The sequence below is a fragment of the Accipiter gentilis genome, chromosome 5, assembly GCF_929443795.1.
Source record: "Accipiter gentilis chromosome 5, bAccGen1.1, whole genome shotgun sequence".
NCBI lineage: Eukaryota > Metazoa > Chordata > Aves > Accipitriformes > Accipitridae > Astur > Astur gentilis.
The window spans coordinates 3521428-3664709 of record NC_064884.1 but is presented as its reverse complement, the minus strand read 5'-3'; the positions used below and the strand labels follow the sequence as shown (position 1 = coordinate 3664709).

The 143282-nt window shown below is 49.4% G+C and overlaps 1 protein-coding gene across 3 annotated transcripts; it reads right to left on the bottom strand.

Annotated features, from left to right (window-relative positions):
- Positions 1-57853: 57853 nt before the first annotated feature.
- ETS1 (ETS proto-oncogene 1, transcription factor) lies at positions 57854-118933 on the bottom strand. 3 transcript variants are annotated; one of them, XM_049800317.1, is made up of 8 exons: positions 118862-118933; positions 82563-82682; positions 81697-81897; positions 78196-78273; positions 77047-77295; positions 73327-73587; positions 63336-63454; positions 57854-62758 (listed from the first exon to the last, which is right to left on the bottom strand). In XM_049800317.1, the coding sequence occupies exons 2-8, from the start codon at positions 82678-82680 to the stop codon at positions 62543-62545; spliced, it is 1242 nt and encodes a 413-aa protein (XP_049656274.1). In that variant the 5' UTR covers positions 82681-82682; positions 118862-118933; the 3' UTR covers positions 57854-62542. The 3 variants fall into 3 exon arrangements, with proteins under 3 accessions (XP_049656274.1, XP_049656273.1, XP_049656275.1); XM_049800316.1 differs by lacking the exon at positions 118862-118933 and adding an exon at positions 106430-106556; XM_049800318.1 differs by lacking the exon at positions 118862-118933 and adding an exon at positions 90904-90927.
- Positions 118934-143282: the final 24349 nt, after the last annotated feature.

The following is a 143282-nucleotide window of genomic DNA, read 5'->3' as shown; positions in this document are numbered from 1 at the left end:
GCTAGGAGAAGAAGTGGTGACAAGTGCGTGTGGGGGAAAGGCATTGGGGAGGGGATCAGATGAAAGGGGATTTTAGACAGGAAGCCTCAAAGGACCAACGTTGGTGTAAAGTGCTCCCTGATGCCCCACGGGAACCTCATCCTGCTGCTCACCAGGGTATGGGGCATGAAAGTGGAAGATGCTGGGAGGTGGCCAGAAGATGTTTCACTTTCCCCCCAGGGCAATCATTCCAGTGGCCAAGAAGAAGTTGACCACCTTCTACCATGTGCCATGGTCTTCCTTGTTGGGCTGCAAGCTCGTGAGCTTCCTGCAAGCCAAAATACAGTTCTCATCAAGCCAAGGCACAAGGGAGGAGGGTCATCGTGCAGCCTCCTGGCACCATTGGATGGACCATGCTCCATTTTCAGAAGGTTTTTTTACTTCCCTTTGTAATGTAAAGCTTTTCACCACTTCTTCCAGGTGATCACTCAAGGCTTCAAGCAAAACCCAAGACTGACGGCAGCGCGTGCCATCCCAGGGAAACCCAGGGCCGCCGGCTCTCGCTGGTACCCGTTTCCCTTCCCTGGCGCAGGGGCTCACCCCATCTCGGCGACCTTCGTGCTTACAAGCAGCAACAGGGAGGCTATTTGTGGCCACTTCTCCAATAATAAGCCCCTATGAAGGGCCATGGGAAGCCTTTTGCCAGGAACTGCCGGATTTCGACTAAGAGATGAGGGGATTATAGAAACGCTCGATTTTCCCGTGGCTCCTGCTTTGGTGTCTGAATGACATCATGCCCTCCCGACCGGCGATAAGACAGAGAGTCTTTGATAGCGTGGAGGGGGGACTCTGGCCCACCGCCAAAGACGATTACGAGCGGCACATACCTTCAGCACGTCACATTCGCCGAGCAATTCCTGGAGGGTGATATAACTTCCTCCAGGCAAGTGAGGCTCGTGCGGAGCTGTAAGGGAGACAAACTAGGGCTCTATCTTGGAGAACAGTGGTTGTTTGAGGGAGGAGAGGGGGGAAGACGGCAGGATGCATCCTCCCAGCTATGTGTGTGGAGCAGCTTGGACAGATCGGACATTATTGGCAATCTCCTGGGTAATGAGGAGTTTTGCTGCCTGTTTATGAACTCTCCATCCTTAACTTATTCCCCACTGCCCCTACAAATACAAAAACAAATCCCACCGTAGGTTTCCCCCAAAAGTTTTATAGAAGAGCATCCCTTTGGCCAAACTAAGTCCTTGCAGAGGTATGGTTAAATATCCTGTAATTGCACTGTTGTCCTCCAACCCCATTGCTTTCAGGTTATTTGGGAGCCTGAGCCTGGAGATTAGCAGTTCAGGCTCTCTGAACCAGCAAGACCGCTTTCAAGGAATGCAACTACAACAGAAAACTGCAGCAAACAATGCACTGCCTCAGGGACTTTCATTTCCCTGGGGTTTCTGCGTCATAGCATCAACCTCAGGACAAAACTGGTCCAGAGAGTTTGTAATATTTGACCTGATAACATTGTACTCCCTGCGCCTACCGTCCCATAATTGGTCCCTGCTCATTTGGGTTAAAGATACCACCTAAGCATCCCTGGAGCAATTTTCTCCAGTCTGCCACTAGCACAGAAATGCCCACTTCTTTGGGGTTTGCTCAGAGCCTTTAGAAATCAACACAGGAGGAAAGCAGCATGCTGGGCATGGGAGAAGTGCCTCAGTAGTTGCTTTAAGGTGAGGTTTCAAAGTTGCTCAATCCAGAAATACACTCTAGGAGACTGCCCACATCTGCAACACCTACTTTCAAGAACGGGAGGCGGTAGATTGAGTTTCCTCACTACAGGTCCTTCTCTGGTCTCTCTTTTGGAGCAGACGAGATGCCCAGGCTCAGGAGCCTGCCCTGGTCCTGTTCCCCTACCTCTTGCAGGGCAGCATCCTTCAGCCCCTGCCTGAGAGCCTGCCCTGAAGATCATAGAGCAACATCAGCCTTGCAGTCACCTGCAGCCACCCCTAATTCTGCTTCTCAGCTTTCACAGGTTAGAGCAGAGGTCCCTGACAAGGTAGAGCCTGGTACAGCTTTTTCTAAAGCAAGATCTCTCCGAAATAGCACAGCATCCTCTTTTAGCCCTTTTTGAAAACATTTTTCCTTCCAGCCTTTCCTTACAGATGGAAAAGGGGATATCTGCCTCATATAGACCCACGCCACCCATTCCCAGCACCTGCAGAGATGGTGCTCGGCATCCCTCGCATGGGTGTTATAAATACTGACAGTTACAGGGATGCTTTTATTTTATGAAACAACACAGGGAAGAGTTTCAAAACCAGAGCTGCGGTGTTTGTAAACAGTTCATTCAGCGAAGCACACCCAAATCCCAGCTTTTTTTCCCGGAGCCACGATGCCACATTGGGCAAGTGGAGGAATAGAGGGGTTCGGTCCGGTTTGAAGTGCAAATCTCAGCTCACCCTTCACTCCGGAGCCATTAGCAGTGTGTCCGTAAGACTCTAAGATCTCCAGTTGTCCCCCTAGAAATCTGAAAGCTATTAACACGCTTGAGAAAGGGAGGTAAATGAAAATGTGTTTGCCAGTTTCACCAGATGTGAGGCCAGTGTCATGGACAGATTTTATTATTCTATAAATACCAGGGGCAGAAGGTTGTTATTAGCCACTCAGTAATTAATACAATGTGCAATGGACTCAGACATGGCCCACCACTTAATGTCCAATTAATAGCGTGCTGCCCTCCTGAGCATGTGTTAAACTCCCCAGATGTTGCACAAAGTCGGAAGAAATGTAGGCATCAGGCAGAAGTATCCCCGAATGAAATCCTGAGCTCAGAAGACAAGTTGATCGGAAAACAGATGATGTTAAATATTGCAGACATCAAAGCCTGCGTGAGCACGTTTCTGCACATATTCAAGGCGCATGCAAAGAATGCCTAATGCAAACTCACAAACCAGATATCTATGTACTAAGAGGCGGCTAAGTGAACAAATCCCAGATCTGCAGTTACCCACTGCATGGTAATAAGCTGCTTTCATGCACTATTAGCATAGCAGAGAGCCCCAGAACATCTGCACATCCAAGGACATTGCCTTGCTCTGCAGAAAGCCCCTGCTCTCTGCAGCACAAGATGTGAAAATGTTCTCCTAACTCTCATTGATGCTGTTGAAAAAGCATTGAAACAATTTTATTAATGGGTGCTCTTGCTCCTTTTCCAGCAAGCCAGAAATATCTGAGGCTGGATGTTTGGAATGGTGCTCCAAAAAGTGAGGATTGATGGATTTGCAAAGCAAGCCAAGGAGTTATCTGAGATGTCAGCCTTTTGGCCGCTAGTGCAAAAGGTGGCTGGGATGGTGCTAAGGTCCTGATGAACTGGATTCATGCAAGGATGGGTCTGGGAGCTTATAAGTGGCATGTGAAGGGAAAGCTATTCCCACAGCAGCTCAAATGTGCTATCATGGAAAAATGGGTGTCTGGCCCTGATATGGGAAATCATGACCTTTAAGTACTGGCTGTATAGAAAAGACCAGCGTGGACCGCGATAAATTTATTATGTAGTGGGTTTGCCCGCAATAGCAAGGATGGAACTTGGTGCCCCAGCACATTGCCTCTTATTCTGTATGGTTGTATCCTTGAAGCTATCATGATCAAGAAGAATGATTTGAGGAAATCTAGGTGTTATTTTCTATTGCAGCCACACAACACCAGCATTTTACCTAAGCCAGGGCATCCAAGTGCCTGTCAACCCTGGCGGGTCCCAGCTGCATTGCCAGTGCCCACGAGGAATTTGCTCCTCTGCTCGTTGATTAAAGTTATTAACGACATCTCCTGAGAATAGATGTGATCTGTCACGGGTGATCAGCACAGTTTAACTCACTGAGCTGGGGTTTGTGGAGCCCGAGTCCTTCCCTGAGCAGCCTCGAGCATCACTGCTAGAATAGCTAGACAAGCTGCAAGGTGGGACCTCTCAGCCCGACAGCAGAGCAAGCAAACAGCAAAACCACTGGCGATGGTGCTTTCCAACTCGGTGCGTAATAAATATGAGCACATAGACCTATGGGATCCAAACTAACTTTGGAAAGGGACCAGCTGTGCTGGCTGGGTGCCCGTGTCCTGACCTGCCTGCATGTCCCTGGCTGGAGGGAGTACCACCTAGCACCAGGATGTCTTGGCAAACCTCCCTGCTCATCCTCATCGACATGCCCTGGCTTTTTTAATGCTGCAAAGGCTCTTGTTTGGATTCCCAATGGCAAATTTTGATCAAGTACTTTGGGACGGCTCCCCAGTTGATGCTCATTGTGGGATGGAGCAGCCAGGGCTTGGTACGTGCCTGATATTATCCTCTTTAAGCTTGGCCTGAAGCGCAAATATATCCCTAAAGCTGGTGGCTTGAAGCTTAGTCCTAACTGTGTAATCCAAGCCTCTTGCCTAAGCAGCCTCCCACTTTTTACATTAACTTGCATCTTCCACAGATCCTCTATTTGCAAAGATCAGCTCAGGATGATTTAACGTCAATTAAGGGCAAGGAAAGAGCACGGGGCAGCGGGGGGGTGTGGGGGGGTGGCGACGACGGGGGGACGGAACTTCTAATGGTTTGTAGCAAAGAAGTTATAAAATCACTAGCCTTGGAGGCACAAAAACCATGCACGGCCAATGGCTCGCAGGTTGAGCACCCCACTGCAATGACTTTTTGGCTCCAGCCTCCTGGTGCTGAGGTGGGAGAGAGAATAAGTTGCAATGCAACTAGCTCAAGTGATTTATTTTATTGCATGTGTGCAAAAGAGTCTTGGCGCTTCAAGAAGAGGTCACTGCCAACTTCAGGCTAGCCAGGCTATACCCTGGTGTAAAATGAAATGGATGAACAGGAACATTTTTCCATAATAACAGAGTGAAAGATGAAAATGATACTCCTCGAACATCCATCTCTAATTCCCTGACCTTTGAGCAGTCTGGCAGCCGGCCCCTGAGATGAGTAGAGGTGATAAAATTGCTTGCCAAGCCCTTGTTTCCCAGCTCCATCTGGACTATCCAGCAGCAAGCACTCGCATCTCTCTCAAGGCCATGCAAGGGCCATTTCCAAGCCATTTCCATGTACTGCATCAAGGACATGCTGGGTGACACCTCTTGGATAGCACCAAGGCAGGTGCCACCACCTCAACTACCCATAGCCTGGGATGGAAGGTGGTTAAAGCACCACGTGTGATCCATGTGCTGAAGTTGCCACTGAATCTTTCCTGCCTCGCTGGACACTCAGTTTTTCCAAAGAAAATTGGGGTCTTCTGAAAGCTTTAGCTCTGAACCTAAAACTCCTAAATCTCCTAAACTCATAAAGCTTCTACAATGTCTGACAGAAGAGACCATCTGTGTCATCAAGGGGTTGCAGAAGAGCAGGCGCATCCGTGCACATTAAGGTCTTCATGTGCAAGGAGGAAAATACCCATGGCAAAATATCCATGTGCAAGGAGGAAAATACCCATGGCAAAATATCCGTGTGCAAGGAGGAAAATACTCATGGGAGCTCTTTGGCACAATTATCTGAGGTGTCAACCCTGCCATACCTGTTCCCCCCATGAGGGTCCTCCAATCCCCTGTACGTTCAGCAGAGTTTGCTCTCAGCAATGCCCTGATGCTTTCCCTCCTCATGTTTGCATCCCTTAAATATTTTCAGGCTGTTATCATGTCCTAAGGTAGTCGCTATGTCACCAAACTGGAGGGATGTAAGGGCAAAAGGCTGCTAGAAATTGGGATTTATCAATCTCGGCTGGGGATCTCAAGAAAATGGAGGGGTTTTCCAAGGCTCTGGGGGAGTAGGTGTTGTTTCTTGCTCTGCTTGGATAGCATTTATGGCAAGAAGGTTTTAGTCCAGACCTGAGAGCTGTTGCTCCGGCAGATAATTAGTAATAGTCTGTTTGTTATTCAGCCTCATTGCGTTAGGCTGAGCCCATCGATAGACCATTTCCCCCATGCAAAAAGGAGACGGTGCATTGCTGTGAGCCCTTCCTTACCTCACAGCCCTTCTTCTTCCCCATATGTCATTTTCTCAAGGATACGGGTATAAAACCTGCAAATGCCATGTAAGAAGGCAGGATCCGGCCCTCGGTGCCAAGAACTAGCACACAAACAGCTACTGGATGGCATTGCCACCCCCTTAACAACCTGCTGCAGGGACACGCTTGCTGCATCCAGCCTGGAGCCCTCATGTCACCCCACTGCTCTCCCTACACAGCCGATCTCCAGCGGCTTCAAGGCTTCGACACAGTGTTAACACGGGCCAGACGCTGGCGATCACTTTCCCTTCGGGTTTTTTTGGCAAGACTTGTCCATCTCCCCGGCCACAGGTCTGAGAGCAGCGTAAAGGATCCTGCAAGGGGAGCAGACCTCAGAGGAGGATGGCGTTGGGATGTGGCGAGGTTATCTCTTTAACAGGTTTCTCCTGTCCTCTGAACATATGTGCAGTAACACATCACTGGAAAATATGTGAGTGGGTGAGTTTGGACTCGGCTCTCTCCCAGATGGGACATTACACAGCCCACATCACAAAACCATCAGCCGTGGTTTGACAGAGCTGCCAGCACCCCCATCCCTTTATCAGAGGCCCAGAAATGTCCATATGATCACTCCTTTCCCCCAAACCTCCTTTTTGCTCTCATTTGCAAGCAGGAAACATGTTGGCAAAAGGGTTTGGCCCGAGTGAAGGAAAAAAAAAAACCCAAAAGAAATGAGAGGGAAGAACAAAGCTTCAAAAGGAGAACGTGGAAGAGATGAGACTTGGGGTTGCCTCGGGAGGGTGCAATACTGCTGCATCAAAGCTGGCACCCCTAAAGGACATAGATACCTTTGCTCATGGCCCCAGGGCACCCAAACCCAGCTGGTTTTGCCCCATTTTCCAACAGCGGCTTTGCACTTCTGCTGCAGGGTTGCTGCGCGACATCCTCCCGGTCCCCTCCTGTTGCTCTTACAGCACAGGTCGATGCTTACAGAGTGCCCAGCCCCGTAAGTTATAGCAACATCTCTAAGACGGAGAGGACTTTTGGTTCCACGAAGCACCTAAGCCACACTTTTTAGGGCTGTTGCTTAATATTAAAGCGCTCTGAAGACTAAATCCATTTGCATCTGCGAAGGAGGAAGGCTTTGCTAAGACCGAAGTGACATCTGAATTCAACAGCCCACAGCTGGGATGCATTTCACCAGCTCCAGAGACTGTTCTAGTGTAAAGAGCTATTTCTCTGCACACAACCGAGTGTAATTCTTAGGAAAACCATCTGAGCCCTTGGCCTTAGCTCAAAACACATTAGAAAATCAAAAGCATTTATTTTATCCAATTTTTCTCCCGAGCTTTGTTCAATACTATCCAGAACAAGTAGGCTTAATAGACTTTGTTTTGTGACTGCAGACACCTTTCATAGCTTTGCTTTTTCATCACATGTGAACTTAGATATTCATCATCTGAAATCCGGTTAGCAATGTGTTCTCCTTCCCTAGTCCTATATTTGCATTTTGTCCACTGTTTCTTAATGAATTTAGTATGTCAGGGCTTATAAATCATTAAATTAATTAACTGTTAGCATCCCATTTGACCACCAAAAATCAAAAGTGCCACAGAGGCATTTAAAACCTAGCAGGGACAGTGCTGTAGGGTTCGCTGTGTTTGTAAGGTGTTCAAATTTTCTAAAGCATAGCAGATTTTGAGCAGGCTGGTGGGGTACAGGAAGAAAAATAGTCACCAGCTCAGACTGAACTTAGAATTTTGACAAAATCTGGCAAAAAAACCAGTCCAGACAATCCATTCTCCATTTTGCCATTTTCCTAAAGGATGTTTGGGTGTTGTTGGGTTTTTTATACTTGTCAAGGATATTTTGGTCTTAAAAATGGAGCGAGCACAGCAGGGTTTACTCCTTTACCAAAAAACTCCTCTTGAAAGGCAGAAGAACCATTTGCTAACTTCAGAAAATAAATTAATTTGGCACATAGCACTAATTCTGTTTGCTTTGACCTGACCTGAACTTTGCTTGGCTCCTTGCTGATGCTTTCATTCCTGTGGTTTGGTCCAAATTTCATGGATGGCTACAAACACCTCGGGCTCGGCAGCCTTGGGACCACATCTCTGAACATCCAGGCTCTGAAATGGGTGTCTTGAGCACCCAGATTTAAGGTGGGTGGATAAACTTGACTGATTCACACTGATCCAAAGGCACTCTTGGTCTTGAACATCCCAGAGATGCTTTTAGGAGACAAGCAGCTCCCAGGAGTAAAAGCACTGGCAGCGTTAGGTACAGCAAACCCATATTCAGGCTCCTAAAACCTGCGCTTCCCAACACTTCTCTATTCCCTAAAAAGCAGAATTGCATTGATTTCCAAGGATAAAACACTATCCCATCGCTAACTGGGACCTGCGGGTAGTACCTGCTGTTATTACTGGATTTTTCCTCCATAAACCTCAATCCCAGCAGTATCAGATGGTCAGCCGCACACGTGACCCAACCATGACGGGATTTTGTTCCATATTTTGAAGCACCGAACACCTTGTTGCTTCCTAAAGTGAGCAGGCTCCATTTCAATAGCCATAAATCAGAAAGCCCAAGCTTTGAATTAGGTTCACCCAGATCTTTGAAGCATACTTTGGTTTGGGGTGGGGTGGTGGTTTTTTTTTTTTTTCCCCACACTCTTTCTAAAAATTATTTCTTTTTAACAAACTTGCTGCCAACCAAAAGACAAATTTTCTTTGAATGTCAAAACAGGATGTTTTTGACAATTTCAGGACATTCTAAAAGTTTGGGTTTTTTTAATTTTCTTTTTGAAACAGGAAGCTCATTTGAAAGCCCTTTCCTGCAAACGGTTTCAGTTGTGACAAAACTAGCAGTTTCTGACAAAGTTTGGGGTTTGTGTTTTTTAAAAAAAAAAAGATGCCACACGCAAAAAAATTTTTAAAAACCCTCTGCCGGGTTACTCAGTACTGAAAGTGGGTGTGGATTTCTGCCCCTAAAAAAGCCCATAAATGGGTAATATGTCAAGATTAAAGTACCACGGCAGCTGGGTGGTGGGCATGGGGATGTTTGACATGGATATTTGGAGACCAAGATCATGGCAAGTCACTGAAGTGAATGTGTCCATGGCATATATTGCAATCCAGGCATCTCCACTGCATCCCTAAAACCGGGCACGCGGCACCTTTTCGGGTGCAAATGAGATGCAGGAGGGAATGGACGGTGGATGGTGGAGAAACTCTGGTGAAACACGGTGCTGCTCAAAATGCTCAATTCTCGATGAGGAACCGAAACAATATTTGCAAGTCAAATTCTTGCCCCCTCTTTGCACACAGAGGGAAATGGGGCTGAGACAGGTCAACGGGGCTAAAAGACTGATCGGGGTGGGTTCATGGTGGGCTAAAGCATAGGAGCTCTTGCGTGGGGCTGGAAGGTGGTCAAGGCTTCGTTAAATCCTGGTTGCTTTGCAATGTTTGTCGAGCCGGATTCTGCACAGACTCCATGGGACTCTAAGCCTGGGAGCAGTGTTGGCTCCTCTGCCCCTGCCCTGCTGATGTCTTTAACTTGAGCTCTGGATGGGATTGCAACAAGATGAAAATCCAAACCCCATCCCTGTCCAAAATGATGCCAAAGGGCTGACCTGGGGCTCTGGATCCCTGGATCTTAACACATTAACCTAGATGCATTAATGAAGCTGCAGATGGGAAGCCCTTCCAAAGAGCCCTCCTCCTTTCTTAGCCTGACTCCGACTCCCTTGCGATACAGGGATGGAAAAAATAACCTGCTTTACACACTGGTACAGATATTCCAAGATATTTGTCCTTTCTTTGCTTAAAGATGGGACCAGCCCATCCTGGCCTGGCTTCAAACCATCACCACCTTGCTTGGCTCTCATCTGATCCTCGAAAGGATGAGCACTCAGCTTTCCAAATGCCAAAAAAAAGCCGATGCTTGGTTGAGATGTCTCCTCCAGAGGCTGCTAAATATGGCCTGGGCTTTGCATCTGCAAAGCTATGGGAGGCCTCCAAGAGAGCCCAGCTCTGTCAAAGCTCAGTGTCACCCACTGACCACAAATGAGCCTGTATGAGGCAGCAGGACCCCAAAACAGATAAGAATGGGAAAGGTAAAATCACCATCGAGCATCAAGCCTGTTTTCTGTATTGTTGGGTGGTCTGCAAGTTATGGGATTAATATGCTACATACACAATACTTTGCATTCATCTTCTCTATTTTTGCCAGGCTTTTGTGGTGACTTGCAAAAGAAGTCAATGTCAGAAGGAATGTAATGAAATATTCATTCCTTCTGTTAAGGAAATTCAGAGAAAGGCAGGAAGAAGGCACCAAATGTGAGATCAAGACGAGAAGATGTGTCCTGTTCGTTTCATTTGCATTTCTGTAACCCAGAGCAGGGAGAGGAGATCTCTGACTCCTCACTGCCACGCTGAATACAGCAGCACAAGCAAAGAGCAAAAGCAGGACAAGGGCTCTGATGGAAGAGACAAAAAACTCCTTCTTGATCTACGAGGACGAGAAGTGCAGGTTTATTTGAATTTTACCAAAAGGAGAACATTGCAATGAGAAACATGTCTTGATTTTCGCTCGTACAGCCCAAAGTGGCAAGACTTTGGTGGTGGAAACAACGTTTACCTTCATCTGCTTGCCTGGGACAGTGCAGTTGCTGAGTGGCACTGCCTGGATGAATTAATGCTCCGGCGCTCCCCATCAAAAATGTTCTACAGGAGTGCAAAGCACTAATAAAATTGTTCCCCAGATGGGATTTTCAGACTCCTTTTTCCTTGTCTTTCATCTAATTTGATTAACTTAGCTCATTTCCTGTTCTCCCTGTGATCTCGCTTATGAGATGTGCAATCACAGGTTTTATTGCAGCCTGATTAGGATCAGTAAATGACAGGAGAGAGCTTTGCAAGCACGACCTCAGCCCGGCTCAGCTGCTTCCGTGTCCTCTGGGTCCCCCAAGCTATGTCTCCGTACCCCGCTGTCGGGACATGAGGTGGCCCAAGGTAGCAGGAGCAGACTGGGGGCTCCTGGGCCACTTTGGAAGCACGGGAACATCTCTGGGCCACGGGGCTGTAGGTCGCCCATTATGGGCCGCACCAGACCTGCTATGCTTACGCATCATGGATAATACAGCAACGTCTTGGGTAGACCCCCGAATTTTCTACTGTTGCCTTGCTTTTTTGGGGTATCAGCTTGGCGCCACGCTGTGTGGAGTATCGCCTGATGTGCGGAGGATGGGAATGGGGCACTTGTGCGCTCAGCCTTGTTATCGACTCTGACCTTTCTGTTTAAATAACATTAAGCCTTCAAAAAATAAATACACTGGAAGATTTTGGCTTTATTCAGCTCACTGCCTGGCAGCGCTCCTAAAACATCCAGAAGTTCTCGCAGAGCTATTTAGCATAATATTTGACACTTCTATCACTCCTTTCATCCTGAAGTGCTTCTCAAACCCAAGACCACCGCTGGAGTCAAACTTCTCATTGGACAGTGGGGTTTTTCCCTAAGGATCAAAACCCACATCATCCTGGGACCCCCATGCATCCTCCATCCCCCTAAAATCAGTGAAAGCTTAGTACATTGCACATCCATGAGGATGTGACCAGGGTGATGCTACTGCAAAGAGGTTGGGGAACACAGGAAAGTGGTCCTGCTTTTGGAAAAAATGGTGCCTTTATAAAAAATATGTCCAAAAAATGCATGAACAAACCCCAGGACATTTAATTTGGCTCTTGGAGCATGGGCTGGGAGGGCATTGCTGTTAATAATACCCAAAGCAGGACAACCACCATGCTAGAGATGATTCCTACACACCTTTACCTTCGGAGCCGCTTTGGATCCAGATAGAGCGATGCTTTCCAGGCTTCAGAAGCAGTTTTAGTGGTGAAAGAGCTCCCAAGCCATCAATCTGCCACAGGATAGGGATGCAGGGACAGGGCAAAGGCAGCACAGCTTCTCGCATTGCACATCCCAAGGACAAATAAACCTTGAGGTTGTTTGGGTTTTACCATCTGTGTGCCCTTGGCCAGACCCCAAGCGGTTAAACTCCTCTTTCTAACCCAGTGTAAGTGAAAAGGAGAAGCTCATCCCATTCCTGCAGAACTTAGATCTCCCTGTAATGCTCTTTATCGAGAAGCAGATAACGCTTTGGATAAAAAACACCCCTGTCCCCATAATTAAACCCTACACTCAACAAACACCAGTATGAAAAACCTCCAGCATGCGATGGGTCACAACAGCCACACAAAGAGGGTTCAGTGCAAAAGGCTCCATTCAGATGTTGCACTTGGACATGATCCTTCCAGCTCAGTGAGATTTTAATCTGCTGTTTTCCTTAAAATCACCACAAAGAGGCAATTGGCCCCCAAATCCTCATTCGTCTTGGTGCAGGGAGGTATTTGTCAAGGGGGTGGAGAGGTGGGAGAAGATGCTTTTGGGTCCATCAAGAGCCGTGAGTTTGTGCTGATGAAGGAGGATGTTCTGGAGCATCATGTTTCCAGGCAGGCTCCAGAGAAGCATCCTTACAATTTGAGGCAGGATTGCCAGGAAAAATTAAGCAAATTTGGAAAAAAAAAAATGAGCCCGGAGCTCTCCCTCCCTCCTCTGGACACCCAGGTATTGCCCAGCCCTGGAAGCTGTCAGGCGTGTGGAAATGGGGTCTGGCTGACATTAAGCAGGACGGGGACCGGCAGGTTTTATTAGCAAAACGCAAACAGGATTGCAACCAAGACTTAAGCAAGCGTGTGTGGCAGGAAGGGGGGAGCAGGACACTCTTGCTTTGGGGAGATGTCCTTGGGAGAAAGAAAGTGGGTGCATTAACCCCTCCATTGCTGAGCCGCTGCAACCCAAAATCTGCCTCGTCTGGGCTTTGCTAGTTGGGTGCTGGATGAGGGAGCAGGGTCCAGGCAGGGTGGCCAGAGCTGGAAACTTCGTTAGAGAAGGATAGCATCTCCCTGCTAATGAGGCTGGCAATGGGGAATGTGCAGTGCACCAGGGAGCTGCCTGCACAGCCTGGGCTGAAGGTAAAGGGAAGGCAATTATATGATTACCGCCTAATGAAGGACAATTGAAATATATAAGCTGTGCTTGGAAAAAACAAATGAGGCTGACCATGGAGTTTCTAGGGAAACCAAATTGTCATCGTCTCAGCTAAAGGAGGAGAAAGGGAGGATGCAGACCCTGCCGAGGTCTTTTCTGACTCAGGATCCCTAACTTTGAACCAGCTCAGAGCCATCACACACATGCTCATGTACCCCAAACTCAGTTAAAGCAAGGCGACAACTTCTTACAGCCTGCTCAAAAAAAGGTGAAGACTGCATTTGCTGCCCACATACCCCACCAGTGATTCCTTCTGTCCCACGGCACGGTGCATTTTCCAGCCGCTGCAACTTAAGTCACGTCTCCTAGTCCCTGGGCAGAGCTACAAAATGATGTTTAATGTGTCTGACTGGGAAGGAGGTTATTAATTCGTCTGGGGGCACAGGGGGACTGGTTGTGTCTCAAGCGATGGTGCTGCTTTCGTCCAGGGCTATGGAAGCGAATCAGAAGACGAGGCATCTATTTATTTGTTTTATTTAATAAATATATTTAATCCTTGGCTGGCCGCACAGCCTAAGTTGACCTCCTGCACGAATAGGTGCTCTGTTGGGGAAAAGCTAGAGAGCCGGCTGAGCTGTGCATCCTACACAAACCACGGCAGCGCCCGCTTGCCTGCATCCCTCGGCGCGGGTGAGGATGCTGCGCGTGGCCAAGGTGAAAGGGCAGGGTACCATATTCTTGGCATAGCAAGAAATACCGGGATGGCCGAAGGCCTGAGCAGATTCTCCATCTCCAGCACACAGCTGCGTTATTTCTGCCACCGGCAGATAAAAGTTGTAAAGGTGTCTGAGCTAGGTGCACCAGAGATATATTTCCTGAAGACAGGTGAAACGCTCACCGGTGGGGATTGAACCGAAAAGCGACAGTGTTTGGAGGTATCCCGTAGGCTTGAGGTGCTCCTCGGGGATATCCCATCCCCATTCCCAAGCGAGGAAAGAGCTGGTGCTGCCGAGACGCTACGGTTACCCACCTCGGCACAGCGAGCGGGTCCGCAGACGGGAGGGGGTCACGCCGGACTGATAACAGCCCCGGAAACCCATCAGAGACACCCAGCCCCAGCCCTCTGCCTCTCGTCAAAATTACCTGCCAAAGGAGGCTCCGCTCCAGCCCTGCACCTTGTCAGCTTTTATGGTAATAGGAAACAGCTGCTTGTGGGGGATGGCGAAGCAGAAGTGAAAGGGGCTGGCGGAGGGAGAGAAGGAACCATTCATAATTTTTGCTCCTTGCCCAAGGCTCTGGCGTGAGGCAGGGATGGGGAGGAGGCACCCAAAAAGCCTGGCAGTGGGGATGCTGAGGATGCTCAGACCCCTCGGAGCCGGCTCTTGGGATCTGCTTACCTGTGGATGCAGCTGACACGTGCGCTGGGGTCCGTTTTTGCAGCTCGATGGGGCTTCCCATTCCCCTGAGTAGGTCTTGGCTCTGATGCTGGTTCCTGACAGCATCCCCCTGCCCCAAATCAGAGGAAAGCTTTGTAGGGAGGAGATCCAATCTAGCACCAGAGCTGAGCTTCCCAGGCTCAAGGTCATGCCCAGGAGACAAGCTCAAATTTTTACCCAGAATAGCCCTTCCATGACCCAAACTGCCTGCAGAGCTCAAATCACTGCTCCACACAGACCACAGGTCTCCAAGGAGGACTGCTCCCATGGAGAGAGTTGTCCTCCGGATGCGACAGCATCATGCCTCCCTGCCATCCGGCACCCCAAGCCATGCAGCACCCCAAATTTTCAGCTTTCCTTTCAGGATTTCCACCCTGCTTAGCATTGGGAATAGGAGCGGGGTGAGGATTTACATACGTGCCTATGACAGGTTTCTGGGAAGAGCAGCATAGTCTAGGAACTGGCTTGTAATTGGGTTAGCTACACTAATTTTCAGGAACAGGTTGCTGCTAACGAGTTTTAATTAAAACCATCTTCACGGTGTCAGCAAGTTGAAATCAAGGGCAGCTATTAATATCGACAGTAATTCTCCCCACTGGATCAGCAGGCAGGACACGGGTAGGACCAGCCATCTGCCGGCATTTCAATTTTGGGGCAAATAAAGCAAAACTCGTGAGCCCAAATGGCTCCAGCCCCTCTCGGACCCCACACACAAAGACCACAGTCGGCTCAGCCCCTTCCAGCAATGCAGATGCTTTCTCGCTCTCCCATCTCCCAAGCTTTCTCCAGGCTAATTTTAGAAACCAGCCCCACCAGAAGGTTTCTCCAGGACTTAATCCCACTCATGGCAGGGGGAAGGAAGAGTTTTCCTGCTGTGGAGTCACTCTCTGCTTTTTATTTTGCTATGAAAATGCAAGTTTTGGGCCCTCTGAACCTCTGGAAGAGATTTTCCCCTTCTCTTTCCCAGCCCTGGCTCTGCCCTGAGATTTCACAGCTCATTGCAGCCACGCTTTTGAGTACATCTTGAGTGTTTTAAAGATGGCTCTTTTATGCTCTCTCCAGCTTTTAAGGCTCGAGGGAGATGGGGCCACGGTGGTTTTTAATGCACCAATACTGCACCGTGAAATGGGATCCCTGCCGGGAACCGCTTTCCTCGCTGGAGTAGGAGGGTGATGGGTGCTGCTGAGCATCACTGGGTGCAGGAGACGATCAAGCCGATGGGAGCATGACTCTGATACACCCACCTGCTTCTTGCAGAGCTGCGTAAATTGACTTTAACAGAGGCCGAGTGTATTCTGTGCATGGAAAAAACGGCCTCTGTCTCTATCCTTGCAGTTCTGACAGCTGGGTCAGGCTCATGGGTTGCTCAGCTAAGAGATTTAATTCACCGAGAGAAAAAAATCCACTTCAATTGATCAGTGGAAAATGAATATTGAATTCCAGGGGCTGTTGGGGTCCATACCATTTCCCTACTCAACCCCCAATACAAGAAGAGCTTAAACATTATCCTTCTCATCACAGAAATGCAACATTTTCCTTTTTTTCCCCCCACAAAACCAGGTCTCCAACCCAAATCTGTGGTTGCTCTTGGCTTTTTGTCTCCCTCTTGTGACTGGCCTGCAAAGGGTTTCCAGCTGGCTCTCTGCGAGAAGGTGGGATGCTGCATTCGGCACGTCGGGTCTCAGCTCCACACCGAGGATGGGCTGAGCACGAAGGGGCTGTCGTGACATCGGGCAAGAGTTAAAGGCAGCTCCAAGATCTGTCTTCTCAATGCGAGACCATCCCTAAGGAATTGCAAAGGCACAAATCCTGCATGGGCACATGCCTCACCCATCCGCCACAAAGCCCGAGGACCAGCACCCATGATGTGTGCTGATGCACACCTGGAGAAAAGCTGAATTTTTTAGACAATCTCAAATCTGTCTTGCTTACCTGGAATAAAAAAGACCTTGCTTTGCTATTAAAGAAGGGGAAAAAAACTGCTGGAGTTTTGTTTTTTTTAATCTGGGTGGCTCCAGAGCAGGCAAGGGGGAGTGGGTTTTGTCCACACACGGTGCTTTTAAGACCCCGAACCGCAGCAAAACCTCGGCTTTTCCCAACCCTGGTCAGATGAGGAAGCGATTGGAAGCAGATGTTGGAGGCGGCAGCTTGTTGCACGGCGGCCGACGGGGCACGACAAGGGGTGCGAGCGGCTGGGGCCAAGCCCCCACCGGCAACCCCGGGCTCCCGTCGCTCGAGGTGGGGCTGAACTCTCAGCCCCCCACCCCTTCCCCTGGCCCCGGCAATGAGCTTGGTAGACGGACTCCTAACCCAAACCAGATGGGAGGGGATGGCTTTTTTTCAAGGAGGGAATGAGGACCTGGTGAGATAAAGTGATTAAAATAGATCATCTGCAGAAAGAGTGCGGAGATGCCCCGGGGATGGGAGATAAAATTTGGGATAAAGCCTCCAGCGATGGGGTTTTTGCTGCATCTCCCTTGCAGGGATGCTGGGTGCCTAAATACATGCATGTATGTCAAGCGTCTGGAAGGCAGGGGGGTTTTCCATCCTGGGAACAAAAGTTAAACCTTTTTCCTTTCCAAGACCCAACTTATGGCAGGTTTGACAGTCCCCAGGTCTGCCTTCACATTTTCTCCCCATCCCTCACCCGGATCCTGCAGCAGGAGCGAGGCGTGAATGCTGCATCCTCCTCCTTGCCCGCTGCAGGGCTCGGATTTCACATGGGAAAAAATATAAGAGAAGTCCTGGCTCCCTCGGTCCCGGGGAAAATTTGGGGATTTTTTTTTGGCTGGGATGGGAGATGGTGCCCGTGTGAACTCGACACCTCCATTTGGACACACCGGGGAGGATTTTGGGGTTGGCAGGACTGCTATAACGCCGTGCAGGATGTTGGCTGCCTCTTACAGAAAAAGCCCCCCAAAAAACATGGCAAAATTTCCTCTTTTTACCCTTTAGTTCTGAAAAAGCAGAGGAAATAGGGTGGGTATGTCATTGCAATGGCTGATCTCCATCTACAGCACAGATTTCATGGGCATCTGTGGGAAAAGCTGCGATTTTTGCAGCACCGCGTGGTGCTGGGGGTGGCAGCACGATGTGCTGGCTCCGGCCAAAACTGAAGTGCAATGGAAATCTAGTCTTCACCCAGTGTTTTTTTGCTGACGTCCTCCCTGCAGACTATGAAAAAAAAAAAACAAACCCACGAACCAAAAAAGGTCTTTTCTTTTGCCTTCATGAGGCTGGGACTCTTCATGCACAAATTCCTCCTGCTTCCTTTCCAAACCAGCCTTGGAAAAGAATAAAATCATTGAATTAGCCAAGTTAATCAGGTGAGTTTCTGACGCACCTCATTTATCTTTCTTTCGAGCCTGAGCCCGGGAGACCCAAAAATGGGATTAAGTACAGCGATAAACAAAAGATCCCAGACGGCCAAGAGATTTGTGGATTTTCCCCTGATCTGAACTCTGGGCTGTACAGCCCAACATTTGTTTTTTATTTTTGAATAATAGGAAATGATGGAATTGGGGGTTTCTCCCACACTTTAGTGACCGATTAAAATAGCCTGGAGGAGGTGGGAAGAAGGATTGGTAAGATGATGGCCAGTGGCATCCATTGCATGACCTTATTTTGGGACATAAAAGATGCATCTTCTCCCCTCCCTAGTTAGTGCAGAGGAGTTGCAGATCCCATCTCCCCTCACCCAGATACTTCCCTGCCTGCCTCTCCCTGTCTGGAGGGGGAACGGGAGCTCATTTTTGGGTTATGTAGAGTGCAAGGATTGGGATGAAAACACTCATGAAGCTTTCACAGCCTGCCTGCAGACACCCTTGGCCACCTCCATTCATCACCCTGGATCCAGCCCCTGTAGGCGATCCATCATTTGCAGGATCCCCCTCTGCCCGCAGCATCCTCCTGATGCCTTGCAGACACACAGCTAAATCCCCCTTCCTCCCCGCCCAAGCCCCCAGCCAGTGCTGATCTCCCTCAGATTCAGCAGAAATCACATTTTCTGCTTAAAAAAACCCTCCTTCTAGCTAACATTCCCACCACCCATCTCTATTTTGTGTTCATCACGGGGGTTTGGGTGCTCCAGAGCTACTGCTTACATGGAACGTGAGCAGCAGAGCAAAGATGCTCTGTGTCTGGAGGATGTCATGGCAAATGGAAATGCATCTCCAGATCTTTTCAGCAGTGCTTCTGGTTTGGGGATGAGTGGAAGTCCTTTGCTAGGTTTATAAGGAATAGAGTCATAGAAGGTTTCAAAGCCCTTAAGTGAAAATTTTCTAGCAGCTTTCTCCTTCCATATTTGGCTTTTCTTCCCCAAATGAAATACATTCCTTCATCTGGAATTTCATGAGAAGAGTACAGAAACCCACAGTCATGGTTTGAAAAATTATAATTGATCTCTTCAGTTCTATATTTTTAAGGAAAACTTTTTTGCCGGAAGATTTTAAAGGTTTCATTAAAAAAATAATGCAACCAGCATCTTTCTACATAAACTCTTCTAAAAGCTGCAGCGTTATCCCTAAGGCTCCTAAATGATCATCATTTGCAAACATTGGATCCAAGGAATACATCTTTACAAGAAGGTGAGTGTTTTTCTTTTAATTTACTAGCAAACAACACTGGAAGGACAGAATTCAGTGTTGGATGGAGGAAATGGCTTTTTTTTTTGCAGCTTAAGATGCCCCAAAACCAGTCTGTAAGGGCTTGGATGGACTGTGTGGTCATTGAAGAGGATACACTGATCTGGACATAAAACCCCAGACACGCGTTCACAGCGAGAAAACTCAGCCACCCCACAATTTTAAGCGGTTATCCGAGTGGAAAATTTACTTCTGCAGAAATCAGTAAGAATTTGTTGATGGGCTGGTAGAGAGGGAGAACAAATGAGATGTTTCCTGAGAAATAAGTGTTTCACAGCAGATTACACGTGCATTGAAACTTAACCACTTGGATCACCAGGAAATAGCTCTCAAAGACCCTTCGAGCTGGAATTGTTGGGGTTTACCTTTTCCCTAAGCCCTTTCATCTTTTAGGGTTTGGCTTTCATGTTTCCAGCATCCCAACATTCCAAAGCATCCCAAAGGCGTCCCAAAGCATCCCAAAAGAGCAAACCCAGGCTGGAGGCAAGAGGAAGAGGAGGTGGCCTTCTCACCCCAACCCAAAAGCAGAGGAAGGCATCTCCATCCCAATAACCACTAGATGGTGCCAAGAGAAAGAGCGTGGGAGAAACAGGGTGGGAGGAAGGAGAAGGCGGGGGGATACCCAAGCCACCAAAAATCCCCTGGGCATGGGGGATGTTGAGCATCCTTGCCAAATGGAAGTCTCGAGAGAGCGCCTGCAAACTGCGGAGCCAAGCCTCGCACCTAAAAAATGGACAGTTTGTGGGCTGAAGACCTCCCAGACTGTGTCCCCAGGGAGGTGGTAGGCTTTGCCTCAGCTGTGGAGCATTTAGGACCTATCCAATGGCTGTGCTGGGTGATGCAGGTATAGTGGGAAAGCCCTTGGTTGGTTTATACTGGGTTTGCAGGCTGATTTCACTGCATGCGGTTGTGCTTTCTGCACTCCTCCTGTCTCTGTCCCCATCAGACGTTCCTGGTTTCCTCAACCAGTGAAGACATGATGCATGGAAAGAGGGAGGTATCAGGACGGAAACTTCTAACTGTGGTGAGATGGGTCCTGACTCACTTATCTATGGAGATGCCCAAGGAAATGAAGTGCTCCGTGCAATGTCAGGGCATTTTCTCCTGCTACAGAGTAACTATCCTCCCCACAGACATCTACGGGCTGCAAACTTGCCATTTCCACCGACGCGTAATTTGGAAACCTAGAAGAGTCAGGTGGATCATACAGTGTCATCAGCCGGTCTTTCGTTTGCAGATCCCTTCGCTTTTGAAACTAATCTGTTATATCATCTCCTTTATCGCTCCCTTGCAGCCAGCTCTTTGACAGCCCAACCTGTCCTTCTCCTTGCAGTTCCCACTGTTTTCCCATTTCTATTTTACCCGTGACCTACTGGGAAAAAAACCCACAGCTATTCCGAAACCAGCTCCTGGCTTTCCTCAGGTTGTTGCTCCATCACTGTCATTTCTTGATGTCTATCTTGTCCACACTCATAATCAAAGCCCAACCTCTGCAGCAACCCAATGCATCTGCAGCTCCGGCAGACATTTCAGAGAAGCCTGATAAAGTACCTACCATGTCACTCAGACTACACGTTACCTAAATTCAGCCTAACCAAGAGCCAGAGATGTGGCTGCGGGTTGGTCACGCTGGGATTGCTCATAACAGTACCCTTGTAGGCTCCTGCTGCAGGAGAAAGCATGGATGGAAATACTGTTGCGGTGGGGGAGATGTATATGTATCAGGTGGACCTGCAGATATTCCAGCCCCCTTGCAAATCTGGGGTGTGAAAGGCCTGGAAGGATTTGGGGAGCATCTCTCGGTTGCATTTCAAGATCAAAAGCAAACCTCGTTTGGCTTCATTTCAATGAAAGCTGGGAGCTTGAATGAACTTTAAAAGCTGAGTGAAGTTTCTCTGTATCTGTCAGCCTGCTGAATTTGCCCGTCCGTGCCATGTCATCCGAGTCGCTTTTGTGTCTCACACTTTTCATATTTCTCCTAAAAGCCCCAGTTCCTGGAATCCCATCATTATGGATGAACCTCAACTTTCTTTTCTTTTTAATTAAGGAGGTTTCTAGACCTGACTCCATCTCAAAAACACAACCTCGGGGCACCTCAGAGGCTCAGAAAATCCTTGCTCGTTCCCCAAGGATGTATAAAAACTGCTCATGAACTTCGAGGTCCTCTCCACACTGCAGGGAAGAGGAGAGGCCTGGCCATACCATTTGCATTCGCCCTCAGTATTGATTTACCATGAGAGGAGCTTCATCGCAGCCGGCCAGGCTGGATGAGCCAGACTTGTTGCACATGAAAGGCTTCAGTTTTAAACTGGAGTAGGAAAAGAGCCCAAAAGTGCAAAAAAAAAGCCAAAGTATTGGGTTTCCCATGGTTCAGCATCTCCCATGCAATAATGAAGATCAAAGAATAATGCCATGGTGCACACAGAGATGAAGAGAGGGGATCCACATCACCACACATGATGCTTTCCTGGGGAAACTGAGGCACGGAAGGATTTGGCCGTACTGGAAATCTGCAGCATAGCTGGTGGCTGCGTGTAAACCTGCTGAGCACCCTTTACCCACGTGTTTTCATCCTAAGAGGTGAGAAAAAATCGCCTGCAGCATGGGCATGTCTCAGGAATTGCCTGCAGTCACTAAATAGAGCTGGAAACATGGCATGGGGATGTGTCTCCAGGCCCCTTTCCATCCCTCTCCTTTCTCTTTGGCAGTCCTGGGGTTTGCTTTTCTTCACCCTGTATCATCTGGGCTGGAAAATGGACACGAAAGCAGCACTGGGCTGGATTCTCCATCCGCAGCATTCCCAGAAATTGGTAGTTTCTTCTCATTTATTTTAATCCCTTATCCTGCAATCAGTAGGGGGGAAGAGCAGCATGCTTCCAGAGACGAAACCACTTGAACTTGCTCACCAAGACAAGGCAGAACCCTCCAGGGAAGCTCTTTTTTGTTACTCATGTTCGGATATGGCTCAGCACAGAACAGCCATCTACCACGGCTCGGCTCTGCTGTGCCACCGCACTCCCATCCCCAGTGTCCAGGAGCTTCCTCTCTTTTAAAATCAAATAAAAAAAGAGCAGATCAAGCTTGGAGCCAAAACTCCAGGAGAAAACCCCCTCTGTTAATAAGCTGCTTGCCGAGCATCTCCCTCCTTGCCCCTTCGCCCGCATGGCTCCATCCCGCGGAGCCAGCTGCAGCGTGTAGGAGAAAACGACCCTGTCACGGCTGTCTGCGCTGTGTTATTGTTAGTGTTACGTTACAAATCCCCTTTCCATGTGGAGGTCCCGGGGGGGGTCATAAACGGGGGGGGGGAAGGTCAGGACCCTGCCAATAAACAGGACCCCCAGCCCCACCGTGGCCTCCCCGCAGCGGCTGGAGCAATGCAGATGGGATTTGCCCATTTTTTTTACCAAGTTTGCGGACTTGGTCCTCCAGATCCTGGCTCCGAGATGATCGACATCCATTCCCATCCAACCGGGAGACATTAATCCCCTTGGAAATATAGCACAGCAGCGGTGTGGGGTGGCTGGCGCTGCTTACAACCACTTGCAGCTCAGACTATAATTAACCACCTTGTGGAGACGAGGCTTTTAAAAATAGGTATAAGGAGGAATTGTTGGGTTTCCCCCATAATTACTTTATGTGTTTGGCTGATGTTGTTGCCTGGTGGCAGCCTTCAGCCAAGTATTGTTTTCTGGTGCATATTCCCTGCACAGCTCACCGGCTCCTGGTAGGCATGTAGTGCAAAAATATCTCAAAATAAATTCAGGTGTGGATGGAAAGTCATAGAATCATAGAATCGTTTAGGCTGGAAAAGACCTTTAAGATCATCAAGTCCAACCGTCAACCCAACACCACCATGCCCACTAAACCATGTCCTGAAGTGCCACCTCTATGCGGTTTTTTAACATCTCCAGGGATGGTGACTCCACCACTTCCCTGGGCAGCCTGTTCCAATACCTGACAACCCTTTCAGTAAAGAAATTTTTTCTAATATCCCACCTAAACCTCCCTTGGTGCAACTTGAGTGGAGGCTGATGCTCTGGGTTGGCTCTTTATGCACAGTATAGGGCGGCTTTGCAAAGGCTTTTTGACATCTCCTAATGCAAAGAGGATTTTGAGAGCATCCCGGTGGGAGCCAGGCTCCAACTCTGCCACAGCATTTGTGATCCTGAGCAGTGGCAGGGAAAGGGTTAACGTGAAGATTTCCCACAGGAGAAGATCCCAATGGATCCCATTAGGAAGGTGCAGAGTAGCCCATGAGGCAAATATCAGAAGCGGTGCCTTCAAACTCCTCTTCTCACCATCTTCCCCTGCCCTGGACCATGCTGCTGAGGATATTTTGTATTAATTGAGGCTTTTTTTCTTATTAATGTGTGGATTTGTTTTGCTGCACAGGGTAGGAAAAGGCTAGAGAAGCAAAAATCACCCAAGTGAGGACCAAAACTCAAGCTGTCCTTTTTGCACCCCCCCTCCTCTTCTTCACACTCTTCTCCAGCACCTTCTCTCCTCCCATGGTTTGGGATGAACAGCCCTGGGTAGATGTTTGCAGAACAGGGGGAGGATAAAGAAAAAAGGGACTTATCCCCCATGGGGATAGAAATAAAACCCTGCAATAAATCATAGATATTATGAAGTCTGTATAGTTCAAAGCATTGAAGTTTCTGGATGATTTAGGAGCTTGAACCTCACTCGGGGTCGAGTGAACCTGTGCTCCACAAGCAAAGAAAGTCTCCTAAAAAATCCCACCCGTGGCCACCATGGGAGTGTTGCAGGGGTGGCAGCAGTGCTTTGTTGCCCAAGTCCAAGCAACTTTTGGTGATGCCTCTTGAAAACCCCATGCCCAAAGAGCAGTTTGCTGCCCACGGACTGAAAGATGGTCCTCCCACGCCTGATTCACGCACATGGGTTCAGCCCCTCCAAAACCACTTTGCAGGTAGTTTGCTACTAGGAAAAAAAAAAAAAGAAAAGAGAGAAGAAGAGAAAAAAAGAAAGAAAAAGAAGGGCTTAGCTGGATGAAGCTGCTCAGCTCAACCTGGTGATGGAGCATCTGGGATTGCTTCTAGATCTAGCATCGGAGCAAACTTTTAATAGCCAAAATCTGGTTAAAACCAACATTTCCACTACTGCAAACTGAAACTTTTCAAAAGGGCGCAGCTCACGCTCGGCTCATAAATCTGCAGCTCGAGGAGTCAATAAGGGACCCACATTTCTTATCATATTAGGCCATATTGTCAGTGATGCTGAGCAGTGAAGTAGAGGAAGCTTTTGGGGAGGATGCTCTCTATGCAACGAGACGTGTCGGTTGTTTTAAACATCTCTTTTACGTTGCATCTCTCTGAAAAACAAATACTGTAGATGCAGCAAAGAGATTTCTACGAGTCCTCTCATGCTGAGATCCTGAGTGTTACCATGTACACCCAAAAAACCCGAGGCAAACAGTGCGGTGACTCAGAGGTATGTGTGATATCGGTTTCGGGTAGATGTGAAAAGAGCTCCCCGACTCGCTTCTGCTTGCAGGTCGGGTTGGTAACACCTCCTTTTTTAAAGGCAGGATTTTTTTGTTTTGTTTTGTTTTGCAGATGCTTTGCCCAGAAGCTGAGCGAAACGCTGGTGATCAAGATAAAGGGCTGAATAGCAACGGAGGACCCTGCGATAGGCAAAACAAAATAAATAGGTGCAGAGATGTAGGAACCGCAAGAGTCAATACTGGGTTGGTGGTTGCGTTGGTGCTTTTGCTCCGGCTCTTGAGCAGTTATATGGTGGAGAAACCTGGGGAATGATTCAGCTGGAGCAGAAAATGCCTTTATGGTCTTCGAGTCCTTCCTCTAGATTATATTTGCAAATAGAGATGGAGCATCTTCCCCATAAAAACCTGCAGATCGATGCAAATCTGTTGAAAGGAGTTGAGGTCGCAGATGAAAACACAAGAGCTGCTGGCCCAGATGCTGCAATAAGCTTTATTTTGGGATATTTTAATCCATTTGCAGATCAAAGCCTTTAAGCCCATCATTTTTCACAGGAGTTTGACGAAGCCATGGTGTGCTTTGCAAGGCTGGAAAAAAACCCCTATTTGTAGAAATAGGGAAACTGAGGCACAGCATGGGGACGTGACTTGCTTGTGTGGATGGGATAAATCATGGCCAGCTACAGTATTTCACATTTATTGGAGGATTTTGGAGCTCGTTGTTATGGTTTTGGTGGAGTAAATCATGGGCTGGTAATAAACCAGTAAGAAAATGCTCTCAAGTCCAGGGAAAGTTTGACTGACAATGAGTCAGGGGAAGAAATGCTGCTGAAATGGTCAAGTTCATCTCCAAAGAAACCATTGTCTATTTTGACAAAGTCCCCCTTTTCTGAAGGCAGCTGATATTTTCCCATGTAGAGTTGTACTTTGCCCATTAAAAAAAGAAGCTGCCTTGCCTGTTCAAGTATCCCTGTAAAGGTTGAATAAATAAATAATAAAGAATATGTTCAATAAAGAACGTATATACGTGTCCTCAGCGAGTCACTGTCTGTCCCTTGGCCAAATGAAGAGGTCTGCCCTGGAGCATCAGCAACTTCAGATGAAAATAAACTTTTCCCTTCTTCTCCATTCGCTTTTCCTCCCAGAACAGGCTTTTCTTCAGAAACCAGAAACCCCCAGGATCAGAAATATTCAAACTTTCTGGCTTCCTTTTTATGGGAAAGTCGGAAAGAAAGCATCCAACCCCAGTGACAATGTGCATTTAGTAAAATCCCAATTTTCCACGGATACATTAATTTTTTTTCGATCAGCCACGAGACCGTCTTCTCCATGAGAAAATATTTTAAAGGCCTCAGAAGAAAGGAGCAATTTGGGCTCGATTCAACCCAAATACCAATAAAAAAGCAAAGAGCTTCCACCTTTCTCAGCCTGTTTTGCCAAGCAGTAAAGGGCTGGAGCATCTTGGGGACCGAGGACTTCACGTTCATGCCCTCTTTGCCCGTCTTCACATTGAGAAGAGCTTTATTAATGAAGCCTGGTGTAATCGTATCCCCTCCTTGTGCTACTGTAACCTTCAACAGTCCCTAAATGAATGGTGTTAGTGAGTTTGATCCCCATTTTCCCTCTGGCTCCATCCCTCCAGCCCCAAATTTCCTCTTCCCTGCCTCATAAAAGGATTTTTTTCCCCAAGAAATGCAGTTACTATTTTACTGATGGGGTCAGGACCTTTCTTCTTTTTTTTTAATCCATTTTATTGCCCCCTGGGGAGTGAGGCTTTCCATCTGGGGAGACTTGTAATGCAATCCAAAAATAACAGTGTGGCCGGAGAGATGGAGAAATGGAGATCAACGGTAAAACCCTGCACCGAAACACCCATCCTGTGGTGCAGGACCTGCATTGCACACATCTGAGAGCATGATTTATATATATATATATATATATATATATATTTGTATATTTATCCCAAAGGCACTGTTCCTGAGTGTTACGTACTTAAAGAAACCCTTGGTTATTAAAAAATGAAGCGGGTGAGGATGGAAGCATCTTAAACCAGCTTTGGCCCCATAGAGATCTTGGCAACATCTGGGTCTGGGCTTTTTTCCTCCCAAAAATATCTGTGCTTCAGGGCAGATGCTGGGCCAGATGCACACCCCCATGGATTCACCCCAGTGAAAGGGAACCGGAGCTGGGCAACATTTTCCTTGTAAAAAAAAGGGGGGAAAAGCAAATGCTTTTATTTGCTTTTATTTCACCCTGTGCCCAACACCACAGAGCCCCAGCCGCGTCCAGATGTGCGGGCAGATGCTGATAATTCACGTGATAATGATGAATCCAATGAAACGCTGCTATACCCCGGCACGAGGTGGATTATATGCACTTAAAATAGCATATTTCCTATTTTTTTTTTTTTTAAGCTTTTCTTAAACCTTCTGTGCTTCTCGCTGTGTCTCAGAGCCCAGCAGGTACCCCGGGTTCCCCCCAAACTCTGCCGTGGAGGAGCTGCAGGTTACCAGGTCCACCCGCACACTCATCTCGGGAGCACTGACTCAGCCTGCGCTGCCAGCCAGTAGCGAAGAAAAAAACACTTTTCCTCCAAAAAAGAAGTGGGTGTGATGGCAAATCCACCCTCGCCCTCTAGCTCATCCTTTTCGGCATCCAGTGTCCCTTATCTTCTCTTTCCATTTTGCTCATCTATGGCGTGACACTGCCTCCCCCCCCATCCCCACCCACTTGCCTTCTCCTCCAGAAAAGAGAAATATCTATAAAAAGAAGATTCCTTCACCTCTTGCCACCTCTCCCTTACGCTGGCAATTGGGCACGATCACTGATCTGGGCTGCATGATGCTCAGCATAGTCCCCACCCGCCGCATTCATCCATAGATATCATTATTATTAGTGTTATTATCACCCATAATGTAATTAAGGAGAGGAGGGCATCCCTCCATCCTCACACGTTCAGGCCTTGCTCTGTTATTTTCAGCGCAGGCTTCTCAAAGCGGCATCCAGCACCCAAACCTTGTGAACCCCGTCAGGACGTGCCCACGAAGCCCATGGGGGCTGTCAGAGCAGTTCCGTTGAACTGGTGTGCATTTGCAAACCAGTAAAAAGGACAGACTGGCGCTCGGGGTGGGGAGCTGAAGGATGCTGGATACGGGGCCCCCTTATGCAGAGCGTTTCAGACCCCGGCACTGCTGTGCACGTGCTAAATTGCGTTGGGAAAATACATTTTGAACCCAAATCGGCCAACTCCGCAGCTTAGGTATCTCCCCAGAACAACCGTGACTTTGGAAAACTTGCCCAGCCTGGGCGTATCGCCCCGTCCCAGTCCCCTGCACCTCTGCAACCCCTTTGCAACCTGTGCACGGGGGGAAAAAGGTGGGTTTTGGCATCAAGAAACCACGCGCAGAAGTTGTCTGGCTGCTGAGGACTGAGCCGCCTCGTGTCATGCACCGCCTAACCCCTTCATATCTGAGGGAAAAGGTATGGGTCAGTCTTTTTTTAGGCTCCTAATTCAATATGGCATGGGAGATTTCTTTTGAACCTATCCTGAGATCAGGCTACGGGCCTCCATCCCCCTGGATATCCATCAAAATGGCCCCAGAATCGTCTTTTGTTTTACCTCCTGTCTGCCTGTGGAGATGCCAGAACGGTGGACAGACGTCTGGGTAGCAGACTGCAGAAATCCACCCCAAAACCTTTCACAGCCCACACTAAAAACGCTGCCTCTGCCTACACCCGCTGCAACCCCTAGAAACAGCTATTTCTGGCAAAAAAAAAAAAAAAAAAAAAAATATCACACCCCTGACTGACAAAGCTATAGCAGCATAAATATTGATGAAGGGTACTTAATGTATAGGCAGAACATAAAGCTGCGTGTTTCCTATGAAAAACTGGGATAGAATATGATGGACAGGGTGGCTGGGGGAGGGACATTCTTCTATTATCTATGGTTTATTTGATAAACAACCCCCAAATATACAAGAAGGATGCTTTTCAAGTCGCCTTTTCCCATTGTCCCCTTTGTTAAAACGGTTGCACCCTCCAGCCAGGAAATAAAATTCAAATATTTTTTCCCCTTGCAACCTAAATAAACATGTGTTTATTTTAGAAACATGGCTTGGAAAGAAACACGTAAGCTTTTCATAAATCCACGATCTCTCAAAGCTCCCAAAGACCCCATTTTCTTTTGCAATGGAAAGGGGGAAAAATAAAAGTTAGAAAAAGAGCCCGGTGCCCATATAGCCCTGTTTGTCCTTCCGCTGCATCACTCCTGTAGCTTTTCAAAAGGGTTTTTTCAGTTTTGAAATGACTGTTCGCTTACTGTTCGTTGGTTCAAAAGGTGCAGAGAGAAAGGTCTCAACCGTTTGGATGCACGGCTCTTTCCATAGGTGTGCTTTGCTTTAAGGAAAGAATCAAAAAACAGGGATTGGGGCTTTTTCTCCTCATTTAAGGAAAAATAATAGGTGAAATATTAAAATTGCTTTTTGCTGCGGGATGGTTTTTTTGGAAGCGGAGCTGACCCTCAGCACAGCCAACACCACTAGATGGCCCAAAAAGTGTTTCAAGTGATGCTGAGGCCTTCCTGTATGTGCTTTCTGCCTTAAAAGCGGCAGGGCTGCTTGTGCATCCCCCAACTCCTCCCCTAAAAAAAATTACAGTTTAAAAAAACAAAAGAGAGCTGAAATTAGAAAGGTACCAGAGATTACTTGGAAGGATTTTGCTATAAAGACTCCTCCAAGTCTCCTGCAACAGCATATCTCACGCATTTTAGACCCTTTTGCAATTGCCAGTACATTTATACCTATTTATAATCTATATTTTGGGTGTATTTGTACTTATATAAAGTTGTTTCATATCAATACAACTTGCATGGATGTAATTCCCCTTCTAGGGGGTGGAATTCAGCTCCTGGGCTGGAACAGCCCCACGTTGACCCTCCTGCCACAGCTAACGCCCGTGGGCTGCGGGACCCCACTGGCTCCAGGCAGCTGCTGCTGAAAATTGATAATTATTTCTCCTGGGGTTTTTTAAACTGCTTTTCCACATTCCTCGATGAAGTGAAAAAGGGAACAGCTTTTCCTGGCATTCTTCCGTTGCAATATTTGGTTTTCAACTTACAAAATATAGAGGTAAAGACCCCACAGGAGCGGACCTGGGGGTATTTCAGCTCCAGCCGAAAGGATGCTTCGGAGGCAGGGAAGTTGGGAGATGTTATCCCCAGCCATTGCCAAGCTGTCATCCCTAATTGATGCACCTCCAGCATCCTCTGCCCCCTCCCAAATTAACCCTGGCGTTTAGCTAATTCCCAGGGCGGGCAGAGGCATTAAGAGCAAGCGACGTCTCCTCGGGGGACACCATTAAGGAGGAGAGATGGGAAATGGAAGCTTTAATAGAGGCGGTGATAAGGGAAGAGCTGGCAGAGAGAGGGAGCCAAGAGGGATTTCTCTGTCTTGGAGAAGGCGATTTGGCCACGCTGCTCCGAGCTCAGCCCCGTAGAGATGCGTGGAATCATTTCTGGACCGTGGCAAAATGCGAGCGGGGAGGTGAAGCAGAGCCTCCAGGGAGGTGCTGTCCGTACAGAGGAGGCCACTAGAAATGGGGATTTGGCTCACAGAAACCTGCCGGCTCTCAACATGGGATGCTCTTTCGCAGGCGAGCTCAGAGCCGAGCAGCCAGGGTGCAAAGTCCAGAGACCAGAGCGATTGCGCCGGCACCAGTTTTTGACCTAAGTTAGGGGATTTCCAGGGCCAAATTCATCGAGCTCTCCGCGCTGCTAGCAGTGATGCTCAAACACTTTCACACACAGAGTTAAAAAGCCCTTTTCAGGCAAGAGTACAATTCCCAGAGGGGGTTCTGATGGTCACTGTGCCTCTCCGAAGGACCAGAATGGAAAAACACTGTATAGGAAAATATTTGAACCACGGGCTGCTGTTCCAGAGGCAGATCCCAGCGGAGAACCTTCCTGAGCATCCCTGTGCTGGGGGACCACGCCGCGTCTGGGGCGCAGGAAGGGACCGGGCTCCCCTCCAGCGCCGTCACGATGCTCTCGCCGGCGGTCACGAGCGGCCAAGATGTTTCCTGCAATTCTTGCTGGCCCTGACCTGGCTTTCGTTATCGAGCAAGGTCCTGATGCTCGGCACCCACGGCAGCCGGCTATCGCTGACCTTCGCCGCTGAAGCCGAGCTAAGCTGCGGCATCCCCCTTCATCCGGGTTTATCTGTCCGTGGCTTTCGCTTCCTTTGACGTCTTTAGATTAGCTTGGAGCAGAGGTGGCTTCGCGGGGTGGATTATACAGCTGGGGAGCGTCGCAGCCTCCTGTGTCCTCGGGAATTGCGGCAATGTGCACAGATAACCCCACGAGATGCTGGAGCAGGGTGGGAAAGCCTGCCCGCCTCCAGCCAGCTCTGGAAGAGCAACCTAAGATGCCCACGTCATTCATGAGCAGCTCCCTCCCTCCCAAACACCTCTATTTAAAATTGCCTTAGTGTAAGGTCCTGGCTAGATTTAGGGTGTCCTTGCAAAATCCTGCAAGCTTTGTTGTGGAGCAGGAGGTGTGACCCTTCCTCTCCAGGCTTTTGGGATGCTCAGGGTGAAACCATGGTGGTATCTTAAATCACTCCATCCAACATCAACCAGGCACTGTGTCCCCTGCCACCCCCACCACGGCATCCACGGATGTCCACGCACCCCTTTGGGGGAGTGGAAACCCCAGAGCCGGCAACAGGAATCTCCAATTGCCAAACCAAAACCCCTGGAATCCAGCCCACACCAAACTACCCAACCTTGCAAAGAAACCAGCACAGCTCCGCTGATGGAGCGTCACCGTGAGGCTCGGGGAACACCCACCACCCCGCAACACCCACCGCCCCACAGAGGCCGATTGCACCCCCCAAACCCTTGGGACCCAAGCTGCATCACTGCGTTACCGCCCGGCACGGCAGCCTTGGCCCTGCGGCTCGAGCGGCTCGTCTTCGCCGGCCTTTTCCATCCTCCCACTCCCTATTGTTCGCCGGAGCCTGGCCCTGACCCCGGGTATTTATAATCCCCCTTTCCGGAGCGGCATTGTGTGCCGGCAGCCCCGGCGCGCACCCTGCGTCCTGGATGAGCCGGGGCTCGACTCCTCGCTTCCTCGCTTTCCTGTTTACGGAGCTCGGGAGGAGCTGGTCCTGGTCACTCCTCAGAGACGTCCGTGAAATCCTATTTATCCTTCCAGTGAAGAGAGGGACAGTGGCTTGGGATGGGTCTGGCGAATCCATAAGGCCCCCCCCCAAAATTTGGGAAAAGATAGGTTGAGCCGGGATGTGCTGTAAGACATCCCATTGCTATTGCAATGGGCCACCAGCTTGCAAATCCTGATGGGTTTGTCCGGAGGCTGTTCACCCATTGCAGAGGAAAAATGGGCGCTGGCAGTGGGAGAGCAGTTCCCGTGTTGTTTGCCCGTCTGTCGGATCAAACCCTTTCTGTATTCATTGCTGTTACACTTCCTCCAGGACAGGCGTGCTTTGTACTAAGCAAGTAAGGTCTGGGCCTTTTACCTCCCTGAAATGCTGTGAAACCTCAAAACAACATCCAGGCTCAGAACTGGGCCCCAAATGGGCTTTTTTCTTCTCTCCTAGAGCGGTTGTAGCCCAGTGGTCCATAGCCACGGCAATGCCTCGATGCAGGCACGTCTCATACGCATGCTGTATTAGGAAAGGGGAAAAAAAAAGAAAAATCTACGCTCTGTCTTGGTATTGTGTACGAAACAGTTTATTACAGCAAAAGAGACCTTTTGCCGGAATACCTTTTATTGTTTGGGGAAGTAAATTAACAACGCCGGCAAAGGACATTTGCTGGTACGCGGGTGTTGCCAAGAGCTCGCAGGCATTTCCCCCCCTGCCAGTGACCTCTGCGACAGAGCTGGGCCAAAACAGGATGGGGTTTGGGCTTCTCTCTGCTGAAGGGATTCATTTCAGGCTGAAAAAAAAAATAAAAAAATAGCTCGATGTTTAATGAGAAAAGGTGTGTCAAGAAAACATGAACGCCTGACCCCAATTTCAGTTCTTTTTGCTCGGATGAGTGCGAGGGTTCCCCGGTCATCATCATGATGCTGTCTCGGAAAGAGGGAGAGCTGAGGCATAGGGAAAAGGCATTTTGCTCATGCCAGAAAGAGGGTGAAATTGCAAAAAGAAGGAAAACCAGCCCTTGGGTTTGTTCTGAATAAGTTGTCATCAACAGGGTGGGTAGAAGGGTGGCCCGTTCCCACTGTCGTCCTCTCTGCACTGTGCAGGGGGGTGATTTATCCCCATTTTTTCCACTTTTTTCTCCCTAAACGGAGACATTGCTAGCCCCATAGTCTGCAAAAATTACCCACAGGGCCAAACTCCATCCCCCATCCAACATCCTCGCTAACCCAGTTCCCTCCCGACGCCCGAAACTCCCCAGTGCAGGCCCAGCAGCGGGAATTAAACAAAGCCAAACAAGAACCCTCCCAGCATTAATCTAACCCTTGCAAAAGCTGGGTGGAGCGAGCGCTCCAGGAAACCCCCATTCAAAGCCATTCATTAGTCAAAACGCTGTATAAATAATTATCTTTGCTGCCGGTTCACCAGCCCTCAACCTCTGGGTCCAGGTGGGGACGTCAATCCCTGCATCTACTCATCGCTGGAGGAACACGAGTCATTTTTTCCCCCCTCCAACGTGCAAACAGCGACGTGCAAACAATAGCCTTGCGTCAGCCCCCGGTCCGATTGCCGTGGCTTATGAAGCTTCAATATTTGTGGGGGTTTTTTTCCCCAGTCCCGACCCACCGATGGAGAATTACCCCCCAAATTCCCACCTGGAGCCCCGGCTGGGCTGTCAGATGCGCAGAGCCCACGGCTGTCACTTAACGCTTAATCTTTATCTGGCTATGACAGGCGAGGCAAATATATTTCCAGATGTTTCCTACCCCGGAGCTCAGCCCAAGGTTTTTGGGTTTTTCAGCATTGGGCTGCCCGCTCGGCCAGGCTGGTGGTGAGCTCGTCTGCAAGAGGGAGCAGCTGCCTGCAAACATTGATTTTTTCACCAAAAAAAAATAGAAAAAAAAGGCAAAACAAAAAATCCATAGAGCTCCTATTAATCATGATTTAGTACCAAAATAAAATCTCATGTGCTTTCTTGTTTATTAGGTGATTGATATCAATATTTGTGAGGTTTGGGGCAGGGGAAAGGGATGGATAATGCCCAGTAAGGGAGTCAGTAGAAATGTCACCACGTCACAACAGCGTTCATCAGAGCTGGCCTTTGCAATGAAACCAAATTCCCTTTGCCGAGGATGGTAACCCAGCTGAAGGCTTGCACATGCACTCAATAGGTTTCACCGATCCCTGGTAGGGAAGGGACTGAAGCAGCTCCCAGTATGATTTTGAATGTGTTGGTTTTGGCAAAACTAGATCTCATTAAAAAAAAAAAAAAAAAATAGACATTAGTTTTCATTTTGAACTTTATTTTCATTCTAAAGCAAAACAGTGTATGCATTTTCCATGGAAAGCCCGTGTCTGGATGTCACTGTCTCCAAGGTGGAGCTGGCAAACCAGATCCAAAGCATCCCACCCACGTCCTGGCAGGAGGGGGGTCCTGCTGCCAGCGTAGGCTGAGGTTTCTCAGCGCTGTGACTATTTATTCATCTGCTAGACCTGCTTCAGTCAGTGCAAAAGGAGCTTTGCCTTAGCACCGTGCACCCATTTGCCAGCATAAACCCCATCCTGCATCTCCTTCATCCTCCTGAAACTCCGCTTGCAAACAGCAAGCTGGGGAAGGGAAGCGATTTCTTGCAAGCAGGGCGGCAATTTTTGGCGAAAGAAATTGTGCATCAGGAACATGGGGGTTGTGTGATGTGGGAGTTTACAGCAGGCAGATACGTATTTTTTTCAGGACAAAAAGAAAGGATGGTGGCGGTGACCCACCTCAAATGAGCAGGGGAATGACAGCTGAAGTAGTTGAGGTTGGAGATCCACCTTCCTTCCAGATGGTGGCCAGGATGCTTCGGAAGGAGCTGTGAGACCCTGTCACGGGTTTACACCAAGTATTTTCTCCCTGCCTTAATTCTCGCTTTGGCTTTTCCTGGTTGAGTCCCTACACAAGTCCCCAGCGGCACCGATGCTCCTGGTGCTATCGATGAGGTCTCTGGAGATGCCCCCATCGCTTTCTGCTCTTTCCCTCATCCAGAGGAAAAATATAGTTCCTACCTAGATCTGAAGCCTACGGTCAGGGGAGATAAACTCCATCTCTAATTAATAAGGACAAGGAGAGAGAGAGAGAGAGAACAAGGTCACACATTGATGGCGTAATTGAAAATACCTACCATTCCTCCATGTCTGGAGACTTCCCAAAGCCTTCGTGCACCACGGGACACCAAGCCCAGCTGGGCTCATACTGAACATCTAAAAAGACCTGAAATAATGTGACTGAACAGAAAAAACTCTTTCTTTTACAGACTGGTTAGTGTTAGTTATGGGAAGGAGAATTTCCCTTTATTTATATTCAGGTCATTTGAAAGAAACACTCAGAGTTGTGAGTTTCTTTATCTCCTGGTCGTCTAGAAGAAAGGAGGGACAAGTGCTCGGTGAGGTGCGCACTCGTGCTTGTTTGCTAACGGTGGGATCAATCTTGGTTGGTGCATGTCACCTTGCGTTGAGACATCTCTGTGGGGATGATGCCCTGGATCCCACAGGCACACGGGTACATGGCTCCAAAACCTGTCCCCTGAAATTATCGGGGCAATTTCAAATTGCTTTGCAACCACCAAGGCTGTTGGGTAAAGGTGGTCTCACATGCCACGTCCTCACCACCATGAGCCAGGTATGGGCTACCTGGGGAGAAAACTACTGGGGCATGCAGGTTCCATTTTCTCCTAGCCTTTCCTGAGATGAAAAAGAAATAAATCTCAGCTCTATGGCCATAACACCCACGGGGTTCAATTCTTCTTGGATCACCCAAAGCCCTCGGAGCTGCCGTGTCTCCCAAGTCCGTCTCGCTGCACATCCCAAGCCAGCATCTGCACAAAGCCACGTCGCAGCCTCCCACGCGCTCCCCTCGCCTTGCTGCTGTGACTCAGGAAACCAGAGCCTCCCTGTTTGTAAACTCAGCAGCTTTTATCAGAGCCCGGGCCCCAGTGTAGGGAGGGCAGGGGGGGAGGACACAGGCTGCTTTGTTGTGCAGGCAAGTTGGAAGAAAGGAAACGGCATGAGACCTAAAAAGTATCCCCAAGCCACAGCTGGATTCGTGGAGTCCACAAGATGCGACACTGCCCACGTAAACTCACCCATTTTACAGATGGGGAAACTGAGGCAAGGTGTTACAAGGGAAACAGTAAGACTCCATGGCCTGAAAATCCTGCCTAATCTTCCAAATTTATTTTAGAAAGCCACCTTAATGCTGTGTATCTGGTCCAGGCTGATGGCTCTCACCAGAGACAAGCTGGTTGGGTTTTCTTTTTTTTTTTTTTTTTTTTTTTTTTTCCAAATATAGGTAGGCTTTCAAAGCAATTTGGCTCATGTCTAACCACACTGTGCTCTCATTCACACTGCTGAAAGGTTGCTGGCTCTGTGGTCTCCACCGCGGCGTAGCAGAGAGCAAAGGCTTTGCGAGGCATGTCTACCCGTCCCCATCCTCCCCCAGGCTTGGCCCTGCAATTTCTGTTACATGAGGTCACCTATTTATATTTAATAGAACATTTCAGATGCTTAGGATAGTGCTGCAGCACTCGCTGAGGTGGCTTTTCTTCTCTGGGGAAGAGATGGCTTCAGGACGGGTATGGCAAGAAACATTGGAGGAAATCCCAGACCTGGAGAGCCCGTGGCAGATGCTTCGGGATGGCTCCGTGGAGCATTTCCAGGATCGGCTTCCCCAGGGCAATTCAAAGTTGTCTGGGGGGTGATTTATTTTACCCGTGGCTGGGGAAGAAGTATGGTTTATAGGATGGCTTTTTCTTCCTATAAACAGAGCCTGAGCACGGCTCTGCTGCCCTTCGAGCCTGGGACGAAGCTCCAGGGTAAACACGAACGTTGCAGGAATTCAGTGGGAAAAGGGATTTAGAGGAGCCAGAGAGCTCTGGACACATGGGGTGAGGACAAACAGGAGTTCTTAGCAGCAAAGATGGGAAGAAACCAATGATGGGGATTTGTGGGAACATTGGCGGATGTTTAGAAGCTGGAAATGGGGGGATACAGCAAATCAAACACCCATCCTCCTTTTTTCCCCACTCCAAAGAAGAGGTGGCTGCGGCTCCCTCTGCCAACGATGGGGGAAGAAGGGCAAGGAGGGTCGGAGGGGGGAAATGGCTGGCATGGGATGGGGAGGCTTTGCAGAGCTGTTCAGACCTGCAAGGGGGGAATCTGGGGAAGAAATTCACTTTTTGGGGCCAAAAAGCCAAAAAATTCTCTTTTTTCTTCTTAATTAACCATTATTTTTGGTGGGGAAGGAAACAAGCCCCCTGGAAATTCATGAGATTTCAATGAAAACCAGATCCCTGACCCTCCTCAGATCCACCAAACCCTCTTGCATCCATTTGCATCGCAACATCCCTCTCCCTATGCTAGGAAAATCAAAGTCACTTCCTCACCAGTCCTTCCAGAAACGTTCCCGAGCCCTGTTCCCTTCCCCCTTTATTTCCTCCGGGATTTTCCAGGCTATGAGGAACCGGGATAAACAGAAGACTGTTTGGACAGGAGGCTAAACACCGTTGCGAGGAGGAGATGTGCGTGGTACAGTGACATCTCCCCACTGTACGCACCCATAGGGACATCGGTGTGGGACCCTTGGTGGGTGGCTCTGGGCAGGTCAGCCAAAGCCCAGCGTAAGGTCATGGAAACCCAATTGCCCCTCCAAAACCTGGCTCTGAGGATGTTTAGATTAAATCCAGCTTCCTCGGGGGCACATCCAAAAATACTCATCAATGTCTCCAACGCCAGCATCACTGCAATGCCACCAGACATGGAGAAGCACCCCGCAGATAGCTTGCCCCATTCCTGCCTCAGTTTCCCCAACGATTCAGTTGGGATTCATGATCTTTTCCACCCTGGCTCAGTGAATGCCTGAGTGGCACAAGGGAAGCATATAATAAATACGCTTTTTTAATGCCATTCTGGCATTTAACATCTTCATCTTCACAATGACAGAGCCAGCAGACGGGCACCTTTGCACCGCGAGCCGGTAGAAACCTATTGTGAAGGTCTTTGGGGGGGACAGGCCAGGTTGTCTTGTTTTGTTTTCCAGTCTATTCTTTTGTTTTCCAGTGCACTTCAAAGCTTTGGTGAATATAAACAGGTCCCTAAGATTTTACCCTGGTGGTTTTATTCCTTTTCCATCCACATGCTGAGCAGAAAAGGGTGGAGAAGGTCCATGGATCTGCCAAGCCACATCTGCAGCTAGGAGATGTGACCTGGCAATATTGATACATCATTAAGAACAGCAAAAGGTGCTTTGGAAAAAAAAAGAAGAAATTCCAGAGAAATTAAGGAGTAAAGAGGATAATGCAATGCCCTGAATTGCCCCGCAGGTTGGAGAGAGCTGGGACAAAGCCTTGGTGGGTTCCCCATCCTCTGCAGCCCTTGGGGCAGGACCACGTGCCTCTCCAGGAGTTGTATATGCATAGCCCAGACATAAAGAATAGGTTAATTTGGGAACTACAGGGTAAATTTCCTACACAGGTCAGTTCAGATGGTCTCACCAGCGCATTGTATCCTGTAAAGCTTATAAATCTATTAACTCAGGACTGCTAAGCTAATTATGGCTGGTTACACTTCCAGCTAATAAAATATTTGTCATTTTTAAAGCATGTGGGAGTTTTTCTTCAGCTTAACCAAATCACCCTGACAATCCCTTGAACTAAAGAGATTCCCAACAGCCTTTTTTTGCCAAAGGTAGGAAAAATGCGATTAGGCGAGATGATAAAAAGGTATATTCCTGACCATAACACGATGGGTGGAAGCGATGCGTGGCTGCATCGCTCCAGCATCGCTCTCATCGATAATCCACCGGCGTGCAGCAGCAGGGATGGAGATGTGAGGAAATTCTGGGTTTCAGCATGCAGAGACCTGTTGGACACTTGGGTTTGAGGGGATTCAACGTTTTGGCTTCATCTTTAAGCCAAGTCTTGCTGAGCCTGGGAGGATTCAAGTTCACCTCGCTGTTTTTTTGGTATTTGTTCACCTCCCAGTACACTTGAGACGTGTTTAATTCAGCAAAGGAAAAAGAAGCCTTTTGAACGAGTTTCTGCATCTAAAGAGGGCTCTTATTTTCCCCCTTCTATCTTCCCTTATTTTTTAATGGACTTAATAAAAAAAGGAAATGTATTAGCCAAGTCCAGCCCATGTGTTTTTAATAACTCAATTTAATTAACATCTCCCAAACTGTCTTATTAAAACTAAATTAAATCCTTATTTGAGATGTTTAATAGATCACACAGACTTTGTGCAGAGACAACTGCAGCTGTGGGAGTGCCAGAAAAAGGAGCTGAGATTTTCCTTGTTCACCTTTGCAGGGGCCAGGCCTCCTCCTTCCCCCATTTCCAGGCCACAATCCGGGTCTTCTGCTGAGATAAATCAGCGCTAATTCACTGGGGCTGGAGGGAGCCAGGGGGTAGAAATGGGTAGTAGCTCCCCAACTCCGTAGTCTATTCTGGAAGGTGACAAAAACTGGCAACACAGCAGATTATGCAGAATATACAACCTTTTCCACGGTGTTTGCCATTTATTTAAATGATGTTTTTGTAAGATTACTTTTTGACTTAAAAAAACGAGGATGCTCAGGTTAAATAAGAATTATCATAAAAATTGCACTGTTTGCGATACACACTACGTGGGAAAAGGGTTTGGCTTTGGGTTTTGCTAGAAATGAGTGGGTTTCTTAAGAGAAACAGGGAAGAGCAAGAAAACACCAATTTCTTTTGCAAATGTTTGCTCTCAAGAAGTCAGCAGGAAAGTGCCGGCTCCACCGCCCTCATCTTTTGTGGAGAAGCTGGTGCCTTCCCCCGGTGCCTCGTCCCCATCATCTCGTCTTTCTGTGCCCTTTTCTCTTTACCTTCCTTCGCATCCTTTCCACTTTCTGTGGTTTTTCACCTTCCCCCCTCACCTCGCCCAGCTTTGGTGGATGCTTGCATACAACAAAACGTCCGGGCAAGTGCTTCTCATCATGTTTCTCCCACCAGGACCTCCGAAGCCAGAGAGCCAACAAAGAAGGCGTCTGCTTTCCGTCACACCAGCCAGGCACGGCTTAGATCTCCTCCAGTTTAAGACATGTTGGTGCATTAAATATTTCCAACCAGATTCAAACCGTGTTCAAACAATGCTCGCTCGTGGCTGCTGTGGCCCAGTTCAAAGGAGCTTGTTGGGGGCGACGGCCTGAGATTGCGCAGCCCAAAGCTGTTGGCAAGGATGCGTTGGACCTCTTGGACAGATAGACAGGACTGAAACTGCTCGCTGGAGTTTTTATTCAGCATCTGCTGGCTCATGTCAACCATCGAGGTGATGTCAAACACATGGCCGATCTCTTCCCCTGTGCTCTGGATGGATGGGTTTGGTAGCAGGGTTCAGCTACTGCTTTCACCACAGGAACGCAGAACTGCCCTGGCTGGACAAGGGCACCCGTAATGGTGGGAATAGTCAGCCCCAGGAGATAACGTTAGTCTGGAAAATGTCTAAACTAAATAGGGAAGACACTGTGCAAAACAGCAGATGCAAAGGCCATGGGACTTGGGGAGAGTCGTGCAAGTGGGCTCAAATCCCTTAAATCCAGTTGGCCAGAAGGTCACCTCTGAGAGAGGCTGGAAAGCCCCACTCCTCAGTGGGTATACGAAGCCTGTTTTCCCTGGGCACACAGCAGCAGTGGAAAGTCTGTGATTCATTTGTTTGTGAGACCAAAAGATGCTCCACGTCCATCAAAATCAACACTATGTGTGAGCCAAGAGCATGGGGCACACAAGGGAGGGCTGCCAAGTTGGGTCAGACACAGGACTCCAGCACTTGGGCAAAAAAGCATTTAAAAAACATATTTACAACACAGTAATCGGTTAAAAAGCCATTGTTTCATCATTTTGCTTTAAAAGAGCAACATGAAACTGGCAGCTGGTCGTTTTGCAATTCTGTTGACAATGATTTTCCAACCTCGTGTCCATTCCTGCTGACGTTGGTGGAGTTATATCACCTGGAAATTTGCTCCAAATGTGTGTCGAGCAGCATTGTTTACTGAAGATTTTTAATCCTCCATTTACAGCTTTGCTGATGCAAAGCTATGCTGAAATCAGTAAAGGCATCTGAAAAAAGAAAAAACAACCAACCCTTTGTTAGTGGAAGGGGAAGAAGATTTGAATCATCGAGTGCTGGAAAACTCTCATCTATTTGTTCCTGGGCCTGACATCTCCAAAACAAAAAAACCCAAAACCCAACAAAACCCCCAAAACCAATAACCAACCACTTTCCAAACTCAAAGAGGGGTCTGAAAAGGTTAATCCTGGCACAACTTTACCATCGGCCCTTCTGGAAGACATATCCCCATGGAAAACGGTATCTTTGGTTGGGTCCATTATCTTGGGTTGGGTTGGGGTGCCCCTGGGCTGCTCTGCTACAGGGAGGGTTGAGGATTAGCCCCTGCGCTGTGTTTGCACCTTAACTCCTTTTAATGGTGGAGGTAACGATCGTGTGATAATTGCCTCGGAGCAGGGAAAGAGAAACGCTCATGGTTTCTGTGCCATCGCTTGTACAGCCCCAGCCTTGCACCCGAAACCGCTTGGGGAAAAACTCCCTTTTCCCTAAAAAGCATTAAAAAGATTGATGGAAAACCACCGCTGGGTGTTTTTCTTGCATGACACCTTCCAGGGGCAGCCTGTGACTTCTCCCGATGTGGATTTTTGGGGTCCTTTCTTCTCATCACGGGGTTGCAGTTTTAGGGAGGTGTGTTTATTTGGGGGAGGGGGGCTTTTTTCTCTTCCCCAAGCTGCCTTCCTTCACCTCAAAAACACTTTTAATGGTGTGAGCACCACGAAGAGCCTGTGGAAGTGGGGTCCCCTCGCGTGGACCCCTGGAACTTCTCCCTCTCCCCCACAGCAATGCGGTAACCTGAACTTCCCAGGGCAAACAACAGCAAACATCAAAGCCGTGGGGAATCAGGGCTGGTGCACAGAAGCTGGGGGCTGGTTTCCAGGGTTTCAGGCGCCAAAATCCGCCCAGCAAATCTCCAGTTTGAACCGGAGAGGTTAATGTGGCCATTTATAGATGGGAGCAGAGATTAGACATGTTGAAAGAGGAGAGGAGGAGGGACCCAACTTTGCTTTTGATCCCTCTCTGCTGTTCCCCCAAAAGCCACCATGTGCCCAGCACCTGATAAACACTATTTATAAACCTGGCGGAGGAGAAGGGAGGCCATAAATCTTTTTGCTTTCCTTTTCTCTATGGATCGAGAGGAAAATTAAAACCATGTGCTTGATTTCCCAGGGGTGCCCCATCCTCCTGCCCAAGCATGGAGGTGGCCGTGGGGACCTGCCTGTCCCAACCCGGTGGTACCCCCATAAATCAGGAGGTGAAGTCCACACACCGGTGAGGGTGACATTTCACCCAGGTGAGACACTGCCCTATAAAACTAGCGAGGAAGAAATTTTTACTGACATTTTGTTGAGGTTTTGTGTAAAAAAACAAGGCTCCGGGGCCATAAACTTTGTCGCTGAACCTTCATCTCGGTGGCTCCTCTGAGGACCATATACCTTCGTGTCATTACCAAAGCCATTTTATTGGAAAGCGGAAAGCTGATCGGTTTTGGTAGGGAGCCAAACCCTTAATTTTACCAAGCAGGACCCACAGAGTTTCCAACAGGCTTATGGAAGCCGTAGTGGAGATTCTCTGATGTCTAATAAGGGGTTGAGCTTGTGCTACCGCCCTGCACCTCTACGCTCGGGATACATTTGGTTGCTGGACCCAAAATTCTGGGTAGAAAGGTGGATGCCAAGCAGGCAGCATGCTCACACAACATCAGGCTCAGCGATGCACTGCACCGTGCTGGAGCGATGATGCCCCACTGAAGCAGAGTTATCCGATGGGGAAAGCTGCTTTCTTTGGGAGCAAGGGGTCAAAGGCCAGTGCCACCAAATGTGACCCGCACAGATGACCTCGCACGGGGGCAAGGAGCACGTCCAGACGCCAAAACTCATTGCGGGGGCGTTGGAGGCAGCAACAGGGAGGGATGGGGAGAGGGAACGATGTTCCCTCTCCCCATCCCTGCCAAGCAAGTCAGGGTGAAAGGGGAGATGTGCTGGGCAGGGCCAGTGACCCAAAAGGCCACAGGAGAAGTAGGACCAGATGTTAAACAGAAGCTCACAGTGTTGCTGTGGCCAGCAGGAGCCTGCCCCGGAGGAAATGACCCCGCGTAAGATGCATTGTCACCGAAATTTCTTAACATGAGATGGCAGCTAACTGATTAGGACGAGCTGCCCAGGGGCAGCAGCTGCTAAAAATACTAGGAGGCAGAAAAACGGGCTCCTCCCATCCCCGCAAAACCCAGTGCCGTCGGTAATTTGCTGTGCTGTTTGCATGGCAATGGAAATAGGGCTTTCCCCCAGTTTGGGGTTGGTTTTTTCCCATTCCTCCCTCCTTGCCACTGGTACTGTTCAGCTCTGTGCCCTGGACCTAAAATGCAGAGCTTGGGGATCCCTTCTGCCATAAATACCACAGAGAAGTGCTTTTTGATCTAGTTTTTAAGGTGGGGAAACTGAGGCACGGAGCAGGGATGGATATTGCCCTCCCCTTCATAACCTGGGGAGGAGACAGGGCATTTCGTGCAAGCTTTCATGCAATCCTGGCCAAAATAAAAGCCGTTGCCCGGCTTCCCGGGGACACGTGCGATGCCCTTCACCTGGAGCAATGCCACCCGCCGCTGTGCTGCCCAAATCGGTTTGCATCCCCTTTCTCTCTGCTGGAGGAAAAAGAAATAAATCAAACAAACTGAGTCACCAAAATCTCTCCTAAAAGCCCATGTTCTCACGGCCAGCCCCGACCGGCCGGCAGCGAGGAGCCTCCCCGTGGTGCTTTCCTTGGAAAAACTCAGGCTGTTTTATCCGGGTAGGATAATCAGTGCAACAAAAAAGGGCTTATTTCAAAGCCACAAGTGCCACAGTGAGAGAGAGGTGCCAGAGAAACGAATTCAGCGTGGCAAGAGGGAGGTGCCGATGCCTGGCTGTACATCTGGGCATCAAGCCTGCGAGAACCGTGGGGTTTGGGATGTAGTTGGGCATAAGACTGGGAGAAGCAGCAAAAGAATAAAAGGAAAAAAGGTAAAATATCCTCGAGCACCATCCAAGTGTTTCCTAAGCCTCCTGGACCGAGCTGCGCGCGCAGGAAAACAGCAATAATTCAGTAAATAGAAGTGGGATTTGAAGCATTGGGAAAAGCAGTGTCTGAAGTTTCCAGAAACGTCCCACAGCACCTGCGTAATATTTTTTCTTGCTGCCTTCCCCCTAATTGCATCCATCTGGGACGGAGTATCTCTTTCAACGCCACAGCGCGTGGGCAGGAACCATTGGGTTTTGCCCCATTTTTTCTCACAGATCGCAGATAAACATGACCTCTTCCCTCAGAGAGGCTCTTAAATGCTACGATAATGCAAATACACAGTATTATTCTTACAGTGCTTTCAATGGAGCCTTTAAGAAAGAAGTTTTTATAAAATAGCTAATTTTCGTTCTCTTTTTGTCATATTTTTGGGAAAGGGGAGATGATGTTGAAGGTAAAAAGGAGGAGGCAAGCTCAGCTTTCCTTTTCCCCCAGGAGCATCGCTGGGAGATACAGGCACTTGCCGCCAACTCCTGTGCATGGCTGCGTGCCTCAGTTTCCCTGTTCATCTTAAGGAGATGCTTAAACTTCATGCTTAGGTAAGCTTTGCCAAAAACCCTGACGTTTAAAGCAACTTTTCCACGTGCCGTCCCCAGGCGTGAAGTTGTCTCCATCGGACGAGCGTCAAACCAGCAGGAATTTAAAGAGAAAGAGAAAACGCTCCCGCTATGCTAACCTCTGTTAGAGGGATAACTCTTACAAGGCGAGGGACCGGGGGGAGTTTCAAGATATTTGGAGTTCAGCATCCCCCCAGGGATCAGCATGAAGCTGCAGCAGGGGCTGGGATTGTCATCACATTTTTGAGCGTTTCTATAAAACATCCAAGTTTTCTTCTGGTGGGAAAAATCTGCAGCAAGGGAGGATGGTTGTTTAGGGGGTCTGGGGTAGGTTTTTCTCCTGATTACAATTTTCTTGGTATGGAGGTCATGCCCTGATGATCCAAAGCACCCCAGTGACTCCAGACACCAACTTGAAAACAATCCTTTTGCTTTTTGATACCCTCCGATAAAGTTGTGGAGAGTTTTATCTCCCCATCAGGAGCCTCTGTCAATCGCTTCCTAAATACTGGGAAGAGGAGATCATTTAGCTGCCATTTCAGTGAAACCTCATTAAGTGTTTGGAGAGTCCATCTCTCCTAAGTGCTCCTACATTCCCTGCGACTGCAATTAGTCTCGCAGCGATCTTTTGCTGAGCTCATCCCATATAACACAGCTGGAGAAGGGGGAAAGATCCAAACGTGAGATGCCCAGGGATGGAGAAGAGTCAGGAGCAAGGATTTAGACCCAATCCCCTGGGTAACATCTCTGCTTCTCATGGCAAAAGGGTTGGGATGAGATGCTTTAACGTCAAGCGGGGGTACCTGAAATCACACTGGGATTCACGGAGGTCTCGTAGGATGGTGCGGCTCCGATGCCACCTCAACACTCTCTGCTCCAGGATGCCGTGAAGCCACTCGCCAACTGGATCATAGGAGGCTTTTCTCTGCCTCAAGGGGCTACCTGCTCCCCCCCCCGCCAGCCCAGCCAAACCTTGTGTAGGGATTGGGATGGGACGATCAGGGAGGTAGAGGAGGGAGGTAGAAGAGGGAGGAAGAGGAGGGAGGTTCAAGGCCAGCAGATCGCTGAGGTTTCTGTCGCTGTTGTTTCTATTTTTACTCCCTTTATGTTTTTCCAATTTTGAAATTCCACTTGGAAAAAAAAAAAAAAAAAAAAAGCCCTGCCTGGAATTTCTTTCATGCCCTGTTCTCAGCCTGCGTGCGTATTTCCCAACGCGTTGTCAAGGGTTGCATTGACTCAGCGGGGACAAGAGCCAGCTCTGGTTTCTATTACCAGTGATTAATGCCAGGGAACATGTTTAGACTCCCAGGGCTTACATGCTGCTCAGGGACTTGGGGAATTTTTGGTACCAGCTCTGGTAGAACCCTTCATTCCTACGGGGCAGCCGGGTTCACATTACTGGCCGGCATTTTGAAGTCAGCTCCCCGGGAGGGTGGGAGCAAGGCGGCAGGGCAGGGCACCCCAAGTCCTGGCGGCTGCCGGGGTACCCCCCGCTTTCCCTGCTCTCTGCAGAGGATTTCTTCTTGCTCTGGACCTGGTTTCTTCCGTGGGAAACCCAGTGGTGCAATACGGGGAGAAACGGGGCAGAGCGGCACTCAGAGATTTGAAAAGGCAATGGCAAAATAAAGGAGATCAAAGCAGTATTCCTCCTTCCCTGCCCCACTGGCTGCCGATAAAGTCCGGGGGACATCCAGAAAGCCACCTCCAGGACCAGCATCTTCCTCACCCCCAGCAATTTTCAGCTAACTTCAATCCCTGCCCTATTAAAAGGATCACTAAATTCCATTTTACTTTATTCCTTATACTTCTATTTGCTTTACTTTGTTCAAATTGTAAAGACCAGAGCTGGCTACTCCAAAATCCTAGATGATGGGTTGATTTTAGAAGGAATTAGGAAAGCTGGGAAGATCTTCAGCGCCATGGGATGAAAGCAACCCCGTCCAGTCCATGCACACCAAGCTCGGGGGTAGTAGCGCCCATGCTCCTGCGGTTGGGCTTCAGAGGTGAAGCCACATCTCCCCTGGGAGGGTTAAACCCCACGTTCCTCTCACCCAAAGGGACCATGGCAATCCCAGGCACGCTAGTAAAGCTTTCCCCATGCCGGGTTAATTGGATTAGCCCCAGGAGGAAATGCCCAGGCTCCCCAAACTCCTTCTCCAACAGATGTTCAAATAACGCTGCATTAAAAAATAAAGTTTCCTTTTCCAGGTAGCTTTAGCTGTCAGCGATGCAGAGGTGAAGTTTATCCTTTTGCTCTTGATGGTATAAATCCTTTCCTGGGCTTCGGGCCAAGGCAGCTGCTGTTGAGGGGCCGATAGATGCTCGGAGAGTTAATTCCTGCTGCCCTCACACCAGCCAGCCTGGACCTACAGGGGGAAAAACCCCAAATGCCTTGGAACGCCATGGGGTTGCCCGGTTTCCAGCTCTTGGAAACAAGACTTCTCCCTGCCCAGAAAAACAAGGTGGCCTTGGAAGTTCATGAATTATTCGGGGTACATCGGTGGCGCTGCCATGCACCAGCAAGACCTCAGCAGGTTGGTTGGGTCAACTCTCTCCACCCAGGGAGATGGAGGTATCCATCCGTCTCGGTTGCCTCCAAAGCCTTGGACGGCCACCAAAAACTCCAGCCATCAGCGCTGACCTCCGACAGCCGTTGCTCTGGATTGCAAACCCTTTAGAAATCCCATTGACTATGATTTTTTCTGAACATTTCCCATTTTCACCTCCATCCCCTGCTCCTTCCCAAAGAATCTTCAGGGCTGGGCTGTCTTTGGAGATAGAGATCTGTGCTACCCAATATATCGGCACAGTGTTGCTTACAGACCTGGGGGCGATGCAAGCAACCGAATCATATCTGACTTACTTTCCCAGCCAACGTTTAACTGCTTTACCTGCTCGCCTCTCTGTCTAGTGGAGATGGGTAACTTCTCTCCCACCTCAATCTTACCGATGTTGCATTATCACCTTCATCGCAGAGGATGCAGCTCTTTATACCTGCCCGTGGTCAGCTATTTCTAAGCTTTTCAAGTCATCTTATTGGAGGGTTACAGTTCTCAAAGCAAGATCAGGGCTTGATTTTGCAGGCAGAAGGGCTACAAGATGTGGAAAGGATGGAAGAGCCCCTGTGCCATGCCGGGAAAGCTGCTTGGGTCACAGACTCCAGTACCTGGGAGCCTTTGGGAGAGGAAGATGCTGGGATTTTTTTTGGAGAGCTGGTCAAAACATGTTTTGATTTAAATTGGTTCCTCTCCACCCCCAGAAAATTGTTATTTTTCAGCTAAAAGTCAAACTCTCCTCAGTTTACTCCCACACAGTGAGTATTTTTGAGTAAGTCTGTGTTGATTCCTTCCCCTCTTTTGTAATGTCAATCCCAGAATTTCTATGGAAAGCAGACATTTCTTAAGAAAGCCTACCAGTTTATCAGAAATCCCATTCTTCACCTAGAAAATTGTCTTGCGGGATTATTGCCTTTTCCAGGAATGCAAATTATGCCCTTTTCAGTCTTTTCTTTCATTCAGCAATTCAAGCGACCATGAAGCTGGCAGAGCCATGGGGCTGCAGGGTAAACATGTCCTGCGCCTCCAAGCATCCAGCATGGAAGAGGAGAGCAAGCTGGGGCTGCGTTGGCCCGTTCAACTCTGCTTGAGGTCATGGTCCCTTGTGTTCATCCTCCATTCCTGGAAAGCAGATGGATATTGTCTTCTCCATCCTGACTTTCAAGCCAGGCTTCTTGCTTCCCAGCCCGCCCCACGGTCTCCTGCGTGGAGCCTGAGTAACCAATTCAACTCCAGCTTTGCTCTGCTGGTGATGGGGATGAAGAGCCAACGTTGCCTCCTCCCAACCATGCTCCTAAATAATAACACACGGACACACAACCGCGTACTTCCCGCTGACTTCGGCGAGACCTCTTGTCTGCTTCCCCCCATGTCCTTCATGGAGAGAGAGAAAGTGGTGGGAAAGTTATTTCCCAGGGCACCCAGCCGGCTGTGGCAGCGTCTTCAGGCTTGGAACAATGCTTGGAAGGGAAGATGGGGAAAAAAATAGACTGGGATGACGGTGTACAGACTTATCCAAGCAGCAGCAGTGCATAGTTTGTGGTGGAAATGTCCTAGAGTTATTTCATACAGAAATCTGGTTTAGGTTAGGCAGTCCCACTAGCAGGCTAAGATATTCACAGCTCCTAGTTCCTGTGCTGGACTTTCATTCATTTACCACCCGCTTTTCTGTTACAGGCTTTGCTTTTCTCAAAGAAGATCTATTGGCCTTCTCCCTGGCTGGTTTTTCAAGGGATCTTCCCAAAACCACATCTGCTGGTGGCTGGGATTTCATCCACAGGAGGACACCATGGGACTCCTCATCAGGACATGCAGGGCTGGAGTCCCCCAAGACTTTGCTCTTACCATCCATGACATCCCTGTGTTGGGGCTTCAGGAATGAGTCAGGGACCATGCCAGTGATTTTGGTGACTGCAGTTGGGGGACATGAAGCTCACGGAGAGGGTTCGTCCAGCAGAAATGGGGACATGCATGGCTTGGACCCCCCCATGCCACCAGAGCATGACAAGAAAAGCAACGGAGTCTGGGTATTTCTCCAATGGCTCTGTGTTCTGGGGGAAAAACAGGGAAGTCAAGAATGCAGTTCCCATTTGTCAGCACATCTAATATCTGCTAGGATGTAAACCATATCTACGAGGTGCTTTTTGAATAAATCAACCCTTGCAGTCCACCTTCATCATTCATACAAAGTGCACGTGGGAAGGCACCAGCATTTTTTCCCATTGAACCTTCATGCATGTTACTAAGCTTAGACACCCCCTCTCTCCGTAGCTCCATCAGCTCCTACTCATAACACCATGGCCTAAATTTTGGGACCGCACTTTGAATCTCTTTAAACAGCCCTGCTGTTCCCAGACGAAGTCATCAGCGCTCTCTGAAAAGCCATCCTCTTCGAAGCATCTAGAAGCTGAATGCACAGAAGTTGGTCGGTCAAAAACCACAAGGCATTTTTATCCACCACCAGAAACTTCTGTGTTTATTTCTGTTGTTACGGCAACCCAAAACTGAGATCTCTACGGCTTAAAAAGAATGTCTGAGAAAATTGTCAGCAAGTCTGAAAGACCATCCAGGTACAGGAGGGGTGTGCTCAGCAAAGAGAAAAGGATGCAGGTCTTCATGCAACGCAGGGCTGGAGGACCATCACCTGCTCTGTGCTGGTGCTCCTCCTGTGCCACCTCATTTTGGTCATGGTCAAGGCAAGATTTGGGGCTAAACTCTTCAAATCCTTCTTCTACCCGCTTTCCCGAACTAATCCAGCCCTTATCTGCGATGGGTCATCTCCACGCATGCACGCAGGGAGTGAGGACCGGCTTGCAGATTCGTGCAAACCCAGCCGGCGAGCGCATACCAGCCAACGACTGATCTGTATCAGTTTTGCTTGTGTGGTTAAGCGAGTTTGAATCATAAACCAAATTGTTTATTAAAGTAATTTAGCTGAAATGTGCAACTTCTGGAAGCAGCCTGTGCTCTATTCTCACACCGCCCCCCCCAAGCCTGATGCTCATGGTGGGGGAATCGAACGCTCCAGCTGCCGAGATTTCTAAATCCACACATAAAACTTTATTTGTTCTGTTTCTGTTTATCATTTCCATAAGCCATCCCAGTAGGAATTGCACATTCCTCGTTGCTAATTTTAAGGGAGAAGGATTGCACAGATCCCCAGGCTGCCGTCAGGAATGCTCCTATGGAAATTGCATTGTGTTTTCCTGCCAGCATGTTGCATGTGCACCGGGTGGCTCTTCCTGAGAAGACTTGCAAATGGCTTTTTGTTGAATTGTTGGGCTTGCCTTGGGGTTTTTTTTCTCTTTGCTGGTGGGTGAGCAAGCAGTTGGCACAGCCTCGCCGGTCTTGAGTTGCGGATGATTCACCGTGACCAAGCAAAGGTGGTCACATCGCTCTAGTTTTTTCCCTGCGTGTCTGGTTGCAACCACCATTTTGAGTTTGGGTTGTGAGGTTTTGGGGACGGGCACCAGCTTTGCCCTGGGTTGGTGCAGTCCTACATGGTTGGGAAGGAAAAGATGCAAAATCCCATTTTGCTACTGCTACGACATTGCGATGTTGGGATTAGTGAGGGATGGGCTTCCCATTGGCACCGGGGTATGTTTCCAGCTCAAAATAAGATTCGGTTGCAGAAACTCTCCCAAAACTCGTGTGAAAATCCCAGGCTTGTTGTCAGCACCTCTGCCTTGGCAGCCTCGTAGGATCTCCACAAGGACCTGCTGTGCCCTCTGCTACAAGGCACGAATGCATTTATTTGAGCTGGAGCAAATATTCGGGGGGGTGGAATAGCAAAACAAGAGCCCCCCCAGGCTCCATTTAAGCCACGGCAGTTGTGAGCAAGCCCTTCCAGCGGTTAACGAACCTCGCCGCTAAATACGTCTTTCTCATTTCCACTTTCAATTTGTTCCCTGCCTGGTTTTTGCCTCCGGATCCCTCAGCCCTCTGCTGCCAAATTTCTCTTCCCTGTGGAGGGAGGGAGCCTGTGAGCCGGATAAGCCCTTTCCTACCCGTAGGGAGAGAAATGAAGCTCCCGGAGCCTCATTCCAATCATTTTCCTTGCTCTGCCCTGAACTGCGGCCAATTTTGCAGCTCCCCCACTCTGGCTGTAAATATTGGTGCTGCTGGAGCCCAAAAGCTGTCGTAGCACCGGGATGTTCCTTGCTGCTCCTAGTTTATATTCCCCTGCCTATTCACCCCAAAATCAGATTCATATATTGGCAGAGCCATGAGACCAGGCACTCTTTTTTGGTTGTTATCCTATTTTTGTCCTTGGGGATAAGGGCGCACAGACATTAAAATTAAGGACAAATCTTACCAAAACCTGGCAAACCCCATGGCGGCACCAAACAAAAATCTCATACAGCGAACAAAATCTTGCAAAAAAATCATCATTTCTTTAACATCTGAGACTATCAGCCAGATCTTGCTTCCTTAGATGCTGAAACCACTTGGAATTACCCAGCCAGCACAGAGCACCCATAGATGCCCTTTGCAAAGGCACCCATGGGTGCTGGGAGCCCCAGGGGGGGTCAGGCAGGTGCTGGGCGGCTGAAATCACCGCAGGAGCTGCTGGCATCCCAAAGAAACCAGACCAGATTTGCCACCGTGGGATCTAGACCCCTTGGCACATCCCAGCCAAGAGCTTGGCATTGCCTCTAACTAGGTCAACAGTGACAGAGGTTTCCAAATTCAGCGGGGAAACGGGCTGTAGGATTTAGATTCACACTTAAGGACACCAGCAAAGGGGTTTTCGCCTGTGTCGCCCACGGATGGTGGCAAAATCACACCGCTTGAGACTTTCCCCCATATTAATACCCACGGCAGCCAGCAACGCCTTGGATCCACAAGCCTTCCTGCAGCCCAGCGAGTGCCGCTCACTTGCCTTTCATTATTTATTTTGCATTTCATCCCCTCTTTCTCCTCTTTCCCTTGCTGGCATGAAGCCCTCGGCCTATTTTTATCAGCGGGGATTGGATCTGCCATGAAAGCCACCGCGTGAGACCTCACAGGAGAAACACCACAACCCCAAAAAGGGGAAAAGGAAAAATAAATATACACATCACCCTGTGCCAGCCAGCCAGGACGGTTGCTGGTTCTCATGGGGGAGGGAAAAGTCGAACCGGGGCTGTGCCAGTTCTGTGCCGAGAGCGATATTTCCCCAGCTTGCTAATTTTTTTTTGGTGTCTTCGTGATGAAAAACGAGCCCCCAGCGATGCAGAGCCTGGTGATTTACGGGGAGCTCTGCTCCGACAAGGGCTTTCCGCTTGCCCAGACTGGGGGGCTGCGGAGGAGAAGGCGTTTTGGGAGGGTTTCTCGGGGGGGGGGAGAGGAGCACAAGCTGGTAGGCGGATTAGAAACAGATGCTGATGGTGCTCGCACCAAGGGCTGCAACAAGCCTCCAGCCTGGGCCAAAAAAAGCTACTTTCACCCAGGATTTGGGGCAGTTGCAGGGGGACACGGTGCCTCCATCTGCCTTTGCCCTCACCAAGGTGTAGCCACCGTCACTGACCCCATTTCGAGTGTCCCTCAGCCCGCCGGACCCTGAAATAGCAGGATGGGTCCAAGCTGGATGAAACGATGCTCTGCAGAGCGGGGTTTGGCTTTTGCACGTCGTTAAGGTCCAAAATCACCCACGTTAATTTTGAATCCTCTGTGTTGATGCCTGCTCTCTCAGCTGTCCCCCGTCTTCCCAGAAAAGCATTTTGGGAACCCAGGTGGGTGTATTTGAAAAACATAACCACTTGCAAAGGCTGTTCATAGGAAGCAAGCGCCCTGAGCTGCTCAGACAGCATCCCACCGACCTTCCCACGGGACCCTGATCCCTGCAGCCCGGTGCGGAGGGTCCCAGCCCTCAGGTTTTGTGCACGGTGTCCCCAGGGTAACCCCATACGACATTCCCCAGTGACCCCCATCCCACCGTCCTGGGAGATATTTGGGGTAGAGCCAGGGAAAGGCTGCCAGAGATGCAGGCATGGGTTTATTCTGCAGCACCGGGTTTATTCTGGCTGGGTATACGGGTAATTGGAAAAAGGCTTCGATGAAACAACATGGTGGTGGTGGGGCTGGCAGGAGCAGCCATTCCAACCCCCAGCATTCCTGTGGTCTTTTTAAACCAGGCAGGGAAGGCTGGGGAAACAGGTTTGCACTTGGGGAAACTGAGGCAGGGAGGGTGAAAGAAGCCAAACTTCCTAACAGCTCCGCAAGTCACAGCTTCTGCCTCCTAAACCTACACCGTGGGACACCTGCCCACCCCTCCTGCCCTTACAGACTGGCAGCAAACCCCTTTCCTGCTGCCAAAACCCCGTGCCCGAATTCTTGAGCTCATTTAGCAAAGGGTTTGCCCTCCCTCGAGCGGAGCCCCCGCCACGAGGACGGTGATGCCATCACCGGCGCAAAGCTGCGGCTGGGGTTTCTGCAGGAGCAACCGGGGTGAAGAAGGGAAGAAGCATAAAAATGCCAAAAAAAAAAACCAATGCAGGGATTTTTATTTTCAATTTTTCCTTGGAGCACCTAGTCCCTGAAAGGATGATTCCCCCCCTCTGAAAGAAACCCCTTTCTCTGCTGGGGTTTGAGCTCGGCAGCACTTTGCTCTCCCCTCCATCCCTCCCAGCCCACGCAGCCGCCCGCACCCAGCTCCCCGCGAGCCCCAGGGCTACTTGGGTTTGGGCTCGGGGCCCCGAGCTCGCCGGTGGTCTGCGGCGGGCACGCTGGTGGTCTGCACCGAGCCAACGGCTTGTATGGCTCTGGCTTTGCCTCGTCCTTTCCAGCTGGTAAATGTCATTAATTGAAGCTGAAAATACATGGCAGGGTTCCTTGCGATGCCTTTGCCACGGTGCCAGAGGTGGAGATGGAAGAGATGGGAGGGAGGGGGCCAGGGATGACCCCGGGCAGGAGGGACGGTGGGAGATGGGGGGTGTGGGATGCCAGGAGGGATGAAGGAGAAGGGGATGGGAGGGAGAGGGGGGTGTAGGAAGGCAGTTCAGAAACAGCGCAGAGCTGAGCTGGGGCACAGACGGGGACGCAAGCGGGTCTCATCAACGCTGGGGCCAAGGGCAATTCAAGCCGGGGGGGAGAGAAATTAGGACATCGCCATTTTCTCCCACGCAAAGACAGCGCTGTCTTAAGGATGAAATAAGCTCAGGTCAGCCCGGCCAGGGCTGCGAGTATCCTGCTGCCACCCCAAACCCCCAAAAGGCTGCTGCGGGCAAGAGGGGGATGCAGCAATTCAGGGAGCATCCCCTACCCCAGGAATACAGTATTTTGGAGAGCATCCCTACCGCAGGGCCGCAGCATTTTGGGGAGCATCCCTGGTCCTGGGCTCCCCACGAGGCAGCTGGGTGCTGGCAGGCACACGGCCCCCCCCCCCCCCCCCCCCCCCCCGGCAGCCGGGTTTTGGCCCCGGTCGCCGCCTCTCCTCCGGAGCAGCCTGGCACAATAGCTTATTGTGGGAATGGCTTTCAAGCGAGGCCAGGGAACGGCAGCAGCGCTAGCCGGCGTGGGGGAAAGGCCTTTGGAGGAGCCGGAAAGTTGCTGTTGGATGGCGTTCAGAGGCCTCGGCGCAGCGGGAGGGAACCGGCCGCGGAAAGCAAACAGCATGCGGAGCAGAAAGTGCTGACTCCGAAAGGCAGCCCTGGCACCCCCAGCACAACCCCGGGCACGGCGAGCCCCAGGCGGGTAAATAGGGTCCGAGTGTCTAAATCCCTTCCAGCAGCCCTAAATCTCATTATTCTGGTGTAAGGCCATGACTAGCAAGCGTGCAAGGGTGTGCACGCGTGTGCAAGGGTGTGCACGCGTATCGCGTGCAGCTGCACGCCGGTGCATGCCCCGCATGACCGAGGGAAGGAGCAAAGCTCATCGCCTCGCCGCTGCAGCACCCCAGTCCGCCTCCTCGCACCTCTCCGTCCTCCTGCTGCCTGCTCCTATATTCACATTTCTCCTCTTTCACCGCCTCCCTCCACCTCTCTTGTTCTATCTCAGAGATTTCTAGAGAGCCCTTCCCTTAGTTTAGTCTTCAGTAATTTCGGTTCCTGTTTCAATCTCTCTTTTATTTCCCTCAAGCGCCAGTTTAGATGTCTCATTTCAAGACACCAACCTGAAAAAGACCCGTTTGCTCTCCGGCCTCTATTTAGAGCAGCAGCTCTCGGCGTGTGCGGCTGCTTTCGAGCGTGCAAAACCCACGCCAGCCCCCGGCCCACCCCGGGGATACGCTGCCTCCTGCTCCGCTGTGCTGCTGGATGCATACATCCCTGGCCACGTATATGCTAGACTCTGGAAAAAAACCTGCTTGCTGTTCTGGCTTTGTTTAAATCACGCGCCTGAGCAGCCACACAACAGCACCTGGGGCCAATAAGCCGTGCAAAATCCTCCTAAAGGTGCAATTCCCCGCACAGGCGAGTTTTTCCTGCTGGGGAGCTCATCCCCCCTCTCCCCCCCCCCCCCAGCAAACCCTTTCCTCTTAAGCTACATTTTGATGCTCTTTTATTAACAGCTTGCTTGCGGGATGCGCTGCTGCAACAACGCGGGACCGCTTTTGGGGGTGCAGAGCTGCGGTGGCGATGCTTTTCCCACGGGAAGAGCTCCGGCTCCCTCCCCAAACTCCGCTTCCCCATCCCAAATCTCCTAAGCAGGTTATTGCACCCAGTGTCGGCACAGAGACCCTCAAGCCTGGGAAAAGGAGACGGGGGAACGGGGCAGGGGCATCAAGGGGGGAGCATTTGCTTCGTCTGCAGCCCCCGGTGCTTCCTTTGGGGGAGCGGGGAGGTGGGGTGCTCGACCGCGGGGGCCGTTAACTGCTGGCCATCATTTCCCCAGCGGGTACCCCAGGTGCACGGGGGCTTCCCCCGGTAGGCCACCGGGCGGTATTTTTAGCGCAAGCGTTAAAGCAATCGTCTGCAATTGCTGGGGTGGGGACAAGGTACGCTGGGTGCCTGTGGCTCAGCTTCCCCTTCGGTTTTTAATTCCTCTCTTTCCCTCTCGCTTGCAAGGACCAGCGGCATCCTCTGGTTTTGCGAAGGCTTGCAGAGCGCTGCGTGCTCCCCTGCGTGCACAGCCCTTCTGCAAGGGTGGGGGGCAAAACCCCTTCGAAGAGCTGGGGCACGGTCACCCCTTTGCTTTTTAGCTGTTCCCCCCCCCCCCCCTCACCGAAAAGCCACCGACGTGGAGCGGCTGCACGGAGACTTGAAAGCGGCGGATGGGAAAGGAGTTGCGCTCACTGTTTATTTACCCAGGGCGGCCGGGCTCAGCCGAGCACGAGGCCAAGCCGCCTGGCCCGGCGGCTCCAGCTGCGATGAAAAGAGCTACGGCAAGATCAAGGTCCCGCAGCGGCTCAGCCGGCGGCAAAGGCGGGCTTGAGCTCTGCTCCTGCTTGGAGCTCTGTGTCTCCAAGCCAAGGATGGAGAGGGCTGGATGCTCACCTGGCTGGTGTCCCTAGGGTTGTCCCCGTTTTGGGGTCTCACCCAGCCTCTCTGCCAGACCCTGGTGTTATTGAGCTCGGGGCGGGGGGGTTAGCTGAGCTTTCGAAACACACGGGTGTCCCACCGGCATCCCAGGACGGCGCTACGGCTGCAATGAGGACCATCGTGGGTCTCCACCCCTTGGCCTTCAGTTCTTGTCTGGGACATCTTGCTTCCTGCCTGGCTGCAAGCTGAGTTACTATACATGGAGTTGTTATAAATATTCCTTATCCTGGATTCATCTGTCGCATCCTCTTTACTCCGATGACTTGTCCGCCCTTCTTGTTTTCGATAAATCTGAGCGGCGCGTTTCTGAACGCTTTGTCTAATCCACTTCATGCTGACTCAAGCAAACAAGCGTCAATGATACTGTCCTCTGGGAATTTACCATCACGCAAACTCACCAGCCCTATGAATAAGCGTCAGCTCCTGGACCGTGAACCTCCCTGAGATGTTGGCTACATTAATCAGCACCTACATGCTAACGGGCTCCAATCAAACCCTCGTCCAATTAGACACAACACAGATTTCCTCCTGGCTTGATGAGGACCAGGGGATACCTGAGCCAGCATAAAACTCACCGGGAAAAACATCATGTATAAAAACACATGTATTTTTCAAAGATCTGAAGCACAATGGTCTGATTTGATCTATTAGGAGCCCAGAGGCAGCTTTCTCCTCTTGACGGAGCACAAGCCCGAGGTCTGGACTAGGAAAGCGGATGCCCAGCAGCACTTCCACACTGCAGCGAGGGCGAGCTGGTGGCCACAGGGCTTTGCGAGTTGGCTACACCTATTTCACAAGAGCCTGCTGAAGAAAATACTACCATAGAAGTCATTTGGGGTGGTAAACCACAGATATCCCAAACTTCCAGTGATGATTCAGGATGAAAGATCATTTTGAAACACTGGAATTGCCCCTGGGACAGCAAGGCGGAGTGGTGACGGTTTCCGAGGAGCCAGAGAGGACAACCCATACTCCCAAAGCGAGAGGGAGCTGGCGGGATGCAGCATCTCCCTTCTCCGGCCCCCGAGACCAGAGGCTGCGATGCCAGGCGGACCCTTATTTCCTATAACCATGCAATTTTGTTTAGTAATGAAAAAAAAAAAAAAACCCATAGAAGTTGCTGGCATTTCTATGTTTTTTGCATTGGTTTTCCACTTTGCTCCCTGATTTTAGAGAGTAAAGGCAACGAATAAGCACACCGACACTGAGGGTTATGAATTATTCTTCTTTTAATTTCACATGGTTTAAAATACGATATGAAATAAGGCTACAGTATATAAAAAACTCTCCAGCAAAATGATGTGCCAGCATCAGCAATTAAAACAAAACCAATCCCCTCCTCCTTTAAGAATTCAATGTAGGAGGGACTTTTTTTTTTGTATCCTTTAAAAACAAAACAAAACAAAACAAAACACAACACAACACACGGACACACACACACATCGCTACATCTCTAAGCTACCTCAGCTCAGTTTTTTTAAAAAGCACCTGCTTTTTCCTTTTTTTTTAATCTCGCTTTTAAAATTTTTTTCCACTTTTAAAAAATATAAATTATATGAAAATACAAGTTGGAAAATAGTCGAACAGCACAATATAACAATCTCTTTCTTTTTTTCTTCTTCTATGTTTATCAGCTTAAAAAAAAATCCCATGTGTAAAAACAAAACAGAACAAAACAAAGAACTTTTTTTTTTTTTTTTTTTTTAACTGAGGCAGTTAATTCCTGGAGATATTCCATTTTAACATATATGTATACATAGATTTATCATTTATTTAAACCTCTTTGGAATGTAGACAACAGCTCATGGATGTTATCTAGACCCTACCAGAGAGCAGAGCGCGCCAAGGCATCCCAATTTTGCGACATTAACGAGGAGCAAGCAACCGAGCCCTGAAGCCTCGCAGAAACCCCTCCAGAAGAGCAAGAGTCAGAAGATGGAGACATTTCCTGCAGCATCGGAATTTATCGGTGCCGTTTTTTGGAGGTGTTGGTTTGGAAAGATGTGAGAAGGTTAAATCTTACAATATCTTCTATTCCTTGCCCCGTTTGGCTATTTCTCCACCTCAACGACCATGTCTAGAGTGGGATGGTGGTAGTGTGGAAATAAAACGGATCTACACTTGCACACGTGAGTGTCCACGGGTTATGGTCATCCTACACACAGAGATGAAGACAGAAAGGCAGCAGAAAAAGTGCTTCCATTTTTCACCAGGTTTTGGATTTTTTTTTTTCTTTTACCGAGGTCCCAGATATCAACTGCCGAGGACCTGGAAAGCTGTTTGATAGTGCTACGCTCCCAAGGTAGGGCTCAGGCTCTGCCGGGGAGAACAAGGGGACGTGCCCCCCGTACGAAGAACAGCAGATCATGAGCAGGACACAGAAAATATCCCAAAAAAAATCACCAAAAGCACCTGAGACATTCCAAAACAAGACAAAATTACCCCATTTACAAAAGCCACGTGTATCTGCCGAGGGTGAAGCTTGCCCCCATGCAGAGAAACCAGCACAGAGGCAAGTCCCATCCTCAGCAGATCTCCATCATCCCTCTCAAACCCATCTTTCTGGTTCAGCACGTGTGAGGCGGTTAACCAAATTTTCACGGCCTCGAAGAACAGGAGGTCAGAGGGTTTGGGTTCCAGCACATCCCTCGCCAAAAGTCAACATACAATTAAAAAGCAGAAAGAAAAAGAAAAAGAAAAAAAAAAGGGAACAAAAACAAATCTGCAAATTTCCAGTGTATAAACAGCACACAGCCCTCTCCGGGATGGTCTCTAGATTGAGAATAAAAAAATAGAGGAAAATAGAAAATTATGAACCTGATGTCCCTAAGATTGTACTACCCTTTTACTGCTGCACTTGCACACAGGCTGCGAGCTGGGATGGCAAATGGCTGAGAGAAACGATGGAGAAGCTCCAACCAGGAGCTACTTCCAAAAAACAGAGCTGCTTTCCACGACTTGCCCTTTCTAACCTTTAAACCATCTTCCCAAAATCACTGGGCATGCACAGGTTTGGCTTGGAAACCGCGAAAAAATAAGCACAAAGGATGGGGTTGGTACCCGAACCTGCAGTTCCTTCCGTTGAGGGAAATTTTATCCCTGTTTTCTGCTTGAAAAAGGCACTTCAGCTGCAGTGGAGCATCCGAACACCGCAGGAGATGTCCTGGGACACAGCTTGCTGCCAAGGGCAGGAGACGGGACGCCTGGCCTCCTGGCAGCACCCCTTCTAAGGGCATAAGGGGGATTTTTCAAAGCGCTCCTAGAAGCGGTCCGTGAAGGATAAGCTAAGGGCACTTTGCAGCTGCATGCAAGACAGCAACCCTGAACACCAAAAAACCCCATCCGATTGCTGCAAATCCAACCCACATACGGCCTGTCCTGTTGGGATGCTCTTTAACTACTCCTCCCCTGCACATTTCTGTGCCGTCACATCTTACTCAACTCCCTTTTCAGCCTGTTCAGCAGCTGCTGCGAGCCCTGCTTCTGCGGTAGAGGTCTGCCCCGGTGCCTCGCCGGTGGAGGGGCCTCATCCACGATACCCATGTTTTCCTTTCCTCTCTCCAGCTTGGCCAAGCTGCTTTCTCCCATACTCCCTGTCTACCTGAGGAGATGAGCTGAAGTTTCACTTCCCAGTGGGCAGCGTCCCTTTCCTCCTTTGGTGCATGCTCCTTTCACCTTCCTTTCATCCCCTTTTCCTTCCTTTCTTGTCCATCCCACCCTTTTCTTTCTGTACGCTCAGTGGGATGATGCGCAGCCCCAGCCCCCTGAGCTAACAGCATAACTAATAACCTCCTATACCTAAACTATCATCTGCTTCCATCCCCCTTGGCTGGAGCTCTCTCTTGGCCCACTCATTTCTCCTCCACCAGCACCTTGTTTTTTAAGCACGCAGCAGTTTGGGGGCTGATTTGCCCCAAAATGACCAACCGGGGATACAGCGGTGCTGGGTACCCCCAGCTCCAAAGGAAGCGGAGGAGAGCCCAGCACCTTTGAGCATCACCTTGCCCCGGGGTTGAGCTCCCCATCCGACTCTGCCTCTGTGCAGAGGGGCTACATGCCTAAATATTTTGGCTCTTTGCACACAGAGTCCTGTTGTGCCGACCCGATATACCAGCCTGTATCAGGCAGGCATCACCCAGCAAGCATCTCTGGAAAGCCTCTCCCAACGTCGCCCCTCACTACTGTCTCACAGTGCCTCTGTAATGAACGCAACTACCTAAAACACACAGACGGACAGACAAACAACACAAAAAGAAGGTACTTTTGGTTCAAACGCATAATACTGTCTTTAAAAAGAAAACGCTCAGTGGCTCTCAGGGGCGAAAGATGCCATTCAGCAGTCGGACCTGCGCGGATCCGGCTTCAGGGTCTTATCTGGATACGGAAACGCTCACTGCCCGATCCTCTAACTCACACTGAGCCCATGCCGAAGGCGGTCGTCAGCCTCAGTCGGCTCAGAGCATCCCGGGAAGTGCTCGGTGCAGCAGGATTTACCCCTCTGAACACAAACCAGTTGCACAAGGTTTGGAGGACAGGCGGAGCAGCTCCCCATGGGACTGATGCTGCAACTGTCTCAGGCAAGCACATGAGACCTCTCATTTACCCCGGTGACACCAGTCATATGCTTCATGTTAATCACACCCTGACAGGGTTTGCAGGATCAGGCTTACAAAGAGCACTAAAGAACCCATTTGCAAGGACAATTTCCTTTCTGCGTGTGCCCAGGCTGGTTAAGACATAGAGCAATAAAGATAGAGCTGGTCGAAACAGGAAGGAAAAAACATTTCCCTTTGGTTTTTCAACTTTTTCCTCATTTCCCCCCCCCCCCCGCCCCCGCCATCAACTTACATCTTTTCCATTTACGACATTCAAAACACTGGAATCTCTCCCCTTTCCCCTTCAAAAAAAAAAAACCCCACCAAATTTTCTGAAAGCACCAAAGTGTTCCTTGAGCAAAAAAGTGATTTGGAAAACGCAGAAAGACATTCTCCCCGCAAAGCTTGACAGGTTTCGTGCACAAAACGCAGCCGTACAAAAAGGCCCCTTTTTTAACAACAACAAAAATAGCAGAAATTTCAACCAGCTTTATCAGCAAATGGTGGAGCAAAGCATGTGGGCCTGGAAGCAAGAGTGGCACACCCAGCCAGCATCACTAGGAGCTAGTTTGGAGTTAATTTTCCTTCACATACGATTCGGAGATGCCGAGTCGTAGCATTACACTTCTCCAGTGGGGTCTACATAAACTAATTAGTTTGTTTTTTTTTCTTTTTCCTCACTGTGATAAAACTCTCTGCTGGCATAACAGAAACAAACACACACAATATTGCAATACTGAGACCACCTTAGAGCTTAAGACTATTTAAAAAAAAAAAAATACTGGCACAAAATTTAATAAAATAAAACTTTAACAAATTTTAAAAAAACAAAAAGTCTTGATCCCTCCTAGCAAAAATTCTGTCTTTTGTAGAAAAGACGACAACCAACAGAAAGGCAATGTAACAAGAACGACAAACAGTTCTTGGTTTTTTCCTGTATTGCCCCTCCCCGCAGCAGGAATATTCACCTGCTTTGGTTTTCCTGCCCTGTCCCCGCCCCCCCCCCCCCCCTCCAAAAAAAGTTTAAAATCCTCAAATCTTCGGGAACACTGTCATTTCCTGAACTGTCAGTTTGTGTGCGAATAACACAAAAACCGAAGGGATCCATTCGATAATATTTTTTCTAAATAGCAAGGGATGGGGAAGGGGCTGGGGTTTTTTTAAGTGAGCTACATTTTTCTGGCTTTCTTAAAACTCAGAATTTCACCCCAAAAAAGCCTGTCTTGGAGCTTTCAGGAAAAAAAAAAGCCCATCCTTCTCTGAACCAAACTTTTTGGGTTTCAGCCAAAAGTTTGCTTCTTCCACCACCCTCTCTCCCAACATCCTCAAAGCATCAAATAGGAGTTGCTCTTTAAAAAAAAAACAAAACAAAAAAAAAAACCAACGAACAACAAAAATAACAGCAAAAATAAAAAAGAACCAACAGAAAAAGTCCCATCAACTCTCCAAGATGACACGGGGTGACCCTCCGCCCCGGCAGGCCACCTTCACTCATCGGCATCTGGCTTGACGTCCAGCATAGCATGGAGCTCCTCAGGCGTGTAGCCCAGCAGGCTCTGCAGGTCGCAGACAAAACGGTAGACGTAGCGTTTCCCGGCCGTCTTGTGGATGATGTTCTTGTCGTAGTAGTAGCGCAAGCCACGGCTCAGCTTCTCGTAGTTCATCTTGGGTTTGTTTTTCCTCTTGCCCCATCGTCTCGCCACCTGGGAGAGGGGTGAGGAGAGTCAAGGGGGGGTGCACATCACAGGGAAGGGAAGGAATAATCAATCTGGCTGGGTCGGGCAGCCATCGGCAAGCAGCAGTGCCGGACAGGAGGGAAGGGAGAGGACTTTCCTCATCTTTAAGATGGACACGGATGGGTCACAAGCGTTAAAGTTTGGGAAAAGCAACCTCCATGCAATGGCAGAATATTGCAGAGGACTCGGCTATATAAGTCAGGGAAGGGAACGAATGACCCATCTGTTCCCCAAAATCAGTGGGAAGTCCCCCTCTCACCTGAACACATCCTATTTGAAGAGCTTTGGCAAAATGCCTCTCTCTATGGTGTTTCAACTACTTCACACCAACTCTGGGCACAAATTACAACTTTCTAGGTATTACTGCAGCCCAATTTTTAACAAGTTTTCAGCTGGGCTCTAATTCATTGTTTTCCCCCACACATACCCAAGACCAGAACAACGTGACTGCCCAAATCTCAGCACTGAAGAGAGGAGGGGAGGGTTATCCACACCAATATTTCAGAGGAATTTGGGCTGTACACTTAATTCCAGGTCACTCTACCTCATCTGGGTCAGAAAGTTTGAATTCCCAGCCATCACCCGTCCAGCTGATGAAGGACTGACAGGACTTGTCAGTGAGCAGTTCCAGCAGGAATTGCCACAGTTGGATGGGTCCACTGCCTAGAAGGACAAAGGAGACATGATACATTAATACCAGGAAAAGCACAGCCCTTTCTATCCCAGAGGGGGGGAAGAAAAAAAAAATCGCATGCAAACAGTGCTCACTGAAAAAAATAAAACCTTCTACTACCAAAAAAACCCATCAGTGGCCACAGGGCAAGATCTGGGTTGAGATGACAGCTTAAGAGTTAAATCCTGCAGGTAAAAGAGCTTCCTATTTGCATCAAAAGCTGAATATTCATGCATCGGAATGTTTCACTTCGAGTTACATAAATAGGATTATTTTTCTGGCATCCACACAGCAAGGAGTCATTGTCTTGGCACAAGAGCACCACCATTTCCTCCATGCCAAAATGCTGCTGGCCATCGCATGAACTCCATCAGACTCCCGCTTCCCAACCTTGACTCTTTGCTCCATTGCTGTTTACCGAGATAAGGGGGGACCCAGGTATGAAAATTATTTGGCCTCTTTCCAGGGCGTGTTGCTGCAGGAATGGGCTACGCCGGCTTGTAGATCTCAGTGCAGGGAAGGAAGGGGCTGGCTGGCTTGGAAGACAGATCTCACGAGCTCAGGACCGGTGGATCTCCCCATCACAGCCCTGTCACGGTCTTAGCAAAGCCCATAAACAAACCTCCCTGCGGCTGCCGATTCCCCTAATCCAGCCACAGAGGCATGAGGCATCACGCAGCATCCCATGCCACGAACATTCAGCCAGCCCCTCCTTACAACGTCATGGTCTCCGTCTTTCCCCTGGGTGCTGATTTTGGCCAACAGCAATTTGGCACGGGGTCCTGAGCCCAACACATCTAGCCTGCAGTACCCGGTGCACGCCACTGAGAGCCTGCGGCTTTGCAGCCTGGTTTTGGCTGGATTAATGGTGTACGTGGAGCGATTTCAAAATACTTATCTCTTCTTTGCGCTTTTGTCCCAATAAAAGGTAGAGGAGAAGCCCTCAAGCCAAAACCTCTTTGATGAGCAACTTCCAGATGCAGCCGCACCCAAAATATAGCACTTAGCTCTGGGCAACATGTTTTGGGAGAGATTGTACCGTGTTTTAAACACAGCTTAGACTATATCACTAATAATAAGAATGACAATAATAATAATAATAATAATAAACAAAGTCAGAGGTTAGAGGAAATGATTTATCATGAAAAGAATTGCACAGGCTGGATTAGGACGGCAGGCTGGGGTAAACCCGCCTGCTAACAGCAATGACCAGAATCTTCAAGCAGGGAAAAAAAGAGTTATGTACTCAGAAAAAGGGATGGAGAACAGCCTACTTCCAAGAATGACAACGAGGGCTGTCAGAGCTGTGGCTGCAGGATAACCCGCAGAGGGAAGAGAGAGCTGCTCCCCCTTTTCCACAAGATTTAAAATGACTCAAAAGCAGACAAGCTGCTGGGGAGGAGGAAATGAGAGAGCTGGCTCCAGGACAGGGGAATCGCTGTGCCCTGTCCAGCCCTCCCCAAATTGTTTCCCTCCTGTTATCCCCAAGCAACCGCTCCAGGGTTTTGCAGGCACTGGCTCCTCCACCAAGCACTGGGAGTTATCGCACAGCCATGGGCAGGACAGAGCAGGGAGCTCAGAGCATCTCTCTGCTTGTAAATGGGAAGACGACACTCAGTGGGGAAAGGCTCCAGCCCGTCATTCTTGGCAGGAGCTTGCCAAGACGTTGGCTCTGCGACCGCACTCTCCGGTAGGGATGGAGTTGGATTATCTGCGCCAAAACGAGGGAGGAAATTCAGATGACGCCTTTGCCTCTCATCCGAAAGGGAAGAGCCAAAACCCTGGCCTGAAATGCCACCGCATCTCAAAGTTTAGACCTATTTATAGCAGCGAGCTTTAAATACAGAGAAAACATTGGGCAAAAAGGTTATTTCAGCCACCTGAGGTCCTCCACTGAGAATTGCAGGTGAATTCACATGGGGCTGGTTTCTCTTGGCCCTTCTGACTTTACATCAATTCCCTTCACACATACAGAGAGCACCCAGCACCCAAGACAGGCTAACAGAGAAACAGTGCTAGGAGACAAGACTGAAGCAAGACCAGGTTCATCACCTCGCATTGATTTCTCTCCTGCCCTACCAATGAACAAGGATTTTTTTTTTTATTCCTTCCCCAGAATAAGACGGATGGAAACCCATCACCTAGGCGCCAGGTTCTTGGGTAAGCAACTGCCCTCAAAATACCCCTGAGCCACCCTGGCTCTGCAGGAGGCTTTTAAGGTTCAAATGTCATTAACCCCGAGCCAAGTGGCCAGTGCAGTTCATGCTTGGTGCTCACGGCTCGTCTGCCAGCTGACACGGAGAGGTGTCGGGAAACCCAGCAATTTCTCACCCTCTCTCCAGCAAGCGAGGTAGGGCTCCTGCCTCTGTGCCAGGTATTTTGGGATTTTGAAGGAAGCAGTGTCATCCTTGGAACAGGGATTCCCAAAGTCTAGTCCGAGCTGCCTGCGGAACACGTGTAAAACCCCAAATTCCTCTGTGTTGGACAAGCAATTATGTCAAGAATGTGTTTACTGCAGGGCTTGCAGGCATGTCTCAGCTCCTATAAACACACACCCTGCCAGAGGGGAAGGCAGCGGAGGCCCTGCAGATGTGCCACTGCCGCTGGGGCAGGACTCCGAAATGTCAGTGAGGCAGGCGATGCACGAGGTGGCAGGAACCAAACCCCAGCACATGCCTGAGCCTGCATGCACAAAAACAGCTCTGGAGAGATGGCAGGGTGGGAAGGTGAAATGATTAGGGAAGGGGTGCTGGAGGTCCATGCATCATCTGGTAGGCTAGAACAGCGGTAATTAGTGCTGGGAGGGCCGTCTTCAGAAATGAGCTTCTTTTGCCCGCTCTGCAGACCAGCAAGGAGCAGGGAGTTGTTTTTTCCCAATGCCTAAAAGGATTTCAAAGTGACCCTTGGCTCACGCAGAGATGCCACCTCCCTGACGTCGTGTCCCCAAAGCTACCAGGGCAAGCATGAAGCTGCCGGGCTTGTCTCCGCACCCCAAACCTCCGCCCCCGCAGGAACTGGGAGCAGCGCCCATTTTCCATCCCTTCTGCTTCAACCCTTCCACTCATCCCCAGCTGTGGCTGGAAATCCCCAGCGCAACGCCCAGTCCAGAATCACTTCATGGTACAAGCACGCACAGCCGCACCGACCGTCCCAAGGCCGGTGTAGCTTGGTGAGTGTATCCCACCACACAACCTGTTGCCTTGATTATCTCCAAAAACAACCACCAGTGAGCGTTCCTGCACCCTTTTTTTTTGGATGCAGCCCCAAGTGTGGGGTGGAGGGACACGCGTCACCTTTTATGGCGCAGGTCCTGCTGCGCACATCCAGGATCTTCCCAGAGCAAGCCCAGCCCTGGCTGGGCAATGGGGACAGCCTCTGCTCCACAAAAGACAAGGCGAGGACTCAGAGGGTGGTGGGATGTCCCCCCGCCCCACCGCGACCTCCGGCACCCGTGAAGGCTGCTAAGAATAGTGCCTGCCGGAGGGGCTCGCCTGCCTGCCCGCCGGTGCCACAATGGGGGCCCTGTCTGGCCTCGGTGGCACTGAACGGGGTCCTTCAGCAGGGAGTGTCACACTGCAGGAATTCTCCCACGTCAGGGGGAAAATATGCCTCTTAAGCCGGATGACGGATGGCTGCTACAGTGGGAACCGCTGGCTGAGCGGTGCCTCCTCGACGCCGGTCCTCCGACAGCACCCGTGGCTGTCATCAGAGCAAAGGGTTTGGTGTCACTCCATCCCTGTGCCATCCTCCCTTGGTTGGGACTGGAGGTCCCCTACCACCTTCCTACCCAGTGGCTCTGAAGCAGTTTGAAACCAAAATACGCACGACAGCCACTTTCACTGTCGCAGTGATGGTGGTACCACCTGGCTGGGGCAGACAAGCATCCACACCATACCCAGGAAGGCACGGCCCAAAACACGTCATCCCCACTCTCTCTCAAGACAGTTTCACACCCCCACCCCTCTCAACGGCCTCTGTTTTGTTTTCCTTCTTTCAAACAAGAAGAAGAAGAAAAAAAAACCCTACTGAAAAAAAAACCCGGCGCACCTATGCTTTTCACCCTGTGGTTTGTGGTTCCAACCCAACAGAACAATTGGGCTTAGCAACATCTCCAAAACAGCCTTTGCCCCACTCACGTGCCCACCCTGCCCGAACCCCCTTCGATGGTGCTGCAGCACTGAAGGTCCCCAGTTTCCCCCACCGCGTTGGGGGAAGGCAAAGCTTGTCCCCATCGCTCCCCTTCTTAGACCAAGCCCAACCGCCTCCTTCCCAGCTCTTGCCCAAATTGGTGCAGGCAGTCACACCACCGCAAAGTGCCAGCTTTGCATGGGTGGGAGGGCAGCGGTGGACCTCGGATGGAAGCATCCCCAAAGAGCAGGCATGAAGAAAGCAGGGAAGGACCCAGAAAGCATCTTCCTTGGGGAGCCACATGATTTTGGCCATGCTTATAGACAGGAGAGCAGCCAGGCAGGCCACTCAGGGCCAGTTCTGCTTTCCCAACGCATCTCCTCTGTTTCGAGGAAGATCACGCTGGGAGGACTGGTCTCACTCCAGAGGCATCTGGCAAAGCACAACGGGTTTCGTGAGCTTCACCTCTCCCCCTGAAGGTGGTCTTGCAGGCCAGGAGCTGCCGTGCAACGCTCCAGCTCGTTGCTCGAAGGAGAGACGAAGCCACAGTTGCTGCTTTGCCATCACCTCCGGGCTGCCGAGAAGCCGCCGCCAGCGGCTGCAGCAGCTCTGGTGAGAGCTGAGCTGCCGTCATGGTTGGGCAGCGTTGCGTGGGGCTGATTTCACTGTCGTTTGCACATGTCTGGCAGGTGGAGCAGGAGCCACTGAACCAGCCCTGAGCCCCACCCTTGAGCTGCCCACCTTGCAGAGGCAAAAAGGGCTGCTGAGCCCATGCAGGCTCCGCACTGGAAGCAGAAAACGGGCAGGAGCTGCTGGCTGGTCACACTTGAAGTCACCCTGTAAGAGCAGGCAAAGGGTATGACCCAAACGAGCACGTTAACAGCATCCCCTGCATTGCACAGGGGACAGAGGTGCTGTTGTGCTGCTTCTGATCGCTGGGGCAGCTGACTTCATCTCCAAATTCCCCTAAACCAAGATGCAAGTGGCTACGGATGCCCATACAGGCACACTTCTCCAGAAGTGCAGGCAAGCAGGCAGGAAGGATGCTGATGTTTCTAGGAAAACTACTGCACAGACTCTCCATGGCAAGGACAGCCGGATCATCGGACCATGGTGGGAGAGGGACAGGGAAGGCAGCTGCTGGGCGGATTTTTGGATGCCGATGCCCACAACACATCCAGGGAGCTCGCTGGTGGAAGCTTCAGGCCAGCAGCATAAGCAACAAGAGGAGAAGAAGAGGAGGAGAAGCAGTACACAAGCTCTCTTGAAAGAGACCCACTTTCTTTGGCACCAACTTGACTTTCTTGCAAAACAGCACCTGCATGCTTTCACTTCTGTGTCACAGATAAGCATCGCTCAGAAACAGAGGCTCGTCAAAGGCTTCAGGCTCTGCACCGCAGACAATTTGGACAGGGTACATGGGTTTAGCAGGCAAATTTGGGCCTTATCGGCATGGTATTGCGAATACTGATAGCAAGGAGCAGGGTTGGATCTGGCCTGGGCAAAACTGTTTAGTAGACAGAAGCGGTCCTGGGCGCTCAGGCAAGATAGCATCTGCGAGAGATGGCTATTCCCTGCACTACTTTCTGTCTTCTTTAAGGGCAGCATGATAATGAAGATAGCATCAATCTGTCGCTAAGAGAGACACTCGGGTCACATTGTGATATTAGCTGGATTGTCTGTAAAGGCATCAGCAACTTCCTAACTAGGTCCATAAGAACGGACAGCATCGCAAATGCAAAACCAGCCTTGCAGATGAGGGTTCAAGGTTTGGTGGGCACTTACTTCAGCTTTCTCATCCCTCTTTCCTCCCTTCTCCTCTCAAAAACGAGGGGAATCGCTCTGCTCTGTCTGTTCAGCTACGTGGAGCAGCAGGTCGGGACATCACAGATCTGGTGTTGTGGCAATGCAGACAACACCGCGAGATGGAAAGCCCCGGTCTGCACAGACAATGCTGAGGTCCTATGTGCCACAAAGCAAACAAACAGCACTTCTTGGCTATAAACCCACGCAGGTGCTTTGGGGCGCTCAAGAAAAGCCGAAAACAATTCAGCCCCCAGTGGGTATCCCCAACCACAGGGGCAGAGAGAGGGTCTGAACGTCCACTGGACCTGCATCACCAGGAGGCCAGCGGCACAAGTAGGTCAGCGAAGTGGAAAAATGAATATAGGGCAGAAAGGCCAAAGACCAACGCGGTCAGACCCACACCACCTGCCCTCTGCATGGGCTGCACACTTCTCTGCTACAGACTTTCTGCATTTATTCACGTGGCATCAGGTCTCATGAAGGATGTGGGTGGCCATGGTACCCGTCAGAGGCAGCAGCCTGCAGGATCCAGCTACGGCAAAGCCACAGACAGGGCTGCAGGTGGCACGGAGGCAAAGCTGAGCTCAATTTAGCCCAACTGGGCTCAGGTACGGAGGGATCTATACCCATGTGCCAGCATGCACTAGCACAAGCCGCCCACCCACACCAAACACTGCACTGCTGCGTGAACGAGGGAGCTTAAACTGAGCTCAGCTAAGCCAATGTGAGCTTTAGCACATCTGCCTGCAGAGAAGACGCATTCTGACACACCGCTTGCCTAAATTTAATAGATGCACTCTGTCTCCGTTTCCTAGGTCATGGCAAAAAAAATAAAACCTGGCTTAATGTAACTCTCAAGCTGGCCAAGTTCTGAGAGAGCTGGCCCCAAAACCAGAGGTGTCCAGAGCTGGCTCTCCCTGCAGCTATGGAAAGTAAAGTTCACCAACTCCTGAGCAATTACATTTCTCCTTCAAAAAAGATAAGAAAATTGCATCAACCTCTATCTGAGCAACCATGGCAACTTGTTAAATTAGGTCAAGATGTGGGGGCAGATAACGCAGCTTTGAAAAGCTGCTTGCGAGCTGGGTGAAGAACACATCAAACGCAAATGGAGCTTCCGCCAAAATGCACCTTCTCACCAAAGCTTGCGCCTCCTAGGGCAGATACCATCAGAGATCTGCCGTGGCTGCGATAAAGCACTGTGCCACCTCCCTGGGCCACCAGCAAAACAGGCCCTTGGTAACAAAACCTGAACAATATTGTCAAGTTCTTAAAGTCAACCCAGAGAGCCCTGGAGATGAAGGACACGATCTCCCAGGCTTCACCCTTCCAGTCCTAAAACGTACACACCATGGCATGTCTGTTGGGTGCTCCGCTGGCTGGGGACTGGTGTTGGACATGTGCTCAAGGCATCGTCTCAGCAAGAAAAGGAAAGCAGGGGTCCTGGCTGCTTTGGGACCTTGGGCTGGTAATCCCCTGCTCTGCTCGTCTGGAGGCTCCACCTCCTCACTAGAGCTGCAAAAGGAGCCCAAACTTTAAGTTCCTCTGCTCTAGCTTGTAGACAGCACTTCCTCCCCTGAGTAAAATAATTGTAATGTAAAGCAAAGCAAAAAAAGAAGGACCTAGGAGTTCTGCCTGAGAGTCCCCAAACTCCTTGCTCAGCTGGCACAAGAAGGAGGTCCAGCACTTCTCAGTGGCCATCCTAGACTTCTTTTTTTTTTTTTTTTGCAGAAATACACTAGTACAAAACAGTTTTGAGAGTGCCCAGTTGTCCTAGTTTGTAATGCAACATGTTCTCACATGCTCTCGCTGTGACCTGCTTTCACAGCATCCTGGCTTGGCTTTGCACCTGTGCTGGGCTCCTTTTGCACAGAAAATGTAAGGTGCTGACAGATCAGTAGGCTTTAAAAAGGGACAGAGGACATCTCCGGAGTCACATGCCTGCAAAGGTCATCTGTCCAAAGATCGTTCCCAACAGTAAACGCAGACTTTGGCGGTTTGAGGACTGAATTACTGCTTAGCAGCCTTCAGAGCAAGCAAGCAGTGCTCCAGCCCAAGGATTTCCAAGTGACTGCTGATTCTGGAAACCTCTGATTTTCCTCTCCTCATTTAAAGTTTCTCAAGCGAAGCAAGGCAAAAATAAAAAATAAAAATCAGACGCTCCCACTTATTGATCACACCAAAATGCCTGGGCCAAGGGATTATCTTCCCAGCTCAAAATGGGGTTTGAAATGAGGCAAAGGAAAATGTTATCCAGCACAAAGCGTTTGGAAATGTGCTCTGGCATTGCATTAACCGAAGTCTCCCCTTCCTGACGGCATGAGTCCAAGGACACTCTTAGGGGTGCTAATACTCCTTGGCAAAACACAGGGTCCAGCCGCCGACTTTGTCTCCTCGCTTGCAGAGGGAGCTGGGAACACCACCTCTCTACGGGGGCAGCTCTTTTCCATAAGCTACAGCAAATGTGGAGGCAAACATCCAGCTTGGAAAATAAAGCTCCTAGTTTTGTCAGTGCCTCCGTGCCTCAGTTTCCCAGCTGTTAAAAGGCAACCAACGCTCCTGGCCAGGCACTGGGTACCCAAAACACTTCCACGGGCCATACTGAAAGGCATTATCAGGAGAAAATAGGAATAAAAATTGCAAGTTGTGCTCACTGGTCTCTTTTAGGAACATCAACTTCCGTGGCACGGTGGAGGACAATGGCATGGCCCCTCCTACCACTCATGCTTCTCCCCACCACATCCCCCAGCCAAAAACCATTCAGGAATAGCAGAGCACACTTTTATTTTGCATTGACTTGATCAAAACAGGCTCATTCAGCAGGCAGGGCTGAGCTTTCTTTCTAACTAAAGCTATAGCAACAAACCACTTCCTTTTTTACACATAGCTCCTAAAATTATCTCTCCACCTCTTCTCCCCTCTGCATCTCTCCCCCCTTACAAAAAAATCGATATCAGCCCTAAGATGAACTGTGCGTGGGAGGAGATTTCAGGGACAGTCGCACCTCAGGATCTGCTCTGAATCTTTTGGTGATCTTTATCTGCACAAACTATTTCCACTGCTTGGCTCCTCCGGGCCACAGCTGCTACCAGCTGGGGCAGGAGAGATCAGTATGTACAAGGGAAAGGGGAACTGGCAGGAGGCTGCCTTGCGAATTTTACTTATAGTACAGGCAAAAGACATGGCACAGAAGGACTGGAAAGGATTATCTCAATTTTAGCTGGAAGCCCCATCCCACCAGGTTTCTCTAAGATGTCAGATTGCTGGAGGGCTGACATATAAAAAGCCAGAGGTTCCATGGCCTATCACCTTCTCATCTCTCCCAGTGCAGGGAATGGAAAACATTTGGGTCTGCTTTGGCACCATCCCACCCCTGCCTCGCACCAAGGTAAAGAGCAAACCCAAGTGCTTCTTCCATGCCAAAAGGGGAGACGATCATTTCACATCACACACAGCAATGCCAGAAATGCAGCTGCTCCTACCCAAGGTGGGAAACCGCAAGTAAGTGGCCAGCATGTTGCATAAAAGTGCCACGGGGGGAAAGAGGGCCTCTCTACTACCTTGTGTTCTCAGCAATACAAACCAGACACCAGTCCCTACCAGATGCAACCAAGAGGCATCCAGGCGTAAATGAAAACACAAGGGTATCAAATGCCCTGCACTCAGCCAGGTCCTGCATCCTCCAGGAGGTCTGGAACACCCACGCTTGAAGGACATCCAGCCTTGGGGGGCTGCATGCTCTCAGGTGTGCCCGCATGCACGTGGCTGACCCCAAAAACCCCCCAAAACCCCTCACTCACAGACCGCTAAACCAGCAACACAGACGTTGCACGACCCAGACACCCTGGAGGCTCTGCCTTCCACCGATGGAGAGGCTCTACCCAAGACACTCAGCAGAGAGGCGGTTTCGTGAGGAGCGTGACCCTACCTGTGTAGCCAGCGAGGGCAGCAGCAGGAATGACAGGCTTGTCCTTGTTCATATCGGCCCGATCTCGAACATAGTCCTTGAAGGTGCCCTTGGGCTTGTGGTTGGGCAGGGCGGCAGGGTAGTCCTCCGAGTCAAAGCTGTCGTAGGAGGGGACACGTTGCAGGCTCTGGAAGGAGGACTGGCTGCTCCAGGACTGTGTCAGGCGGTCGCAGCTATCGTAGCTCTCTATGCTCTCGAAGGAGTCCTGGCCTCCAAGTTTACCTGGCAAGAAGGAAAGGGCATGTGAGATGTGCCTGGCCAGCACAGGGATGCTTTTAGCTTGCCACGGCCAGGAGAAGGTTGTTTTGCCTCCTCGCTACACAGGGAGAAGGCAACCAGGCAAATGTTGCTGTCCCACCATGCCTCATCTCCAAACAAAGTACAGCCTGAAACTGGGATACTTGTATTATCTTTGTAATTCAGAGCAGGGCTATCTGAGCCCCGGAGAAGTTCAGGCAGCAAAGCAAGGCAGAGTCAGAGGAAAAACCCAGAGTCTTGACTCTCAACCAAAGACTGATGCCTGGGGCGAACTGGAAATTGTCCTCTATTTCAGAAAGGCAACAGCAGAGAAATAATCGACTTTAGACAGATATTCAAGGCTCAGTTCAGGTGCCAGGACCTCTTGCTCTTGCTGCTGAAAGATATGGGTCTCCAGTAAGTCCCATATTATATCTGCCAGCCCTATATAAATGCTGCTCAGGCATATTCAAGGGCACTGGACACCCAGGTTCTGTACTTTTGATGTTTCCTGCAAAACTATACAGCAGCCTTTTATTGCCATATGTTACAACTAGCTTCCACCCCCAAATCCCCAAACAGCAGCAGATTTGATGGAGGAGGAGAGCAAAAGGCTGAGAGCTCAAACAGCTATTTTTCCAGTTCTGGTAAGGTGAGCACAGCTGGGTTGTATCAAGGCTACTCTCTGGGGTATTTTTAGTAAAGACCAGAACACGAGAGGCCAGATCCTCAGCAGTGCTATGCTGATTTACACCCACTAGAGACAGCCAAAGTATACCCTCTGTACTTAAAACAGAGAGCTAAAAAAGGATCCAAAGAACAAACTGAAATTGCTCTCTCTGATCTCCCATACGCTACCGATTGCTCAACATCTTTACTGACAAACTAAGAGCGTAACAGGATCATTCAAGTTCACTAATTTCCCAAACTGGGCTAAAAACAGCTGCTGGGATTGTGCAAGAACTCCTGGAGAAATTTCCACTGGCAGAGCTACCCGCAGCTTGGGCCCAGATAGTAAATCACAGGGGAACAGGAACGTGGAAGGACGCTGGCACACTCCCCCAGATATTTGTTGTGTTGTAGTTTGAAGAGCGCTTGCTGTGAAAAGACTCAACTACCATGGGCTCTGCCCTGATTGCTGGCCCAGAATCATTTGAAGTTTGGATCCATTGGCTTGATTCTGCTGGTAATATCCATGCTTCAAACTAATTTTATTTTTTTCTTTTAGTTTTTTTTTGAGAGTTTCACAGAATACACTTCAATCACCTCCTGAACCCTGCAAGGGGAAAATTAACACCACTTTATGCATGTTCATTAATTGGCATAACCACTTCCCTGAGAAGTCCTGCAGCACGAGCTCATTTAGAAAAGGAATTCAAAATCTGACGGATGGACAGCCGCAGTGTCGGAGACGTGACTTGGGTCATTTCATTCAAAATTCACCTAAATTTGACCTAAACATGAGCCTTTAGAAAAATCATGCCTTGCACCTACTCAGGAGAAACTTGTTAAGGGTTTGGCAGCTACACTTTCCAACTAGATGCCCTCACTGATAAGGCAAAGTGAAACAACTCCCATGGGACCACAAAATTAACTCCTAAAGCCCACACAAAGAAAGGCCAAAGGCAACTGTCTGGAAAACCCTCATCCTGAATTTCCCACTGATGAAGCGCTTGACTTCACGACAGACTAACCTTTTAATACAGTGGAAGGCAAAGACATACGTAAATATAAATAAACTGCCCTCTGCTTTATATTAAGGCTTCTTTATACCACTCTGGGAGGATTAATGCCACGCAAAGGCCCTTCTACATGGCTGAAATGTAGCGTTAGTGTAAGCACGGCCATAGCCTGTTGCATTTCTTCAACTGCAATCAGTATTTTAGTGTTTGCTAACACCAGGGGCCCTTGGTCCCTAATGCTGAGTTAAGGGCTCTTTCTTCCCTCCCCTAGAGCCTTTTTAGGCTTGCCAGTGAGAACAGGCTCAAGGTACAATTGCAAAGGCATGCCTGAGTCATTGCATTTCAATGAGAATTATTATGAAATCACCTATGTTAAAGAAAAGGTCAAGAAAAGGGAAAGACGCTAATGAGAGAGAGCCAGAAAAACAACCGCAGAAAGAGGAGCTTACCTAAAATTGTAACACCACTGCCCTTTTGGCTCACCATATTGTCGAAGCCACCTCTCTCATACTAACGCTCAGCCAGCAGCAGAAGCAAAGGTAATAATACAAATAATAACTTTCCTGTCATTAGCTCTCCGAGCTTGGAAAAAGAATGAGGAACTTAAAATAAGCTCCACTCAGCAATGCGTATGTGATGCAGACCTGCAAAGGGGCTCCAGCTTTCATCGTGAACCAGCACATCTTCAGTTCTCGTTGCTGGATGAATGGGTTTAAATGTTCAACATCAAACCTGGCTCACAGCAACACGTTACTATAATGAATTTTAGGCATGGGGACACCTGGATTCTATTCAGGGCGCAATTGCAGGCAGGTCAGATCTCTTCCCCGTGCCTCAGGTTCCCTACCTGGAATCAGGAGATAATGATACCCCTTTGTCAGTTACTTTCAGCTCTATGGATTAAACTTTTGCTTTGAATACATATACTGTGAGCCAGATCCTCAGCCTTGCATTAAGCGATGTAATTACAAAGTATTTGGGCATCTGGGCCCCATGTGTTCAGAATTTAATAATATTAATTGAAAAGGTATTTGGGCTCAGAACCTCAAAAGTGTTTAGGTATTAAAATCCCATCATCTCAACCCGGAATCATGTAGCTATAACTCTTTGGAGATGTAGGGTTGTAGCACAAGGATTCAGGGGGTCCTTCAGCTCTGTCGCTGACTCAGCCCATGACATCTGCGTCTCCTAACAAAGCACAGGGCTTGGGTTCATCAGAACAGACTCTCAGTTCAAGCAAGCAGCCATCAAAATCAATGGAAATCATGGATAAAAACTTTGAATCATCAAGTGTAAAACCCTTCAGAGCCTTGGACAGTAACTCCTGATGAAAACTTGTGAAGAATTTGTGGGGTTTTGCCTGGTGTCCTAGGAAAATGAGATTTATACAACCACACAGCAGCTCTCCTCCCTAACAACCTTAAAGCCTATTTCAACTTTGCTCAAGTTTGACATCGAAGTCCAGAGCCAGAAATGCTACATTTTGCAGATGATGTAAAAACAGGCAGCAGAGTAGAATATAAAGACCTTCCTGTATTCCCTGGAGAGAAAGGCAGGGAGGGCTCAGAGCCATCAGGGAATCCATCTGGGAGTTCAACCCCATAAGATATATGGAAATGGCTTTGTTACTGGCACTGCATAGCTCCCTGCTGGCCTTGGTGCTCCCAAATCACTATCTCCTACAGAACCAAAGGCAGCACTTAAGTTGATGTAGGTAGAATAGCAAGAACCCAAGCAAACCCTGGGAGATACCCAACTTTACCTCGACTGGCACGTCCCATGCACATGTTGTCTGGCGTTACCACTTCTTGCTTGATCGTGAAGTAGTCTGTCTGCAAGGAGTCCGTCTGCACTGGGTCACGCAGGATGACCGAGGGATAGTCGTTCTCGTACTTGAGGGACAGGAGCTCTTCCGAGCTGATGGGATGGAGGGTCTGGTAGGACTCTGTGATGAAGCTGGGCTCGGAGAACTCAGAGGGAGGCACGCACTGTGCATGCTCGATGCCGTAACCTGTTGGCAGAACAGGAGCATCAGAAAGCAACCCAAACACAAACAGCTCAAAGAAACCAGAGCATTGCTCACTCCCTCTCCAGTCTCACACAGCACAGAGAGATTTGAGGTCTGCAGTGCAAGAGGAGACTGCCTTTGGATATAAAATACCTGACACAATTGGGCACTAATTTGAGTAAGGTTTTTAAAAGCTGCAGAGAGATGGTGTCTTATAATTGCACCAATTTACACAAATAAGACATCCTCAACCGTCATCAATGTGCATTACGCCAAACTCCTCTCAAGCAAGCTGCTAGTGGGAAAAAGCTGGAAAATCATGAAGAGCATAGTCTCAGCAAAGGAGATATAGGGCAAAGAAGTTCAATTGATGACTATAATAGATGAGTCACTTCCAGTCACCTCTCCTCATTGGCCAGAGCCTGGAATTCCAGTTCATTAAATATATCACAGATTTCAAATGCTCTTAAAGAATATCTCCAAACCAATGGCAATGGGAAGCACAGGACTCCAGATTGATGACTTATCCCATTCCTTGCTAGGCTCCTACCTAGCAATCCAGAATTAAGCCTCCTTCCCCCATTCCCTCCCTTTTTTAACATGTTTTTAAAAATTCCCAGTGTTCTGGAGCGTTGAGGTCACTTTTTAGGTCTGCTGAGCTACAGCTCCAAACAAATAGTGCTTGTAAAGTCAGATTATAGCATCTCAAGGCAGTCACCAAAAAATACAGATGACTTCTACATAAACCCAAAACACTACAAAAGACAAAATTACACACTTTGCATGCTCTGCCACGACAGAGCAACAACTGCATGATGCAGTCCTCATGATGCAGACAAATCTCTAATAGGTGGCTCTTTCATGCCTGGAAGCACCAGAATGATACTGATAATTGAGACTTACTAATGAAGTAGTCTGAAGTATAGCGGGATTCTGGATATGTTGTATTCACTCCATTTGCTGGGTACGGTTTTACCTCTTCTGCAAAGAGGAAAGGAAGGAAATGTCACATGTCCATAGACATATTGTGCTTTGCAAGACTTGCTGTAATACAGAGAGGTCTGAACTTCCTGAAACGCTCTTCTCTGGGTTAAACTGGGACGTTCAAAGGAACAGAAATGAGTTAGGAGCTGAAATCCCACTGAAACAAGCGCTTGATGCACTTGGGTTCCTTTGGGAATTCTTGCTGCAGGCATGCCCAAATTTAAACAAAACAAAACCAAACAAAACAGCAACAACTTTCTCAATCAGAGGCTCCAGGTGGTTCTGAAATACTAGTTGCATAATTTCCTTGCTTGCCTTAATTTTTGTCATCTTTCATTCTCTTGAGAATTGCTTATCACACTTACATGTGTGAGCTCGTGAACAAACTCCACCACACAAGGACAGTTGTTTTCCTGAAGAAGCCCCTATTTTTAGACCAGCAGTAGGTGTGTGCAAGCGAGTGGGTACTGCATACCAAAACTAGCTCTTACAACCCCAAATTAATGCTAATTCCCAGCCTACACAGCACCTTTTACCTTGCACCTGATGCAGGCAGAAGATTCCATGCTGAGAAAAGCTTTGTCGCACTGTCCATCACCCAACTCCTGACAGAGACTCCACCGTGTATATACAGGTAGCACACAAAATTTTAGCCTTTCTAGAGGCATAATACACTGAGAAAGAGCACGTATCACACCAGAGCATGGATTCTCTGCTTTCCATTGCTTTTTCCAAGCACTCTGGTACTCCTAGGCTTGGCGCTGAGTTTGCTTTCCCATATAAAAGCCACATTGCTCCTACCCTGACCAGTTTTTCCATTAACACCTTACTCATTCCAGCATGGCATGTGGGCAGAGATACCGGCATGGGAGATTTTATTTTCTTTGCAGAGGGTAACCAAAATAAAAAACACACAGACAACTCTGGGTTATGTTTATTTCTGCTAAGGCTAAAGAGAAGCGAACCGAAGATAACGCATGTTCACTTGCGAGGAGCCTAATTTTGGCCCTCTCTCCTGGGGATTGCAGGGTGGAAAATATTCTCTAACAAAAGGAGGTTTTGTGCAAACAGAGAGACCTAATGAGAAATGCTCTTTTCCTCTCCCCACGGTGTCTGCCAAGGGGCAGGGTGGGTGACCACAGAGAAAGAGAGAGACCTTCAACTATGCTTACAGTCAAGTGGAGGGCACTGCTGACTGCTGGTAACTGAAGAGGTTATTTTAGGAAGAAATTTGGAAAAATATGCCTGAAAATACCCAAATCCATGCAGGGAAAAGTCACCCATCTGCTGCCATTTTTAAACCCTGAGCAGCCTGTGGTACATGAGTCACTCTCAGACAGCGCTCACAAGGGAGGCATGTTAGCTGAAGGGACAGCAAGGTCACAGCCTGTCCCAGCATGACCTGATGCTGGTGGTCGCACCACTATAGGTAAAGCCAAACATCTGGGGCTTAACCACCACTCCCAACATCAACGCTCCCAAGCGATGATGGTAGGTGGCTGCCCGGGAAGACGGAAGAGACAGGAACTGGCAAACTGGACCCTGCCTCCACGGTTGAGCCTGGGGAAATCTTGATCTCTTCATGCTTCACATCCCCAGCTGCCAAGTGGAGACAACCATCTTCTCTTGTGTGGAGAGAGATGTGGCAGGGACAATTTTGCACATTAAGTTTGTACAGCACGAGCACAGCAGAACCCGTACTTTGTCAGGGGTTTGGAGATGTACTACCAGTAAAATGAATCCCATGACTTACAGAGAACAGAAATTAGTCCTTGGGGTGAGGCTGGTAATTTCTTGAAGCTCTTCTTAGTTACTCTCCAAATACTTCACAGATATTGCCCTTCTGGGAAATGTGTTAAGAACCCACCATAGAAGCTAAGGCTCAGATAGCTTATGCAAGAAGTGACAAAGTCACCAGTAAAACTGAACATAGAATGGAGATTTCTTGGTTCCCAGGGCTATGCCAACAGTGTTGAGACAAAGAAATTCAGCTTTATTCTTTTTCATCCTTTTGGAAGAAAAGCTGCAACGGGCACAAAGATTTTCAGCTTATTTGTAAAAGTTCCTCTCTGTCTCAGGCCTTTTGCACCCTCGTGACTGCTGCATCCTAACACCCGCAGGTGTCAATGCTATAAGGAAACAAGATCCCTACTTCACTGTGAAACTACAGCACCAAGTTCATCTCCATGCCTTGGGGAATCTGCAGGAAGAAGCAAACCCAGCTCTGATGCCTCAGTCAATATCCGCGGTACATCACACCCCTCTCCAGCAGGTTACAGCCCAAACAAATGAAGAAGGGTTGTGGGAAGGCATAGCTACGTTACAAGCAATGGCTTATAGCAAAGAGAAATTGGACTGACCACAATGTTTTGCTTTGTTTGGTTAAGTTGCTTGCTGTTGATATAAGCACTCAATAACAATTATGCAAAACAAGAAGCACAGAACAGACATAAAGAGCAGAAAAACAGCCTGTCATACACAGACCCTGGGAAGAGCCATGTTTACCTTTTGCAAACCACAGGTAGCAGTAAAATTAGTAATCGGCAATTAACATCCATTTGTCAATGGTTTCCTGGAAGGCATAACTTTGCTCCCCCTCCCCTTCCTGCCACCAGTACAGGCCTGCTGACAAGCACGCAGGGTCAGTATGACAGCACAAGGGATATTCCAGGAAAGCAAATAACTCTGCACAAAAAGGAGCTAGAGAAAGAATCCAGATTTGCTGCTGCTCCTGCTCGTGGCTCGGTTAAATGTGTTACGCTCTTCATCTGCTCTTTCGAAACTATCCCAGGTTAAGCGTTGCTTGGGCATCCAGACACTATGAAAATGGACACCCAAAATCAATGTGTATGTCCCCAGTCAATGAAAATTAATGCCTATGAATGCTGTTATGCAGGAACTGACAGAGATGGCTTCTCCTGTGGGCGACACAGCCACTCTTAACAGAATGCCATTACACCTTTTGGGACACGAAACAAAGAAAAGCAGCCTCCAATCACAACTGGGAAATTAGGGTGGGATTTTGGTGGTATTGTTGTACCCAGGTCTACCAGAGGAAGTAGTAAAATTCACAACGGGAGCTGAACAAGCTGAGGAAGAATGCTTTGGAAAATCCCGCCATCGTTTCCAAGCAGGCAAAGCGTCCCTGCCCACCGTGCATTCCTGCCAAGCAGCCAGTGCAAACACCCTTCCTCTTTCCAGCAGTGCCAGGATTTGCATTGCCCACTACTGGTTGGGATGCCCATTTGAAATCCCACTGGAAAGCTGGGCTTTGAGAGCTCCTTTTATTGGGATTAAAGCCCGAGGTGAACACCTCATTGCCGAGCCAGACTGCAAGCCAAGGTCTTTGGAAAGGCCCAAAACCAGGCTAGGTTAGCCAGGATGGCGTCAGCCAGTCACCCTGGCGCCTCCAGGACTCACCTTTCTGCAGGATCTCCAGATGTTCCCAAAGGATATCTCCCACAAAGTCAGGCGCTAGCTCCAGGAAGCACTCCTTGCCCAGGGCGCAGAGGGCAGCTCCGTTCATGCAAAACTTCTGGAAATCCACTCCCTTCAGGCTAAATTCATTCACCGCCCACATCACCCAGTCCCGCACATGTGTCTCCGTCCACTGCTGGGGATCTGCAACAAGGGGTTGTAGAAGAGATCCATTAATGAGCAACTACAAGCCATTTCCCCAGGAAAACAAGACAGAAACAGTGCTACAGCTGCACTGCACTTGCACAGCCTCATCCCATAGAGATTGGCAGTCCGCTGGCATAAGGGTAAAACATGGTGGAGGAACACCATACCTACAGTTTGGATCAGCCCTACTGCAGACATATTTCATGCAAGGAATGAGCTTTGGATTTGTTTGGGACTTTTAAAAATTCCACCAGTTCTCTGACCCCTTCTACCACCCATTTCTCCATTTTGCTTGGTTTCTCCCTGTCACCAGCCTCTGGTAAAGGGTTCCTGCTGTCTCTCCATATAGCGGAGATGACTAGCAAACAGAAGTCCTGGAGCTGCCTCCAAAGGAGCAGGTCGCCAAAGTTGCAAGAGCAGTCATCCAGCAGAAGTTAGCAGGACAGAGAGGCACAATCTGTCAGACAGGTGTAGTCTGCAAGTGGTACTGAAAGGTTTTGCCTGTATGTCCAGATTTTTTCCAGCTGAAGCTGCCAAGAAACAAGGCAATACCACATGAAGAGAATCAACAAAAGAGATGGCAGATGTGGAGAAGGGCAGCCTGGCAAGAGGACACAATCTCTGTGGCTACAATGGTTGCTCACTGGGAAACCATGTCTTACCTTTGGGGATTCCCAGCCGCTGTTGCTCTTTTGCGAAGCCACTGAAGGTGGCTTTCAATGCCTGAGACATCATTTCTTTGCTGCTGGGAGTTAATAAAGGCACATCTGCACATTCCATATCTGAAAGAAGCAGGAGAGAAAAAAGGCCATAAGGACATGGAACTGGGAAAGACAGGAGTCGTGCTGGTTGTTGAATTGTCCAAGAAACAGAGAAATCTTTTTTTCTTCTGAAATTTTCCCACCCAGATCCTCTAGCCCTACACCTAAACCCTGCAAGTCCATGAGCAGCCTTCTGAAATACAAGAAGAATAATCTTGTGCTTCTAACAAGCCTCTACTTAAAGGGTATAAACAAGCCATGTCTGGTAAGCTAGGTTACATGGTGCACATCATCTCCCTACAAGCCAACCATGAATGTGCTACTGGAAATTCGACGGTGATATCAAAGACCTTTCCAGACTTCTAGCCTGCTGGGCTTCATCACCCCAAGTTGGTGTCTGGAGCCTGGGAGATAGCTGAGCAGCTCCAGACGCCAATGAAAGTAGAGACTCCCACACCAGGGTGAGCAAGAAAGCAGGGAGAAAAGCATCTCTGAATTACCGCTCCACCTCTGGGCATCCTGGTCCAACGAAAAGCAAAAGGAAAAAAATTAATTTTAAAGAATCACGGGCAATCCTGGAAAAAGTAAGCTGACAGCAGGCTGAGGCAGGATGAAGAACCAGCAGAAAACCCATTTGAGGAGGAAGGGAAAACAAAGAGCTGGAAAATCCCACATTAGCACGGAGTTACATCATGCGCAGCCAGCCCGTAGCACAGAGCGACGCAATTCGGGGTGAGTCACTGAACAATGCTCAGCCACCCCCATGGGAGAGTGCGGGGCCAAGCCAAGAGCCGGGCCTTGCAGTAAGTCCTGACGAGAAGCAAAGCTCTTCCTGTCTTTCTTTTTTTTTTTCTTCTTCTAATTTATTTGGAAGCAGGCGGATATTTGTAGCCAAAAAGTTTCATAAACAAAAGCAACCATTTAAAAAAAACCCTCCTCGATCTGAATAAAGGTTTGGCTCTTTTTCATATATTTTAAGCATTCCTGAAAAACATCTTCCATGGAGAAGGAAAGCCTCATCCAACCACCATCTCAAACAACTGAACTTTATCGGTCTCACGTGTAAATCTTCCACCTGAGGCTGGTTGAGCACTGTAGCCTATTGGAAATTTTTCAATGAAAACTGTTCTCAGTGCAAAAATGACAACACGCGCAAGCTCTTTTGGTGTTTTCATGAATGTCTGGATGTGGACATCAAAAATCAATGAATTCTCTGTTTTGTGGAAACCCCAGCCACCTTGGCTTACCATCGCTCTAAGTTAATTTAAGCTCTGATTTAATAAGCCATTATACCTGCAAAATACTGGCAAGTGTTTGTTTCAAGCAGCGTTGAGCGCATCCCTAACGCAACGGTGAGTCAGGGTGGGAGACAGCACTGCAGCCGCCGAGCACTTGCAGCCCAGTGCAACAAAGCTGCTTTCCAGTCTGACCCAGTCTGGGCTTCCTGCTCCACTCAGGTACCTCCACAGCCAAACTCACAGGCATCATTTAAAGTCCAAACAACACAATGTTGGGGTTTTTTTCCAAGTGGGAATCCGGGGGTTGGGTCAATAAGCATCCACGTGCAGCTCTGTAGCCCAGGGTGAGGGTGAGCATGCTGCAAAGCATCCCTAAATCATCAGCTGGATGCACCAAATGCAATTCCACCGCCAAGCCAAACAGAGCAACTTTTCTATCTCCATCTTTGCACATTCCACCTACCGTTCCCAACTAAAAGACATGCAAAATGTCACCCCCTCTATTTGCAGCTCCCTCTAACGTTAGTCACCAAGGCACTCCAGTAATGATTTGCTCAGGTAGGACTAGCAAAATTCCTGAAACTGAGCCTCTCGGGACGCAATTCCTCCCCCTAACCCCACCACATAAATCAAATCACTGTGTGCCTGCCACAGTGGAAGTATCAGGACCTTCAAAAGCAAATAATACATTCAAAGGCTATTTGGCAAATTACACTTCATTATTTACTGGATTTGGCTGGAGAGGGCACGGAAAAATGAGCAGCCACCCTCGCTATCTCTGTTCTCCATCTGCTGCGTTGAGATAACACTGGGAGAAAGTGGTTCAGTGCCCCTTTCCCTTCATCCTCATGTTACATTTTAATGCTTTGCTTTCTGTGCTCTGTGGTTACAGGGACCACCCAGGAATCCGCTCCCCTCCGCCGGCTAGTTAAACGGCAGTTCACTGCTCCCGGGTGCTATGGGAAGATGAGTCAGAGTTAGGCTAAGAAAACATTTCTAACCCCAATTTTTACACTGAATCACTCGTGAAAACCTGTGCGGAGATGACTTCCTTAGGCAAGCCACGAAGAGCAACAGGGCAAGGTGAGGTGTGTGCAAAATTGTATTTTTTTCTCTGCAATACAAGCGAGTACCTATCACCATTCGCCCATTTTCTCCTGCAGGATTCACGGGGTTGGGTTTGCACATACCCAGAGAATCAATTTTTCAGTAGCAGAGGATAAGGTTTCGGTTTAGTAAGGTGAACACTGAGCTCTGCACAAACAACATGTCAAAACAAGGAAGACTTAAAAGTGATTCCCAGGGAGAGGTCATCAGAGAAGCAAACAGCCTATTTTCAAATTTAAAAAAAATTAATTCAAAAGCAAAGTGTCAGAGGAGGGTTTCTATTTAAACACCAAAATAAACCAAAAAGCGCATTTCAAGGCTTCTCCTTCAAAATACCTTGTACTGGGCAGATTTAGGATTGAAATATCATGTACTTTTTTCCTGTTAGATTGTAGCTACTAGTGAAAAGTTCTTCAGAAGACAAAACAGCCAAAAAGCCCCAAGCCTGCAAACGCTTGCAGAAGCCTTATTTTAGTCAGCAGTGTCCCACATCTATACAAAAGCTCACACGTGTAAAACTAAATGTGCTTGTAAAGCTCTGCATACCTGTTTGTGGACAAGTCTTAGTCATGTGATCTGAAAGAGACAGGGGCGACAGACAGTTTTTAATCAAAATTCTGCCTCTGTGGGTTCTGAGATACTGAATTTACTTAAGTATCATTTTCTTTGTTAATCCCTGCATGTCCAGTGAGCACGATGGGCTTTACCTGGCTCTGCCCGATGCAACTTTGCTGGGTGCAAGGGAGTTACTTCCCAGGGAGGAGAACCAAGCCCTGGTGATGTCCTCCAGCACCCGTAGACAAGTCCTTCGCCCTCAGTTTGGGATGCCTAAAGGTCAGAGCCAAGTAGAATTTCAGTAACAAAAGCAACCCGGGCTTAGCTCCCCCGGTTTCAGCTTTCACTGCCATCTGAAACCTGTTTCCAAGATTTTAATCAAATCTTGCACAAATAAAATGTCTCCTTTTGTGTACCTCCTGCTGTCCACAAAGTACACACACGCATGCATGCATGCACACACACGGGCTCTGAAGAAATGTATGGGAAGGAGCATTAGCCAGCACCAAACCAGCTGTTACACCTAAGCTCAGTTTAGAAATTTCAGGGTTTTAATCTGAAAAGCAAGCACAGCAGCGGGGGCCAGGCAACCACGGCGTTGCATCCCAGACTCGGTTTGCTGTATCATTTTTATGACGCCCATTAAAGCCTCATCGACACGGCTGCCACGTGCAGTTTGCTGCCTAGATGCCATGTCCTCCACTTGCTGCCACTGCACTGACAGGGAACTGCATTTGATTTTCCTCCTGGGAGACCAGGCAGGGTGTGTTATGGTTTGATTTTTAAACACTAACAGGAGTTGCAGTCGCTCTGGAAAATTATGTCACCAGCATCTCCAGCATCTGTAGAGCAGAGATAAGTAATTTGCCTTGCGCAGTGGGAAGGCAGAGAGGGGCATCTATTCATCTGGCTGCAGCTTTCCAAAGCAAGGAGGGATCTGGGGGCCCGGTTTGAGACCCCGGAGGCTTCTCAAAACCAGACCTCTATTTTTCCTCCAGCCCCCTGACATCCCTGGGGACAGGACTTAAGAAAGACAAGAGGATGATAACAACCCCAATATTGCCGAGAGCCAGTGTTGCATCCCTATATGGGTTTCATGCTAAGGGGGATCTGCCCAAAGCCCACCACCCCACTTTTGCTAGGTGTTGCAACAACAGACGTGGAGCCTGAGAGAAAACCAGCCAGCAAATGGACAAAGAGGCCAAGATCACCGAGTTCATCTCCCAGCCAAATTCCTACTCTGCTCTCACCAGGCTCCGCATGTGTAAACTATTTCTATGTATCTGATCTTTTTAAAGGACTACGATTTACAAACTTTAGGGATTTTGACCTTAAAACGCAAGCAACTCTGCTGCACGCCAAAGCATTAGCATCTGATTGCATAAGCAAAATAAATGGCAGTAAAGGAAAAAAAGATGCTCTTAGCGGGAGGATGGGAGCAAAGTCATTTTTCACCCGAGTTTCCACTCAGGGTCAATGCCTCTTTAAAGCTCCCCTCGGCCACTCACTTTTTTTCCCATCAAAAGCTCCAGTGTGTCCTTGTCTGGTCCCTGCTATTTTACCCAGTAGCCTGCGTGTAAATGGATGTACGGCAGGTCAGAGTGGAGCCGGCTGACCCAGCGGCCTCCTCCTGCCCTTGCTCTGATGGATGGACACAAAGGTCAGGAACTCAAAGTGCTGTTGTCTCAGGTAAAAGCCCGCTCCCTGCCCAGCCTCCTTGTCCTCCCCTTCCCAGGCCTGAGACTAACCCCGCAGTTTGCTGATACCGTGAGGATTTCGGGCCCTTTGGTGGCTTGAAAGAGGCACGGGGACAAGTTTGGGAGAAGATGTGTGTTGATTTCAAACCAGACCATTTGCAGAGAGTCCAGAAAAACAACTCTCGAAGACTGTGCATCCAAGGGCTGCAAGAATTTGTGCCTGTCTCCCTCAAAAAAAGACCTCAGTCCTTGAGACCTGAGCTAGCCGAGATCCTCCTCTGAGCCCCCATGCATGACAGCCCACCTCGAGGTGTCCACGGTGCAGGCCAACCCCCACCCTGGATGTCTATTGATGGAGCAGGAGGAGTTTCTCAGACCCACGTGCCCACGCTGAGCCCATGACCACCAAGCCCCAAGACTCCCCATCTCCAGCCCACACCAAGCCCAATGCTACCCCAGCTCATCCCCCCCATGCCGCGCCGAGCCCCCTCCATCCCAGCCTTCGCCAGGACCAAAACTAGGGCAGACTTAGTGATGGGGGAGCTGAAACACAGAAGATTTCCCAACGTCCCCCAGCTGGCAGGGTTCAGCAGCCGAGAAACCTTTCTCAGCGTAAGAGGAGGCTGGGGAGAGGGGGGCCAGGAGCCGAGACCCTTCCCACGCTCCCCGACAAAGCAGCCCGGGCACCATGGAGGCACCATCTCCCCATCTCAGGTTTCCACCACCACCACCACCAGCCACCTCCACTCCCCCCCCGGGGGCAGCTTTGCCTTTCCCAGGTGCCCCCAGCTCTGGAGCGGGGACGCCCAGTCTAATAACCCCAGCTGAGCCCCCTGTTATTTAGGCAGGATTAGGCAAAAATTTGTTTGCACTTTTGAACTGTTTTCACAAGCGTTGCCTCTCACTCCCACGCAGGAAGCAGGAGAGGAGCCGGCCTGTTCCAATTAGGGCTCCTTGGACCGAAAGGGCAGTGAAATTCAGCAGGGGGAAAGGGAGAGTGGGACAGAAAGCCAGAAAAAAGGGAACAGAGGGAAATCTGGGAAGCAAGGATGGATGGGGAGAAGGGGTGAGCACAGGGAGAGGCCTTTGCTGGGGATGCGGGGATGGGATGGGAGGAGAGAGGCAGAGGACCAGGCAGTACAGAGGGGAGATTTGGTTCTCGCCAGAGACCAGCCCTGCTTCCCTCTGCAAGGAATGGCACAAAAGGCACAGACATTTGCTATTTTAATTTAAAATAAATATATTACTTTAAAAAAAAAAAAAAAGAAGAAGAAAAATAAGTCTTTTTTTTTTCTCCTTCAAGCAGTGAAAAATAAATACTCTAAGATGAAAGCTGGGCTTCAAGAGAAAAACAAGAGAGGAAACCGAAAGCCCACACTGCTTAGCGCTGCAGAAAGCACAACAAAGCCCGCTTTCTTCCGGCATTCAGCAGCTTTCTTATGGAGATGTGGTGTGTCATGGGGGCGAGCTCTTCCCCTAAATAAAGGGCCTGAAAACTGTCTTCCCTAAATGCAGATAAAAGCACTTCTTCCAAGTTTGCACCCTCAGCACTTAGAGCATCACAGGGACCGAGGAAGGGGAAAAGTTAAGACAAGGGTGAGATGCCAGGATGCTCTGCTAGGCCTCAGGTGTTGGGGTAAATTGCTTCACCTCTCTGTAAAATGGAGACATCCTCGCTTGGGTACAAGCTCGCTAGAAGAGGGTGCTTGGTGGAGATGTGCCCGTGAGGAAAACTGGACACAGAGCAACCAAAAGGTGAGGGAGGGTTTGTTTTGGTTCTGGATATCTTGCAGCTGGTGAGGAACCAGGCAGCAGCACCGGCAGGTGAAAGGATGCTTCACCCACTATCCCAATGCTATCAAAGTCACGGGCTTCGCCTTCCAAGCCTGCCTGCTGCCCTTGTTCAGGCTCCTTTCCACTCCCCCCCCCCTCTCTCCCCGACAGCTTTATAACGTGGGTGTTGGATGGAGATCCTGGGAAAGCGGCATCCCCTGCAGTCCCAGGAGCTCGCAGGGGAACAGCAGCCTGGTGGTCAGCTCACTCGGTCCTCCCTGGCTTTTGTGGGGAAGAGGAAGGAAAGACGTGCTAGAGAAACCCCTGGACTGAAGCTAAGCAAAACCACAGGGCTTCAGTCAACGCTCAATTGCAATGCTGCAATTACGGGAAAGTTTCCCCAGCCTCAGCAGGCAGGGCCAGAACCTACGGTTCAGCTTCCCGCAGCAACGTGAAGCGGGGCTTCCCTCGGTCGAGGGCTTCACTCCGTCCTCCCCACTTCAGCTGCTGGAAGGAGCACAGATGGATAAAAGCAAGCACCGGGGAGATGTGGCCACCTCCGAGCATGGGGAACGTGGCCACAGTTTAACAATGCTCATCAAAACTACGCAAAGCAGTCAGCAAAAAGATTTTTCCATCAACACGAAGCAACAGCAGAGGTTAGGCTGTGCTACGAGGCCGGCATGGTTTAGCTCCAGCACCGCCATTAACAGAACACAAGCACCCCCCACAACGGCAAACACTCATGAATCTCGTGAATCTGCTTCGAAATGGCTTCTGTCACTTTAAATTTAACAGCGTCGCAACTAAAAACTTGTGCAAACCTCTTCCGAACCCGCCGGCCTGACGGCAGAGTCCGGGGTTAATTAAACCCGTGCAAAAACCCGAGCAGAGGCTGAGCTCACAGGTCACTGCTCTGGAGATAACAAGACAAGGAGGTTGCAGCCAACGCAGAGGCAGCAAGGAACAACCTCCATGTGCCCAAACTGCTCCTGCTCAGGACTCGAAGCCTCTTGCTGCAGCGGTCAGGCCCTCATTGCCCTTTACCCTCCCGCTTTCCCAATCGAACATCACATGAGCTGGGGCGTCCCCTCTGAAGACAGGCTTAGCATCTCACTTTCAGGTTTGTTTGCCTCCGATCCTTCCTAGCAGGGCTGGGAGGACACTCCCTGCCTCAAGCAAACCTGAGACACGCTTCCCCTGTGATAATTCGCTCTAATCCCCGCTAACCGCGCTGCTAAAGAGCTCTAATCCCCATGCACAGGCACACACGCACTAATGGGAGCAAGGGGTGGGCTCAGCAAAGCCTGTAATGGACACCCAGCCCCTACTGAAAGGAGGTCAAGTGTAAATAGCAAGTCCAGGTCATGCCTGTGTCAGCTGCCCCGCATCAGTGCTCCAGCTCCAGGAGATGCTCCTCTGCAAACAAGCAGCTAAAACCTGGCTCCTCACACCCCGAGTCCCAGCAGTGAAGCTCAAATTGCTCAACAGCAATGAGAAAAAAAGGGAAAACCTCCAAAACCCCAGCGATCCCCACCGAACAAACAACTAGATATTCATTTGCTTCTTGGAAGGGTGCCCGAGGTATTCAAATGGCTCACGCCTGGGACCAGAAGCCTCTTGAAATTCCTCGCTCTCTTCGGGCTGGGCTAAGAGCCCTGTAAGGCCAGCCGTGCTGGCTTCACCACCCTGGAGGCTTCTACAGCCACAAGAGCATGGCCTGAGCCCTCCCAAAGCAAACCCACGGCCGGGCTCTGGCAGTCCGCGGAGGCGGCAGTGGTCCAGGTCATCCACACCCAGCGCTTCCCACCATCCGCGACAACATACATTTCTTTCCAGCCAGGTTAAAGCCAGGACTTCTGCTGTTCTCACCTCAAATCTCTGGCTGGTGATTCCATTTCTGGCATCTTCAATGAAGAAGTGATGCGACTGGAGGATTTGTCTGAAGAGAAGGATGCATCCGAGTACCCTGACATAGATTTACCCTGGGCTGCAAAAGCACGCACGGGATGCTACCAAGGTACTACCGTAATCACACCCAAGCAGTTCAGACTGAGCACTTCTCTATGCAAACAAGCCCCCACTCTCTCCTCCAGACATTAATCTCCCTCTCCTTCATCATCCAGGGATAGGGACAAACACGCAATAGGGATTCAGCTCCAATGCCTCCAGCTGCTTGCTCCGGGGAACGATGGGGCTGCCAAACCACACGTGATAATCTCCCAGAAAAGGGAGAGCAGAGATTTTGCAAGGCCGGGTTGAGGTTAATGGGCAGTGCATTGTGCGAGGAAGATGCTGTCAGGATCGGAAGTGTGAAAAGAGAAGGCTGAGATCTCTTGGCAGGGCTGTCCCCTCGCAGCAGGGCTAAGGGCCAAGGAAACTTCCCTCATGTTGAGCTCTTTCATCACCCCACAAAGAGATCCCAACCCCTCTAACTCAGCTCAAACACACCTCAATGCCAACACATTTTGTAAGCAGCTACACATGACCTCACAGCTCGGGGTGGTTTCATTGCATACCCACGGCCACATGAAATGACTCCATGCCCAGAATGAAAAACCAATTATTTGCGCTGCCCATCACCACGATATGACACACTTCTGATGTAGACGGACTCCACAGATGTCCCTGCTGCTGGAAGCCCACTGGTCCTAAAAAGCAGGCTCAATTATCCTTGCCTCAGGAAGGGATTAGACATGCAGATGCTCAGTCAAACGCCTCCAATCTGTCTGTCCCAAGGAATTCCCCAACCTTCACTTGATATTCAGCCCAAGTCCTGCATAAACTGATCTCTCTGTGTCCTGGCCTTAGCCCTTGCCCCCAGGCTGAGTCAATGCCACGTCATGCTAGACACGAGGGTACCACATGGCAGGACACAGACTGAAGTGCCCTCAAGCTAGGATGATGTTCTACCCCCAAAATACCTCCTTCCACATCAAAGTCGCTCTCCTCCACTCACCAGCTCTCTCATTCATAAACCAAGAATGTTTGTTAAAGCTGGAAGGGCCGGACCTGCTGTGGAGACACATCGGTGATGTCCATATAATAAAAGTGCCTACCGGTCACGAGTGGAAGGTGCCCACAGATATTCCTACAGCATTCCTCAAGCCCAAGACATCTCCACATGATGCAGAGAGCACGAAGCCAGTGATGCAGAAGGGATCGAGCTGATGACGAGGAAGGGAGGCTCGGCAGCTCCGGGTCACCTCCCGAGCACGCAAGCTGCCCCAGGGCAGCAGGGTACGGGGGCGCAGCTTGCCACATGGCTCTGCAGCTGCAGATTCCTGCCGCCCATCCCACCCCCACCTCCGCAGCCTTCCTGGCCAACCCTTCCCTTCAGGGCAACGCCAGCCAGACGTACAGCCAAGCAGGCAAAAAAATGCGGCCGATTGCTCAATGGCAGGGTGCAAGTTGCAGCGTATCACATCCCCCATGGATTGCAGAGGGATTGCTGCCGCTGCCTTACCCAGAGAAAGCCCTTCTTCTAATATTAGGCTTTTGATAGTATCTTTTTTTTTTTTTTCCATACAGCAGGGAGTGTTTCGGCTCTGCCCAGGAAGCACAGGCAGTGCTCGATGAAAAAGGCGAGTGTGTGCAGAGGAGGAGAAGCAGCCCAGGAGCTTTACTCTGTCCTCACCTGGTGACCATCAGGTCCCCATCTCACCACCTCGTCCCTTTCTGCCCAGAGACCTGCCACCACACACAAGGACTCCAGGTCTGTCCTCCCTTATCAGGCCGAGCTGTCCAGTTGTCTTTGCAGTTACCAAAGGAGAAGAGGAGAGATTAGGGTATTTAGCTTTGAAATCAAACAAATAATTGCACAGGCTTTTTGCAAACAGATCAGGGTTGGGAGGTCAGAGTGCGGCTGGCAAATCTCAGCACTGTTTGCTCTGACTAAATAATATTAGATCAAGGATAATCAATCATTTTAATCAACAAAATTATTTATAACTCTTTAGAGCAAATAGTCAACTCTGCAAGCAGGTGCCAAGAGATGGCAGGTAGCATAACGATCCACATACCTCTAATTCCCCTGTGCTAGATAGGGATTTACTTCTTTGCATCACTGGATTTACTCCCACTGAAGACTTGCCCTCGCAACTACCTTGACCCCTCCTCTCCGAAGTACCCTTCCTCCCTCTCTGTGGCTCACAAATACACACAACGGGCCCCTGCAGCTGAAATCAAAACCAAAGTAGCTCGCAATATTCACTGCACCCTCCAAGCATCTTCCCTATGCTGCATCTCTCAGCGCAGCATCATTTAACAGGAGGGGAGAAAGAACCAACTAAACAGAAGAGGCAAAATGCTCAAAGCAAAGGTCTTGCTCTCTTTGCTTTGCTGCCCGAGCCAGCCCCATCTCCTCCGTTCCCCAGGCAGCCCTCAGGGTTGTGACTCCACTAACGCCACCAAATGACACCTCCACGAGCACCATCCACGTCCCAGCCCACGAACAAGAGCCACACACGCTCTACAGCCATTGCACATTGAACGTTTCCACCCACCAGCCCCGAGACGGGCGTGCTTTACACAGCAGCGGATGACCCCAGCAGCCACAAACGGGGGAGGATTTTGCTGGCTGGGTTGAAAGCCGTCCAAGCAAAGGTATCGCTGGGGCAAGGCAAATGAGGGTCAGCTTCACATCGGCCTTGGGGCCAGGAGGGGACAAGGGACAAGGCCATCCCTCGATGCCGCCTGCCAGCCCAACATTGTTTCACCCCCCTGTCCCCAGAGAGTAAACCAAGGTGCTCAGCTCCTCCAGTGATGAAGGCCAGAAAGGGCCCTGGGAGAAACCTGGGAAGCGAAACTCTCCAGCCCACGCCAGAGAGAGTGCCTTGGAAACACCGGTGCCAAACCAATTTCATTTCACAACATCCCAGGAACAACTCTCCTGGTACTATTCATTTTTAAGCAGACAAGGAAACAAAGGCAAAGAACAAGGGGATTTTCCCAAGCACACCAGGCAGCTGAAGAGCCCCGAGATTAAGCCTCTTCCATCCCAGGGCAAGCACAGAGCTCCTGGGCTTTGCCGCTTCTGGACTACACCATGCAACCTCCAGGTTATCGAGCATCCCTATGCATGAGAGCAAGGGTTTTCCCAATCAACCCTGGGAAGGTCTTCATTTCCAGCTCCTACTTCGAGGAAACTTCTCGCCAGGGAAGGGACCAGCGCAGAGACTGGGCCAGACAAAGGCCTGGGAAGATGAAGAAGGTGGGAGTGAGCTGGGGTGAGCGGCCAAAAATGAACTGGGCTGCCCCATCAGCTTCAGTCATCCCGATCCCAAAGCCAAGGCTTGTCCAGGATGGGGATTATGTCACCTATTGGGCTCAGCCTGGAGAGACGGGAGAGCGGGCAGGGATAAATCAGAGCGGCTGGAGGTGCTCAGATTTGCCCAGAGGAAGGAGCTTGGAAACCTCAGCGAAGACTGGGGGGAGAGAGGCTGAGACACTCGCGGCCCTCGCATCCACCCCGCGCGCAGCATCCGGAAGCTATTAAGGAATTACTGCCTCTCTGGCCCCGAGCCTTCCCCGGCAGAAGTGCCTGGGAGCAGATGGTGAAAGGGCTGATTGAATTCGGCTGCTCAGGCCAAGAGGCTATTAGGAGGAGACGTAAATGGAGGAGGGGGTGGAGGGGGTGTCATTTGGCAACTCAGGAGCCGGGAGCCCTTGCCAGGAACTCTGGGAATCCTCCACCGACCGTAACAAGCTTGGAGGAGCTTCGGCAGGGCTCTGGATGGACGGCTCGGGGGTGTGAGCCTTCCTGCTGCCCTCGGTGGCTCAGCCCCAAGCTCCTGCTGCTTAGGGGCTGGGGAGAAACCGTAAATATATGGGGAGCAGGAGCCACAGGCTGGTTCCTCTCCCCAGACACCTTCATCTCAAAAGGCAGCACGGCCACCACGGTGGACAGGCACCCTTCCAGGGAGGCAGGACGCCTGCAGACACCTGTGTCCCTGCAGTCACAGCCCCAGGATCCGTGCGCTCCAGAGCCTTGATGCCGGTTGTACGAAGGAGGTATGAGAGCTGTCAGCTCAGCAGCCCTGCTCGCCTACGGGGTCAGCCTTCCTCCCAGAAAAATGCAGGTTTGCAAAGATCCTTGATTCCCAACCTGGTCTAATCCCACCCCATCCCCAGCGCCTGTGGAAAGGCACTGGGCATGGGACCAGACCTCCCAAAGTGCCTTCAAAAGGCAACGGGACTCAAGTGACTCCGGATGGCAAGGAGGTAAGAAAAAAAGGCCAGGGCGAGAGACACACATAGGATGAAAAAAAGCCAACAGGCAAAAAAAGCGTAAATAGCATTCACAAGTCACCCACGGTGCCAGCCCTGCTGAAGGTAATGCCAGTGTCCAAGCAAAAACACTGATGAATAACTGAAATTGCCTGGGGATGAAGGAAGGATTTAAATCCGTCCCTGGGAAGTGGGGGAAGAAAAAGGAGGAATGACCCAAAAATCAACACAACCCCAAGCTCTGGGCTCCCCGCCCTGGCAAGACAGCTCCAGCTCCCTACAGCCCTGTGCCCCCAGGGGGACAGGCACCGGTGCCAGGGCCCTCACGACGCCCTGTCTCCAAATTCATCCCTCTTTTTCCAACGGAGAAAGGTCCAACGAGTCCCCCTGGGCTGCCTTGGCTGACTGCCCCGGCTCCCCGAGGTTGGGAAATCAAGGAGCTTCGTCAGGGCTCTGCCGGAGGGGCCGGCACGGAGCGCTCCATGACCGTAAGGGGATCTTTTCGGAGCAATCTTTTCCGAGACAAGTCATGAGATTATTTCTTGCCTGGAATTTGCTCCCGCGGCTCCCATCAGCCCCGGACTGCTGAGTCAAGAGACCGCCAGGGCTGTGCCCTCCAGATGAGTAAATAAATTGCCATGGGGAGTGGTGGGGCAGCTGGGGGGGGGGGACGGCGCCCCGGTTCGGCACCGGATGGAAGGAGGGAGGGGACCCGATGACTCCTCAAGCCTTCGGCCAGGGACGCAGCCCAGCTTGGCAGCCGGCTTCGCTGCTGCTTTGCAACGCACCGAATTAGTCACCAGATTAGCGAGCGCAGTTACACACGCTGGCGCAGAGCTCTTTAAAGGCACACTATCCCTCCCCTTTGCTTTTCTTCTTTTTCTCTGGGGTTTTTTTCCCCCCCCTTCTTCCTTTTTTTTTTTTTATTTGAAATTTTTTTTAGGCCTAACTCCAGCTTTCAATGAGTGCTTAGGACCAGCAGCCAGCAAACTCCTGGGGAAGCCGAGGAAGAGGCAGTCCTCAGTCATAGCCTGAAGATGCCAAATGGCTTGGGCTACCAGCAAGGGGGCTGGTCCAGCCCAGGACCAGCTCAGAGCAGAGGCAGCCCCCTGCTCCCTGCCAAGCCCCCTTCCCTCCTCACCCTGTTGACATTACGCTGGTCCGGCGGGCAGCCAGGTCACTCTATAGGATCCATATGGCCCCGGCTGCTCGGGGCTCGGCTGTTTGAAGCAGGAACGCGCGAGAGTCATCCAGCTCGAAGGCAAAACAGGCGCACGGCCGGGGCCTTTCAAGTTGCAAGCTTTAGAGCCAGCTTCAAATCTGGAGCCGCTTAAAGGGATGGAAACCAGCCCCAGTGACTAACCACCCTGCCGGGTCACGGCTACTGTGACAGCTCCGAAACCCCACTGCTGACGCTGGAAAGCGAAACTTTCCCAGCGCTGCAGAGGCACCGGGCTTCTCAGAACCGGGGACAGCCCTCTGACATCAAGCCCAAATTTCTTCGTATCCCTTCGAAAGGACGGGTCCGGGAAACGCCATGGGCTTGGGGCATGGGATGGGAAGCTACGATGCTGCTACCAGCCTGCCGGACTCATCTGCTGCCTGTGGCTGATGCTGGAGATTGAGTAAACGACTTTTTCCCCACTTCTGGCTGCAAACAAGGAGGAATTGCATTTACTGACCTCACGAAGCGGTCTGGAGAGACAGAGCGGTTGGGTAACATGCCTTGAGCATTTTAAAAGAGAAAGCACTTGGCATTGCATTTTAAAACCGCTTCTAACAATAATGTGTAAAAAAAGAAGAAGAAGAAAAAAAAAAAAGACCCAAATTTCACGTGTTCCACTACATCTTTTTTTAATTTTCCAGTGGAAAAAGCCAGGAGTACTCAGCTTTTGCAAGTTGTTTCTTCTGATGGTTCAGGTTTCGGTAAACAATTTCTCAAAACTAAAAGGTAAAAAAAAAAAACCAAACAAAAACCAAACCTTGCTGCTTCCAGAACACTGACCAAAATTAAGTGGTTTTGCACAAACACATGCAGACACCTACGAAAAAAAAACTTTCATGTGGGTCAAAAAGCCACATTTTGATTATTGTGATAGATGGTGCTGACGGGGAGGGGGGAAAGCAACAGAAAACAAACCCCAAAGCGCTTCCCAGTGTCTGGCCCCAGTTTCTGGGGTCTACTGGCTGCAACGTCAGCGGCATCTTTCCCTTAGTCAGCAGTTTTATCCAGGGACCTCCAAGGACATCCCAGGAGTGGCAGCATCCCAGTGGAAATCCCAGCCAAGGACTCCAGCCACCATGAGGACATGCAACCCTCATCCTACTGTGCAAGACACTTCGTTCCTGGAGGGACACGGGGCTGTGCCATTTGCCTCCCCCACAGCCTAGCTCCCAGCCCAAATCAGTCAACCAGTACACTCAAACTGGAAAACCCAAGAGGCAGATGGGTCCTGGCCTGCCTGGTGCTGTGGAGGAGCCAGAGACATGCAGTATGGCTTAACGCAGACCGTAACAAAACCTAAGTACTGCAGGTAAAGGGAGACCTGGAGCACACGGCTCAGGATGCTCCCATGTCCCTGCCGCAGCGTAATGGGGGCACTGTGCCTCAGTTTCCCCTAAAACCAAGTCTCATCAAGCCTTTCTTCAACATCTTTCAGGGTCAGAGGCCCCAAAAGCATACTGCATTTAAAACAAGGCAAAGTCCCACTGGCTGCCTTCTCCTGCGCTCCCCACCAGCCATCTGAAGAATGCCTTGGAATCACGTCAAATATTTGAAATGAGATGGGGGGGCGAGGGGGCACAGAAAGGGGAGAGCTGGGGGAGCCGCTCCACTTTTGACTCAGTGTCTGGCTTCTTTCATCAAACCCACATTCCTACTCATGCCATCACCCTCCGGGAAAGTGCGACAACGTACATAATCCATGTGGAGCCAATTTAAAATCCCCTCCGTGTAAGAAAATGCATTTCGTTCATTAACAAGCTCTGAACGCTTAGCTGGGGTTATGAGCCAGCCTGCAGCTCCACAGCCACCCCAGCAACACGGTCTTCAGCAGGGAAGGTTTCCAATGCCCAGTCGTGTCCTACAGGAGAGCAATCCTCCCTGCAAACCCAGCCAGGGTGCTGGGGGATGCTGAGCCAGCGCGGCTGAGCCCACCACACACTTGTTGCAGTCTCAGTAACGCTGGATTTTCTGCACCAGCCACCTGAGAGGCAAGTCTCTGCCTCTTCTGGCTTCAGAGGAAAGGTTTAACCGGAGCAAAAAAAGCTGGAAAGCAGGGGATTGCTGCTGTGTCCAACACCAGCCACAAGATGATGGGGACAGGAATTACAGCCCCAGAACCCGACCAGCTCAGACCCAGACAGAGCCCTTGCGACTTTGCACATCCCAATCCACAACGGGGGCTGCCGCCAGCACACAGCAAATAGCTGAGGGCTCACGGTGACCTCTGATCTTCAACTCTCATTCCCAAACCAAAGGGAGCCACAAAAACAAGGGGATTTTCCTCTCTGGGAACGAAAGCTGCTATTTCTTCCTCGCATTTGTAATATTTTTCTGGCAGGTTATATTTATCCACAGGCGGCATGGCTACAGGAACCAGATGCAGGACTGAATGGCTGCGCTGCATCAGCACAGCATCCTGGCTTCTTGCAAACAACAGGTCCACCTGCACGGTGCACAGAGCAGGTCGCTGGATGGAGGGAGCCCAGGCATCAACAGCAATTTGAGGCACACCAAAAAATTGTGCATGGTCAGCAAGACCAGGGGAAGCGATTGGGAAAAATGTATCGCCTGCCCGGTCCTGCAGGTACAGATATTGCCCAATGACTTGATGCTGTTCACGGGACAGAAGAGCAAACCAGTTCTCAGATTTTTGCCAGTTGAGTGGGGAAAAAAAAAACCAAAAAACCTCAACACAAAAATGTGCAGTTTCATGTCACAGTTCAGAAAGAGGCAAGCAACGGTGGAGAGCTCTGGGTTTGCCCCCCATCTGGGCCTAAATAATCCAAAAGTTACTCTGAGCCACCCACCACATTCAACAAGGGAAGAGAACGACTTAGAGCACTTCTGAATGCAAGCGCCAAGAGCTTTGCCTTCATCTAAACACACGCAGCCTTGCAGAAGCTCAGGCTTTGCATGCAAACATTTGCAGCCCGTTAATGTTACAGGCTTTCAGATCCGGCTGGTGTCTACAATCTAGATATGAAGGCTGAGCCTTTTAACCAAATTACAAACTGAAACCACCCTGATTTATTTTTTTTGCCACCTCTCTGGACCTGACATCAAACTATGTATCCCCTCCCTTGCTCAAGGAGATACTCAGGCGGGTAAAGGGACTTGCAGATTTGCACATTTTCACATAATTACCACCAAAGCCTGCAGCAGTCACAGGCACAAATCCTCAAACCTGGGGAAGCTGGGACAGACAGAAGAGAGTTGATCTATAAGCTTGGACGTGCAGGGCTATACAGCAGGACTGAAGCCAGCTTGCAAGGGTCGCCTTCGCATCTGAGACCACCAGAGAGCTGTTATCTCTGGAGCCATCTCACAATTTTGCGATCGGCAGGACTCTGCGCCCCCCCCCCCCCTCAAATTCCACTGCACCTGGGAAAAATGTAGGAGCTTGTGGGAGAATCAATAAATATTTATTGTTTAACCAGCAGTATTTTGACTGGAGATGTAAGCATGGCCCGATGCCAGCGAAACCAGAGCCTTCTTGGCCAGCGCTGCAAATTTTTTTCTGTATCTAGTTGGAAGATTATAAACTACACAATGAAGAAAAAAAAAAAAAGAAACATAGGCAGCGAGCAGCTTAGTCACGGAAGAGGAACAAAAGAGCTGAGATGTATAACTATGTTGTGGGTTAAAAAAAAAAAAAAAGGGGGATGCAGGCCCAATTTTTGGCTGCGAGACAGCTGTACAGTTTGTATCAGCTACAGATTTGTCCCACTGGCTTCTGCAGTGATGAGGCTTTATGCTGGATCAGAGCATGTATCCCTGGCTTCAGTGGAGCTACACTGATTTGGACAAGCTGCAAACCGGCCCGTAACTCACAGCCAAAAAGCAAACCCGGGGCATCAGGTCTTGACCTACGGAGGCACAATCTTGCACCCATAAGGGAGACCCCAGTTTCCATGGGGATCACCCAGCCTCACAGTGCAATGAAGTCACTCCCTGGCTCCAAGGGCATTTTAATGCTCAAGTAAGGCAGACCATCCCTTCCTTCTTCACTTCAATTAGTCCCCTGGCACCATCCTACCAAGCACAGGTCTTCCCCCCAGCAAAATTTGTCAGTCTGGAAGATGCCAGCAGCTCCATCCTTTGGATCCATTCCAGGGACAGCAATGACACTTGCTCTCCTAAGTCATGTAATTTGCTCGCCTTGTGCCCATGCAAGGACCAGCTGACAGTGCAAAAAGGAAAAGACCTTCTTTCCTTGTCTGGGACAAATCCACCTGAATTTGTTCCTTTCTTCCCCAAAATCCCAACTGATACCGGTACCGGTACTGAGAACATCCATTTGGGATGACAGATCTGCAAGTTTACACTGCTAAACCGTGTTCAGACCAAAGTCTGGTCTTGCTCACACCCACCTCTTCCCTGAGTGCCTGAGACATATCTGCTCTCACCGAAACAGCAACTTGTGAAGAACACCAAGACACCTTCCATTTTACCTCCGGCATCAAACTGTCATCCCAAGGTCTAACCACAGGACAACTTTTGCACCCTAAACCCTGTCCCTGCTGCCGCCCCAGCTCAGCCACACGGCAGGGATCCATCCAGGAGGATGCAGTAACTGCTTTTTCACAGCAGCATACTCAAAAGCTGGCTCCCCTGGTGAAACTCGGCGTGCCACAGACCCATCAGAGAGCATGCACACTCCCAGCTACTTGCTGCCTGCCTGCCAGCAATCTGCTATGGATTTGGGAGAGTGGGATGGCATAGGACGTGCTCGTCAGCTCACTTTGGACAGCTCAAGCACGCATTCCAGCATAAGACCATGTTATCCCTTCATTTTATAAGGCCTATCAAAGCATGGCACGCTGTAATTACATGGCAAATTAGCAGCCACTTCATGTAACAACACTGTAATTACACAGTTGTTACATGCTTTGGGGAGTTCATGATGAAAAAGTGAAAGGAATGGGGCATTGCTCCTTTTTCCTGGAAATCTCACTCCCTGTACCCAGGTTAAAAATGCTGTAGTCAGGGATGTGCTTTAGCGGGTGTATCCCTGAAGGAAAGGTCTATGGAGTTGCCCTCTTTCCACCTCTTTTCGCAGCTTTGTCCCTTAAGTAGACAGAAGTTAACACTAAAAAAGCTGGAGCTGGTGGCAGCCAGGTCCAGACAGTCCCCTCCCTCCTGGGAAACTCTCCTTTCCCCCATCCTAGCTGGATACCACAGTAATGGGCATTTTGTAAGTGCATAGAAAGATAATTGCTCTTTTTCAGTTCAAATTCTCACCTCCTCCACAGGCAATCAGCATCGAAAATGCCAGAGGAGCCCAAAGCCCTCAATTTATTAGATTCTCACCCTTGTTGGTTGATGATTCATGCCCACACAGAGCAATCCACAGCCAAAGCCGAGCTCTCACCTTTGCTGTTAATGCAAAAGTAAAAGCATTCAGAAAAGATGCCAGATGCAATTCTTTGCATCCCTGAAATCACTTCACCTTTCAGTGCTTGTTTCCTTTCCCCAGGCTTTGCTGGGCTTCCAGGCAAACACTCTGGCATTTTGTGTGTAAGGACAGGTAAATGCTGTGCCAGTACAACTGACGCGAAGGAAGGGACAGAGGACATCTGGAAGCAGAGAGGGAAATGCTGGCGTTCTGCTGCTGAGTTTCATCCCACATGTGAAAACATGACCATGCAAGCCACCAACACCACCGATCTCTTAACAGCAGCAGGGAAACTGAGTCACCCAGCGGCTGTCACAGCTGTAGGGACCAACCTGGAGTCTGAGTGCTGTGCAAGGATAACACAGGATTAAGCCTTCCTTTCTGGAAGAGAAGATGTTCCAAGTCCCTGTGCACTACTCTTATCCCCAACCAGCTCAGCAAACTGACGCCCCTTGAACGGGCTGATCCAGCTGTGACCCTATTCTGTGCGCATATATAACGACCTGGGAGCGAAGGTATGGCTGGAAACTTGCCCTCCCTAGACAAGACAGAGGGAAGGATGAAGCATCCCATCCTAAGACCATAATGAAGGCGCATTCAGACTCATAAAGCATTTTGCCATTTCCTTGCAGCAAGGCACTGCAGAAGAGGGTATGCATTTGCCAAAAGACTCGCTTCAAATGCGAACTCCGTTATTTGCCTGCATTGAAAGTGAAAGCCCAGGACAAAAAGACAAGATTGACCTGGCTAGGGGAAGGGGAAGGAGCGTGATGCAGGCAGGTCCTACATCTGAATATACGCTGCATAGAAACTGTCCGCTTCCCTGTACCCTGCAGAAACCACAGCACGAGAAATCTTGCTTCAGGTCTGACCCGACGTTGTCCCAAACCTTAAACAGAGGGAAAAGCTCTTGCCGGATAAAAATACACCCCTGGGATGCCACCCACGCACAGGCCAATGGAAACAACGCATCTGTCTCCCAGCTGTCCTTAGGGTACGCACGGGAAGCACTGAAACATGCAGGGTCCTTCCGTCTCCCAGCACTCAGGATTTCTACATTGCATACGCACAGACCAATTCCTCTTTTCATGCCAGGCAGGACCAACTCCACCACCGCACCTGTAACACACATCCAGAGAAAGGAAGCAAGAGGGGGAGTGGATGCAGGAGGATGGGGAGCCCAGCATGTCTGCCTCATCTGTGATGCCCAGCATCACCACCTGCCGTTACAGTCCTTCCAGGGTACCTTGCGGGACCCCTCGGGGCCAGCAAGTCAGCAGCTTCATTAGCAAGAAAAGTCGTTATCTCTCAGTACTTGGGAGTCCCAATTATTGCCAGCTTCCAGCAAGGGTTGCTGAGCTGCTTTTAACTCTGACCACAGAGAGCAAACACAGCTTTGCAGAACTGGAGGAAACAAATTGATTTGTGGAGGGCAGTGTTTACCAGTTGCAAGGTTAAGTTCCCGTTAGGGCTGATTTTCGCATGGTTTGGGTTTTTACTGTCTGACAAAAAGCCAGTAAACTAAGTCCCACCAACCCATTGGTGGATCAGTCACATATCTGCAATCAAAAGTCATGTTACCATCTACTCTTATCAGATCCTTATAATGAAAACCCACACACATACAACTTGTATATTAAAGGAGAAGGCCGCCACGGTGTTTTTTTGGCTCCTGACCTACTCATCTCACTCACACATTCTTGCTGGCAACAGCGGGGGGGAATTTGGCTTTGGAAGCTTTGTACAACTTCACATCCCTTTCAGGTTATTTTTAAACCCTTTGGACACACTACAAATCCCATCTAACTTTTACACGCAGAGGCCGCCTGCACGTGTGGGTTGGAGCAGGGTTTTATTTCAGGGGAGTGAGAGGGGGACCGTACTGTGCGGGCAATGCATCTCTGCAGTTTTACAGGGCATCAAGCACCTGGCACATTAAACATCTTGCACAATTGAAAACCTATGCCTGTAACGACTCTCCCTGCATAAGGTTAACCCTATGGATACTGTGAAGCAAATCTGCTTTGCTGCTTGCTGGCATGTAAACGAACAAGGGGCTCGACTCCTTCTCAGCCAGGCCGATGCCCATTTGGAAAAGAAGGACAATGGGCACATTTGGTGGCAGATTCAGCAACCAAAACCAAGGGCTGAAAGAGCCATCAGGGAGCAGTTAAGTCCTCAGATGCAGCCCAAACCAGAGAGGAGTAGAGAAAAGTTATGTATGTCCCCTACACATGGCACTGCTGGATCCCAGAAACATAAGCTAGCAGCATCCATACTCCTCTCAACATCAATCCGACCAAGCAAGAAAGCTTCAGCATTCTCTAAAAAGTTAGAGGGGAAATGAGGTTAAGCCAGCTAATTGACAACATTGACCTTTTTGGCTCACAGTGCTAGTGCAGCCACCAAAACAGAAGCGACTGCAGCTGAAGTCGATAGGGAGTCAGCTCTTTTTTACCTTTTTGGTTTTTGTTTTTCAGCGCTCTTCCTGCCAAAGTTTAAACTTTGGGTCAACTCTAAAAATTGCTTGCTGACATAAGCTGCAGAAGAGCTTTCAGAGAGAAAAGAAAATGAACTTAAGGCAGCGTGAAAGACCAAGTCCTTTCTTTAGGCACAAAGCAATTACATTGATCCAATGCTCAAACACCTAAACAACACAGACGCCTTTGTAACATGCTCTCACCCATGCCAGGAGACATGTAAATTTAAACAGATACTTTGGTCTGAACCGAAAAACAAACCCCACATCCCCCCAGCCCTGCTTCAATGGACCAGGTGTTTCGTCCTATCCCATTTTCTTCCCCTGCAAGCAGACTGCCATCACGACCTGCAGCTCAGCAGTGAGTGTCCAGTAACTTTTCTTTTAACCAAAGCTTTAGGAAATAGGCACGAACAGGTCCTCAATTCCACCAAAGCCTCTCATTTAACCTGCGTAGGTGCTTTGGAAAATCATTCTTAGGGTCCTCATTGCATTTTGAAGCCTGGCCCTTCAGAGGCCACACCTGAAAGCCAGGCTCAGCCTTGCTGTCAGAGGCACAGAGCACCACAACAGCTATAACCGGGGACCGGGTCCTCTCTATGTGCGGGTGGGTAGAGTGGGAAGACGGATCACGCGAAAGACGCTCTGTCCGCATCAGACACCGTGTAGCCCACCGGTGGCAGATCCCCCAGGCGTGTGTGCTGACTTACTGGAGCTCTCTGCAGACAAGCTGATCACTACACAAGCATTTATTTTAAGTCTAAGCGCCAACCCCTGCACCGCTCTGGCCCCCCTTGCACTCCAGCAGTCAGCTGTCATTTTATTTCCCACATGCAGCCTGAAATCATATGGCCTGGCAGGAGTTGAGCCCCCTTTCTGGGTTTCCTAGAAACTTGCAAACTGGCAAAGAAAACGCACAACTCTAATTTGATTTTCTTCGCTGCACAGGCGCTACACCAAATCCAGCAAACCTCCACTTCAGTGCAGTGGGAGTTACAGCAGGGAGGGATGAAGCAACAGGACTCATTTCCCCCTCCCTTGTAGCCACAAAGAGAACTTTTTTTTTCCCTGCAGGCCCTCGAAGCCCCATCCTCTACCTCGACTGAGCAAGGCAGAAATCAGTTGAGCGTCTGGGGTCAGCAGGCAGTCAGACGACATCAGTATGTGAACAACAGCCCTTATTATGGTAAAGGCTCAACTATTAGCGCTAACCACAGCCAGCATCAGCTAAACTTATCACTACAACAAAAAAAACCCACACGCCTCGTTTCAGTAACGTGTTGCTATCTTCCCTGATCGCTCCTGCACCCTTCCTCCACCCATTTCTCCAGCTCCGGGGGGGAAGAGGGAATCAAAGCAGCGGGCTTTCCTGGTTTAAACGTGGTAAATCTAGAGGAGGTACCGCTAGAGTTTTATTTCCCTAATACCAGGAGTGCTTGGACCACACAAGACATTTCCAGCAAAGGATGGGGCGAACATACATCCCAGATAAGGAGCTTGTGCAGGGCTGCCAGCCCCGGCGTGGCTCCCCCACTCGGGAAAAGGTGAGGGTATCCCGGGGAACTCTTAAAAAAAAAAAAAACCCAAACCAAAACCATCCGAGTGCATGTCTCCTGCCTCCCAGCCGGAGGTGCTTGTCTACATCCCCGCAAGGATGCCAGAAGCATGAGAAAAGAAGGCTGGAGGGGCGGCGGGTTGTTTTTTAAGAGAAGGGGGGGGAGGGAAGGGGGGTGAAAAGTCTTAAAACTGCTCGGAAAGCAAGTTCGCCTTCCCCCAGTGGTGCTGCGGGGCAGAGCCGGGGGAGCGCAGGGCCGGGCGGCAGAGCCCGGGCGGCGCCGCTCCGCTCCAATTTGGGGGGTGCCTTTTGTTTTCCCTTCCCAAAGACAGCCCCCTCCCCAAAAAAAAAACCCCACCACCCAACCCTTACCGGGCAGCTATTTCCCCACCACGGCCCTCGCTGCGAAAAAAAAGGGGAGAAGGGATCCACAGGGCTCCCAGACGAGGGCGGGGGGTACCGGGGAGGGGGGGGGGGAGATCCGGGGGTATACGGAGGGAAGGGCAGGGAGCTCACCGGGGGACGGGAAGAGCTCGATGTCCACCTTCTCCGTCTTGATGATGGTCAGGTCCACCGCCGCCTTCATGGCTGGGGCAGCGCCGCGGGGGCGTCGCGCCGGGACCGGGGGGCGACGGCGGCGGCGGCGGCGGCTGCTGAGCCCCGCCGTGCGCGGAGCGGGGCGGCCGGGGCAGCGGCGGCCGGGCGCCTGCCTGCCTGCCTGCCTCCCTCCTCCTCCTCCTCCTCCTCCTCCTCTTTTCCTTCCTTCCTTCCTTCCGCGCTCCCTCGCTCCTCTCTCCCGCTCCCCTCCGCTCCTCCGCCGCCCCTTCCGCGCTCCCTCGCTGCCGCTCCGCCTCGCCCGTCCCCCGTCGCCGCAGCCGCCGCCGCCGCCCCGGCCCGGGCTGAGCCGCCGAGGGGAGGGCGTTTGGGCCGGCCCCGAGCGGTGACAGCGGCGGGGGAGGGACCCGCCTGCCCCCGCCCCGGAGGCGGCCCCCGGCAACCGGCGCCGCGGGGAGCGGAGCCGGCCGCTGCCCCGGGGTCCGGCGGAACGGCGCGGCCCGGGGAGGTGAGGAGTCCGGGGAGGGGGGATGGAAGGGGGATGGAGGGGGGGATGGCAGCGCAACCCACGCAAAGTTGGGTGCTGCTGCGCCTCGGTCGCAACCTCTGCTTGCATCCCAAGCCCAAAAGACGAAGGGAAAGGCGAGTTGCGGTTTTAGCACGGGAAAATGCCGCCGGCTGCACGCAGCCCTGAGCTGGAGCCACGACGGCCTGCCGAAAACCGATGTTTCTTGAAACCAGGGCAGTTGCTTTCGCCCTGCCTGTCTCGGCACCAACCGCTGCCTTTCACGCTGGCATCACCCCTTCCCGCTGGCATCACCCCATCACGCCCGCATCACCCCGTCACGCTCGCATCACCCCGTCACGCTCGCATCACCCCCTCACGCTCGCATCACCCCTTCACGCTCGCATCAAGCGGATCCAAATGCGCAGGCACGGTCAGGGCAGAGCGTGCGGGCAGAAGCACGCTCAGGTGCGTGGCGACGGGTGACGGGCAGGGGTGGTTTTTCACCAGTGTGCTTTGTACAGGTGGGAGGCCAAAAAGGTGTGGGAACTGACTGGATAAAAAGCGTCTTAAAGATGCAAGATGAGTATCATGCCAGCATGGCATGAAGTTAACAGAAGAATATCGGTTTTCACATGAATTATGTTTTATTATATTTAGGTAGCACAAACTTCAGACCACAAACGGCAGAGCGGGAGGGAGATTATGACTCACAGATGACAATTTACCGGTACAAGTGTTAAAAAAAAAAAAAAAAATAAAGTCATGAGCAACCAGCTCTTGTGGTTCTCTCACTGTGAAAGTCTTAACAGTCTCCAACACGCTGGCAGAGACCAGGCTGCTCTGATCAAAGATGGGCTCAAATGAACATCCCCGCTGTAACGGCGGGGAGAGCGCAGCCAAGTGAGTCAGCTGCCGGGGTTCAGGGCTACCTGCTAACCCATAGGATGAACCAGGGTCCTGCTTGCAAACACCATTGAAACCTTCAAACACACTGAAAGATGAGCTGCAGATGCAAACGTTACAGCTCAGGATTATTTCTAGTTTCTTCAGCAGTGCCCTTCTCAGTCACCTAAGGTGTATTTATAGAAGGAAAGTTTGTGTAACTAAAAGAAGCTGCATGGTGCCGGGGTCAGAAATCGAGAGCCTGATTCTGGCTCGCACGAGCAGCCGGTTTTTACCCAGGTGGATAGCTCAAGACACAGCCCACAGGAAGTCTGAGAGCTAGCAAAGCCGGGCAGGCAGTTAGCTCCAGCCAAAAGTTCATCTTTCAGGCGCTTCACCCAGTGACAAGCAGTCACATTTCCAATTTTACAGGCAATCGTGCTTCCAATTTACTTGCAAGCTCAGTTATAGGCAACCTATTGCTGCGGCAGCGAAGTAGAACCAGCGATTCGCTGTGTGACCAATATATATAACCTCTCTCCCCTGATTCCCGTGTGCTTTGGAGAACCTGAGCTGCGCTCAGGCAAGGCACAAGGTTTGAAACCTCCGGCGGTGGGTCCTTGGTTTGAAACCTACCACAGGAATGAACCTGGAAATCCGAAAGTGCAAAGAAGATGGCTGTAAGGATAAAACTTAGTCCCCGTTGCCTCTCCCCGTACAGGGTAATGTGCTTGCACCTGCCCTTCGTTTTGGGTTTCTTTCCCCTCTTTCCCATACAGGGCGGACAGCAATGATTGAAGGAAGAAACTATAGAGGGGTGATTTAGCAGAACGTTTCCAGTCGAAAATCAAAAGGGGATTCAGGAGAAACAGCTGCCTTTATGATCCCTTCCAGAGCAGGCTTGGGAAGAGAAACCCGATGCAGGTATCACAGCCTGACAATTTTTCCCGTCCTACACTTCGCTCGGCACGCTGCAAACTCCCGGGCGAGCGTGCGCATAGGCAAGCTGCGATCCTGCAGCGGGGCGAGTGTGGGAGAGTGCGTGCGTTTGCGCTGGTGCGGGGGGAACTGGTTTACGCAGCTGGCTGCGGGTTCTCGGCCGCGACGATGAAGCCATCACAAAGCACCTGCGGTCCCAACCGTATTGAAATGACCCAAGCGTTCCCCCCTCGCCAATTCGGCGGTGCTCGATAATCCACCCTGCTCAGAGCGAGCGCAGCCTCCTGCAGCAAACCACAATCCCCAGACTGAAACAGAAGAGGAGGCATGCGGTGAGGTCGCTGGGGCTCGCCCGAGTGGGCGCTGATGGTGATGGGCTGTCGACGCCACGTAGGAGAAGGCTCTCGTGAGCAGAGATGGTCCCAGACAAAGCTGCCGGTGGGATTGAAAAGCGGCACCAGAGGAGGCAGCGGCTGCCCCTGCGGTGTCTGTGCTTTAGCCTTGCTCCGGCGGGCCGATGCATTTGGCTTGGCCTCTCCTGCAAGTGTTATGGTCTTAAGGACTGGCTGAGCTCCAGTGCACCTGTAATGGGGCTCCTTCTCTTCTGGACCAGTACAAAGGCTTTAATAAAGATCTTTCTCACAGCTAGTGTGCTTTTTATTAGGAAAGATACACGTGCTCTTGGCATCCCAGCTCAGCCCTGATGCCGCAAAGCTGATGACACTAAGCCACAGCTTGGTGCAGCATGGCTGCGGCGAAGCTTTGAGCTTCTCCACTCCCCTGCCTTACCCCCCCTCTATGCTCCCCCAAAATTCTGTTTCATTTTGCTTGTGCAATGCATGGCAGCCTCTACGTGCAGGGAAACCAGAAATGCTTCCAAAAGTAGCACCGGGGCAAAAAAAAACAAAGTGGAAGGAAAGAACGGAGAGGCTGCGGACAGAGATTTCCTCCCAGGGCAGCTGAATCTCTCCATCGAACTCGACTCCGTCCTAGCGGCCGCCTTAATTTGTGTTCACTTCAGAGCCTGCAACATGAAAGCCCTGGCTCTGAACTCCAGCTGAGCCGCTCAATGGCTCAGTGTTCGCAGAAGGCATGGAAGGAATCCATTGATTAGTTTCTTCAGCTGGGATGTGACCATTTGGAGTCCAAGACCTGCCAAACATGACTTCGCCTCAGCAACTGGTTCCTATTTGCTGCTTACAGCCTTTAGAAAAATCTTTCCTCTTCCACATCCAAGTCTCACCCTCCTTTTCCATTCTGTCGTTATTCAACATTAATATCTATTCAGGCTCTCTCCTGTCGAGGGAGGATGCTGAGTTGTGGAGAACAGCCCTTCTGCCATTAATATAGCCAAAAGATTTTGCCGTTGATTGGAGATAACCATCTGCCCTCCCTCCACAATGCAGCCTGACTGTTTTTCAACAGTTTGGAACAAAGAAAGGATGGGCAGTAATGCCACATTGTTCCCAGGGACGCTGACTAACCTTGGTTTAAAAGCGTAATAATAATTATTCATTGAGCGTTGAGGAAAGGTATTACGAGACCGGAGTCTTTGCCGTGATTTCTGCACATGCAGTGTGGGCAGGACTGCTCTTCCACGACCTCTCTCCTAGCTGGGACCAGCTCTTTCCCTTCGGCAGGGCCAAATTCGCTCCTGTCATGGCCCTTTTGCAAACAGGCAGCTGCTGGCTATTCTCCAGATGTTATGGAGCTGGGAGAGCTTCTCCTCTCCCTCGGATTTACCCATTCTCATTACAGCAGGCTCAGGATTAGGTGTTACCGGTAGTCTGGAGAAGGAGCTTTCCCTAGCACTGCTGCTACCAAAACGTGGCCACTTCTGGGGTGAAATACAACGGCTACGTAATAACGCAGAGCAACACCACCCAGCTGTTATGGACAGGAAATGAAGAACACCATATCCAATTAAAACTGCAGGGGGATATTTATGGCAGAACGTAATTAGCCAAATTGGAGCCTTCCCCAAAACTGCCATGGGATTTTTAATGACCGCAAGCGGTCAGGGCTTCAGTTTGATGTTTTGTCAAGTAAACAATATCCAGAGGGCACGAGACAAAAATCAGAGGCAAAGGGGAAGGGGAAAAAAAACCCCAAAAACGTGTCGTGCAGTTCCAGAGAGAAACAGAGACATGAAAGGATTTATCGTAAGGGGGACATTGTTGGAAAGAGTAGCAGCCACCACTCCAAGAAAGGAAAGAGCAGGGAGTGGCTCTGGGTGTGGAGGTGGCCCTCTGCAATGAGAGGAAAGAGCAAGCAGCTGCCATGACCATTCCCCAGGGAGATACCTTTCCTGGAATTTAAAATGATATGAGAAATTCTTTCAAGCTCCATAATAGCTGGGAAGTATTTGAGTAAGTTGTTTTACGCTGGTAAAAGGACACTGGATTAGTAGTCCTGGTGACTACAGCCTCCTCTTTTTGGCTAAGCAACGGGCATAGAAATAGAGCTCGTTAGTCAGCACGTACTGCGTGTCCCCCCGGGCTGCCTGTAGGGAAGACAGGCTGCTCTCAGATCTAGCATTTGTGGCCAGGAGGTGATGACCATCACAAAAGCATTGGCTCCTCTGTGACCCAGATGGCTGTGGCCTCTGGGGTCCCCTCGCTGCTCCACGTTATAGGACTGGAGTCACGGAAAGTCCCCATTCTCCACACTGTCTGTATTAAAAGCGAGTTTCTGTTCACGCTGCGGAGATCCAGACTTCAGGCCCTGGCTCAGCCCCGAGACACTGCTGCCACAATACCGTCCTCTGATTGCCCTCCAGGCGTGAGCAGAGGAAGCCGCCTCCGAGCCTCCCCAACTCCTGCTCTCATTAACTTCCCAGCGGAGATGGCTCACAAAAGCATCTTTGTGGCCAGCAAGGAGTCAGGACTCCAGCACACACACATCCCCGCGTGGCTGTGAGGGAGCGACAGCTCCGGTCGACATGCCGTAGGTGCCTCAATCAACAGTCTCGTAAGCTGCTTGAGCGTCTTCAAGTGCCTCCAGCTATTGGTTTCCCAGAGGTCCCATGCTGATTCATAACCTGATTAGCTAATCTGGGCTCCAGCAATGTAATTCTGCCTTGAATTTCGTTGGCGGGGGGTGCTGTCACTCACTTGTTACCCTGCTGGAAGAACTGGCTAGATGGAAAATCCTCGTAAGCTGTTCTGCAGCGCTGTTTGCTCTCGGTACATTTTCCCTCTCCTCCTCAAGTAACAGCACTGAGTTCTTGGTAAACATAACCTGAGGATTTTTGCTGTTTAACTCTTGATACTCACAATTACTCTGAGCACACACAGACAATATACATCAAACGTCACCTGTAGGACCTCTCTTTGGTCAGATCTCCGGGGCAGCCTCCTTCTTAGCAGAAACAAATGCAGCCAGCTCAGACTTAAGCAACACATCTCTGCTTGTGACTTCGCCCTTGGCATTCACCAGTTTCTGGTGACAGAGGTTACTGAACCCATTTGTGATGGTCCTTGAGATCCCCTTCCCTGGGACGCAGGTGAGGGATATACAAAGGAGAGGCAACGGGGTCATTGCTAATAAGGCAGGTCTCCTGGACAGCTAGAGTCTATTCACTAGCACTTATCTGCTCTTTCAATCTTTAAAAAAACCCACCACCATCAAAAAAAGACCCACGGCTTCAAGAAATACCAAGTAACAGCCACATTTCACTTTCATGAATGCGCAAGGAGTCACACAAGCACCTCCCAAGGAAGGTCAGTCCAGCACCAAGCTCGAGTATAGAAATTCACCGCCTAAGAAATGGCAGCCACCAGAAGAACACGCTTGCACATAGCCGGTTGGAAGTGGTCAGCACAGGGAAATAAAACACTTGACTGCAATGATTAACGCTGTGGCCGGGACAGAGGGGTTCAAGAGATGGAAGTTTAATTCCTGGTCAATATTTCCACATGACCTCTTACAAACCTTTGTGCCTCCACCCCCTTTTTTAACGAAATGACATTTTCTCGCTTCACAAGGGGCTAGGAGCATCAGTTCAGCAGTCCCAAAGGAAAAGCCCAGGGACTGGGGACCATGACGGGGTCTCACCAGAAAGAGGTTTGAGGGGAAAGCTCAGGAAAGAGAACTGGGATTCCCATCCCTTGTTGCGCAGGGCCCTGGGTGGCACAGACACTGATCCAACAGCCAAGATCCCTCTAGCCCAAACCAGTGTCCCACCATGACCATGAGATGACAGGTGCGTACAGCCAGTCTGCGGAGATAATGCGTCGATGGGCACGACTACCTCACGTACACCATGCCCATGCAAGGGAATTACGGGGGTGAGACCCACATTAGCAATTAAAGCCCTAAAGCTGCCCTCCTAAGACAGGCTCTGCTGGCAAAGACATCCCCTTCAGCACGCCGCATCGCTCCTGGGATGAAGGATTCGCCTGCGTATGTGTTTCAAAGAGGAAAAACCCTCACCCGGCACTGGAAACCTCCTCACTTGCGATTGTCTCCGCTTGTTAACCCGGCCCGATAGTGAATAAACGACAGCGAAATATTCCTCTCTACACGTGTTTGGGTTTTTCGGGGTGGTTTTCTTGGACGGCGATCCTGGCTCTGCAACAATACCCGTCTTGTTCGGCCCCAAGCTACAGAGCAGGCTTGAATAGATCTGTCTAAAATTATAAGCGGGCAGCCCCTGGGCTCTAAGAGATCACAGGCCACATGCTGGGGCTGAACAAAGACTCTGCTATTTCCTAACAATTAGCCTAGCTAAAAGGACATCTATCTCCTTCCATTAGAGCCACCACGTGCCTCCCAGTCAGTCCATTGTAAAGCTAATTAAATAACACGCCTCTCTCCCCATGAGGGTCTCCTGATTAGTTCGCCTAGGTCCTAAATCCTTGCTGGTGTAAATGGGGAAGAGACAGCTGGTCGGCAGGGGCCTGCGACTCCAGTGGAAGTATGGTCACCCATCTACAGCTATCATCATCATCACCAGTTATTTCAGGTTTTTTAATTAGCTTCGGAAAGCCGTTGAACGGAGATCACGAGATACAAGGGGATTCAGCACACAAACAGGTTTGTTTCCCTATCTGCTTCCCCACTGCCTGCAGCAAAAGCTGTGAAAATAGCTGATTTATTTATATTTTTTTTTTTTTTGTGCTTTGCTGGTAGTTGGAGGGAAAAAAAGCAGACGTAAATATTTTTTCTAAATATGTTCCGGATTGATGCAAACCAGTTTGGGTTTTTTTCACACACTTCCCATTGGGCTAAAACAGCAAAAAGAAAATAAACAAGGAAAACGGTGTTGTCATTCAACCTGAGCTAAAACTTTCTATTTTTGCACTTTTAAAAGGGAAAAAAAAAGTCAGTGAAAAGTAATCCGTTAACAAACCCTCTTTTTGCCCAGTTACTTCACCTCTTTGAGGAGGTTTCCGCGGGACAGGTAGGTCTCGAGTGCGGATGAGCTAAATGAACCTGCTTTTTTAGCTGGGAGGCCCGATTCGCGTTTCAGCATCACGAGTGAGATGAAACAAAATATATCTCTGACGCTTGGAGTTCCCTTCCAATCTAAAAATTAGTTCTGGCAAGTCAAGAAAATTCATTCAGATGATACACCAAACATCACAAGGGCTGTCTGCAATGTCCTGAGCAATGCTTCAGGGGGGCCAGGGGCCACCACAACCCATCATCTGTCCCTGGAAGAGGTTGACATGGCTCTTCTGCAACACCCAACCTGCACCTACTAAAGCCAAACGCCGCGAGCGGCTTTTCTCTCCGTCAACCCATCCCAGTTCTTCGGGCCGAGCTATGTTTGCACCACCATGAGTATGCAGCCTCGCACAACAGCACGAAACTGCTAAATCACTCCAGATGTTCAACACCTTTTCTCACACGCTTCCAGGACCCGGAAGAAATACAGTTTCCTTCTGCCAAGTCTACAGTCAGCGATAGTTACAAATTTCCCCTTTACCCCCTTTAAATCATTATTTTCCACCCTTGGCTATTTAAATCATTATTTTCACACTGAGAGAGCATGGCTGGAAAACTGGGAAGGTGGGTCAACAGACTAATGAGCTGATTTCCTGTGGACCTTTGGCTCCAGGCTTGAAACAGCTGGACCTGTCGCTACAGACGGAGCTCCATCCACCCAAGGAAAACAGAAAGACCCCATTCCTCAGCTCTCATGGTGGGGAGACAGCAAGAGGAAGGTCACAAAGGAGGAGGCAGAGCTTGGTTTCATTCTAATGGGAATGAAAGCTTGCTCCTGTTTTCCAAACCCATGAGCCGTCTGTGCTGCTCACAGCTATCCTGGGTAGCAGCCACTGTTGGAGCCTGGGTGGGAAAATGCTGAGAAGCTTTAGAAATGCATTGGGCCTTGCCCAGAAATACATTAATTAGTGTGTGTGTATGCATGTCCATAGGGTTTTATTGTACAAGCGCAAGGAGCAGCTCATTGCCCATTGCTATTGAAGTCATATTTACCCTATGCTCAGGAAATGCAGATGTTTTACATCAAAAAATTAAATTTTACAGGGACACATCAACAGGGCCAAGTAAATCATCATTAAAAGATGCTACATGACTCACTTGAAGGCCTAGAAGGGGCTAATACAAGAGTCAAGCCCAAATGTAACCCAGGAGGATGCTACTCAGTCCTCCAGCTGCTTTCAAACCCCAACAGCCAGGTCTGACTGCTTCATTCATTGCGAACCTACCAAAAAAAGGGTAAGAGCCAAGAAAAAGATGTCTTGTATTAACTGCCTGCCTTCCCTCACCCAGCTAGTGCTCTTGATCCCAAAGCTATGGGAATGGCTCCACAAGCCACTTGATTAATAAGAGCCCAGGGGGGAAAAATCGTTTATATAACCTCGTCTTCTCTAAACTTCCTAAGTGCTTTAGAAAGTGGCTGCCCTGGAAACCCAAACTGGAAACGAAAAATATTATCTCTTCCATTTATAAACATCTCCAGCACTAATGAAGTGAGGAGCGGCAGCAATGGGGAGGGGAGCATTGAGATGCACTTGGCAGGCGTGGGAGAGCCCCGATAAAACCACTTCTTTTCAGGTGGGTGTGGAGCGGAAAGTCCTCCCACTGCAGTCCAGTGCCACTGTAGGCTGCTGACTACAGCACTGCGAGGCCCCCAGGGAGGGATTTCAGAAGATGGATGTTTATGGAAGTATCTGCTACACTAAACACAGAGGCAGACCGACAGCCTTACTAGGTGCAAATGTAGGGGGAAGGAAGACAGGACGACATGAATGAGGCAAGAGCAGATGGATGAAACCTTAAAAATCAGTTCCTTTAACTTGAAGCTGTAGCTTGTAGATGAAGCATCACGTCCTGGTATTGGAAAGCAGGGAGCGACAATCGGTACTTACTGTGCACACCTACTTTGTGGCACAAACTGCACAGACCGGGCTCCTTGTGCATGTCAACAGACCACGTCTGTTTACACCAATCTGATCTAAATAAACATATGAGTGGTCCAGATTAAACTCTTGGGTTCAACCACCCTCTGCCTTGCAGCCCCTCAGATACACTTCTGAATCAGAGAGCCAGGAGAATATTCTGCAGAATAGCCCAACCTATTTCTCCGTTTTCTTACCATGTTGGCATTTCCCACAGAGATTTGTTTTTGCATCAACACAGCCAACATCAGAAAACGCTGAGTTTTGGCTGGAAATGTTTGGATTTCGTTTTGACAAAATATTGATGATTTCCGCAGAACAATCTGTCACTTTTGGCAGCAACAAGAAGAAAAGTAAAAAAAGACGTATTTCATCTAGATAGGGGACTGAGCTGACACCCAGCCTGGAACTCAGCACAAGTGGAAGGCAAAGCAGGCTACTGGGCTGCCTCGTTATCCTGTCATTTTGATTACTGTAAAGCAAGGGAAACTGTTAGTGCTTTCATGTAGTAGCTGTTTGCCTGGATAGAAACACAACCAAAGCTGCCAGACAAAGGAAGCTCTCCTGGGGATAGGCAGTAACTAGATGCAAAGCAGGAGAAGAGAAGGTCTGGTCATCTCTGGAGACTTTTCACAGATGTAGATACCCCAAGGCTGCAGCATGGCAAAGACCTGGTCCAGGGCAAGACTAAGATGCCAGCTTTATTTCCATCACTACCTTCCATAATTAGTCATGCTTCTTGAGCCTGCAAAACTGGGTTGAAATCTCCCAAGTGCAGGCTCTTCTGTGAGATGCCTGGAACTGACCGAATTAGAAATTTTCCATGAACAGGCTCCCTTGGGGCATCTCCTCCTTTTTCCCTACTCTACCTCAATGCTGACATCAGTCTGGCCAAAACGAGTGCCCTCTGCCCCCCCTTGAACTTAGGAAGTGGAGAGTGAATCACACAAACCAGGGGAGAAAGGCATTTCTGACTCCTGAAAAACAGTTGCTGATGAGTTAGGGAGAAGTAGTTTGGACCAGCTCTTAGAAACCAAATCTCCGCTTTGGTGAAGCAGGTTTTTTTGCTCCATCCTATTTGTGCTACGGGAAGCACGAATATCTACAAGTGGTTTTGCCACTCCATGCGCCCCTGCTCATGCAGTGTATGCCATGTCAGCGGCCTTGTTTTCCTTTCCAGGAAGGGAAGTCCTGTCATGAACTTTATTATATTGCTATTTGGTGTCTGTGCCCATCCACACCCCCTTGCCGAAATCAATGGCAGTGTTCCTACTGAGCAGGTTGAAGCCATCCCTGTTTTCCCACCGGCTCACTGCAGGCTTCAGGGGTCTAAAGGCTAGATTCTGGCCTTGAATCCTAACCTGCCCTTGCAGCTTCACAGGGGAAGAAAAAACACCAAAAGAGAAGCCCTGCCTCTAAGCAGGGATCAGAGGTCTCCAAAGGCAGCTCCCAAAGGATGGACCTGCACTGCTCACGCTGGCTGAGAATCTCCTTTCATAAGCCTAATGCCGAAAATAAGCCCGCATGAAAATTCCACCCTCCATCTCAAGCTTTTCCCACACCTCACTTGAGCCATTTGGAGGCCGGCAAGCCGCCTGCTGCAAGTCTCCCATGGCTTTTCTGCAGAGAAACCATCTTCTTGATGTACACACACTACCTCATTAGCCCTGCCTGCTGCCAGAGAGACAGCCTGCCTTCCCAGGAACCAGCTGCAGAGAGAGAAACTGTATTTCATCTATTGTGAAACAGCCAACAATTGACCCGCTGCAACTTTTTCAAAGCCTATTGATACAAAACCCCACAGGGGAAGGTCCATCCGGTGGGCTGTGTAAACTTCAGCACGTGTTCAGCAGCTTCAAACGCTCAGCCATGCTAGCAGCTCGGTGTCGCTTAAGACATCTATTTTTATTTTTTTTACAGTATCAAGCACTTGTACAACACCGTTCTCCAGGGACTTCCAGCCACTCGCCTGACCTCAGTGAATTAAGCATCACAATAAAATGTGCAATGAATTAATCATCTGCATCTCCAATGTGAGAAACTGCTACGCAGTGGCTCACAGGCAGGCTTTTGAATGACTTAGGCATCTCACTCCAATGGAAGTCAGTGGGGTTTAGATGCCTAAAGACTTTCTGGTAAGTGATGTAGCCAAGGTCTTCCAAATCCCAGCTGTAAAACCATGTAATCTCAGCCAGATCTCCTAAATCTGCTGTTCTTATCCCTGAGAACCTTTCCTCCATAAAAAGACCACGGATGCTGGGGAAGAGCTACCAGGATCTAGAGCTCAGATGCAAGAAACCACCCCACAGTCTGACAAGAGGATGTTGCATTATACCGACCAAGCACTGCAGGATCCTTGCAGTCAAACAGTTGATTACTGTAAAGCAGGAATGAAGAGGAGAGATGCTCTGAGAACTGCGAGAGAGCACGGACCCTGTACCTCCCCCCAGGCACTCCAGACAAGGTGAGAAGCTTCACATGCACAAAACAGCATCTGGAAAACAACGTGCAGAAAGCACGCTACATTTGAGAAAGCTCAGACCTGGGTCTGCTCTGAAAAGGAGGAATCATTTCCATCCACAATTGACAGCAGGGGCAGCTCAAGCTTATTTCTGTTCAATTTTAGAAAGAGAGCAGAGAGATGCAGTCCCTTACAGGGCTTTCAAGTAATATTCATCCTACTCCTGTCCTTACCCTTGTGTGGCTCTAAGCATGGTATTTCTCCTTCCTGCTCTTCATCTATCCAGCCTGCATATAAGCTCCTTGAGCTGCATGGGGCACAGGACAGTCCAATCCTCCTGGAGGTGTCTGTGTGTTAGAAATAACAATTAAAAAAAAAAAAAAAAAAAGACAGACCATCCTCATACAGTTTGCCCCCCTCCCCAAATGTCTGACAGCCTGGCTTCTCAGACTGAAGTGATGCAAATAGCTCAGATAAGGTTCAGATAAAGTATCTGAGCTCTCAAGGGCTTATCTGAGCTGAACACCAACTCCAAAAATTCTGAAATTTGCCCTGTGGGACTATCTCCATGGCGCTTGATTTCCATCTGAAGCCTCGACCTCCAGAGGCTGCAGAAACAGCTACTGTTCAAATGCATTCTTGAGATAGCAGGGTGGGACACGGCAGGTCTGCAGCTCCCCTGTTGTGTGCTATCTGGGGATTTGCCTTCTGATGGGAATGTTGCAAGAGCTGGGCTGATGGCTCAAGGAACCGGTGACGGCACCTTTCACCGCCGGCACTTACACTGTTACAGATGAGGTAAAACCTTCTTTGGTGGTGTCAATGGAAAGATCACTTTCCCTTGGCTACAAAGGGCTCCATGCTGGCTTTTTGCTTTCAGCCCTGCTCCCTCTCAGTAATTGCTAGCAGAGGGAAGGCTTGTGGGAGAGCACCAGCTTAGGGTGCTGTGCCGTGAGCTCCATCACAGACCGTGTCAGCATGGACATCCAGCTAAGATTTGGGGGTTCCAAAGCAGCCTGGATGCAACAAGGAGCTGGGTTCAAAACCCATCCCAGCTTCTCTGAAAATCTCAGCCTGGCAGGATGTAAAGGGAGTCAGCAATCACCGTGAGGAGCTCTTATCAAATAGACCCGGGCTCACAGTAACAGACAATCTCTAATATTCATTCATACTTAGAGATCCAGCCTTTCTGAAACAGATAGCTGCAGCAGTCTCAAAATGTGTGAGACCTGGTAGCGAGCACCCATTTATAGTATGCAACTCAGATTGTGAAAGGAGTCGGGGGAAGTCCGAGGCCAGACTTAGAGAGGGTAAATTGAGATCTCTTTGTAAAGTTGGTACAAAGGGCCCATTAACTCACTTACACCTGGACTAGAGTTATTCTTTGTCATCTTGCAAGAGCATCAAGGGTCTCCCATCTTACTTCCAGATCCCATATGCTGGGTGCTCTACAATCACAGGAGTAAAAGACAGCAGCAGGGATTCGTCCCCAAAGGGTTTGCAACCAAATAATCAGTGATCTAATAATTTATACACCTAATGCAAATCTAGCAAGGATGAAAAAAAGAGCTTTCTGAAAAACGTTTCAAGCTCCACAGAAATTACCCCCAAATCTTGCTGATTCAAGCAGAGAAAGATTTCCTCTCTGTAGAGGTTTGCAACCATCAGGCAGAGTTCTCAGGCAAGAATAAGTATGAAATTCTATAGGATGGCTCATAAACCATAGAAAAAAAAGGTTTCATTTCCTACTAAAAAATTCCCAACGGCTCGTTCCCAAAGGGCCGGCATGCCAAAGGGTTGTTGCAGAGTGCTGGCTTCCCTTCCGCAACGGCGCTTCGCCCTGGCTAAAAACCAGGGATTGGGGGAAAATGCGTGGGCAGGCTACGGGCTCTCCGCAGCTCCCCAGCACTCAGCTGTGTTGGCAGCACCAGGGTTAACCGCGGCGGCGCCCTGTAATGCAATGATTTCTGGTTTATTTCAGCAGGGGAAGTGTGTCCCGGCCTGATTAGCCCAATGGTTTCCTCTTTTCCCATAACCTCCAGACCCCCATGGCCTAAGTGTTTACTTTCTGAAATAAAAAATCTGCTAGTGTTTTTCTTTTTTCGGGGCATGTGTATTTTGGGAGTATTCGGGGGGAGGAAAGTGGAGAGGGGGAGTTGAATGGGATGGGAGGCTTGCATACACCTCCCTTCTCTCTCCCACCCCTCACCCCCAGCTCCTTTCCAGCTGCAACCTCTGAGCTGAGACTTCTGGCTTCAATGTGAGAGAGAGAGCGAGAGAAAGGGAGAGAGAAACATATTAATGAGAGAGTTCAGTCTCTTGCTTCAGCAGCTATAAACACAGCGAACATCTGGAGGGAGAGAGAGGTGCTTCATGCTGCCAGGAGCTGAAACAAACAGGCAGTTTTCAGGGTCCCAGCCCTCCACGCTCCCCATGTCCTCCTCTGCCTGCCCTGCACATAGCTCTCCTGGCATCACCCAGCTAGCCCTGTCCATCCGGAGAGAAATAGTGGCTGGCCTGACTTTCACTGCCCTCCCTACTCCATGCCAGCACAGCAAAGCCCACCTAGGTGCTGCTACAAGAAGGGCTGGCCATGTGCGATCCAAACCCTCTAGAGAGAGAGCTCTGCTGCCCACTCTCCCCAGAGGCATGTGCTCCTGGGTCTGTAGGCAAAGGAGTTTGGGAAAGCTCAAAAAAAGACCAGCTGTGCTTTGCGTGGCCGGTGTGAAGCAAGTGTTGGATGGCGCGGGATAGCCTTCTCCTCCAGAAAAAGAAAACAGGTACATCCACCTCACTCCATGCCTACAGGGGATCAATCCTACTCCAAGACCAACCCAAAACAAGACATCATCTGCAGTCATCTTCAAGGCACCACAGAAGCCCTGAATAGCCTGTTGCTTAGTCCCTTTCTTCCTTGACTCTACACCAAATTATTCCTTCCCGATGGCATAGCGAAGCTGCCAGTGCTGCTGCTCATTTTTGCGACAATCCTGGTGCAGCATGCTAAACTGCGTTTTCCCTCTTGCTGAGCTCCCATCCCCCTGTTATACTAAAGGCCCTCAGCAAATCTGCAGGCATCACTCAAAAACAAGCAACAACCTTCCAGCTTTCACCCAGCTTCATCCAAGGGACCAACGCCCTGTTCAGACCACGATTCCTCCCTGCACGGCAGCTGATCCCCAGCTGACACCAGTCTGCAGCTCAAGTGGGAAAAGAGCTCAGCGCTCGTTCTCTGGTGATGACCCAACGTGCAGGGAGCTCCCTTGGGTTTTGGCTTTGAGAGGCGAGACAGGGATTTTTCCAGAGTCAAGCAGGAAACAAATGGAAAAGCGAAAGCCTGGATTTTTGTCATTCTATTGCTTCAGTGCAAATAAACCTCTCCAAGTGCTGACTTGCAGCAGGTTACAGTGAGGGGTGCAGAGGGAGCGTCAATAGGTATCATAGGGTCATGTTTTTCTCACCTGCAAAACAACTAGGATCCACACAAATTAGACACTGAGTCCAGCTCCCAGTGACCTGAAGGGCAAACCAGTAACTGCTCAGCATCCTTCACAGGGCCCTCAGAAAAGGGCCGGGAGAGTCTAAGACACCACAGGCAGCCCACAGCTCTGCAATCCATTCACAAGGCATAGAGGGATCTTTTCTCTCCACCGACAGATTGGAGTAAGTGCTCTTAATGGAGAAAATTATGCGCGTCCTTCAACAAACCCAGAGGGCCCAAGTATAGTAGGTGTGACATGCCTTTAACTGGAGCCAATGAAACACCCAACGACTGCCACGAAGAAAAAAAGGTCAAAGAAAAACCCATTCCAACCAAGCTATAAACAGCACCAGACCCCAAGAGACTGCACCACCTCGCCAGCCAGAGGATGACAACAGAGCCCAGCAGAAAGGGCTCATTCATCCCCTGGGCCAGAGCAAATGGCCAGGGAAAGCTGCAGATCTGGGAGAATGACTAGCAGCAGGTTGGGCAGAATCAGGATTTTGTGCACGGCTTTTGTTGAGCCTTGAAATAAATTAGCATCCATTGCCTCCGCTCTTGCTCTTCCCTCCCCGCAGTGGCTCACCCCCTTTTGGTTTTTTTCCTGTTCTATTTCGCTTCACCTTCTTCCATGTCCTCCCTTGCCTCCTCATTTGTTAAGGAGGGAGAGGACAGACTGGACGGTCTCCTCCAGGAGACCTGCCTGAGAAGTCCTGCTAGGTCTCCAGCCGCAAGCAGATGTGCGTGCCCTGTGAAAAGACGCCCATTCATCTCTGCGGAGAGCATGCGGGGGAGGCAGCAGCAGCGCAGGGGAGGGGGGAAGTGTTGGAGGAGGCTGAGAAAAGGAAGGAGGCCACAGTTAAAAATAGGATAAAAGGACATGAAAAAAAATGCAGATTTTTTTTTTTTCTTCTTCTTTTTTTCGAAAAAAAAGCTTCGCTCGGAAAATGTGCTGCAGCTGGAGAAGCCATCGGGCTGAGCCTGGTCAGCTTTCACCTTCCCCCCTCCCCTCCTCCCCAAGCCCCCTTCCTCCGAGCGTGGGCCTGGAAGCCGGCCCAGAAACCGCTCACAGAAAGAGCTTTCCTCTGGGGATGTCCACCAGGGAAAGAGTAGGTCTCGCGGCAAAGGAGGGGGCAACGTGGGGAAAAGCAGGGAGAGTTCGCCACGGATGCAGGCGGTCCCGGTGGGACTCCTGCCTGCAGTCCAGGCTGAGCGGAGAGCTGGGCTTGAAGGAAGATCACAGCCAGTCCAGGCTGAGCTGAGAGCTGGGCTTGAAGGAAGATCACAGCCGGAGTCGGCGGGGTGGGGGCAAAGGGAGGGCATCCCTATTTTGCCTACATGGGCGTGGGGCAATGCGGCATGCTGCAATGCGTGGCTCCAGCTACAAGGGCTTTGCTTTCCTGTCAAACCCAGCACACCACCACTATGGCCCGGGCTGCAGGGACGCAATGTCTGTGAAGCACCAGGGGGTCAGCTGCAGGTTTGCTGCATTAGGGACATGCCACCTGCAAAGCTAATAAACCCCAAATATTCTGGGCTGAGAGGTGGCACCAAGCTAATGTGGCCAGACAGCATCAGCCACAGACTGGCCAAGGCTGGTCTCTGCACTATGCCCTCCCACAGCACCGGCCTGAATCACACTGGCTGTTAGGGATGAGCCTAAGGTGATGCCTTTTATTTGTGACAGTGTCTCAGTGCAAGAAGCCTGACCGAAATCAGCAGGACTGCTTTCATTAGCCTGGGAAGCAGAGTCAGAGATGCAGCTCTAATTTCTCCTCTAGAAAAGGCTTTCATTTCATTTCTTGCCTTGTAAAATCCCAAAGTCAATCCCATTTGTCTCAGTGAAAGCAGGATCACTCCTCAAAATGCTCCTGTAGTGTCCAAAAGACTGGTAGCACCTTCAGTCCAAGAGTGCTAATTCAGCACGACAACAGCCATAGAAACATCTTCAGCCAGAGTCATTTCATCCCTTGCTTGCCATTAACAACAGTTTTATCTCCCCTATCAGTAAGGAAAACAAACCCGTTCAGAGTGGAAGGGGTTGTCAAAGTGGCCTTGGCTCAAAAAGGGAGCACAGCCAGGACTATGTCTGTGCTGAAATCATAATACCGCTATCAAATATTTTCCTCTACTCCAGTTTTATGCCTAACCTTGTATAAGCCAAAAAATATTACCAGAGGCTAATATTAGGATACTATTACTCTGTGAATTAAACATACGGCACTAAGTGTGGCTTTCAGCATCCTTTCAGCAACCCTGCTGCTTCGGGCAGACACATGGCACCCTTAATTTTGGCCTGCCAGATGGTTCAGCTAAGGTGCAATGGCCTTTACACTCGTATTCCCACTTGTCCAAGGAGCAGAGGTACTTTTCATAAATAGGTAGCAGCTCCTTTCTTGCTAGTTTTTTTCTACCACCTCTGGGATGTGCCCTTTGCTTGCTGAGAACCCAGTTTAGGTTGATTCTCTAGGCAATAATAGGCCCAACATATGAAGCACAGATTCTGGTAGCAAGCTAACAAATAAAACTGACTCTACCATTTCCAAATTTTTGCTTTTTTAAACAAAAAAAGCCAAAAAACATCACCACCGCTTCTTGTCTTTATCAACAAGCTAAATCCCCATATCACTGAATAATCTTATCGGACTTCAAGCACAATGTAAATAAACTCACCCAAGCTTCAAAGGCAAAATATCTTCTCTAAATGCAAGCAGCTCTAAAACTTTTAGAAATGTTGTGGGTTTCTATTGCAAGAGGATATATTCACACTTGCATTTTCCTTGTTGACTCGTTTCTTTCACCAACATCAAGACCATGAAAACCAAAATAGCCTCTAGTACACCAGAAGAATAGATGACAAATGGTTCTAATGTGAACCCGAAACACAAAGGAGAAATGAAAGACCGTTCTTAGCAGTATATACAAATGAGAGTTTCCTCTCATTTAAAATTAGAGACTGCTCTAGACAGAAGAAACAGCAGTATTTATTTAAAAAAAAAAAAAAAAAAATCAGAGAAAGAGTACCTTGCATTGCAACAGGAAGAACTGAAAAGTAGTTCTTAGGTACTGCAAGAGAATTAAAGGCCTGTCCTACCCATCCCAATATACTGAAAGTTTGATTGAAACCTGTTGAAGACAATGACAGCTTTTTTTTTTTCCACTGGCTTCACTGAGGTTTGAATCAGGCTCCAGTCTCTGCAACAAGAAATTTCACAGACCCAGCATGGAGCAATGAAGATCTGCGTTGCAGATATGTTGGTCCCTGGAGAGAGCACTTTCACAGAAAAGGGGAGAGGGTAGGGAAAAAAACACAAAGAAAACTTTCCAGGCACAGATTTGCAAAATGTTTGAGTAAATCCAAATGCTGCAAGGGCAGATTTCATCAGAGCAGAGTTGACATCATGCTGAGAGAGGTCACCCACAGGAGTTGAGCAAATAGCTGAAATAAGAACGGCTGGGAATAGGCAGTAGAGTTTTGCTCCAGCCACAGGCACAGTGCTCTGCGTCCGTCTCCTACTCACACACAAGTGCTCACCAAAGGAGAAAAAAAAATTGAAATGCCTGAATATTTGCCAAGGAGAGATTTCAAACTGTACATTTGACCGCAACAGTCACTGGTTCTGCTGAACTCCTTAGCTGCAGAAAGTCTCTAAACATCAGGGCTTTTCCCCTCCCAAGGGGCCAATGTGCATAACTAACGAGCCGGGAACAAGTCACAGAAGACCAGCACATGCCATGCAAAAGCTTACATGGGATTTAAGTTCTTCATGATAGGCTTATGTGGGACTTAAGTGAAACATAAACTTCATATTGGCCCTTCACAAAGGTCACATTCGTGCAGCTTGAGCTTTTTCACTTAGTTCCTGCAGTTGGCCCGTGCCACGGCATACCTAAGCCCTCTCCTCTGCCACAGCACAACGGGGCTCTTTGCTGATACCTCATGGCCCGTCCCGCAGGCAGGAGGACCAACTGCCCGCCCAACATCTGCACTGCCAGTTGGTTATACAAGAAGCAGCCCCAAACTGCAAGCTCAGCTTGAAGATTCACGGGTTGAACAACGTGCAGGGCAAGAATTAGTCACCGGCGATTTTGTAACGACTTTCAAATTATGAATGCATTAGAGAAGATGATCATCTAGTCCAAGTCAGTGAATTGTTTTAGCTGCGCAGCACATTGCAACCATGCAGCCCTGACAGCACAGCGTGACCACACATCTCCAGTTGTGGTTACCTGAAGACCATGCCACTACCCTCCCAAGGAGCAAGGCAATGAGCTACAAAAGCAAGAGACCCAAAATCACTACCACAGTGGAATTAAACCTTGGGAGTCTCTGGCTCCTCGCAACCCCCCATGAAGGCCATTTTCCAAAGCCACTGGCAAGGACATCAGTCCTGCAAATGCCATGGGAAATGCTGAAGATGCAACCAGCAGTTTGGCAGGTCCACCTTGCCTACAGTATCTTCCTAGAGACCCCCCATGTCTGTCAGGACTCCAGGGAGCAGCAATCAGGGCCGCAGTCCCTAAATCCAAGGGAGGTACACACAGGACATCAAAATCACCGCCCAAAAGAGGAGAGGGGTTCTCCCAGCTGGGCACCCACAGCATGGCAGGGAGGAAGAAAGCTCCCATCCTTCAGCATCACTCTGGCAGAAGGAGAATAGTTAAACAAAGCAGCTTTAAGGTTTTTTATCTGCATTCTGGCCCCATCTCCACCGAGGGAGACCCTTGACAGCCAGCAAGGCAGGTACCAACCTGGTGATGCTGCAGTAGGTGCCCTGTGGCTGCATTAAGGGCAAAACACCCCAATAAATTGTCAGGAAGAGAGCAAATCTAGGAGGAAGGAGACAAGCAGGACACGCTGGACAACAAACGAGAGCGTGGCGGGCCTTTAAGGCCCATCTTTTCACCTGACCATGCCAACAAGCCCCAAGGCACTGGGGGGGAAAGGCGCCATCCCAGTTTCCAAACCCACTCCCAAAATGGTGTCCTACCCGTGCTGTAGTGCTCCAGGCCGGTGGGCACTTCTTGCGTGGCAGGCTCATCCCAGAGCGGGCAGCACGTCCTCGGCTGGCAGCAGGTGGACTGAAAGCCACAGGTCACCCAGGGATCCTCACAGGGGCTGGCGGCACCTTGCTTCTGGGAGCAGGAGAGGGAGAAGCGTCAGGGGAGCGAGGCCCTGAAATGGCTGCCCCGATCAAGGTGGCAGCGTGCCTTTCTCCCCCCTCAAATCAGGCACAAAGTCCTGGGCCCGTCAGGGTTTGCTCCGAAGAAAGTGTTATCCAAACTCACCTGGCCTGAGGGGCGTGACGATGAGGCTGAAAAGGCATTTTTTTAAAGAAACGTGAGGGGAAAAAAAATGAAGGCCTGCCGTGAGGCAGTGCTCAGCAAGATGGTGGCGAGGAGGGGCATCTCCTCAGGGCCAGCCATGGGGAGGACACCGTCCTTGAGAGAGGGCTCGTTTCAGCCCTGCCAGCTGGTAACATTATTTTTTTGACAGCGGGAGGCCCCACAGCCCCCCCAAAAATGTGGGGAGGCCGTGGCCCTGCCCCGGGTCACAGCCCTGGCACTATGGGGGAGCCCGGTCCCATGCTGGTGGGAGCTGGGGCAGGCCATCAGATTTATGTTCATATGCCTCTTTATATTGATATTATTTGTGACTATTATGTTTATATTTGCATTATTTGTATCTATATTAGTTATGTGTCCATGGACATCTATATGTGTGTATACATACATCTGTGTGTGCATATATATATAATGTGGTATGCACACATGAAGTATATACACAGATGGGTACTTATATAAACTTACGTTTTGTTACACATATATTACATAATATACTGTATTTTACACTTACACATAATACATTATGTATATACATGTATTGATTATACATGTGATATAGGCACGTATATACTCACACATATGTAATCTTGGTTATAACTGTCATTATATATTACACATGTTTGGTTTTATTGTCTATAAAGTGATATTTATTCTTCATAAAGAAAATATATGTATTATATATACAAGCATATATAGATATATGGAAATAATCCCAGGATATAATTTTAATTTTATTTTATACATACCTATTTTATACATAGGTGTATGTATATACCTTATATACATATTTGCCATATATACATGTGTGTAGAGACATATATACCATATAATATATATATGGTTCATATATGTGTATATCTCTATATAAGAGGATAGCAACATATATAAAAATAAATTCAGGGTGTTTTCTTTTTTTTTTTAGTTTTTTTTATTTCCCACAGGGAAATAGTTTTGCTTCATTTCCAATCAATATTTAAAAGCCAAATGCTTGCTTGGAACCATTTAAAGGAAAAATAGTGAGCTGTGTTAGAAATATTTCATGTGTCAGAGTGGTCTTTTCTTCCTAATTTGGTGAAAATTTTGCTTTCTAGCAAGTCGTCTGTGCAGCCTGGTGTCTCAGCTCAGAGTTACAGCTTGCATCTGACCTTGTCTAGGATCTTTAACACTGGCCAGAATTTCTTTGGGCATATGTCTAGTAAAGTGATTTCTCTGAATAAGGGTCGAAGCATGGTCAAACCTGTCCCATAGCTGCTGGCAGCCAGCATGGGTACGCCCAGAATCACACTCTAACACGTATTATACATGACCACCCATCAGCTGCACAGACAGAAAGGTGCTGGCTTAGGAGAGGGAGCACCAAAGTTGTCCAAAAACTCCAGAAAACCAACCAAACATTTTCCAAAGCCTCATCTGCTTTGTGCTGATCCCACTACATTCATCCACGGCAGGTGAAGGTCAGCACAGGGAGCGGAGACACCGGGACAATGGTTACCCTAACAATCCTCCTCCAAACACAAGTGCAGGAAATCCGATGCAGCCATCCTATTTCCAGTTGAAGTTTGCAAGCTCGAGAGGTTCAGATAAGCTCTGGGTAAACAGCACTTGGACGCTGCTCTGAAAACTGCGTGAAACCTTGGAACAATTTAGTGGTCAACACCAAGCCATGTCAGTGAATAGGCCAGCAAAGTTGCAGCAACCAAAGAGAAAACCCACTTCTAGGGACAGAAAAACAACCCAAACTCCTTTCTTACCATCACTCCAGGGCGAGCCAAAGGATAAGGGGCTGTGTTGCCGATGGTTGTGTCCATATAGTAACTCATCATCTCAGAGGTGCCTGCGGAAATGGAGACGGACATTAGATGCCCTGCTGCAAAAGGCATAAAAACTGATAGTATCTGCTAAACCTGTGCTTTCTCACAGCCATATAAAGCTAGGACCAGACTAGCATCTTAATGAGTTTAAGCTGGAAAAGTTAAGAGGAAAAATATCTGTATTAATAATGTGATTAGATGTGTTGTATCAACAATGCAAACACACAGATCCATTAGTGTAAACTGATGAGAGCCTGACAATGGTGAATGAATTATCACCTGGAAGCTGATGGAGCTACTCTGAGGGAAGATGAGATCATATTTCCTTTGCTGTAGAATCAGTGGGAAGTCGTTGCCATTTTTTTTTCTTTTGAGAAAACAAAAAAAAAAAGAAGGCCAGTTTGTTGAGATCAACACCTTTCCTGTAAAAGTTTTGTCAAAAACAACCTCTTTCACAAAGAACTTTGCTGTTTTCAAGAGATATTCTTCTGTTTTCCCGCGCTAGCTTACGTTTCCGTTGCTAAAGCTCTCCCTTGCATTGCTGAGACTTATATTCCTGGGTAATTTGCAGTGCACTAAATAACGATCTCAGCCCACAGGAGAACATCGCAGTTTCACATGTCAGTCCTAGCATGGTATGTACTCCTCTGAGCAAGTCCCTCTACCAGTGCTGTTCATGAGATGTGATTTTTAATCATCGATTAGCCCATTTGTGTAGCTGAGGTGAAGGAGCTGCAATCTGGCTCTGTCTTCAAGTAAGTCGATGTTTCTCCCCCTCTCCCTTAAATGCACAGCAGAAAATGCAGGGCCAATGCACTTTCTGTGTTTTGGGGAACATGACTTAAAGGTGCTGGAAGGAAAGAGTAAAGGGGGAGTAGCCTGGGCTCAGAACGGCTCACTCAGGCAGGATATGACTTGGAGCCAAGGGGAATGGCTATTTTCATCGTGCCAATACACAGCATAGCCTGCGAGACGGAAGAGCTGCCACTGCTTTAACCTCTCTGAGGACACAGAAGCTCCGGCTCCTCCGAAATGCCTCCCTTCTGATTTCTGCAGACCTCCTGTGCTACCGACTGTAACCGCTGCAGATGCAAACGCTTGTCCGAGTCATCTTCTAGACAGAGCCAGCGCAACCTCCTTACCTTCAGCCTCCACTTTGGCACTGCATCCACGAATAACTCCCAAAGGCACTGGGACCCGCTCCCAGCCTTCCCCTCCACACCTTCCCAGCTCACAGGGCCGGGAGGGGGCTTCGCTGTTGCTGGGGGCCAGCCAGCGGTTAGCAAACATCCAGGCAAAGGGCAGAGCCTGCTTCAGCTGTGCCTCACTCACCACTTTAGCAAACAGGGACTCCAGATAGCGTCTCCCACTGCGCTCTGTGACTAATGGCCAAATGTGAAACACCTGCATGTGTATGTGTATTAAATTATTATCATCATTTCCTGCTTGTTATTACTAACTTTTGCTCTAACACCAGTATTTTTTTTTTTTTAACTTGTCTTTTTAATTCACCTACGTGGTAAAAGAACAACGAGCCTATTTCTCTTTGCGCTTAGAGCAACACAAAAACACGCATTTTGCAAGTTACTGTGGCTGAGAAGCCTTAGCTAATCTCGGCATCTGTGCACACCCTACCAGCCTGCTCTAACGAGGCGTTAAAAACACGTTTGCTTAAATCTCGTTGCAGCTGGGTCAGTCTGCAGCTGGGTAAAACAAAGAAGGTGCGTGGAGCCCATTTCTGCAACTCGGCTAATGAAGGGCAAGGTGCTCAGTCCTAGTCTGTCACACAGCCGTCCCCTGATCCTAACCTTAAACAAGTATAAACCATCTCACCTAAACATGAGCTGGTCTCCCTCTTGCTCTAGAGTAAAGATTAATGCTGCCAAATGCTACCAAAGCAAGACAGACTCTGCAAAATGGAGACAGAGAAATCTCCAGGCTGATCCACCTATTTCAATGGCACGCACGTGTCTGAGAGTACTCAGTTACACCATTAAAATAGCAGTTAAAACAGCAGTCCCCATGAGCAGCTCTTTTTCCTGCTTTGCAGCTTGTGCAATAGGCAGTTGGGGTTGGGGTTTTCTTTTTCCTTTGATCAAGACACCTAAGTCACACCAGTTCTCGAGAACTGCTTTCATGCCTCTCTGAATGTCGTTTGCATCTTTCTCAGGATGCCGTTGCCAGCTGAACCTTCCAGCAAAGTACCACACGTTGATGCTCGAAGCAGCATGTGCTTTGGTCAAAGGAGAAGCACTAAACCCATCCTGACACCCAAGACAAGGCTTCATGCAATAAAGAATATCAATAAGATTGCCAGAGCTGTAAAGCAGCACCAGCAACCCCCTCCCGAGCCCTGGACTGGAAAAGGGGAATGATCATCTCTAGACAGAGGCTGAAATAGATTTATAGCAAGCACAGTTTGCTTTTCAGTTTCTCTTCCCCTGCAAGGTGTACTGTTAAAAAGCACGAGTCAGGGTGAGAAATACTGTGCAAACTCAGCAACCACCTGCACCCCCATCCCTGGCTGTTCAAGGCAAGTCCAGCTAAAATGCAAGTTAAATTCTGTCCCCCAACCTGATGCAGTTTGGGGGGGGGGCCTGGGTTAAATGACAGAGACAAGCAGGCTTGAGGCTGTGAAAGGGACCTGGAAGACAAGCCCTGCTTGAAAAAGGGCAGGTGAGCAGATTCTGTGCACAAAAGAACTGTCCTCTGGAAAAACAGGTATGCAAGGCCAGCAACGGGAGGCAAGATGACAGCAGAAAGGGAGCTCTGGTGTGCTTTGTCCAGGCTAATTTTAACAGAACTTCCACCACTTCCCATAGGAAACTACTTCACAGCCCAATACATCTCTCACTGTCAGCAAGTTTCCCTGATGTTTGAGCGATATTTTTCTTCTCTTTAGCTTCCTCTAATAAGAGCCTAAATAGTTCCTCTCCTCCCCTTGGATGCCATTAGATAGCTTTAATGACCGCTCAGGAGCTTGCAGCTGAGCTAAATTCAATGATAGTGCTCTTCATGGCAGGTAACTTGGCCGATATTAAGGAAATCACTGCAGATTTACACCAAGATAATCAAGATCCACAGCTTGCTGAGAGCTGTTAATAAATAGAGGGGAATCAGAGCCATTTGGTAAAATCCTTAATGACTTAACAGCTTGACTTCAGTCTTATTGTTTGCTCTTATTATTCCTGTCTTATTGTGAAAACATGTGTGGGAGAAATAGCATTTATTTTGGGACTTGATCAAGTACCAGCCAAAGCTATTAGACTCTTGGGTCATTTCTAAAGTAAATTAGAATTTTAATTTCATTTCAACATCCATCCCTCCTCTTTACAAGAGTTTTTTTAAAAAACAAATTACAAGCTTAGTTTAAAAAGGGAAGAGCTGATTGTCCTCATGATTAACACACGCACCCATGCAGAAGTGAGGAAGGAGTTAAAAATGTATATTAAAACAAAGCAAACTTTGTCTATTGGATACATGAAGACCCTTTATAATAGTCTCATTTAGTGTTTTAGTATTATGTTGTTTTAAGGATGGGGAAAGAGAAGCAGAGTGAGACCACAGTGACTTTCCAGTGGCAGAGTTGAGACCAGCAGCTCCCACCTCTGTCTCCCAGTTTAGTCCTCTGTGCATGGGTCTCCCCTGTCTCTTGCAAAATCCTGGGGCTCAGATTGCTCCCCAGTTTCAGAGTTGTAAGACCACACTCAGCTTCTGCCCATCACACATCCCTCAACCCCAGGCTGGCAACCCAGTAACGGTGTCGCTGAAGGGTGGCACAACTGGGACAGCTGCAAAACAGTACTCGGGCGCTTTTCTCCATCCCAATAAACCAACAAAATTCCCTCTCCATGGGGATAGATGAGGAGCCAGGAGGACAGGGCAGCATCAGCAACTCCATCAAAATATTTCTGACTTCAAGAATGTGAATGAAGACTTTAAAAATGAGAAGCAGCACCTTCAAGATGACCATCCTCCATGGGCTGCTGTGCTGGCAGCTCACTGACCCAAAGCTGCTTAGTGATAGCCATTTTATTTTTGCATCAAGTAATAATTTATCATCTTTGAGGGGGTGGGGAAAATAGCTCGTGGAAATGACATTCTTCCGCAAGGCTTTAACCCTTGAAATCCTGGCATTTTCCAGGCCGCCTGCCAATTCAGTTCTCAGGGGAAAGAGTGTTTGTTGATCTGTTGGCATGTTAAAACCTCATTCAATTCATCAAACCCTGGCACCAGCTTAAAATAAAAGAAGCGTCCTTAATGCAGGGATATGAGCAATAGAAATGACCATGCTTCTCCTGCTGCCTATTTACAAACCACGCTTTTTAACAGATCGGCCACCTCCTGTCTCCATTTCATACCGGGGATCCCACATTTGTTATGATTTTAAAACTTCATAGCGTTCTCAAAGATAATACCTGATCTACTGAAGGGAAACCGGGCCAGGCAGTAAATAATGAAGCTGTGGTAAGTAGAGCAATATAGCAATTGCCCTTCTGCACCCTCCATAAATACTCCAAGAGATTAAATGACTTGGCTAAGGTCATATGGAGAAAGTGAGCATGAGAGGCCGAGTATCTGAGCCCCTGAGCCACTATCTTAACTACACAGCGGTGATTGCAGTCGGATTAGCGTTGCCGTAAGAAGGTTGTCCGCGCTGTTTCTGGGAATGATGTGGCTAGCAGGGGCAGGGGGGGCTGCCTGTCAGCACATCACTTTCTGCTTTAACGCTGTGCTCTTTCTTTTCTCAGTAGCTGTCAGATCTGAAGGAGATACGATGGTATCTTAAGAGCCTTCCCATTTGGCTGGACAAGCTCTAGCTGGGATGGATGACAGCAGTTGTGAGATAGTGCTGGGACAGTTAAAGTTTGGACCAGTCTCATATACACGCGCGCCCACGAGCCCTTGTTCTTTGTGCTTGGTAGTAAACTGCTTTCCGCTTTAGACTTCTCCTTTACCCTGCTCATTCGTCTATTACTCAGCTGCTATTTTATAATGAAGCTAAAATAATGCCACCGTCAACAGCACCACCAAATCTATAGCGAGCTGACAGCGCAGGTCATGGCAAGGAGAGGGGTTTAGGTGGGATACTAAACCAGGGAGGCTATTGCCATTAAATCACGCTGCTCTCTCTTGGATCATAGCAGCTACTTGCAATTGCAGGAAGATGTGAATGGGTGGTGGTGGGGTAATTAGGTCATCTGTTATTTCACTCACAAATTTCCCTCCGAGAAATAATAGACTTACAGCACAACATCAGGGGCCAGATCGTCAGCTGGGGCAAAGCAAAAGGGGAATGAACCACAGTTCAGCAAGGGATCCCCTGCACCAGGGAAGGATCTGGCCCTGCGAGGAGCACATCTGAGGTCGCCATCTCAGAGAGCCCAGTCTGCCCCGTGGTAAAGGGGTCTTGGTCAGGGATTGACAGCCCATCTGTAAGGCTGCGTTTTGCTCTAGACTCCCGCAGCAGGACGCCTGAGACCAGCCTGCCCAGGTCTGACAGTGCTTTGAAAATCCCACGAAGCACCTCTTTTCATTAGGTATCCAAATCGCTTTAGAAAATTAGGTTACCTTTCGTTCCTCTGTGCCTCAACTTGCCAGATGTATAACGAGGAAAATAACACTGGGGTGTTTTCTAGTTTGGAGGGGCACAAGGTACCCCGAAGCTCAGCAGTGAAGCTGAGGACAGGGGACATGCACACACACACATCCCGGTGCTGGGTGCACAAAATCCACGGCGTGCTTCTGCACAAACCCCAGCCCCCGGGTGAGTGGTGCCATTCCCTGCTGCCCAAGGCGAAAATGCCTGGGTAGCCCCAAAAATCTGGCTTGCCAGAAAATTGTTTACACAACAGGCAGGGGAAAGCTTAAAAAACCAGCCAAATTAGAGGCAGCATGAATAGCCTGTAAGCAGGAAACCGCTCTGGACCCAGCCCACAGCCCCCAAAGGTGTCAGTTGACAGCACAGGATGGGAAGTTGATGGTAACTGTAATACCAAAGGAGTGGCCACATGCAAAGCAATGATTTAGAGACTAATGGGAAGGGGGAAGGCCTTGCCTGTGCTCCTCAGGGACTCACAGTTCCCACTGGCTCTTTTCGGCTGGGTGAGGGGTGCAGGATTGCGCCCTTCCCAAGGAACAGCAGCGGCGCGGCAGCACATCCCTGCGGTTGTCACGCTCAGGGCTCCAATTCCTCCCAAAAGCAAATGCTGGCACCTGTGGCACTTTCCGCCCTTTGGGGAATGGCATTGCTATTGAAAAGAAGGGGAGGTGCGGCAGCAAACCCCTTACAAGCATCCCTCCGAAGATGGGAATCAGCCCCGTTGTGAAGGGGTCCGCTCCTTGTCTGTCTGTCTGTGCTCAAGGCTGGAGGGAGCTGAGTGAGCATCCGACCCCAGGCACTTTGCTTCTCCCCCTGCCTCACAACAAAAAAACCCAAACCTCCATCCAGACCAAAATGCAACCCAAAATAGAAAAAGAACTGCAAATTTAATCCACTGTAATAATGCCAAGGTACAGCCTTCTGCCTAGAAGAGGAAAATAATAATGTTCTCCTAAACATACATATAAAATTTATATACTCTATATAAAAAATAAAGGGGGGGGGATTTTTAAAGGGAAGCATCAGCTCAGACATTTATATAAGATTCTGCAGTACTGTTAGCAAACACATGAATCAGTTACTGGGTGAAACTGGAAATGGAGAGAGTAAAAGTAAATCACTGGCAAAACAAATCTTAGATGTCCTGAAAATGAACACAGGTACCTACAACCCGCAAAAGAGTTTAAACAGACTCTCTCCCCACCGCCACTTACTACTTAGTTGAAAGACCAGGGGAAAAGCTTATGTCTTCCACGGCTTCCCACACTTGTCTCCGATCTCTTTCCAACTACCTGGTGCTATCCTCTGCGCTGGAGCTGGAGAGGATGGAAATATAGTGTTTGCAGCAGGGCCGCCTATTCAAAGGGAGGGGGAGTGGTCAGTCCTGCATCCAGGGCGGTGGGAAAGGAGAGCTCCACGCCGCTCATGCTCCGGCGGCCACCGCTAGCCAGGAAAAAGCCACCTCTGGCAGATGTCACGCCGATGGGGGACAAAAAAAAAAAAAAAAAAAAAAAAAAAGGTGATGTTGATTGAGATGGTCATGGGGGGCAGCCTCCTGCTAGCCCCCCCCCCCCCCCCCAGTGCGGGGTACTGGGCTGTGGTGGTGGTGGCCTTTGTGTCCATGCTGCTCCTGTGTCCTGTAAAGCGAGTCGAGGGCTTCAGCGGGTTTTGCAAGTGTTACTCCGGCCCCCCAAAGTCCCTGTGAAGTGGAGCTTATTCTTACACAGCGACTAAAAAAAAAAAACTGGCACGCAGAGCACAACCAGGGTGAGGTTTATCCAGCCCTGATCCCCGAACCTCGGCTCAGCTTGCGCCTGAAGGTGCCTAATGGCAGAAACTGCTGTTTCCTCCTAAAAGGTCCCCTGGGCACTTCTGCCTTTCCTGCTCCCGTGCATATCCCAGGGCACCGCCGGCTTTCTGGTGCCTGCCTTACCCCCAAGGCTGGGCAGGATCCAGCCATCAGGCTGCTGTGGGCACAGCCTGGTAGCCTGCCCCAAAACCCCTTATCACACACTTCTGGTACCAGGCGTGCCAAAAAAAAAAAAAAAAAAAAAAAAAAAAAGCCATGGTGGCTGCTGCTTGCTTTTAAAAGCATAAAGGCTGAAGCAATCTCCCCTTATATAAGGCACCAGAGAGGGGAGATGCTGGGGCAGCACTGGGAGCCACTGGTTCAGCTCCCTCCTCTGACAGAGCTGCCTGGTCCCAACCTGCATCACCCCAAAGACTGTTTTTAATGCAGATGCTAAAGGAGGCCAGGGGCTTTCTGGAGAGAAGGCTGCTGGGACCTGAAGGGCAGGCGAGCGCTTTCTCAACTGGGCAGGAAAAGGGAGAGGGACAGAAACACAGGTTGCAGTGAGCTCACTTAAAAAAAACCCACAAAACAGTGTAAATTACCTGCTTCGCTCTGGGAGTGCAGGACCTGGGGCTGCCCTCTCTTAACGCCTCTGCATCCTCCTGCCCAGCCTGCCCAAACCCTCGCAGCCTGGCCAGGGACTTCTGAAGCCCCAGCTCTACCCCCAGCTCCTGGATGCAAGAGGACGTGCCCATCCTGCTTCTCCTGCTCTCACTCTCCAGGCAGCAAAGCTGCTTTTTCCTCCAGGAGAGGGCTCCAGGCTGATAATCCTCTCCAGCTCCAGCACAGATCCCCGTCACACCGTCTTTGTGAGCAACTGCTCCAGCTGAGTCCCTGCCAGCAGCCTCAGGAGCGGGGCAAAGCCCAAACGCCAGGGGTTACATATGTGCTGTTCTGGGACATTTTGTTTATGGGCGAAATGGGAGGCTGGGAACAGCTGCTGTGATTTTCCCTAGAAATCCTAAAAGCAAACTGTAATATAACAGCAAAAAAGAGGACACAGCCATGGGACTCGGCCCTTATTGCCTCAATGCACGGACACTGTAATATTCTGCTTGCCAGAATATTTGCAGAAGTGGCTGGTTTTCAGGTAAGTTTGCAGCGTCTTCACCATAAAAAAAATGCAGCATGTACATCTAAGTGCTGTCACTGGAAATCCAGGCTGAAGTATTGATCAGTCTGAGGAGAGAAATAACTCCCGGGGACAGCCCTTCCCAATCCAAAACCAGGTATTTTGGATACTGTCAGCTAAGTGGACATTTGCAAAGTGCAGACCAAAACTGCATTTGCTATGACATGGATAATTTCTGCCTGCACAGGGCTTCTGTGGCACCTACTGCTGCCAGATGCTACCCAGAGGAATCAAATGTGCAAAACTAGTGTTCACAGGCATAAAGGTCTCTCCTGTTCTTCACCCACCAGTCCAGGAGATTGCTCAAATGCACATAGTGACAAATAAAAAGAAAACCCCAATATTTATGCACATAAAACTATTAACAGGTCCTTCAAGGATTTTCTCCAGCTCCTAAATGAAGAACGTATCTCCCCTTTAGCCCTTGCTTTAACTTAGAAACACACGGCTACAGGTGGCCCGAATATACGTTACCTGTTGAACTTGCAGCCGTAAGGCACGGATCGCTCTTGTAGCTATTTTAACGCAGGAAATTATTTACAGGGTTCCCATCTTCTCAGGAAGGTTTCCAGCCTCCTGGGCTTTGGTACAAAGCCTCAGTCACGTCTGAGCGCCAAAGGAGTGGAATGCATCCAGCAATCAATTTTTATCTGGGCAACTCTTCCCAAGGCTGCAGGATAACCCCGCTGGCAGCTGCAAACAAGATGTCTTTCCCTGGGCTGGATGCTTTGCTCTGCAGCAGACGGTTCTTCCGATACAGTAATCTATATATTAATAGCCTCTGTATTATGGCTGTCCAATCAACTGTGTGTCTGCAAAATGGAGAGGCTTCTGGTTTCAGTTGTTTCTTACAAGGCAGCACGATGTCTGCTGCGTGCAGATCACCTCGCTTGGCTTGCACGTGGTGGCCTGATTTTGGGCACATCAGTCACCTAAGTCTGTTGCTTCAGCTCGCAACAAAAAGTTGGGTTAAATTTCGGGTAGCTCATGGAATTTATCATAGAGCCATTGTGCATCGAGAAGTACTTTCCATTCCAGATGGTTTGGATTTTCTTTGTACTCGTAAAAAAATAAAACGATTCCTTAATGTTTAATTTAAGTAGTTATTAATGTTTTTACCGAGTCTGAGATGTCTCATGGATGTTTCACAGGTTGTGCACTGGTAGGCTGCTTCAATTTAGGGGCACACGGGCACACAGGCTCCTTCTGGAAGGAGCTGGATATAGGTGTCAGCAGAAACAGCCCCTTTCCCAATAACCTAAGCAATCCTTATCACTGTTTTGCAGCTAGAGGAATGGATGGAAAATGAAAGCAGCATCATACTGAAGGTGGCTATGACTGGAGAGGGTCACAGTTTGCATCCTGGAGCTGGGGAGTGAGCAGGGATCACCTGGGCAAAATTCATCACGGCCAGAGCGCTCTGAGTTTCACTGACTGTCACCTACCACAATTGACTCTTGCAGCCGCCCGGATTATTTTCCAGGGAGAGATCCTGCAGACTTGTAGTCCTGCTTGAGGATCATAAGCCACTAAGGGTGAAAAGTTGCATGCAATAAGCTTCCACATCCCTTTATGGATCTATAAGTATCATCATTTCCATATTACACTGGAAAAACAGAGCAGCAACTGATAAAATGACCCTGAGCGCCTGAATCTGTCTGCTTTTAGTTGGTATTACACGCTGACTCCAGTACAAGGGAGCAAAGAAAGAGGGTCTTGATTTGGAGGGTTACCTTCCCAGCCTCTGTTCGCCCTGGGAGAAGGTGACACAGCCAGATCAAGGAGCTGCCTGTGCTTGTAAATACTGTGGCAGGTTTGCCCAGGCTGCAGCAGCATTCCCTCCTGCCCCTCCTCAAAATCAAGGCAATGACACGCAGCCTGTGCCCCAGATGCTTCAGCAGTGGTCCCCCAAGAGCTGTGCACATCTGGTGGCCAGGTGCTGAGGCTTTCCGTCGCTGGCTGGCCTCGAAAGCAAACTAGAGGCACCATCAGAGCTCAAGCCTTCTGGCCAGCGGGCCAGGGACGAACGCCCGATTAACTGCCTCCTCGTATGGAGCCCAAGGGTGCTGCATGCCCTGTCCAAGTTGAGGGGAAATATCTGTCCTCAAAAGCGGGAGAATAGGGATTTTCCATCTTTGGGTCAGGCAGGAGCTCAGCTCCGTCATCTTGGGTACGATGTGATGGATACAGAATATACACTAAAGGAGAAGCGGTTCAGGGTGTATGGGAGCATCCTGAATGCTTAAAAGGGGTCCACACATGTCTTTTGTGAGGCTAGATTAGGTTGGAAGCTGCTACAGTTAAATCTCCTTCATACGGATTGAGTTAATTGCAATAAACTTGCTCATACATGGTTTATCTCACTTCTACAAGGTGTACGAGAACCATGCAGAAACAGGCTTTAAATAACTGTGCCTGGAGATGTTAGACTGGCTTGGATGTGATACAACGTGCAGAAAAATCCTTTCCTTCAGCTTTGAGTTTTCATTTTTAGTCTATACACATCACTATAAAGACATATATGTGTATATATATGATAAAACCCAGAAGAACACCAAGTCCCATCCATATTTTCATTCTGGAAGAGGAAGTGAGAAATTTCCACTCAGCTCTAACTCTGATGTTAAGCAACATCTCTAGGGAAGTTCTAGCCATAACATCACCAGTCTGAGCACTTAAGATGCAAATTTGTGAATTTTGCCTTGTAAGCACAAAAAATAATCACTTTTCTAAGAGCCAACATAAATATTATCATTGCGATCTCCTTTGTGCAGGTGCCTGCCCCACTCACACCATTAACAACGTAGGGGAAGGATGCACAGGAACTCCTGAAAGCTGTAAGAAAAAGGTAAATCAGTTCTCATTTATGAAAATGTTAACTGGAAAATCAGTCATCATTTACCAGTTCTGTCATTTTAAGAAAAATTAGGCCTGTTGGTTGGGAGGGGGATCTTTTATTAGACTATCTGATACACTCAGAAAAAAAAAAAAACAGATAAGATTTCATCACATATACCCTCTTCAAATCTGTAAATTAAAATCCTCATCCAAAATCATTTAATCTAAGACTATAAAGCCAGATTTCAGAAGTGCTCTTTTCCCAGGCAAGCGTATAAATAAAGATCAGATTTACAAAAATGCTATCAACTAACAATTCCTGCTCGAACACATCTGGCCAGATTTCAAAATGAATTCAGCAGCCAGTTAATCACTTGCTCTTTATTACTTAACTTACTATTAGCATAGGGGTAAAAAAAGAGAGATATTTTTATTTTCTTTTATCTGTTAAAATATTCTCTGCATCTTGCTGTAGTGAAATTCAAAACGTTGATAAAAATCTTGACATTTTTAAAAAGTCAACTGCTTCCCAAGCCAGTATAAAAATAAAGAAAATGAATTGAGGCCATTTAACTGCTTCCCTTTGCATCCTCTTTTAAAAAAATAAGATTAGCACCGCCGTGAAAATGTCATATAAAACCCGTTCTGAAAATAATAAGCAGCTTATTATGGTTAAACTGTGAGGATAATGAATGGGAAGCTGTAATTATCATTACTGCTGTTGCTGTTGTCTGAGGACACCAGCCGAAATCTGAAAGCTGGGTCCCCTTGTGCCGCCTGCTCTCTTTACATACTGGTTTCTGTGGTGTAGGTGGCCTTGCCTGGAGAGCAGGGTGCGGTGGCTTTGGTGTCCTGGGCTTGGAAGACCTCCCTTCTGGCAAGCAGTGCCTCCAAAAATGTCGGGGAAGGGTTGAGCGGTGAAAAAGCTCCTGCTCTGCCGCTAAGGACTGTCAGCGAGGCGAGGCTGAAGCAGCATCTGGAGAACAGGGAGAGCCCAAGTTTTCCATTTGGCTCCACTCAAGGTGGTCCTGCAGACCTCTGGAGGTCTGTTTTCCCCCCGCGAGAGAGGGACACCTCTGCAGCAGCGCCGAGCACAGTATCTCAACTGCATCCATAAATCAGCTCGTGGTCCCCATGCGTGATCCCAGGCCTGGAGAAAGGAGCCATTAGCTTTCCATCACCATCGTTTCGTGACTCACCACTTGACTCAGACCCAACACAGCACATCCTTTGAAGTCGCTGGGCTTCTCCTTTCATGGCTCACATCTTTTCAGCGTCAGAAATGCCACTGTGCTGGGGGTGAGGGGGAGAAAGGACTCGAATGACGTTAAGAATTAAGCGATTTCATTGTATTTGGGTTTTACGGCTAGCTGATAAACCTGGGAAACTCTCTTTTTCTTGAGGCCTTTTTTCCAATATCAAACGGACCTTTTTGTTCTCCCTCAGCTGACAGTCGCACAACAGAGGACAGCAGGATTTGGTGGGTTTTACAATAATCTCAGGAGGCCCGAGCTGAAATTTGTGCCCTCCTGGGTACCACCATCCAGACAGAAACCTGAGCTACATGCTTGGCAAAGAAAATATTATTATCCCGCGCTGCTGTATGAGGAACCGTAGGGCAGGGAAGTTGCCGGTGATTGGAGATATTTCAGGGCAGTGCTCCACTTGCACGTCTAAACCAATGCAAAAATGTATGTATCTTACAAAATACTTTATGCTATGAGAGCAAGCAGGAGGGGAAAAAAAATACAGTAGCAGAAATGCGAGGCTTGGGTTTGTGGAAATGAGTTATTAACATGTCCTTTACCTCTCTGTTTATTTTCCACATGGTTCCAGGTCAAGGAAAGTTTGTCTGTGACAAAGATTAGGCTTTTGGAACAGCTGTGTCTTTTCATATTTAATTCCTGAGCTCCACCAAGCACATTTGGACAGACTGTCTTTTGTATCCTCCGCCGATTATCGGGGGAGCTCAGGCGGGATAACAGGACACAGGTGACATCCCCTGAGAGGTGTGATGTTCCCCTCCGTGGAGGACGCCAAGGGCTCCAGGAGGAAGAAAGAGGAAAAATAACACTTGTACTGGCAGCCTTAATACACGCTGTCACCATGACTGCCTGGTGATGGAGGGGTTATTTATGGCCAGGCTGGGGATCGCAGTGCTGGGTCCCACATGTGAAGTGAAAGTGGAAGTATGTGGGTGGGAGGGGAAGCAGCAGCGTCTCATTTATCAGCGCTCCCGGGGCCGAGCAGGTTTCCACCCGGATCCAGGCTGCGTTAAGGAGCTCTTCGCATCTCCCAAGGCGTTTCCTCAGCACATGCGGCACTACCTGACCCCAAGAGCATGACCGCGGCCCACCATCCATCCTCCAAGAATGGTTGAGGCAGATACACCTACCCGGGAGAAGGGAGACCCTCACCCTTGTCCTACGACCTGCTTTAGGTGCTTCATGAACCTGTCCGTCCTCATTGCAGCTCCACAGCTCTCCAAAAAAGCCACCCCGGGCAGCTCGGGATGTCCCAGCTCGCCTTCCCCCTTCCCAGCACTCACAGAAGTCTGCAGGAGCCAGCATGGGCCCACGGGTTTTAAGCAGA

Coding starts and splice junctions, on each gene's coding strand:
- ETS1 (XM_049800316.1), bottom strand. CDS start 106,499: ATGAAGGCGGCGGTGGACCTGACCATCATCAAGACGGAGAAGGTGGAC. Junction 81,898..82,562: donor GCGGCTGGGAATCCCCAAAG/GTAAGACATGGT, acceptor CCCTTGTTGCAG/ATCCCCAGCAGTGGACGGAG. Junction 63,455..73,326: donor TGCCCTCGCTGGCTACACAG/GTAGGGTCACGC, acceptor TTGTCCTTCTAG/GCAGTGGACCCATCCAACTG.